The 119,688-nt window shown below is 47.6% G+C and overlaps 4 protein-coding genes and 1 long non-coding RNA gene across 14 annotated transcripts; 3 read left to right on the top strand and 2 right to left on the bottom strand.

Annotated features, from left to right (window-relative positions):
• The first annotated feature begins 4,162 nt into the window (after positions 1–4,162).
• Positions 4,163–33,454, top strand: CHRNG (cholinergic receptor nicotinic gamma subunit). Of its 3 annotated transcripts, XM_083739639.1 has the most exons (13): positions 4,199–4,297; positions 7,193–7,243; positions 9,038–9,177; positions 11,536–11,580; positions 11,908–12,017; positions 14,617–14,772; positions 16,054–16,151; positions 20,861–21,064; positions 24,008–24,122; positions 26,413–26,527; positions 28,147–28,354; positions 29,313–29,446; positions 32,256–33,454. In XM_083739639.1, coding segments are annotated over exons 2-13 (1,491 nt in total). In that variant the 5' UTR covers positions 4,199–4,297; positions 7,193–7,242; the 3' UTR covers positions 32,421–33,454. The 3 variants fall into 3 exon arrangements, with proteins under 3 accessions (XP_083595764.1, XP_083595765.1, XP_083595766.1); XM_083739638.1 differs by lacking the exon at positions 7,193–7,243 and having other exon boundaries at positions 4,163–4,297; XM_083739640.1 differs by lacking the exons at positions 7,193–7,243; positions 9,038–9,177 and having other exon boundaries at positions 4,210–4,297.
• A 4,484-nt stretch (positions 33,455–37,938) lies between these two features.
• LOC310845096 (phospholipid scramblase family member 5-like) lies at positions 37,939–56,702 on the top strand. Its single transcript, XM_083740000.1, has 7 exons — positions 37,939–38,775; positions 41,077–41,160; positions 48,837–49,029; positions 51,344–51,455; positions 52,975–53,077; positions 55,858–55,916; positions 56,508–56,702. The coding sequence occupies exons 1-7, from the start codon at positions 38,337–38,339 to the stop codon at positions 56,532–56,534; spliced, it is 1,017 nt and encodes a 338-aa protein (XP_083596126.1). The 5' UTR covers positions 37,939–38,336; the 3' UTR covers positions 56,535–56,702.
• Positions 56,703–60,689: 3,987 nt separating this feature from the next.
• On the bottom strand, positions 60,690–84,357 carry EIF4E2 (eukaryotic translation initiation factor 4E family member 2). Of its 6 annotated transcripts, none has more exons than XM_083739948.1 (8): positions 84,170–84,357; positions 81,132–81,246; positions 78,535–78,669; positions 74,226–74,330; positions 73,353–73,505; positions 73,124–73,260; positions 63,470–63,550; positions 60,690–61,138 (listed from the first exon to the last, which is right to left on the bottom strand). In XM_083739948.1, the coding sequence occupies exons 1-7, from the start codon at positions 84,187–84,189 to the stop codon at positions 63,505–63,507; spliced, it is 711 nt and encodes a 236-aa protein (XP_083596074.1). In that variant the 5' UTR covers positions 84,190–84,357; the 3' UTR covers positions 60,690–61,138; positions 63,470–63,504. The 6 variants fall into 6 exon arrangements, with proteins under 6 accessions (XP_083596074.1, XP_083596076.1, XP_083596075.1 ...); XM_083739950.1 differs by having other exon boundaries at positions 81,185–81,246; positions 84,170–84,312; XM_083739949.1 differs by lacking the exon at positions 63,470–63,550.
• A 9-nt stretch (positions 84,358–84,366) lies between these two features.
• LOC310845119 lies at positions 84,367–86,275 on the top strand. Of its 2 annotated transcripts, XR_014564477.1 has the most exons (3): positions 84,367–84,502; positions 85,955–86,021; positions 86,140–86,275. It is a non-coding gene; the product is annotated as an uncharacterized lncRNA (long non-coding RNA). The 2 variants fall into 2 exon arrangements; XR_014564478.1 differs by lacking the exon at positions 84,367–84,502 and having other exon boundaries at positions 85,836–86,021.
• Positions 86,276–89,547: 3,272 nt separating this feature from the next.
• LOC310844920 (cytochrome P450 2J2-like) lies at positions 89,548–113,738 on the bottom strand. 2 transcript variants are annotated; one of them, XM_083739670.1, is made up of 9 exons: positions 113,415–113,738; positions 104,773–104,935; positions 102,512–102,661; positions 101,011–101,171; positions 99,212–99,388; positions 96,273–96,414; positions 93,186–93,373; positions 91,876–92,017; positions 89,548–91,238 (listed from the first exon to the last, which is right to left on the bottom strand). In XM_083739670.1, exons 1-9 carry the CDS (start codon positions 113,583–113,585, stop codon positions 91,057–91,059), a joined length of 1,476 nt encoding a protein of 491 aa, XP_083595796.1. In that variant the 5' UTR covers positions 113,586–113,738; the 3' UTR covers positions 89,548–91,056. The 2 variants fall into 2 exon arrangements, with proteins under 2 accessions (XP_083595796.1, XP_083595797.1); XM_083739671.1 differs by lacking the exon at positions 113,415–113,738 and adding an exon at positions 105,554–105,641.
• Between the last annotated feature and the right edge of the window lie 5,950 nt (positions 113,739–119,688).

The raw sequence follows: 119,688 nt of genomic DNA, 5'->3' as shown, positions 1-119,688 counted from the left end.
TATTTCTGCATATGCACCTTTTAATTAAAAAATATTTCCCCGGATACGCACAACAGCAAATGCTGCTTACAGGCTTCATTTAACAAAATTTAGACCCAATTTGACTGTAGCACCAAAAAGAAAAACACTACCAAACCTCTGCAGCCAGTTATTTATTCATTTAAATAACATGTCTCAAAGCGATTTAACAATAATTACAATTGCATATTTAAAAGCAACGATGGCTGTGATTGCATATTTAAAAGCATTTAAAACAATTCCATATAAGACAATCAAAACTACCACATATAAAAGCAATTTCAAATCCGACAGAAGATTCAGACAGGGATGATCGTATTTCACAATGGGCAAAATGGAGGTTTGTGCATTTGGAAGCATTGCATTAAAAATAACCATACAAAAGGCCCAACACTGTTGGAGGGAGAGAGTTGGAAGAGAGATTCCTACTCTCCAGCAGCAGTTAAGCACGATGGTGATTGCTCAAAGCTCATTAAAAGTTGATTAGATTTACACCTGCCCTCATCCACCTTGAAATGAACATTCATGACAAAAATACTTAGGCTAGAATAAATCACAGTCTCAATTCACTCTGCGCTGTGCGCCCCGAATCTTCATCCAAAATGGGTCTCAAAGTTGCCACAAAGCAACAGAAGTGGCCTCCTGAAGCGACCTCTGGACTGAGCCAAGTCATGTCTGGGGGCTTATTTTTAACCCCCAGGCCCTGCCGCGTCTGCTGCCGGCTGTTGTGTGGAGAAAGGAGGTTAGGGGGTCAGGCTGCGGTGGGCAAAGGAGACATGGCCTTGGAGGAAGTGCCTTTCTCTGGGGCACAGATCCCATTTCACAGGAAGCAGCTGAGGTTCCGGGAATGTGGACCACCAACAGCTGTGGCCTGAGGGTGGGCCAGGATCTTGTTGGGAGTGACTGGGATTAAAGGGCAGGCATGAAGGCATCAAGCTGAGGAGGATTCCTGCTCCCTTCAGTGACACCATCACTGGCTCAGTCGGGGGGGGGGGGCGTATTGTGTTTGCGCGCACTGATCCCCTCAGCTTCTCAATAGAAATGATACAAATTTATTTGTTTAATTGGAAAGAAGAAAGAGTCCCTACCAGAGAGGAACGGCAAACTAAGCTGGTGGATACCCCGAAATGGCAAAGCTGACTGGGAAACTCAGGAACCAAGAGGACAAAATCTTTAAAAAGGAATGGGAAATTTTTATAATTTATTTAGGAGACCACTGTAAGCAGATGAAAACATTAGCAGGGTTTTAATTTTTTTAAAAAAATATATCTTTATTAATTTAAAATAAATACATTTATGAAAAAACAGACGTACATACAAGTGAACAAACATACAATCAAACAAACAAATAACAGAAAAATCAAACAAACTACCACACTATAAGATACAAGAAGATTAATATAATTATCATCATATATACTCCTGATACTGAACTCAATTATAAAACTTATAGAGAAGAAATTTAAACATTAGCAGGGTTTTAATATCACTTGTAATGTAACAGGTATTATGGATAATATGGATGAATACAAAAGATAGATTAGGAAATAATATGTAGTTGGAAATGTTTACATTAGGACACATGGAAGGGATGGGGGAAGTCACAAGATTCAGAGAAGTCTCTTTATATGGATATGTAAGTGGTACTGTTATAAACTCATTTTTGTAAAATCGAATAAAGAATGAATTTAAAAAACAAACAAAAATTTATTTATTTAAAAGCATTTATAAACTGCTTAATTATTTTTTCCCTGAGAGGCATACAATGCTTTCTTTCTTTTTCTTTCTTTTTAAAGCACCATTAAAGAATAATAAAGCCTAAAGCCAATAAAAAGGCATTATAAAAGCATATAAAACAGGCCCCACACCAAGCAGGGGGGCTGCTGCTGGCAAAATCTGAAGTTGCCGGGAGGGTGGAAGAAGGACTGTACTGTTTACAGGAGGCCTAGCGGAGCCTCCAGGGACCTCCCCCCCCCCCCCCCGGAGTAAAAAAAATAAAATCCTAGGCTGGGTGGTATTTTTGTCGAGCTTCTAAGACAGAGACCTTGAGCAAGTACATGCCAGGCAAGTTTGAATTCTACTCTCCGCTTTCCCCAGAAATTAAATAATGATAAACACCGAAACAACTGGCAAGCACATTTCTTGGTGTCTCCTGTTGGCAGAATATGGCACTCAGATAAGAATGGATGAATCTGTCAATTTCAGTTCCCTTATTCCGTCCGTCCGTCCCCTTTCCAGTCCTGAATTCAGTACTCTACATTTCTGCAGCAATTTCCCCCGGTACAACTCCTCTTTGTACTGAAGGGGCATATTACAATATTGTTCTATATTATCCCAAAGGGGGGAGGTTTCTACACCAGCCAGAGGGACAGGGTTTTTTTTCTGTTGCTTAAATGTTACAGTGCAAATGGGCCTCTCTTTGGAATGTCTGGCTTAGGCGGGTAAAAGATAAGAGCAAGGTTGAATGGGTGTTATTGTGGCCCCAGACCGGGGGGGGGGGGGGGACGGACGACTGAAGACAAAGAGGTGAGTTGAAAGGGAGGAGGGTAACGCAGAAGACAAAGCCCCATCTTAATGCTATTAGTATAAATCACATGTTTTACATGTGAGCACATGTCGAGGTTCATGGAGTGGAGAGGCTAGTGCAGGAAGGAAAGGGGGGGGGGGCAAGCCCATGTAAGGACATAGGAAGTTGCCATAACTTTCGGTTTACAAGAAACCAGGTGGAATTCTTTTTCGCAAATGTATAAAAAGCTGGCTCGCTCAGAATTCGGGGGCAGACATCGGGCAACGCGTGTCTACCATTTTTTTTTTTTATGACAAAATAAAGGGATTTTTCCTGCTGCCATTTTGATAAGGGGTCATAAAGAATGTCCTTCAAAACCTTACTATGCATTTTATGCAAATCTCTCCCTAGTATATGCACCTGTCAACCTACTGTTTGGTTGGAGAACCGTTCTGCAAAAATTCAGAGGTGTGAATTCCAAAGGATAGCTTGTGTTTCAAGAAGTGTGAATCAGGTAAAGGTAAAGGTAAAGGTAAAGGGACCCCTGGCCATTAGGTCCAGTTGTGACCGAAGAGAAGAAGGGGGAACACTTCCTACCTCTGATGCACAAACCCGTAACATCACAGAAACAAAACACCGGAGGGGACTTTGTAGGGCAGAGATGGGGTAAAGGTAAAGGTAAAGGGACCCCTGACCATTAGGGACGACTCTGGGGTTGTGGCGCTCATCTCGCTTTACTGGCCGAGGGAGCCGGCGTACAGCTTCTGGGTCATGTGGCCAGCATGACTAAGCCGCTTCTGGCTAACCAGAGCAGCGCACGGAAACGCCGTTTACCCTCCCGTCGGAGTGGTACCTATTTATCTACTTGCACTTTGACGTGCTTTCGAACTGCTAGGTGGCAGGAGCAGGGACTGAGCAACGGGAGCTCACCCTGTCATTGCGGGGATTGGAACTGCCGACCTTCCAATCAGCAAGCCCTAGGCTCTGTGGTTTAACCCACAGCGCCACCTGTGTCCAGTAGTTTCTCATTAAAACACAAACAAAATTGAATTTTCCCTCCATCCTTATACTCAGGTAGAATAGACGGGGTGGAAGGTGTCCTCAGCTAATCTGAGGAGTTCCTATCATGCAAGCTATAAGTCCTTCTCTTTGATCATCTATGGAGAAAAAAGCCTTCTCTCATCCCACCTCTACTTTATAGGCAAGCCTCTGTTCACTGCAATCTTTTGGTATGAAGCCCATCTCAAGTGGGCAGAAATTTCTCAGAAATTCTGCTGCCGGAGGCTGGTTGTCCTCTTTGTTCCTATAAATAGGGGCCCTGACCGCTTCCCCGATCACACAATGCCCTGGGCACAGACATGTTCCTGGCACTGTCTCCTTGCTGCAGTTCTCCCCCAGCTCCACTGGGAAGATATGACTGCGCTCAATGGCTCAGTTCGGCTTGCAAGCCCAAGGGGGTTGGCAGGGACAGCCAGTCCCCCCCCCCCCGCCTCACCTTCTCCACCCTGTTTTTCCAAAGGCAGTCATCCATCACAATCAAGGAAACAGCTGACAATGCCAGCACTCGTGGGACAGCTGGCCTGCCAAGTGGCTGAAAAGGAGGGTAGGGGGATTGGGGGGAGGAGGAGGATGGGAGAGGTGGGTTTCAGCTCAAAATAGTCCTCCAGACCATCCCACACACACACACTGCTGCTTGAGGTTAGGAAGAAAGACTGATCTGCGCCACTGGCATGGGTTGGTCTAGCCTGGTCCTCGCCTTCACCTTCCTCACAGGTAAGGAGGCTCAGTCCAGGTAGAACTCCTGGGCTCTGATTGATGTGCTAAAACAGAACTCGGAAGCTTTTCCTTGGGAGCGGGGAAAGGGGAGGAATTGCTTGGAACTGAGATGAAATGCGAAAGTAGGAAACTCTTATGGGGAGTCAGATGGTTGGGAATGGTCTACAAAGCTGGGCAGTGGGTCTCCAATGGTTTCAGGCAGGGGACGGCCCCAGCTCAACCTGGAAGTGCAGGTGGGGGCTGATCTGGGGACCGTCTTAATGCAAAGCGGATTCTCTGCCCCTGAGCTATTGCCTAATGGGCAAGCAAGGGATGGGCAGACCCCGCCCTCGCCTCAGTAGCCTCCTTATGTGGGGTAAACAAATGGGATATCAGAGGGATTTGTCATGGACACAATGCAGTTGGGGGGAACTAGGCACAAAATTTCATGGATTCTGGAGATTAGATAGATAGATAGATATGAAACTGGAAAACAGGTAAGTGACACCTAAGGAGCATTTACAACACCTTTGCCCCTTTCAGTTTTAAGCTGCTCCTACCACACTGTGGGTTAAGCACATAAAAGTGCAAGTACATAAATAGGTACCGCTCCGGGGGGAAGGTAAACGGCGTTTCTGTGCTCTGCTCTGGTTCGCCAGTCATGCTGGCCACATGACCCGGAAGCTGTACACCGGCGCCCTCGGCCAATAAAGCAAGATGAGCGCCACAACCCCAGAGTCAGCCACAACTGGACCTAATGGTCAGGGGTCCCTTTACCTTTACCTTTACACCACACACACACACACACAGAGAGAGAGAGAGAGAGAGCGCAAAATTGCATTTATATGGCACTTTTAGACGATCAAATATTTATTCATAACATAACAATTAATTACGTATACTCTGCCCATCCAGCTAGGTTGCCCCAGCCTCCCTGGGTGGCTTCCAACATTATACAAAAACACAATATAAAATCATATTGTCTCCGCCTTCGCTGGCCTGAGTTACCTTTACAACAACCCTGTGTGGTAGGTTAGGCACAGAGTCTCAAGGCAATCCAGTGAGCTTCCTGGCTGAGTAGGAATGTGAACCCTGGACTTCCAGGTCCCACTGCACAACCACACAGGGATGGGGCAAACACACAGGTGAACAAGCATACAAGTTTGCCTCCTGCCACACACCTCTATCTTGGTCCTCCGACTCACTGACGCTGCGTGAGTTTTTATGAGGTCCTGCGATGTATTCTCTTTCAGCGACACAATCACGGAATTGTAGAGCTGGAAGGGACCCGTGGGTCATCTAGGCCAACCCCCAGCAATGCCATGCTCCAGGAGTGCCCTGCCACCAAAGTGCTCACCTACGAGGGCTGGGTTGCAGAGGCAACACAATCCAAACAGAGAACCAGCCTAAGCCCAAGCAGGATCCAGAGACAAAGTCAGGCACGAGTCCGAGGTCAAGATCCCAGGGAGGTTGGGCAAGGAACAACAGAGCAAGGCAGCAAGACCAGACTCGGGAGCAAGGAGCCAGAGAACGCCATCCTGGAAATCTCAGGAGGGATGACTTAACGGGGCCAAACTTGGGCTTCCTATCGATCAGCCACCTGACATCACAATGGAATGAGGTGCGAGGTGCTTTGAAGTCCCAAAGTTGGGATTTCCCCTTGCAAGACCCTGATAAAAAGGAGATCTTTCTCCTCCCTTCCTGAGTCCCATCCAATTATGGCAAGGGAATGACTATTAAACCGCTGCAGCATAGACAGGCCCTAAAATATCCTAGGTAGGAGCAAGTCCCCTCTGAGGAAAGGCTGTGAAGTTTGCCTTCCTCCTCAAAGTCATTGTGGATGGAGAGTCCTGATTGAGGGAGAGCAGCTGCTGGCCATGTCCATTAGCAAGCCTGGGGGTGGCAGGTGCCAGCCGAGAGTCACGTTAAGAGTTTTCCAAAGTTCAGTCTTCCCTTGGAGCTGCCCACTCAGCCTCCCGACCCTGCCTGGCTCTATCAGCTCCTCAGTAGGCAGCTGCAATTACCCTAATGAAGGCAATTTGCCAGCACCTCTCCCACACACTTCCCTTTTAGATTTTATTGGGCAGTTATCGTGGGCTAATAATTTGATAATGTACGGGATTAAAAAATAGTTAGCAAGGTAACCATCTGTGGACTAGACTAGACAGGGATAGATGGCAGGCGGAGCTGAGGGGGCTTTAAATTTAATCCATTATTATTTATGGAATGCATTCCACCTGCCTCATTAAATTCCCATTTCTGCCCAGGGATGGGAGTAATTTTGGATTTGTGCAGGGAGCGGGTTTTTGTTTAGGGAGGTGGGGGATGATAAAGGTGGAACGTGATAAAGGTGTATGCAAGTATGCTGGGTGTGGCGGAAGTAAAAAGGGAGAAGTCTGCCTATCACTAGAAATTCAATTCACTTTGCATTTAAAGGTGAACTCATCTAACCCACAGTTTCTGAAAGAAGATGCAAACCAAAACACGGGCATCTTTCAGAATCCACGCTTCTCCAAATTTTTCAATGCAATTCGGCAGTCAAGCAACGTGTACAAAAAAAGCATGTAATTAAAGGGTAAAGCGTGCATGGCAATACATATATTACAGTCCAAAAATGCATTATTGATGGGAAATTATTTGCAAATAAATAAATAAAAATGAATTGAATTGTAGAGTTGAATTGAATAGAGTTGAAAGGGGTACCAAGGATCATTCAATCCCTGCAATGCAATAATTAGGTAACATCACATGCAGAAGTGTGTATATTAGGAGGAATTTACATTAAAATGATGGTTTAGGGTTGTTGTTGTTTTTTAAAAAAGGAATGCTGATGAAGAAATGCGGAGAACTGAAATTAGAAAAATGAGAAACTGAGAGAAACCAGAATTTTCAGATTTGTCTGTTCCTCCTCAGACGTTTCCTGATGAGATGGAACAGCAGTAAGTGCTGCAGAAACCAAAGAAAGTGATTTTCCTCACTCAGCACACAATTCATTCCCAGAACTCTCAGAGCCGGCCCTACCGTTGGGTCGAGTGAGGCAGCCGCCACATTCAGTAGATGCCTGATGTTGGGGAACAGCCATGAGATGTTGGAGGCAGAGCTGGGTGTGCCACACAGCTAGCCCTGCACCCTTTGTCAACTCTGGTCGACACCTGGTCTTCTCTTGCCTTGACCACTATAACCTTTCGCTCTCAAGTCTCCCATTGTCCCACCTGGTTCCCCTCACAGCTACCCATCATTTAGCTGTCATTCACTCCTCTCATTACTCTTACGCCCCTCCTTAACTTGTCTTTCTGTCCACACCAAAATCCAGCACAGGCTCCTTCTCCTTCTCTTCAGGGCCCTTGTCCCCCTTATTTCTCTGCTCTCATATCCTGACTCATCTCTGCCCGGGGTCTTTGTCCTCAAGCTCCACCATCCTCAGGCCTCCTGCTCCCCTTGCAAGGACCCCCCCCCACTTTCTTGCTTGCTGCTCCCCATGTCTAGAGTCACTTTCCCAAACACCTGTGTGACGCCACCTCCTTCACTTCAAATGCTTCCTCGAAACCCTCCTTTTGTGTGGCGAGTTCCCGCCCCCCCCAGTGGAAATAATGACACAAATACCATATTTTTCGCCCTATAGGACGCACCGTCCCATAAGGCGCACCCAGTTTTTTTGGGGGGAAATAAAGGGGGAAATTTTTTTCCCCAGGTGCGGGGCTGGGGCGGGGGAGGCCAGAGCTTCCCCCGACCCCAGCCCCGAAACAGGCAGCTCTCTGCAAGCCGTAGGAGCCCAGCGCTGGCTCCCGCTGCTTGCTGAGAGGTCCGCGAAGCCTGGACGCGCTGAGCTCAGCGCGCGCAGGCTTCGGCATGCAGGCACCTCTCCGCAAGCAGCGGGAGCGCTCCCGACCCCTCTCGCTCTCCAGGCTTAACGAAAGCCTGCATTTGCCCCATAGGACGCACACACATTTTCCCTTCATTTTTGGAGGGGGAAAAGTGCGTCCTATAGGGCGAAAAATACGGTATTAAGGTTAATGGGCTAAATAAGGCTACAACTTTTATTGGTTACAGGTGATGAGCGGTATTGGCTTAGGCATTGGTCCTAACCGACTATATCCGACTTCAGCCCATCCGCTTGCAGTCCAGGAAGGGTTAACCACCAGTAGGGGGAGTCCTGCTGATGCACATCAACTAGGAACTCCCCTGGGGTCACTGATAGGGGGCGTGCCTTAGGCCCTCACCTCCCTAGGCTTCAGACAGGGCCACGCCCCCCGAAATCCTTTACCGGACTATCCTTCAATATGTGGGACAGGTGATGGTGTTACCTCCCCTCTTCCATCTACAGAACAATACCAATGCCTAACCACCAATACCCAGAAAGTTGTGACGATTTGCTACAAGGTAGGTGGAAACCAAGTGGCTGGTGCCAATTTGCCAAGTGGAAAAATTCCTACCAGATCTCTCAACGGCGACCAACCAAGGTCCATAGCAAGGTCAAAGAACGAAAACCTTATAGGGCGGGAGGGTGGGAAAAGCATGAAGAGCTGGTAAGCAGCAAAGAGGGAAATCCCCGGCTGCTTCTGCTTTAAATAATGCAGGCCACACCCCAGAGCCAGCTGATTGGCTGACCAGGAGGTGACGCGGCCGGGAATCCCCCCAGTCGTGCGGGGGCCGTGAAGCCCGCAACTCCACCTCCTCCGAAGAGCGGAAGTGGCTTTCCAAGGCACCTTTGGCTCTCCGTACATAACAAAGAGTTGCTTCTTCATTGTCTTTCTCCAGTGGTCCTGAGCCGAAACCAGGAGGAGAAGCTTCTCAACGACCTGATGGCCAACTATGACCGCAAATTCCGCCCAGCCAAGGACGAGAGGGACATTGTTGACGTTTCGGTCAAGCTAACCCTCACCAATCTCATCACACTGGTGAGGAAGGAAGGAAGGAATAAAGGAATAAAGGCTTTATTTCCTATCCCCCATGCAACATATAGTTAAACTATGGAACTCCCTTCCACAGGACACAGTGATGGCTTTAAAAGATTAAATTCATGGAGGAGAGGGATATTGATGGCTATTTAGGGCATGTGACTGATTCTTGGGGGCACTGCAGACGGAATGGAAAGCGAGAGGTAGATGCCGGATTTTGGCATTTCTTACGTTCTTAACATCTCATACCTAAAATATACATTTCAGAATTCTGTTGCTCGCTAGCAAGGCTGCATGTTCTAGTTCCTAAAGGAAGCACGAATGCATCTGCAGCAAGCTCCAATAGCAGGTGGAAATTTAAGGCTCAAGACAGATATATCATTTAAAAAAATCACAGCAGGCTCTTCACACCTGATGTGAGCCTGGCTTCCCGACTTGCACAGCGAACACACATTATATCAAGCTGAATGTAGCATCAGCCTCCAGGCTTGCCTCTCCTTTGAGCTTTAAGTATGTTCTCCATCATTTTTATTGCTCAAAGCACCCAATGTACATTTATCGGCTCGTACATTCAACATTAGCCTTGTTTTCAAAAATGAAAGGAGGGAAACGCTTATAAACAGTCGCAAAAGTGGCGGTGCCTTGGCGATGTCGTCATGGATACAAGCCAACTGGCACCCTTATTTATTTATTTTATTAAACCTACATACTGCCCTTCATCCGAGGGTCACAGGGTGGTTTGAAGCCACCTCTTGCTGCTTATTCCCACTGAAGTAGTCTCACTAAATGCAAAGATGACAGAGACTGCCTCTACAGATCCCTGTTTGCTGTCAAAAGGTGTAGGTTATAGAGGTTCGGGGTAAGTTGTAGCAAGACTGGATCAATGTTACAGTTGTCCAACTGTGAGGGCGTCTCCACCTCCATCGTTAAACCTGGACACTGAGGTCCAACTCAGAGGGCCTTCTGGCGGTTCCCTCATTACGAGAAGTGAGGTTACAAGGAACCAGGCACAGGGCCTTCTTGGTAGTGGCGCCGGCCTAGTGGAACGCCCTCCCTGTGGATATCAAGGAGATAAAGAACTACACAACTTTTAGAAGACATCTGAAGGCAGCCCTGTATCAGGAAGTTTTTTGTTTTATGCTGTTTGTACAGTGGTACCTTGGGTTACATACGCTTCAGGTTACATACGCTTCAGGTTACAGACTCCGCTAACCCAGAAATAGTACCTCGGGTTAAGAACTTTGCTTCAGGATGAGAATAGAAATCGCATGGAGGGGGTGTGGCAGCAGCGGGAGGCCGCATTAGCTAAAGTGGTGCTTCAGGGTAAGAACAGTTTCAGGTTAAGAACGGACCTCCGGAATGAATTAAGTACTTAACCAGAGGTACCACTATATATCTGTTGAAAACTGCCCAGAGTGGCTGCAGCAACCCAATTAAATGGGCAGGGTACAAATATAATACAGTGGTACCTCCAGTTGCGAATGGGATCCGTTCTGAAGGTCCGGCCGGATCCTGAGGTTTCCACAACCCCAGGATCACTGTTCTGCATATGCGCATGGGGCGGTAGACCGCTTCTGTGCATGCATGTGCGCGAGGCAAAACCCAGTCCAATACATCCGGGTTTGCCACTTTTGTAACGTGAAGTTTATGTAACCAGAGGCTTATGTAAGCCAAGGTGCTACTGTAACCATAATAAGAGCAGCAGCAGCAACACTCACCTTTTCCCTGCTCTTTCCAGGCACGGCCCACTCTTTAAAGTTCTGTGTATGAGCATCATTCCCCTCCCCTCCAGAGCTTTCTCTGTGGAAACCTGCTCTTTGAAGCTCAATCGGAGCAAATGGCAATTGACAGAAAATCTGAATTAACATTTGCTCCGATTTAGCATTAAAGAGCGGGTTTTCCTGGAGCAAAAAAACAAGTGTGCTCAATCATGGAACTTTTAAGCATGGACCTGTGCCTGGAGAGAGCAGGGCAAAAGTTAAGTGTGGATAAGACCTTAGATCGGTGTTTCCCTAACTTGGGACTCCAGCTGTTTTTGGACTACAACGCCCATCATCCCTAGCTAGCAGGACCAGCGGTCAGGGATGATGGGAACTGTAGTCCAAAAACAGCTGGAGACTCAAGTTTGGGAAACACTGCCTTAGACAGTTTTCAAAGGAGAATTCATGGAGGATAAGGCTCCAAGGCACGACCTAGATGACTTTAAAAGGGAGAGAGGGCTCTTGTGCTCAGATCCTGTTGTGGGTTTGACACAGGCATCTGGCTGGCCACGGGGAGAACAGGATCCTGCACTAGATGGACCTGATCCAGCCACAGGGTTCCTCTTACATTCTAACTCTGTCTTCTCTCTTTTTTCAGAATGAGAGGGACGAAGCTCTCACCACCAACGTTTGGGTAGAACTGGTAAGAGAAGCAGCCCAAGCTTCACCTGTTATCTTTTATGTGTTGCAAATTATGAACCCTTTAACTCCACCTTTCCTACCCTGGAAGTCTTAAGAGCTAGTAACTTAATTTTGGGGTGGGGGTGGGGGGGGAGACAAATCCAGGGATGCTGGTGATTTTCCTAGCATCCTGGATTCTGGGTTTGGGAACTCTAGTTGTGCCTCTAGTTGAAATTTACCCTGGATTCAAATTTACCAGGAAGGTAGTCTGCCTCAAGACAGTAGCATGTTCCATTGCGAAATATCCACCAGGTCGGCCAGTGTGATTAACTGATTTCTTTGTTGGCAGAAATGGCACGATTACCGCCTGCAGTGGGATGCGGCTGATTACGACAACATCAAGTGTTTACGAATCCCCTCTACTATGGTGTGGCTGCCAGACATTGTCCTGGAGAACAAGTCAGTATCCTAAAGGCTTGTTCTCTTCCTCCTCTTCATCCTCCTCCTCCTCCTCTTCCTCCTCCAGCTCATCTGCCAGCTGGCTGCAGGTGAACTTGGGATTCCCCTTCTGTAGATAGGAGATGTGACCCAGCATGTCTCCTTGTAGCCAGGGAGCTTACTTGATCTTGGTGGGCTCCTCCTGGGCTCCTTCCACAAATTAGTTCCCAGAGAAATTGCTGAGTTTTGGGGGAAAGAGTAACCTTCACCCAGAAGGAGGCATGTCTTTCTCTAGTTCAAAGAATTGTAAAATTTAAAAGTTGGAAGTGACCACAGGGATCATCTAGTCCAACCACTGGCAATGCATGAATCTTTTGCCGAACATGGGACTTGAACCCACAAACCTGAGATTAAGAGTGTCAGGCTCTACCGACTGAGCCCTCCCTCATGAACTAATTAGCTGGAAGAACAATTAAAACAGAGCTTACAAGCAGCATTTAAGATTGCATTATATAAGTTAGCAATGTCTTCATCATAGAAGATCCTTTTAATAATATTGGTGGGGAACCTCCAGATCTTGAGGGTATTTTAGGTCTCGAAAACATCTGGATTTGGCCCACAAGGGCTTTTGGGGAAAACTATGCCCACCTGTCTGTTACCAAGCAGATGCCATATGACATTAGACCAACCTAGTGGTTTGAAAGCATGTCAAAGTGCAAGTAGATAAATAGGTACCGTTCTGGCGGGAAGGTAAACAGCGTTTGCTTGTGCTGCTCTGGTTTGCCAGAAGCGGCTTATCCTGCTGGCCACATGACCTGGAAGCTGTACGCCGGCTCCGTCGGCCAATAAAGTGAGATGAGCGCCGCAACCCCAGAGTCGGCCACGACTGGACCTAACGGTGAGGGGTCCCTTTACCTTTACCTTAAGCCCACCTGTCTGTTACCAGGCAGATGCCATACGACATTAGGTGCAGAGAGCTGTCACATCTTATCTAAGTATGCTGATCTTGGCACTAAGCACCACACAACTATGACTGGATATAATCTTATCTCTGATCTTAGCGCTGTGGCACTTAGTGCTGAGATCAGAGACAACCCCATTTATTTGACTATAGACTGCCAAAAGGATCTTAAATAGTCTTAGAGAGCCAGGAAACAGAAAGGAATCACAATGCTTTCTTGTAAAGGCCCCATAGAAGAGGGCAGAAGAGGCTCTTTACCAAGATAAGGAGAGGGCTCCCCCCCCTTATTTTCCCACTCTGTGGCAGCTCTTAGCTAGGGGGTGAGGCTGCTCTCCTCTGAGACCAGCGCTAGGATAGGGAAGGAAAAAATATGCCGAGTTGCCTCCCCACAGCAGCACTGGGGCCGAAGAGGAACATCTCCTATCTCAGCGCTGGTACGGAGAAGATGAAAACACTGTTTTTCTTTAGCGATGCTAGAGTACAAGAGGAGCATCTCCTCCTATCTCAGCGCAGGTGCAGAGCAGAGGGGGGAAAGTGTTTCCTCGCTCCATAGCAGTGCTGGGGCAGGAGAGGAGAGTCTTCTATGTGTGCCTCCCTGCCTGCTTGAATGTGCTTGTGTTGACCATGCCCACCTCTGCCATGCATCCCTCTCAGGGGTGACCAACCTTCACTGCAGCCTTTGGGTCCCAAATGGCAGGAGAGCTCTGCTGCAAGAGAAAGGGGAAAGGGATCCTGGCTCTCCTGATCTCTTCCTGGAAGCGGTTGGAGGATGGATGGCGGCTAACAGATTTAAGGTTGAATCCTGACAAGACAGAAGTTCTGTTTTTGGGAGACAGGAGGCAGGCAGGTGTGGAGGATTCCCTGGTCCTGAATGGGGTAACTGTGCCCCTGAAGGACCAGGTGTGCAGCCTGGGAGTCATTTTGGACTCACAGCTGTCCATGGAGGCACAGGTCAAATCCGTGTCCAGGGCAGCTGTTTACCAGCTCCATCTGGTAACCAGGCTGAGACCCTATCTGCCTGCAGACTACCTTGCCAGAGTGGTGCATGCTCTGGTTATCTCCTGTTTGGACTACTGCAATGTGCTCTACGTGGGGCTACCTTTGAAGGTGACCCGGAAACTACAACTAATCCAGAACACGGCAGCTAGACTGGTGACTGGGAGCAGCCGCTGAGACCACATAACACCAGTCTTGAAAGACCTACATTGGCTCCCAGTACGTTTCCGAGCACAATTCAAAGTGTTGGTGCTGACCTTTAAAGCCCTAAACAGCCTTGGCCTAGTATACCTGAAGGAGCGTCTCCACCCCCATCGTTCAGTCCAGACACTGTGGTCCAGCTCTGAGGGCCTTCTGGTGGTTCACTCCCTACAAGAAGTGGTTACAGGAAACCAGGCAGAGGCCCTTCTCAGTGGTGGTGCCCTCCCTGTAGAATGCCCTCCCAACAGATGTCAAAGAGAACAACAACTACCAGACTTTTAGAAGACATCTGAAGGCAGCCCTGTTTAGGGGAGCTTTTAATGTTTGATGAATTATTACAGTATTTTAATATATATTTTTTGGAAGCTGCCCAGAGTGGCTGGGGAAGCCCAGCCAGATGGGCGGGCTATAAATAATAAATTATTATAATATTATTATTATTCCTCCCCTTGTTCCCCTCAGCATCGACGGGGTGTTTGAGGTTGCGTTGTACGTCAACGTCCTGGTGTCCCCCGACGGCAGCATCTCCTGGCTCCCCCCGGCCATCTACCGCAGCGTCTGCCCCATTGTGGTCACTTTCTTCCCCTTCGACTGGCAAAACTGCTCCATGGTGTTCCAGTGCGTACTAGTTGGAGCCTCCTGCACCCGTAGCAGTTCCCTGCATGATTTAGAGGGTGGAGGGGGTGTCTCAGTGAGGGTGGAGAGGGAGGCAGTAGATGAAGGGGGACTTATCTTGCTCATTCATGTTCCTACACCCCCCCCCCCAAAAAAAATGCTACTTATGTTGGAAATTTTAATGCCTGAAGGGGACTAATAATATATATTCATTTCTAACTGTGGGCACATTTTCTTTCTGCATTTATATCATATTTTTAAAATTAATTTTTCATATGCTAACATATATTTACTTGTATTTACTTATTTAACGAAATGTATCTGCCGTTTAATTGTTAGCTCCCCACTTCTAAACAGTTGCATAAATTCAATGTATGCAGCCCTATACACTCAAATTACTTTAGAAAATACCTATATGCATTATAAGACATACACCGAAACAATATACATGATAATGAGAGGATAAACAGGTATTTTAAATAATCATTTTATCTGTTCATACATTTACTTATATTAGCATGTAACCTGATATCTAAAGTTCCCTTTTTGTATCTCACACAACCGGTTCCCAACAGTCTAACATTTCTCTAAAATTTTCATATTTCTTTAACATGAATAATATTAATTTAACAATTGCCACCTGCTCCCATAAAGCACTAACTAATTCTTCCTTTTTCAGTTTATGGCCATCCTTTTAAGTCCTCCTTGCTAGAGCTGAAAATATCCAACACTTGAGTGTGGATATTCTTCTGTATCCTTTGATCATTCCCATTGCTCAAAATGCATAAAGAGGGATCATTGGTCTACCTCAGTCCAAATATTTCATTTACAGCTGAAATCACAATATGCTGATAAGGTCTGGCCTTCCAACAACCCCACCAGATGTGAACCATGGTTACCTAGGACTCGGATCTGATGAACCTTGGTTATCTGTATATTGTAGCACAGTAAGGGATTCTGCTCTGGCCTAGAGGCCTCTGGAAGTGATTGGCTGAATTGCGCTGGTGTCATAGAAGGCCTGGCAGGCGTTCTCAGGCAGGAATCGTGGCTAAAGAATCCTTGACCAATGGCAATCCAACTTCTAGTTGAAAACACTCAGTGAAAGAGAGTCCCCCACTTTCCAAAGGAATCCATTCCACTGTTGAACAGCTCTTACCATCAGAAGGTTCCTCTTAGTGTTTAGTGGCAAACTCCTTTTTTTGTAATTGGTTCGGCTCCTACCCTCTGGAGCAGCAGGAAAAAACCTTACTTGATTCGGCCTTACTGAGTGATTTTATGTTTAAGGTCACAGACCTACAATGCCCGTGAAATCAACCTGCTGTTGACCGTCGAAGATGAGCAGACAATAGAATGGATCTTTATCGACCCCGAAGCTTTCACAGGTAACCCCACCTGCATGCAAGCCGAGGGGGACAACGGGTGCAAGGAGGTAATGATGCTGTCCAAATCCTTATAAGAACATCAAAAAAGTAAGACTTGTCTTGTTCCATTGCGTTGGCTAAATTCAGCCTCCAGTTTCCTGCAGCAGTGAGTCCCATGCCTCTGTGAAACCTGCAAACTCTCCAAGGAAAAGGGACACCCTTCTCCTGTTATTTGTTCCCATCATTTTGATATTTACAGTTAAATTGCCCCTTAACATGGAGGCTCCATTTAATAGTAACTGATAGATATATCCTCAGTGTCAAGTTTAGGGACGTGGGTGGCGCTGTGGGTAAAACCACAGCGCCTAGGACTTGCTGATCGTAAGGTCGGCGGTTCGAATCCCCGCAGCGGGGTGAGCTCCCGTCGTTCGGGAGCTCCTGCCCACCTAGCAGTTCAAAAGCACCCTTAAGTGCAAGTAGATAAATAGGTACCGCTTTATAGCGGGAAGGTAAACGGCGTTTCCGTGTGCGGCACTGGTGCTGGCTTGCCAGTTGCAACTTCGTCATGCTGGCCACGTGACCCGGAAGTGTCTTTGGACAGCACTGGCTCCCGGCCTCTTGAGCGAGATGAGTGCGCAACCCTAGAGTCGGACATGACTGGCCCGTACGGGCAGGGGTACCTTTACCTTTTACAGTGTCAAGTTATTTTTTAAGGCTTTCTAAGCAACCATCCGTACCTGCAGTGAATTCCACGAGTTAAATAAAGAGGAAGCACATCTTTTTTTTCTGGTCCTGATCCTACTGCCTGCCAGCTTTGCTGGCAAACTCCCCTGATTTCTAATGTTAGAAAATGTTCAAGGGATAAATCTCTCTCTCTCTCTCTCCCTCCACCTGGCACCACTCTTTAGGAAATGACAGGGCTGCCTAAAATCCTGAGGGCATTTGGAGGATTTGGAAAACAAAAGCATTTTTGGCACAGATACCACAAAGGCGAAGCATCATTTAGATCTGGGGTCAGCAAACTTTTTCAGCCGTGGGCCGGTCCACTGCCCCTCAGACCTTGTGGGGGGCAGGACTATATTTTGAAGAAGAAAAAATGAACGAATTCCTATGCCCCACAAATAACCCAGAGATGCATTTTAAATAAAAGCACACATTCTACTCATGTAAAAACACACTGATTCCTGGACCATCCGCAGGCCAGATTTAGAAGGCGATTGGGCTGGATCTGGTCCCCGGGCCTTAGTTTGCCAACCCATGATTTAGATGCTCCCTGTCCCTGGCGGGGCAGGGCAGTTGAGTCGTTCTGAGTGGGCGAAACGATTTAGCAGGGAAAGTGTTTAACTATAAACCATAGAATCATGGAAGTGTAGAATTGGAAGAGAACCTGAGGGCCACCTGTCCGTGAGGTGCAAGTCAGGGCATTTCGTATAATCACTTTGACATACCAAACATGAGAAACAGATGGAATAAAGAACTGGAGGTTCGTATCTCACCCAGTCAGTAGCACAATGTTTTTAACTTTGGTAGCTAATGTGTCGTTAGATTATGAATTATGCATTATACAACAAAAAGTAATATTTAGAATTCATTGGACTCTACTGCACCTGCACAGAAAGGGATGATCCACAACAACATTCTGCACATAATAAGGAAATGCTTCTTTGAAACATGCTCATGCAGTATCCGACGCTGGCAAATTTCTGGAGGAAAGTATTAAGATGTATAAATACTGCTTTGGGGAATATTTTAAAATTGCCATAGGGTAATATTATTCTAAGCCACATACCAACCATATGGGGTTTGACTGCGGGTCAACATAAATTAGGGCGGCCCTATGTCCGGGTTTGAAATAGTGTCCAGGCGGAATTTCCACTAAAAACGTCTAAAAACCCTGATGATGATGATGATGGTGATGGTGATGGTGATGATGATGATGATGATGATGATGATAATAATAATAATAATAATAATAATAATAATAATAATAATAATAATAATAAATTATTTATACCCTGCCCTCCCCAGCGGCTAACAACTGGTAATAAAAACAAGTTGATTAAAATACAATTTAAAAAACAAGATTAAAATACAACATTAAAACATTAAGCACCCCTAGCACCCACATCCTGACCGACTGGACCAAAGAGGTGAGCTGCGAGGGCCGGGTAACAGGGAGGGGGTGGAGATGTGTAAATCCCACATACCATGCGCCCAGGAAATACTGCCAGCGTGGCAGTGTAGCATAGTGGTTGGTGTGTCAGAGTAGGACCTCTTGTAGACTGGGGTTCAAATTCCCACTGGGCCACAAAGCTGCCTTATACCCAGTCAGACCATCTCTTGCCTACACTGAATGGCAGCGGCTCTCTGGGTCTGAGCAGGAATAATAATAATAATAATAATAATAATAATAATAATAATAATAATAATAAATTATTTATACCCTGCCCTCCCCAGCGGCTAACAACTGGTAATAAAAACAAGTTGATTAAAATACAATTTAAAAAACAAGATTAAAATACAACATTAAAACATTAAGATGCAGCCTCTTCACAGGAGGAGAAAGGAAAAAGAAAGAGTGTCAACCCACGTAAAAAGTGGGCAAATTTCCTTAAAAGGTCAACAACTTTTGTGCCCAGGTTCCCACTTTTAGAAATATGGCAACCCTAATGTAAGTGGACTCTTCATGCCCTTATTTCTGCTAAAAGACTGGCATTGAGACATTGGAAAGATAATACCATGGCCCCCTTTCTCCAGCTGCATTGCATTATGGGTAACATTCCAGGGGCCACAATCCAGTGGTGAATGGGGCCATGGGCAAAAGGTGGGTGGAGCAATGCATGCAAATTTCCCCTTTTTAGACAAACCCTTTCTACACAAACTCAGTCCTTCCTCCATCCAGACTAGCAGGAGACATTATCAGAACTCAAGGGCACGTTCCAGCCAGGCACAGATCTTTGGGGTGGGTGTGAGGCAGGGCTGAGGAGGAGGTGTGGCTAAGGAAGGGGAGAGTCCTGAGGACTTGGAGGGCTGCACTTGGGGTCCCTCTTTGGCTTTGCTAGGCCTTGCACCTGGGAATCACACCTGTCACCTGTTTGCATCCACCTCTTAATGGCTTCCAAGGTTTGCCTCGCTTTGCTCTCTGGCCATGTTTGTGTCCCCACCCCCAGCCTGTTTCTGTGGGTTATTAATAAGAATCACTGCAGGAGAATGTTTGGCATTTGTCATCCCCCCCCTCCTTTGTTCTGCAGGCTCCTCTCCTTCCCTCCCAGCCACTCCTAAAGCTAACAGTTACATTTCAGCCAATTGATCCAGGAATGCAGCCGTCACCAGCAGCTGCCGCCGCCATTCTCCATCATGTTTTAATAGCATCTCGGAGGTGGAAAAGTTCCTCTTTGGAAGCGAGAGGCTTTCTTGTTTTTTCATGATGGGGGACAAGCCAGTTATTTTGCACGGTTAAAAGTCTATCTCTCCCGCAGACGGCGGGGGGGAATAAACAAGAAAACACCAGCTTAATAACGTGTCACGCTTGGCTTCGTGTTGCAGCCCAGAGAGAGAGAGAGAGAGAGAGATAAATGTGGGCTTTTATATGGCAGCCGGGCAACTGGAGGCCTTGGGGACCAAACACATGGCAGAATCAGCTCTCTCTCCATCAGATTCCAGCTTCTGGCAGAAGTCCCTCTGCGGTGCCAGGCAGTAAGCTGGCAGCTCCAGGCATCCTGGCCCAGATGATCGGATGAGTCTTGCTATTGTGGGTATATCGTTCACACAGGGCTCTAAATCCTCACTCAGATCCAGGGCACTTTTCTCATGGGCTCTGTTGTATCGGTTCTGTCTCTCTGTCTCTCTGTCTCTGTCTCTCTCTCTCTCACACACACAGCAGCTAGAAAAGGGATTTCTCTCTGCACCTTTATTATTTGCACTCGTTTCCCCATCAGCTCGTTCGTTGCCAGCTGGTCCCTTCCCCCAGGCTCCGTTCCTCATCTCAACATGGCAGCCTGGCTTCAGATCGAGGTGGCCGCCAGGACCAGACTTGGGGACCCCCAAAACAGTGGCAGCAGGTGCCCACTGGGAATAGTGAGGTAGTTGACAGGGAGGTCAACAGTAGGGGGCGCCAGAGCTAAGGACAGGCAGAGCAATTTAGACAAGTTTTGTCCCCTCCTCATCCTCCTCTCTCTTGATTTCTGCAAGGGCAACACTGAGACTGTGGAGAAGGGGGAAGCTGCTGGGCAAAGTGGGTGTGTCTGGGGCAAACTGAGGTTGGAGGGGCCTTAGTGAAACAGGCACTACTGCCCACAAATGTTTGGAAGATGCTTTCTTTTCAGGTGCGTTATTAGTTGGGCGAAGGCAACACTTCTCATCAAAGAATTATTTGATAGGCTTTTGAGATCTCCTGTTGGAGACTATCTCTGCTGGAGAATATTCTGCAGAATAGCCACTCCAGTTTTGCAAAGCAAGAATTTTGGGTGCTGCTGTGACTCAGAATTAATATCACTTAATGTTATTTCCCTATTGTTGAAGGAGGGAACAGGGCTAGAAACTTGGTGTGTATGTTTTTGCTTTAAAAGGTTGGGGTGTGAGAATTCATGGCGATGCCAAAAATAGGGAATTGCAGAAAAGTGGGAGGGGGAGAGCTCTGAGCTGCTGGTCTCAGAAGCTCTATAATTAATGTGACCGATATTTGTGTGTATATTTGCTCCTACCCACATGACGCTGCCTTCTCCCGACAGAGAACGGAGAATGGGCAATCAAGCACCGGCCAGCCAAGAAGGTTGTGAACGCTCAGCACTTCACGCCAGATGACATAGGGTACCAGCAGATCATCTTCTTCCTCATCATCCAGAGAAAACCACTCTTCTACATCATCAACATCATCATCCCTTGCGTGCTCATTTCCTCGGTTGCTGTGCTGGTGTACTTCCTCCCAGCGAAAGGTCAGCGCCAAAAGTATCACCGTGGACTCAGCTATACAGCTGCAAATAAGTGTGTTGTAAAGTGCAATATACAAATGTGACACCAGATGGCGACAGTGAGCTATGGCAAATTCAATGTATTTTTCAAAACTTTTTTTTAAAAAAAACATGTATTTTCACAGCATTTTTTTATATGTTTGTGGATTCCACCTGTGGTGCTTTGGTTGGCCTGGGTTAGGTCTGGTTAGCCTGTGCCCCCCCGGGTGTTGATGGATGATGGGAACTGTAGTCTGGAAAGCCCAGCTTCCCCCACCCTGGGCTAAGGATTCAGCACTCTGGACAGCTCCCAGGCTTTTCTTCACAGGGAGGCAAGGAACCGGGTTGGTCAAGAGGAAGTGGAAATTGGTGGGTCTTCCGATGTGGCTGAACTCCAACTCCCATCAGTCCCAGCCAGCACAGTCAGTGGTCAAGGATGATGGGAATTGTAGTCCTGCAACAGCAGAAAACCAACAGTTCCCTATACAGGAAAGGGGGAATTTAGTGTGTGCCTGGTGGTTTTTGCAGCAGGCACGTGTTTAGCATGACACGGGCTACGATCACCTCCAAATTTGCGCTGTTGAAAGCCCCCTCACGACTTCCAGGCCTATTTATTCATTTCATCAGATATCTAAGTTGCCCCTTCATCCAAACAGACTGCAGGCAGGAGTAAATTAGTAAACATAGGGTAACCTCTTTACGCTTAGGGTCTTTGGCTCCTGGGGTGTCCATTTTCAGGACCCACCTTGCTTTTTTCTCAAGCTTCTAGTAAGAACCAACTCCACCTGACGATAAAATATAAAACCCGCATAAAAAGTGAAGTGCAGAAATGGAACATAAAGCATGAAACAGATCGTAAAACAGTATCAAAATCCTAAAACCATCAAGAATTAAAAACTGCAGGAATAAAATTTGGGAAGGCTTAGGAGAAAAGAAGCGTTTTCTGTAGGTGTCAAGAACTGGTATAACAACAGCAAAGTGATGACATAAGAGAAGACTCCTGGATCAGGCCAATCGTCCATCTAGTCCAAAGTCCTGCTTTCTCAATGCCATGTATAATTTTATAAACTTCTATCATGTCTCCAGGGACGCGGGTGGCGCTGTGGGTTAAACCACAGAGCCTAGGACTTGCCAATCAGAAGGTCGGCGGTTCGAATCCCCTCGACGGGGTGAGCTCCCGTTGCTCGGTCCCTGCTCCTGCCCAACTAGCAGTTCGAAAGCACGTCAAAGTGCAAGTAGATAAATAGGTACCGCTCTGGTGGGAAGGTAAACGGTGTTTCTGTGTGCTGCTCTGGTTCGCCAGAAGCGGCTTAGTCATGCTGGCCACATGACCCGGAAGCTGTACACCAGCTCCCTTGGCCAATAAAGCGAGATGAGTTCCGCAACCCCAGAGTCGGCCACGACTGGACCTAATGGTCAGGGGTCCCTTTACCTTTACTACCATGTCTCCTCTAACTCAAAGGCCCCAATGCTGCAACCTTTCCTCTTAGGAGAGTCACTCCCTGAATCTACAGAGGAGGAAAAACTTCTCTCCATCCAAACAATGTACAACAGCACACAGTGGCAGGTTGAGAATCCCTCCCTCTAACCAAGATAGATCAACTACTGCCTGCCTCGCCTCCTCTGTTTAGCAGAAAAGAGCTGAGAAAGCGCAGAGCAAAACTGGGTCCCATCTCAGCAGGAACAAGGCCAAGAGGCAGCCACGTGGCCTAGTGGCAACTGGTAATTTGATAGAAGTTGTTGTTTAGTCCCTTAGTTGTGTCCGACTCTTCGTGACCCCCTGGACCAGAGCACACCAGGCACTCCTGTCTTCCACTGCCTCCCGCAGCTTAGTCAAACTCATGCTGGTAGCTTCGAGAACACTGTCCCACCATCTCGTCCTCTGTCGTCCCCTTCTCCTTGTGCCCTCCATCTTTCCCAACATCAGGATCTTTTCCACGGAGTCTTCTCTTCTCATGAGGTGGCCAAAGTCTTGGAGCCTCAGCTTGATAGATAAAGCCCCTCATCCCCCAGCCTGCGATTAGGGGCTCACAGAGCATCCTGGTAGGAGAGTGTTGTTTTTAGGGTTCAGAAGACACAGGGCGGAAGGTGCTTTGCATTTTGACGGCTCTGCCTCTCCCATCTCTCATCCTGGTGCCGTTTACTGGATGTGAGGGCTGGGGCAGAAGCAAGATTGGGAGTAGTGCTGGCACACAAGTGAGAGGGGCCTGATCCAGCAGCGGACCTGCTCTTCCTAACGTCTCCAGGACCAAGACTTGAATTGAGTTGGGGAGGTACATAAGGAGCTCCTGGCTCACCAAGGCCAGCTTGGTGGGAGTCAATCAGTGACGTGTCCCAGAGGCTGATGTCTCTTTCCCCGCTAGTCTGGGGTTTTGACTATGCTGAGAACCAATCAGCGAAGCATCCCTTTCTTTTAGCCCTGTGGTAGTAGAGAAAAAATGGAGTTGGAAGGGGGCATGGTCCTAAGTTTAGAGAGGAAGCCCCTGGTACTATTTCAGATACGGTTAAGTACTTAATTCGTTCTGGAGGTCCGTTCTTAACCTGAAACTGTTCTTAACCTCAAGCACCACTTTAGCTAATGGGGCCTCCTGCTGCCGCTGCGCTGCCCCCGCACCATTTCTGTTCTCATCCTGAAGCAAAGTTCTTAACCCGAGGTACTATTTCTGGGTTAGCAGAGTCTGTAACCTGAAGCGTCTGTAACATGAAGCGTCTGTAACCTGAGGTACCACTGTATTCCCTGCCTGTCAACTGCTGAGAGGAGGACAATAAGTGATACTTCTGCATCCCAGGCCTCTATTTTCAGAGCAACTAGGCATTCCTTGGGTGGACCTTCTTGGGACGGGGCGTGAGAGCATGATGAAGCAAAGCAGAAGCCTTATTGCTTCTCTCTCTCTCTCTCTCTCTCTCTCTCTCTCTCTCTCTCTGCAGCTGGTGGTCAGAAATGCACGGTTTCCATCAATGTCCTCCTGGCCCAGACCGTCTTCCTCTTCCTGATTGCAAAAAAGGTCCCTGAAACCTCGCAGGCAGTGCCGCTCATTGAAAAGTAAGCAAACAATGTTTAGGGAAGCTTTTAATGTTTGATGCATTACTGTATTTTACTATTTTCTTGGAAGCTGCCCAGAGTGGCTGGGGAAGCCTAGCCAGATGGGCAGGGTATAAATACATTATTATTATTATTATTATTATTATTATTATTATTATTATTATTATCAGAGTTGCCTCTAGGTCTCAGCTCACAGAGGACCAACGCTAGTCAGTAATAACGTATAAAAGTCTTTATTGAAGATTAGTTTCCATTTCCAAACCGCAGCGTGCAACTCTACGTCTTAGAACCTAGACCGGCGAAGCTCCATCTGAGTCTCCGCCTCCTAGACACCAGTTTAAGACTCTAGCCTTACTCCACCTCTTCCGTTGTTCTTTCCTCCTCTGGGTCCTTCTGCCCCCTGGGGTTTCCTCCTTCCTGGACTCTTCTGATGCTGACCCCCCTGAGTCTTGCCCCTCCTTCCGGCGGGCTTTAGGACCTGGCTCCCTATCCGGGCTGCCTGCTGTGCCGCTCACCTGTACATTTGAACTTGGCGCGTGCGCCCAGCCGGTAACTTTCCTCTTGACCGTTTCCCCGCTCTCCAATGGAGGCGTGGTCAATCCTGACTCATCTCCTCTCGCTGGTGGTGAGAACACTGGTCCCGATGCCTGGGACTCCTCCCCCCCACTGCGCTCCGGTGGGGAAGCTGGTCCTGATTTCCAACTGCTGCTCTGGGAGTCCCCGCTGGCCCCTTCCTTCTGGGGTTTCCCCCTTGGCACCCCCCTTGCCCTGGCCATCGGCGCTCTCTTCTGTGAATCTTCCGATTCGCTGGAGAGGCTCATGGAATCCCTCTGACCACTGTCACCGCCTACACTCCCCTCGGATTCCTCCCCCTCGCTCTCCATTTCCTCCCTCTCCTGTGCCTCTGCTCCTGAGCCCCTGACAATTATTATTATTATTATTATTATTATTATTATTATTATTAGGTCCTGTAGGTGGCAGTGATGGCCTCCAGCTTGGGTAGCTTTAAAGGAGAATTAGACAAATAAATAGTTTCCAAAAAGCCACTCCTTTCATTTTAGCAAAGATTCCCCTGCATTGGGGCATCAGCATGTTTCTGATGTTATTACACCAGTTCATCACTGAAGTGCCAACTCTTTGCAAAAGGGAGTTGCGGAATTTATCTTCCCAGCACTGTTGCGCAACAGATAATGGATAAATCCATTTTGCCGGTGGGGAATGAGGGAGAGGTAGCAGGCTTGTCCAAGACCCCGTGAGAAGCCTGCGAGAGTGGCAGGACGTGAGCTCTAGATGTTGGATTTGATCTCCGGCTGTTGGCATGGCTTTATTTTATTATGGCGGAAGCTCTTGAGGGCTAGCACCCACTTCATCAGATGTTATCCTGATAGATGCATGACTAAGGCAGAGCTGCTTTCTAGACCACTGGCTGAAGCACCTCCCTCCTCCATTAAACCTCACTGCAGCCACGTTTGATGGGGGGAGGGGACTTTGCAGTTTGCCAAACTGCTCTGTGAAGTGCTTCTCCACCTCCATTCAGCAACTCATCAGAAGACGTACACATGGTTGGTGGTTAGGATAGAAGGGAAATTTGGTTCTGTTTGCATTTTTAGGTGAGCCTTCCTGATTTGCCGCCCCCCCCCCCCAAGTTACAATAAGTTAAACACAGCTGTCCTTCAAAATTCACAACTCTCTGAATTTTGTGGTGCATTTCTCTATAGACAAATACTGGGCATACCAGGGTGCCTATAAATGCATATATTCACAAATGCATTACAGTGGAACCTCAGTTTTCGAACGTCTCCATTGATGAACGTTTCGGAACCGAAACGCCATAAACCCAGAAATAAATGCTTCCATTTTCAAACGTGCCTCAGAAGTTGAACTTCCAAGGTGGCCTCCGTTTTCAGTTCCCTTGTTGTATTGAGGCTTTTGTATTCAGTTTTCAGTTTTCGAACATTTCAGAAGTCGAACAGTCTTCCGGAACAGATTATGTTCGAAAACCGAGGTTCCACTGTATATCCGGGTTTGGGGTTTCTTGGTTGTTGTGGGTTTTTTTTGCAAAACTGTGCCTACAAATGCATATTATTAGTGAATGCATCATATATGGGGAAAGCGTAAAATTGCAAAAACATGGACAAATTTGCATACTGATATGTGTGCATTGGGGGGAAGGCATTTTCCAATTACTTAGAAGAACAAATTCTCAGACTGATGAAGAATATGAAATAGTTGATTTTGCTACTGATTAGGGCAGGTGACCTGTGTGCCATTTTCCTTTTTCTCCCCAAAGGTACTTAACTTTCCTCTTGGTGGTTACTATTGCCATTGTCGTGAACGCTGTCATTGTACTCAACGTTTCCCTGAGGACCCCCAACACTCACTCCATGTCTGCACGGGTCCGAGAGGTAGGTCCAGCGGATGCTGCCCAGATGCTCTGGGCTGGTCCCCTGCTCACGTTAGACCTCCTTGCACTGCTGAGCCCCAAAACTTGGCCTTTGCCTTACCTAGGAAACTGCCTTTTCCTGAGTCAGACCACACGTCCCTCTAGCTCAGCGCTGACCACACTGACTGGCAATAGCTCTCCGGGGTTTTATGAAGGTGTCGTTCCCAGTCCTACCTGGAGATGCTGGGGATCAAACCTGGGACCTCCCTGCACACAAGGCATATCCTCTGCCACTGAGCTACGGCCCTGTCCCCTTCCTTCTTCTTCTTTTTTTTAATAATTTTTATTGTTTCATTTTACCGAATTAAACACATCAAACCAATTAATCCAAATTATAACAATACAAATCATATAATCCAATTATTTTCCAAATTATATTTTTTTGTGGGGGGTACCCATGCTTCTTGATCGGCAGGAGTCCAATCCTCGAATATTTGTGCTGCTTTCATATTAAGAATGATATTTCCAGTCCCCTCTTCTCAATCCTTGCCGTTACTCATTTTCCTTTTCCTTCACCTCCGAGCTGCTCCGCAAGTTGGTTGAAAAAAATCAGTCTTATTTGTGTTTCTGTGTGGGCTTTGTACTTCCTTCTTGAAGAGCCACAGCCCTAGCTCAAACCCCAGACCCTGCCCTTTCATGTAAGAACCCACTTGGAAACTGCCACAGACAGGCTGGGCACCTGGCACCGAAGTTTGTGGGTGCCACAAACTCTCCATGGGGAATTTTGTGGGTTTTGGGGCACCCAGGGAATGGCAGGGGAATGGTGGGAGGAACCAGAGTCTGGGGAATGGTGGTGGGGTGACAATGAGGGGTCAGGAGGAGGCGAGTGGGAGGAGGAGGTGTCAGAAACTGAAGAGGTAACAGGGCTTAATAAGCAAGGAGAGTCTGTGGGAGAGAGAAGTTCCGGAACAGAAGCAGGAGAGGAGGGAGGAAAAGAGGCAGAGATGAGTCAGGCTGGTGAAGAGTCTTGGGTGTCTCCCCCTCCTGCTGCAACAAGCACCCCTCCCTGCTTGTCTCCCAGAACCAGGAGAGGCATGAAAAGAGCAGAGGAGAAGTTGGAGGCACAGTCTCCGATTGCTTGGGAAAAGCCATGGCGAGGAGGGGACTTAGGCAGCTGAGGGGAGGAAGGGACCTTCAATCTGGATAGCCAGTGTGGTGTTATGGTTAAGGATGTTAGACTTGTAATCTGGGGAACCGGGTTCGCGTCTCCGCTCCTCCACATGCAGCTGCTGGGTGACCTTGGGCTAGTCACACTTCTCTACAGTCTCTCAGCCCCACTCACCTCACAGAGTGTTTGTTGTGGGGGAGGAAGGGAAGGGAGAATGTTAGCCGCTTTGAGACTCCTTCGGGTAGTGATAAAGCGGGATATCAAATCCAAACTCTTCTTTTCTTCTTCTTCATGGGGGCAAGACCTGCCAGACATGAGTTGCTGTGCTCATTAGGCCTGACACTCCTGTGCCGATCCTGTTTTGTCTCATAAAGCGTTAACTGCAACTTGCTCTGTGTGGTTTCCTGCCAGCTCACTCCTGTCAGAAACCCTCCTGGGCAGCCTCCCTATTTTTCTCTTCCCCCATCTCTCAGGTGTTTCTGAGGCTGGTGCCACGCTACCTGGGCATGCACATGCGACGTGTCGATGTGCCTACGGGGAATCGTCTCGTCCGCCGGCGGAGCTCTCTGGGGCTCATGGCGAAAGCGGATGAGTACATGCTGTGGAAGGCGCGGAGCGAGCTCCTCTTTGAGAGGCAGAGGGAGCGTGACGGGTTGGTGAAGATGCTCCTGGCGCAGATAGGTACGTCCTGGGCCAACGATGAGCAGCAGAGGGTGGTCTGTTGTGGAAGAGAGCAGACGATGGGGAAGGGAGGGGTGTTTCAAGTTCTTCCTCTTCCCCCACCCCTCAGCCTTCACGAGCTCAGAGCCCTCTTCAAGTTGGACTGGGGAGCCTGGGTTCTGTTCCCACAGATGTCGATAGACTACAACTCCCATCATTCCCTGAGCAATGCCCTTGCTGGCTAGGGCTGATGGGAGTTGGAGTCCAACAACAAACTGTTGTTTTAGAGTCCCAGTGCTTTCTTTCTGGGGGTCCCCAGTGGGATGCAGGACGAGCACATTTCCCCCCAAATGTGTGGCACTTACGGTAACAACTTCATGGTGAGTCCCAGCACCCTTTTTCCTAAGAAGAAGGGGGGAGGAAGCAGAGCACTGCTAGAGACTTATAGGGTTTCTTTTTCTTTTATTGATTTATAATAAAAGCAAGGAAGACTAAGCCACAAATTGCAAAAGCAGGGCAGGAGTATAGCGAAAAGGAACATAAGACTTACAGTATTTTTTAAAGTGCATTTTAGCACACAGCAGGCGGTGCTAATCCACAAACAGCATCAGTCCCCTTTAAATCCCCAGAGCTGCTTCTGCCAGCTCACTTCATCCTCCGCTGTCCTCCTCTTCCTTGCTCTTTCTGGGCAGTTCTTCTGAGCTAGGCCACACCCTGCAGGCGGACTGCCTCTTCATCATGTGGAGGAGACTTTAAAAATGCTATTAAATCCCATCTTTCTCTATTAATTCCACTGCAGTTTACTCATACCAGGGGCCACCAGAAGACTTTAACATTTTAAAAACAGCATCCTAGTGTTCTGCTGCCCTCTGTCTTTCTTGCATGCTCTTGGGTCAAGTGTGGAAGCTGTTTGGGCCCCCAACAAGATCTCTCCTGCTCAGATTCTTCTTCTGCAATCTTGACATTTCCCCTTTCCCAGGAGGCAGCTTAGAGAACGGAGGTCCCCAGGAGATTTGCAACAGTCTGCGCCGTGCTGCTCCGGAGATCCAGGCCTGTGTCGATGCCTGCAACCACATTGCTAAGACTTTGGAAGAGAAGAAGGACTTTGACAGTGTAAGTTGGCATCTCAGGTGTACAGCTGTTTAGGGACCTGTACACACAGGCATGTTCGTCTCCTGCTGACTGTGGCATCAAGCAATGCTCTGCATGTGTGAATGCGCAGTCATAGGAGAAGATTGATTGATTGATTTGTGCTCTGCCTTTTCCCCTAATATCATTTCAAACATATTTTTAAGCACAGGCAATTAACACATTGTTTAGGTATGCATTCATTTAATTAATTTACGTAACACTTAACGCCGAAACAGGTTTCTAAGCGGTTTACCATTATTGTTTATGGTTATTTATTAATTTATGTACTGCTTAATGCCAAAAAATAGGCTTCTGAGTGGATTGCAAAGCATGAAATCCCAGCTACTCACACGTTGACACATCCCTTGTTAAAATACACCATAAAATTATTCTGCTACAATATTTAAATAAAAGCATAACCCATAATCGAAAAGGGCAATAAAACAATCCCATTAAAACAGCACGGCGATTGAAATGGGAGGCCTGGGTCAGGAGATCAAGGGAATGCCTGTGCGAACAGGTGCGATTTCAAAAGCCGTCGGCATGCCAATGCAGATGGCGCCTCTCGTATTTCATTCAGCTGCGAGCTTTCATCTTGTCTGATGAAAGCCCTCTTCAGGCATTTCTCTCCACACTTCTTCTTGTGCTCTTAAGTACATCTCCGGGGCATGTGGTGCTCCCAGCGTTGCCCACCTGAGGAGGGCATATGCCAAGCAGGAATCTATGGGGTATGGCAGGCCCTTAGGTAACCTGGTCCCTACTTATTCAGGGCTTGTAAGTGCTAAGAGTAAAGCCTTGAATTGTGCCCAGTAACAGATCAGTAGCCAGTAAAGCGGCTCCTTGGCAGGGGTCTTATCTATGGCATTGACAGACTGTGCATGTCAACAACCCAGCTGCTCAAATCTGCACCAGCTGCAGCTTCCGAGTGAAACCTGACCGAATAATGAGCAGGCCTTCTGCTGCCCCAAATGGTGGGGAGAACCAGGAGATGAAGTGGTTGTGGTCGCAGCATAAGCCAGAGGGTTGAAAGAATGAGCTAAGGAGGAAACCTCACCATCCCCAGGAAACCCATACCAGGGGGCTGTGAATCAGTGGAGAAGGAACACCAAGACCCCAACGTCCTGCTTTGGAACCGTTAGAGGACTTACAAATCAGTGGGCAAGACAAGAACTTTATTGTCCCTAAAGAAAAAGAATGGAACAGACACAGGAAACTCCACCCAGGTACAACTAAATCCAGCGCCACCCAGTGACTAATCTGTATAATGACACCATTCTTATTTTTATTAATTAAATTTCTATGCAGCCCTTCATCCGAGGATCACAGGGTGGCTCACAGTATAAAAACACAAAATCAGAAACCAAACAATACCCCCCATACTGTCCACACACAAACACACTCTCTCCTCTGTTCAGAGGCTCCAGACTGTGTTGAGAATCCTTTGTTGAGAATGTTCGCCATGAAATTGGTTGGGGAGAGAGGGGGTAACTGTTCCTCCTCACCCCTGGTTTCACTTCTTTCCACCACTACAACAGCCCCCTGGGTAATTTAATGCTAGTTTTAATTTCCCACAGGTCCCGTGGGCAAGGGTGCTGCAGCGTCCTTCGCAGTAGGCTTCTGAGAAACTAAGCTTTGGCTGCCTGTGGTTGGGGTGACAGGCAAAAGGGGACTGCTTTATTTCAGCCCTGCTCCTGTCTGTCAGGCTTCAGGAAATCTGATAACAACAACAACAACAACAACAACAACAACAACAATAATTTTTATTTATATCCCGCCATCCCCAGCCAAAGCCAGGCTCAGAGTGGCTAACAACTGTAAAAATAACACCATTTACATAAAATCACAATCAATTAATTGAAATACATCCTAAAGTGAATTCATTCTAAAATCAATTCAGAAAAAAATTAATGGTAACCATTGGGCTAGAGTTCTGTGAGGATTACCAAAGGAGGGGGTCAGACTGTGCCTTGGCCAAAGGCCTGGTGGAACAGCTCTGTCTTGCAGGCCCTGCGGAAAGATGTCAAGTCCCGCAGGGCCCTAGTCTCTTGGGACAGAGCGTTCCACCAGATTGCGGCCACGGCCGAAAAAGCCCTGGCTCTGGTTGAGGCCAGCCTAACCTTCCTGTGGCCCAGGATCTCCAAGATGTTTTTATTTGAGGACCGTAAGGTCCTCCATGGGACATACCAGGAGAGGCGGTCCCGTAGGTACAAGGGTCCTATGGTGGGCAACCAAGAATTAGATAAACAAGAAGAGTTCTTACCAAGTCTTTTATTCAAGATTCACAGAAAGAGGCTTTGAGAAGTGCCTCTCTTGCAGTAATGGCGTTGCTCTGAGTAAAGCTCCACCCCTTCCATCTCTCCTATTATACGTCATCCCTAAGGTGGCTGTTCTGTGCCTTCTGCCTTTGAGCTTTCTCTTCTCCTACTCTCAGTGCCCGCCAGGTCCTGGGAGAGGGGGGATCTGGTATGCTTTCTAAAGACACCAAGTCTGTCAGCTGTCTCTCCTCCTCCTCCTCCTCCTCTCTCAATATTTCCCAGCTTCTCCCCTCTGCAGCCTCTGAGCTAAGACCGTCTTCAAACAACCATTGTAAATCTATGCTGTCTCCCTCTTCTCTGGGAAGTACCGGAGGGGGGGAGATGGACTCCACCATTCCTCCTCAGTCCCGTCCCTCACACTGTCAGGCCCGAAAGACCCCTGTGGCAGCCTCCACGCCCTCTTCCGCTGGACAACACCTCTGAGCCACTGAAAACAATTCTAACGTGCATCCTGTCTGGTGTCTTCTTCCTTGCAGGAGAACGAGGAGTGGATCTTGGTGGGTCGGGTCATTGACCGCGTCTGCTTCCTCTTTATGGCCTCCATCTTCATTTGTGGGACGCTGGGCGTCTTCCTGATGGCGCAGTTCAACCAGGCTCCCGCAGAGCCCTTCCCAGGGGACCCCAAGTTGTACCTCCCCTAGGAATGAGGTCTATCTAGGGGTGGCAGCAGCAGTGGCAGCAGCGGTGGCAACCCCTCAACGGCCGTGTGTTGGCGCCGTCTCTCAAATGAAACCTCTGTGCTTGGTGGACCTCTATGCTGGGAGCCAATTATGTCCCATAGGAATGCAAGAAGACTCCATATCCATTGATCCATCTATCTCAATATGGCAGGCAGCAGCTCTCCAGGGTTTCAGGCAGGAGTCTCCTCCAACCCTACCTTGGAAAGGGGATCTTCTGCATGCAAACCATGTTCTTTATCACTGAGCTACGGCCTTCCCTCAAAGCCACAAAGCCTTCTTGTTTAAGTTAGTGTCTGCTAACGTTTTCCAGCAGGTGAGCACACCAGGATTGCCTTTTTTGGTGGGTTGCAGGGTTGCCCATCGGTGCCTTCCCTGGTTCCTCAGCCAACAGCTGAAGCTAAGAGAGGCAGGCAGTAGCTGTCCCCTCCCTGTGAGACCGTTGGAAAAGCTGCAGCCTTAAAGGTAGTCCTTTACCTGGGGCTTGTCCATTAATCAGATATTTGACTGCATTCAGGCAGCACTTCATTCCTCTTACCCAACATTTACTTACCTGAAAAATTTTATGTGCTCTCTCACACGACATGAAAAGCTACTTCTGGAAACATAGCAAAAATTGTAGTCCTGATTCCCATGTCCATTGCTTTTGGAAGGAACCAGTTCGCAACCCCTTTGTGGCTGTTTCTAAAAGCAATCAACACGGAAATGAATATCACGGGAGTTTTGCATTGTCTTTTTTTCCAGACTTTGTGGAGGGAATTTGGGGCAGGGATCTGGCAGAGCATTCCCTCCTGCCATTTGCATGAATGGACTACACACATGAAGAGTGGCAACGTGTCCAATGGCAGGTGTGAATGGAATTGAGCGCGGCACAGTGGCACCAAACGTCCAAAGGCCACAGTTCCACAAGGCAGTGTGAAAGGAATGTGAGAAACTCATGCAGATGCCTAGTGGAATTGCCATCAGGAAAATAAACAGGATGGACCCCCCACCACACACACACACACACATCTGAAGGTGGTCTTTGTCTCTCAGCAAGGGCTGGGGCTAGGAAATAGATCAGGGGCCAGGAACCTCAGGGCCTGGGGCCAAAAGCAGCCTCTCTCTCTGGACCTCAGGAGCCTCCGCACAACAACAGCACCCCTTTCCCCAGGCCACACCAGTGGCGGAACCGCCAGGAGGCCCTCGGAGCTGGACCTCAGTGTCCGGGCTGAACGATGGGGGTGGAGACGCTCCTTCAGGTATGCAGGACCGAGGCCGTTTAGGGCTTTAAAGGTCAGCACCAACACTTTGAATTGTGCTCGGAAACGTACTGGGAGCCATTGAAATCCTTTAGGATTATATGGTCTTGGCGGCCGCCCCCAGTCACCAGTCTAGCTGCTGCATTCTGGATTAATTACAGTTTTTGAGTCACCTTCAAAGGTAGCCCCACGTAGAGCACATGGCAGTAGTCCAAGCGGGAGATAACCAGAGCATGCACCACTCTGGCGAGACTGCTGCGGGCAGGGAGGGTCTCAGCCTGCATATCAGATGGAGCTGGTAAACAGCTGCCCTGGACACAGAATTGACCTGCGCCTCCATGGACAGCTGTGAGTCCAAAATCAGTTGCACATTCCTAGGTCCAGCTTTACTTCAAATGTTCTGTGTTTCTTTCTTGCCTGGGATGTGTCCTTAACCCGGATGCGATAAGAACATAAGGCGAGGCCTGCTATAGGAGCAAGGAGGGGCTGTGGTTCTTGGGCAAAGCACACTCTTAGAGAGACCAAGGCCCGCAGCCCTGGCTTCCTTGTCCTCTGCATAGCAGCGTCACAGCCCAGAGCGCTGTTTGCAGAGGCAGGAGAGACAAATTGCAGTGCCGCTTGCTCCTTCAGTCCCCAGCTCCTGTTCATCCAGTCAATAGCGAAAGACGATTAGCCATCTCTCAAACTCTGCTCCAGTCCAATGAGAGGCCTCCTCCTTTCATCCCCGCACCCTGCAGTTAACGCCACTTCCCTCGCTTGGGCCCAAAGCTTATTTTCCCTGTTGCTCTATCTCGCTCCTGCAGCCCCCGACTGGGGCTCCTCAAACACGGCCATTTGGACAGGTTGGCATTTCTGCTGTCAGAACAAGGCCCCGAGGCCAGAGCAGCTCTGTTTCCTGCTGCCCCCGTGCCGCTATATTGTCCTGGCCCCTCTCCAGGCCTTGTCAAAACAGCCGTCTCAGAGGCCCTCTCTGCGGATAACTCTTCCGAGGACCTGCCAAATCGCCTGCCTGCCGCTCCCCGGAGCTGTGGCAGGTGCAACAGGCCAGCAGCGGTAATGACAGCGAGCGAACGAGAGGCAAAGAGAAGGGTTTAGATAAAGTCCCTGTCATTAATCCAGACTGATCCTGGGATTTGTGGCTCGCGCGTTCTTGAAAGGTGGGCTGCTGTTGTTTCCTGAGAGGGAAAGAGCGTTTAGAAACTGACAGTCTCTGTCTCTCTCTGTCTCTGTCTCTGTCTCTCTCTCTCTCTCTCTCTCTCTCTCTCTCTCTCTCTCTCTTTCTCAACAGTCTGCTTAAACTTTAGCTGAGTTCCCTGCATTTGCAGGGGTCCCTACAATTCTATGATTCTATGAAACCACAGAATTCACAGAGGGCAAGAAGGTGTTGTAGCCATGGGGGCTTCAGGCCACGGACAATACAGCAGTGGCAACTGGTGACCACTGAGGCTGGGGGGTGGCTAACGGTAGGCGGAGTCTGCTGGGGTAGGCGGAGCCCTAGATCTTAGGAGGAGGAGCCAGCCAATCAAGGTTTTCCCTCCACCTTCCTTTTCAAAGACAGCGAGGGGAAGAAATTCAGATCAGTACACATTTAAAGACACATCTATCGGTTTTGTTGCCAAACAGTGTGGGAATAATAATAATAATAATAATAATAATAATAATAATAATAATTTATTTATATGCTGCCCATCTAACTGAGTGGCTTCCAGGAAATGAAAACATCAAACACTGTAAAGCACCAAACGTTAAAAACTTCCCTGTACATCGTTATACAAAGCAATCCGAAATGCACACTAATTGAATTTTGCAGTGCTTACAAAGATGCATATTATTACGAAGGTTGTGCACCCTGAATCTCTGCCGTGCGGTAGCAAAATTCCAGGGGGTTCTAGGCGCTCACGCAGGGTTGTGTTTCCGTTGGGAAGTTGAGGCACAGCAGAGGCCAGTGTCTTTAAGAAATATGGTTTATTTTATACATATTTACACCTAAAACCTTCAGTGCAGGGGGCACAGAACATTACGCCCCAGGAGTGTCTCTCATTGCCCCTCCCAGAGCTTCAGGAAGCTTGGGTCCAACGCAGTGGTCAGTCATGGCCCCCGGTCTCCCTGTGCAGCCTCTTCCAGCCAGCACTACATGGACATCTTCCCAGTGCCTCCTTCTTGTTCCCAGAAACCTTCGTTATAATGTCATAATAATAATAATATAATAATAATAATTTTTTATTTATACCCCGCCCTCCCCAGCCAAGGCCGGGCTCAGAGCACAGAGAGGAAGAAAAGCGTCTCTCCACCCACTTTTCTACACACCATGCATAAATTTATACACCTCTAATATGTCTCCGGGACGCAGGTGGCGCTGTGGGTTAAAGCCTCAGCGCCTAGGACTTGCCGATCGAAAGGTCGGCGGTTCGAATCCCTGCGGCGGGGTGCGCTCCCGCTGCTCGGTCCCAGCGCCTGCCAACCTAGCAGTTCGAAAGCACCTCCGGGTGCAAGTAGATAAATAGGGACCGCTTACCAGCGGGAAGGTAAACGGCGTTTCCGTGTGCGGCTCTGGCTCACCAGAGCAGCGATGTCACGCTGGCCACGTGACCCGGAAGTGTCTCCGGACAGCGCTGGCCCCTGGCCTCTTAAGTGAGATGGGCGCACAACCCCAGAGTCTGTCAAGACTGGCCCGTACGGGCAGGGGTACCTTTACCTTTTTAATATGCCTCCTCTCACCTTTTCTCTAAACGGAAGAGCCCTAATTTCTGTAACTTTTCCTCACCCTTTCCTGTGCTATTTTTTGAGGTACATCCTGTGTTGTCAACATGGCTGGGAGCTGGGTTCCCCTTCCAACATGGTGGTTCTGGGGTTTGCTAAGGATTGGGACAAGATAAAGAGAAGAGAGCCTAGGAAGCAGGGAGCAATGGAATGCAGGGAACATGTGAGCATTCAGCACCCCCACAAATAATATCTCCCCACAAGCTGGAAGGTGTGCAGAGGAGGGCGAGCAAGATGACCAAGGGTTTGGAAACCAAGCCTGATGAGGAACTGTTGAAGGAGTCTGTTATGTTTAGCCGGGAGAAGCTTATATGGGAGCCATCTTCAAGTATCTCAAGGGATATCACATTGAAGATGGAGCAAGCTTATTTTCTCCTGCTCTGGAGGGTAGGACCTGAACCAATGACTTCAAGTTACAAGAAAGGAGATTCCAATTAAACATTAGGAGCATCTCCACCCCCATTGTTGGGACGCGGGTGGCGCTGTGGGTTAAACCACAGAACCTAGGACTTGCCAATCAGAAGGTCGGCGGTTCGAATCCCCGCGATGGGGTGAGCTCCCGTTGCTCGGTCCCTGCTCCTGCCAACCTAGCAGTTTGAAAGCACGTCAAAGTGCAAGTAGATAAATAGATACCGCTCCAGCGGGAAGGTAAATGGCTTTTCTGTGCGCTGCTCTGGCTTGCCAGAAGTGGCTTAGTCATGCTGTACGCCAACTCCCTCGGCCAATAAAGCAAGATGAGCACCGCAACCCCACAGTCGTCCGCGACTGGACCTAACGGTCAGGGGTCCCTTTACCTTTACCACTCCCATTGTTCTGCCCAGACACTGAGGTCCAGCGCTGAGGGCCCTCTGGCGGTTCCCTCACTGCGAGAAGCCAAGTTACAGGGAACCAGGCAGAGGGCCTTCTCAGTAGTGGCACCAGCCCTGTGGAACGCCCTCCCACCAGATGTCAAAGAGAACAACAACTACCAGACTTTTAGAAGACATCTGAAGGCAGCCCTGTTTAGGGAAGCTTTTAAAGTTTAATAGGTTATTGTATTTTAATATTCTGTTGGAAGCTGCCCAGAGTGGCTGGGGAAACATAGCCAGGTGGGTGGGGTATTAATAAATTATTATTATTATTATTATTATTATTATTATTATTATTATTATTATTAATATTATTATTATTATTATTATTATTATTATTATTATTATTACTACTACTACTTTCTGGCTCAAAGAACTGTCTGACAGTGGAATGCGCTGCCTTGTAAGGTGGTGGACTCTGCTTCATTTTTGGTTTTTAAAGAGAGGTTGGGTGGCCACCTGCCAGGAAGGCTTTAGCTGAGCTCCCTGCATTGCAGGGGGTTGGACTAGATGACCCCCAGGGTCCCTTCCAGCTCTACAATTCTATGATCTCCCTGTCGGGGCGGACTTTGGTAATCTTTCATAATACGGTGCCCTGTGCAAGGCCAAAATGTGGTGCCTCAAAATAGAACTTCTGAGTTATGGATCTTCCCGATTTTGAGTACTCTTGGCACAGTAGCCTGTGCGGTAGAACCGCCCACACTGCCCAAATCCAGTGCTGTCCCTGCCTCTGGAAAGTTTCCTTTTGCCGTTCACACCCTCTGCTAGCTGACCTCCTCATCTGATGCATATGCCCTTCTGCACTCCAGAGACGCCATTATCCCTGCACAACAGGGCAGATCCGGGTAGTTGGCATGGGAACACTAGGAGGAATGGGGATGGAGATTAGAGGCTGGGTTTTCTGGAGGTGGCAGTCTCCGTCCTAGGCTGGGCCAACCGTCTGGGTTTCTGCAGTCTATGTTCCTTCTTTCCTTCTGCCTCCTCCTCCCTGGTCCGTGGCTGCTGCCTCCAGAGTCCCATGTCTCCTCGAGATGTCTGTGATAAACTCCCAGCCTTCCCCCTTTGGACACCTGACACGGGAGAGACACATTGAATCCGTGGCCAAGCCACTGAAGTGTGAAGATGCCCCAGAGGTCCTGGCTGGGGAGGCATCTCAGGGCTGCACCAGTGACGTCTTGGCTACTGGGTCAGATTCAACACGGCTTCAGAGGCACCCCCTACAGGTAGTCAACACATGGGGCATCAAGGGGTCCAACTGCAGCACAGAGGCTTGGATGTGTTATGAAACAGCACCCTCCAGAACAAAGTGCCAGGGTGCCCTGGATTTACCTCTGGTGCCACCGGCCTACGGAGGGGGTCAAGAAGGAGAGCTGGGTTCCTCACGGCACCGAGAGGCCGCCACTCATCCTGGACTGCAGTTACTGGCCGGGGCCCAAGAGCTCTGCATCACCTCCAAGGCTGAGAGCCACGGTAAGGACCCGTTCTGATGCCCAAGGAGACTCGAGCAGGGGGTGGGGGACTTGAAGCCTAGGGGGCGGGACAAGTGGTCCTCCCAGACACACTATCTGGCCCTCAAGAGTCTCTCCTGGTTACACACCTTCCAAAAGCCACACCCTCACTGTCTCAGTGCTTTCAACTGGCTGAGATAGAATAATAGGGTAAACCTAAAGGGTCTTTGAAATGTAGTCTTGCTTGCCTAGATGAAGATAGGTGTGTGTGTTTGTGTAGAAACCTATGGTTTGTGTGTGGCTGGAATGTATCCTTCTGTACAAAGGCAAGAGTCACACCCATTGCTCCACTTACTTTTGCCTCTGGCCCCGCCCACTGCAGGCATGTGGCCCCCAGAGAGGAAATATGGACCTCAGATTGAAAAATGGAACCCTCGCCTAGAGTTAACGGTCACCGCCTGGTAGGATGGCTTCCCTGTTTAAGCATTCCTTTATAGCATAGGGTTACCAGATATCCCCAGTTCCCGGGGACAGTCCCCATATTTGCAAATCTGTCCCCGGACAAATTCCGTCCCTGGAATGTCCCCAGATTTGCAAACCTGTCCCCGGAAACATGGAAGCAGCAGCCTCAGCAGCCCGGAGCCAGCCTGGTAGCACAGTTGGATCTAGCTGGCTTCAGGAGCTGCTCGCTGCCATGGCGCCCGCCATTGTTCCTGCACCACAGCGGCGTGCAGCTTCTGAAGCCAGCTAGATCCAACTGCGCTACCAGGCTAGCCCCTCCTGGGCAACGGCTGCCCACCCGTGACTCCCAAACCTCCCCTGATCTGTCAAAACAAAGGGGGAAGGGGGAAAGAGATTGGGGAAGGCTCGGGAATCACAAGCAAGTGGCGCGCTGTTGCCCAGTTTTAAAAAAAACCTCTGCGCATTTATGTTTCACAGGGTGCGAAAGAAGGGCTTTGCACCTTTATACAATCTGCATGTATGCTTGGGCCCAGGGTCTTTTGCCTCACCATCCCCTCTACTGACTCCCTCTTGCTACTCAGCTTAAAACAAAAGGATCCCCGGATTCATTGAAAAAAATCTGGTAACCATAGTATAGCAGGGATGCCGAACGGAAATGACTAGGGCGGAGTGTTGTCTTCCTCGGTCAGCAAATGCTCGGGGGGGGGGGGATCCCACAAGTCAGAAGGACATTTGTCCTGCAAAGTCTAGGATGACCGGCTCCTTGTCCTTGAAAATGACTGACTTCCGACAATAACCGACTGGCATTACCGGCTACAAGAATTTGCTGAAATGGCGCAGTTGACAAATACCCTGAGAGGCAATTCAAAACAAAAATTTATGGAAAAGTGGGATAGATATAAAACAAATGTTCAAAACTATAGTAAAGGTTCGCTATCTATGCTAGCATTTGATTGACGTTGGAGTGAGTTGAGGAATAAGAGCACATATTGATATAGGAATGTATTACATAATATGTAAAGAAATATACAATAATAAGAGTACATTCATTTGTAAAAAAGGAATATACAACGGGAAAGACAGGAAGTCTAGTGTGTTGGTATGTACAGTGGTACCTCGGGTTACATACGCTTCAGGTTACATATGCTTCAGGTTATAGACTCCGCTAACCCAGAAATATTACCTCGGGTTAAGAACTTTGCTTCAGGATAAGAACAGAAATCGTACTCCAGCGGTGCAGCAGCAGCAGCAGGAGGCCCCATTAACTAAAGTGGTGCTTCAGGTTAAGAACTGTTTCAGATTAAGAATGGACCTCCCGAACAAATTAAGTACGCAACCAGAGGTACCACTGTATATGATTTTGGGGGGGAAATTTTGTGGGGTTTTTTTCTCTTTGTTCTTTCATTTTTTTGTTTCATTTTCTTTCTAGGTATATAAAATTTGTATATAATTTTTGTATATCTGTTGGAAATTATAGTAAGTCCTGTAATGTAGTATGACAACATTTACCGATGTAATATAAGAATGTTAACAAATAAATAAAATGCCAATTCGAAAAAAACAGAAAAAGGAAAAAAAGAAAATGACTGACTTCTCCTGTGTGGCAAATCCCCCAGAAAGCCTGACAAGGACCCAGAACTGCTGATTAATGTTTTCTAACGCATTGTGTGAGCACGAGAACAGGAGCAAGAACCTGGCTGCAGAATCAGGACAAAGGTCCATTTAGTCCAGCATTCCGGCCCAGTCTGTAACCCTGGAGAACTACTGCCAGTCAGTGTAGGTAGTATTGAGTTAGATGGACCAATGGTCTGTCTCAGCCTAAGGCGGCTTCCGGTGTCTTTGTACCCCCTTCTTGCTCCAGGACTTGTCAGCAGCTCCCAAAGAAGAAGCTACGTCATCAGAGGTGCGGCCAGCGAAAGGGGACTCCTGCTGTTGGCCACCGAAGGTTAAGTACAGCCTCTGAATTTCTGGGAGTTCCCGCATCAGAAAGAGACAGAGAGGAGGTTCAGCCCCAGGACAAAGCAGCAGCAGCAGCAGCAGCAGTAATAGTAATGATAGCAGTGTAGAATCATTGAATTGCAGAGTAGGAGGGGACCCTGAGGGTCATCTAGTCCAACCCCCCCCTGCAATGCAGGAATCTCAGCCAAAGCATCCCTGACAGTTGGCCATTCAACCTCTGCTTAAAACCCTCCAAGGAAGGAAAACCCACCAGCTCTTGGGAGAGTCTGTTCCACTGTCAAACAGCTCTTACCCTCAGAAAGTTCTTCCTGAGTTTGAGTCAGAATTTTCTTCCTTGTAACTGAAAGCCATTTTTTTTCAAGCAGGAGAAAACAGTAGTCGTAATAACAAATAATAATTTGCTTCAGTCCTAGTAGCAATCTGTTTACTGCCTGTGTCCATTTTGCAAGAGTTCATTCATAAATCCATTCCACACACCCCCCTTTCTGTATTAATCAGGGATTTGTTTATTTTTTAAACAACCCTGCAAAAAATTGTACTTAAATAGTTATGTTATGCCAAAATGCAGACAACAACCAGTACAGTTCTGGTATTTAATATTTTTATTGATTGTGTTAAAAAGTGCAAACATGAGAGAGAGAGAGAGAGAGAGAGAGAGAGAGAGAGAGAGAGAGAGAGAGAATGAATGAATGTAAACTATCAGCATCACAGCCCGGAAGGACATAAGAACAAAATTGCAGCGCAGGTCCAAATAAAGTATCTGTTCATACAAATATTCCCTTTACAAATAACAAAGAAATGTAGAAGTAAATAAGGAGATGAAATAGAATTGATAGTTATAATTATATGCAAGAAAAGAGGGTAAAATATGGAAACCGGGGAGGACGGGGGGGGGGGGGAGGAGTCCGAGGGCTTTGTATAATCCCAGTATTGTATATATGGAAAATGTTTGGAGTGTATGGAAATAATGTTATTTTTTTTAATAGATATTTATTAAAGATTTTTATAAGAAAAAAGCATAAATAACAAACAACAATGCTTATGTCATACACAAAATTCCATAACTCATTTGGACTTCCTCACGTCTCCCGCTCCCACTTACATTGTTAAAAAGTTTTTCCAGGCAAATTATCATCTTGTTTTCAGTCTTATATCCACTCATTTAAATATGATCAAATAGTTCTCCCAAAGGATTTGTCTTTTCCTTAATCTCACTTATCATCTAATTTCAATCTAGTTTAGTGGTGGCCAATTATTTATGATCAAGCATCCTTCTTAACATTCAATCAAGTTACAATATTTTTGTAAATAAGTTTTAAATTTCTTCCAATCTTCTTCCATCCTTTCTTCTCCCAGGTCTCGGATTCTGCCGGTCATCTCTGCCAGTTGCATATAGTCTATCAGCTGCATCTGCCATTCTTCCAGTGTGGGTAGATCTTGAGTCTTCCAGTTCTTGGCAATAAGTATCCTTGCTGCTGTTGTTGCATACATAAAGAATGTTTGGTCCTTCTTTAACACCCCCTGACCGACAATACCCAAGAGGAAGGCCTCTGGTTTCTTGGTGAAGGTATACTTAAATACCTTTTTCAGCTCGTTATATATCATTTCCCAGAAGGCCTTCACTTTAGGGCAGGTCCACCAGAGGTGAAAGAATGTTCCTTCATTTTCCTTACATTTCCAACATTTATTATCAGACGAATGGTATATTTTGGCAAGTTTAACTGGGGTCATGTACCATCTATATATCATTTTCATTACATTTTCCTTCAAAGCATTATATGCAGTGAAGTTCAGCCCTGTGGTCCACAACCTTTCCCAGTCCTCAAACATAATGTTATGCCCAATATCCTGTGCCCACTTTATCATAGCAGATTTAACCAGTTCGTCTTGTGTATTCCATTTTAACAGCAGGTTATACATTCTTGATAGTACCTTAGTCTTTGGTTCTAACAGTTCTGTCTCCAACTTCGATTTCTCCACCTGGAACCCTAGTTTTTTGTCATTTTTAAAAACTTCTTTAATCTGGGCGTAATGTAACCAGTCTCGCACTTTACCCTCCATTTTCTCCAAACTCTGCAATTTCCAGTTGTCACCGTCTTTTTCTAATATTTCCCAATATTTTGGCCATTTGGCCTCCATATTGGGTCTTTTTCGGGCCTTGGCTTCCAGAGGGGACAGCCACCTCGGAGTTTTGTTTTCCAATAAGTCTTTGTATTTTGTCCAGGCATTAAATACTGCTTTCCTGACAATATGGTTCTTAAAGGCCTTATTGATCTTAACTTTGTCATACCATAAGTATGCATGCCAGCCAAAAGCATTGTTAAAACCTTCCAAATCCAACACATCAGTGTCTTCAAGAAGTAGCCAGTCTTTTAGCCAGCAGAAAGCTGCGGCTTCATAGTACAATTTTAAGTCTGGCAGGGCGAAGCCCCCTCTTTCTTTTGCATCAGTTAAAATCTTATACTTAATTCTGGGCTTTTTGCCCTGCCAGACAAATTTAGAAGTATCTCTCTGCCACTTCCGGAAACACTCCGTCTTGTCCACAATTTGCAATGTTTGAAACAAGAACAACATCTTTGGCAATACATTCATCTTAATAGCAGCAATTCGGCCTAACAAAGAAAGCTTCAATTTTGACCAACTGTCCAAGTCTCTCTTAATTCCAGACCAACATTTTTCATAATTATCCTTAAATAGACTCAGATTTTTTGCTGTTATGTTTACCCCTAGGTACTTTACTTTTTTAACCACAGTTAGTTCTGTTTCTCTCTGAATCCGTTCTGATTCTGTATCTGTCAAGCTTTTCCCCAACACCTTGGTTTTCTGTTTATTTAGTTTAAATCCCGCCACCCGACCAAAGTCTTGAATCAGTTGTAATACTCTTTTTGTACTAGATTCTGGCTCCTGCAAGGTCAAGACTAGGTCATCTGCAAAAGCTTTAAGTTTATATTGTTTCGCTCCGACCTGAATCCCTTGCACCAACCGGTCCCCTCTAATCCTATTCAAGAGCACCTCCAGGACCGAAATGAATAACAGAGGGGAAATCGGGCAGCCTTGTCGTGTACCTTTTTCAATTTTAAGCTCTTCTGTAACCACATTGTTAACTATCAATTTAGCCTTTTGTTCTGAATATATTGCATCAATCCCATTTTCAAAACCCTGTCCCACTCCCATTTCTTTTAAATTCCCCTTCATAAATTTCCAAGAGATATTGTCAAAGGCCTTCTCCGCATCTATAAAAATTAACACTGCTTTTGTATTTATGTTTGTTTGCACAAGTTCCAAAATGTCAATGATGTTCCTTGTGTTGGCAAACATATGTCTACCTGGGAGAAAGCCTGCCTGATCTTTGTGAATTACTTCATTTAAGACTCTTTTAAATCTGCTTGCCAAAATATCTGCAAATATTTTATAATCCACATTTAAAAGGGAGATGGGACGGTAGTTCTTAAGTTGTGTCTTCTCAGTTTCCGATTTTGGTATCAATGTGATGAAAGCTTCCTTCCACGATTCTGGCGCCTTCTTTCCCTCCATAATTTCGTTGCTGACCTCCATCAATGGTTGTATCAGATAATCTTTCAATGTCTTATAATACTTGGAGGTCAAGCCGTCTGGCCCTGGAGATTTGCCCAATTTCATGTTCTGAATGGCTTGTTCAATCTCTTGTCGTGTTATTTTGCTGTTCAGGAGTGATCTATTTTCTTGTGAAAGCTTTTTAAGTCCGTTTTTTTCCAAAAATTGTTTAATCTCAGCCTCATTCTGCGGCCCTTGAGTATAAAGTTTTTTGAAATATTTCTGAAAACACTTTCTAATCTCCACGGGGTTCTGAATGTTTCTTCCTTCAATTTCCAAGTTTGTGACTACGTTTAACTTTTGTCTCTTCTTCAACTGCCAAGCCAGCAGTTTCCCACATTTATTTGCTGATTCGAAAGTTTTTTGTCTCATTAGTTTGATCTTCCATTCTATTTCCTGGTTCATCAATTTGGAATATTGTGCCTGATGGAGTTTAATTTCTCTCAGAATCGGCTGTGACTTCGGATTCGATCTTAACTTCTTCTCTAACTCTTTGATTTTCTCCAAAATCTTGTCTTTCCTCTCATTTTGTGTTCTTTTTTTAACAGCATTCTGTTGTATCAAGAACCCCCTCATCACAGCCTTGCTTGCGTCCCAAATGATTCTTTTTTCCACCGTAGTGCTCATGTTTATCTCAAAATAGTCCTTCAAAACTTTTTGGGCCTTCTTGATGATCTCCTGATCTCTAAACAAATTGTCATTCATCTTCCATCTAAAGGAACCGGTTGGTAGAAGTGTCAAATCCATTTTCAATGCATTATGGTCGGAGCAGGTCTTTGGGCAGATTTCCACTTTCCTGACCTTGGGTGCCAGACCTCTAGTTATCCATATTTGGTCGATTCTTGTCCAAGTCAGCTGGGCTTCAGAGAAGAATGTTCCTTCTTTTCCCAAGGGGTTCTTTGTTCTCCAAATGTCAATCCAGTCCATATTGTCTGTCATTTCGAAAAAGGTCTTTGGTAGTCTGCCATCTTTCGTAACATTTTGGCTTTGTGACTTATCCATGTAAGTTGATACGACTCCGTTCATGTCTCCCATCATAATGATGTTGTCATAGTCCAGATACTCCAGCATAGTCTCATGCAACTTCTTATAAAATTCCGATTTTCCTTCGTTTGGTGCATAAATTCCTAATAGCAAAATCTTCTCTCCTTGGTGTTGTATTTCGATTGCCAAAATTCTTCCATGTTCATCTTTAAATAGAAATTTGGGTGACAGGCTCTCTTTTGCATAAATCACCACGCCTCTCTTCTTTACTGTGTCTGAAGATATAAATTCCTGACCAAGTCCTTTATTTATTAACACTTTTCTATGGAGCCTAGTCACATGTGTTTCTTGTAGGCAAATAATGTCCAATTGTTCCTTTTTTAATATATGAAAAATTTTCCTCCTTTTTTCCGGAATATTGCAGCCATTTATATTCCAACTCAACAGTTGCAGAGACATCCTGGATAAATCTGGTTATTTTTCTGGGAGTGGTACCTTATTGGCTGGGTCTTCAGAATCCGAGGGTGCCGGTGCCTCTGGTGCTCCTGGCCCTGGTGGTAATTCAAGTCCTTTTTGAAGGTCCTCTCCGTACACGTTTAGAAATTTGTCTCTGTCTTCCAATGTTCTAATTTTAATCTTCTTCCCTCTGAAAGTAAACGATAATCCTTGAGGAAAGTCCCACCTGAAGATGATTGAGTTGCTCCTCAGCAGTCTTGCTAGTTCCAAGTACTCAGATCTAAGATCCAAAAGTTGTTTAGGAATGTCCTTGTAAATTTCAGTTCTTTTGTCCAAGATGTCCAGTGACTTTCCGTAGTGCAGACCCAGGATCTTGTCCCTTTCCTCCTTTGATCTCAATGTTATCAAACAGTCTCTGGGTTTGTCTTTCTTTGTAAGTCTTCCAAGCCTAAAAGCTGATACAATTTTAAAGTCTTTTTCTTCTAGGTTCCAAAACTTGGAAAATATTTTGGTCAGAAACTCAGCTAAGTTGTCTTCTTCCACTTCTGGGACCGACCTAATCCTTAAATTAGTCTCCCTGTTCCGTAATTCAATCATAGAAAGGTAGGTCTGGTGTTCTCCTACTTGTTTACTGAGTGGTCTCACCTCTTTTTCTAGCTTTCCAAGTCTTTGGCTAGCATCTTCAGCCAATTTCCGATTTTCACCTGTAGCCTCCTTCAATTCTCCAATTGCTTGTGTATTCTGTGCCACTTGTCCAGTTAATCTATTTAGACATTCTGTGTTTTGATCGATTTTAAATGTTTGCTCATCAGCTTTTTTGTCCAGGGATTCAACTCTCTTATCCAAAGATTCCAATTTTTCATAGATTTTCTCTAAAATAGAAACAGCTGATCCAGAGGCCATATCTTCCAGTTGTAATTCCTCAGTTTCTCCTTCTCCTGCCCTTGGCAAGGATGCAGCTTCTTCCTCAGAAAGTAAAGTAGGCACAGACGATCTACGTGGCTGTAAGGCTGTGGCTAAGGTTGTTTGTCTGGTTCTTACTCTATGTTCCTTTTCTTTGGGCTCCTTTTCTTTAGGCTCCTTTTTTCTTGCACCACTCATTCCAAAGTTATCTAAAAGTCAAGGTCAGGCTGAGTTGTTTCCCATGAGAAAGAGACGGCCCAGATGGTAACAGTCAAACAGGAGGCCGGGAAAGAGAAAGTAAAACAATGCCACTGCTGTAAATTCCAAAACCTCTAGGGGGAGCTTAGAAAGTCTTTCGGGAAGAGATCAATTCCAATAAAGTTCATAAAATCAGAATTAATGTCCAGGAACCTTCAAATAATAAATTTTGGCAGAGTTGGTATTAAATAACTACAATGTCTCAAATAGTGCTTGCTGGTATTCCAAATGGTGCCTCAAAGTAGCAATTCCAAACCCCTCAGATTGTTTCCAAATTTAGATTCAAAGTGTCCAAATCTGCAAGCTGACTGCTACAGTTACTCAGGCAGTTCCAGCGCCTGGGTTTTTAACTTAAGTTGTAATTCCAATAGGAGAAGATGTCACAGTCCAAATTAGCAACAAAAAGTCTGGTGCTTACAGTCCTATTCTGCTTCAAAGGAGGTTCAATGGGTGCTCAGATCCATTAGGTTAAAAGTTCAGTCTCTGCCTCCACACCTCCTGCTCTTTGCTTTGAAGTTCAGTAGCAGCGGAAGACGGACTTCCTTTTTTTTCCGTCAATCCGCTTTCAGCCAAATTCCGTTACTTTTTAGAGCTTTAAAATTTTTGCAAGTCCTTATTACTCATGGATTGTTGCTTTCCGAAACATAGATTCAGGAAGAAAGGTCAGCGCTCACCGGCAACAGCTTCGCGGCTTCACTCCGTTGACTGCGGAGTGACCCTCAGCGCCGCTACCCCCTCCGCGATCCGGAGCCCCTTACGGGGTTCCTTCAACGTTTTGGGGGCAGCTCCTGGCGCCCACCGGGTCCCAGGACCGCAGGCTTCTGCCGCCTGCGGTTTTCCAATGTGGGTCTCCGCTTCGCCGTAGCGGACGACCCGTTTCAAACGGAGCTTCCCTCTCCTGTTTAGAAGAGGGCAGCCATTACCGTTCGCGCCGCCTCCGGAAGTGGAAATAATGTTAACATAAAAATCTGCAAATAAAAAATTTAAGAAACAAAGGAACAAAAATATGTAAAAATATTCTCCACCCATGAGTCCCACCATTACTGAGAATAAATCATTGCTTTTTTTCTGGGGGTATGTAGGGGTACGCATACCCCTAAACATCTTGTGAATCTTTGGTCCGTTTATCGTATTTATTTTTCTTGATTTGAAATATAAAATGGTGGTTTTCTTGAGTCAAAATGAGAGTACCCTGAAACATTTAATTTTTTTTTAGAAAAAAAGCACTGGAATAAAGGTTCTGTAATGTCTTAGGTGAGCCAGACGTTTGCATGTAGGGGTGGCCCTGAGAGTTTGTGTGTCTCGATATTCATATAAGAAATCGGTACAATTCTGGTAGCAGCAGCAGTAGAGCCATCAGCTGAAAAGGCAACCAACCTCTTGTGCCAACACATAGCAGTCCCTGCAGAACAGCACCCCCTTTGGGGCAGGAGGGGAATAGGTTCCATGCCTGCGCCTTGACCGTGCAACTCTCTCCTTCCCTCTAAGAATGCAACAACTGCTGCTTTCACCTGTGTGGCCCTGCCCGCCCCTGCTACCTTAGCCTCCAAGATGAGGAAGGCCACGTTGTCCTGTGGTTCTGCAGACCTTTCCGACTGGGCCTCGGCTGCCTCCGTTGCTGCCAGATGGAGATGGTGGCTTTCACCGGCGATAACCAGCTTATCGGCACCGTGCGCCAGAGGTGTGTGTGTGTGTGTGCAGCCAGTTCAGACTAGGGCGGCGGGAGGGTTCAGAGGTGAGCAGTTGTCCATGCCACTGGAGCATGCATGAGATGCCCAAATATTCTCGGCTGCTACATACCCTGAGCCTAACTTTTAAGGCAGCTCTGTTGCCTGCTAGGAAACTGTAAACTTCTTTGATGGGATCTATCTGCCTACCAGTCCCTGGGATCTGTCTCTTGGTCACACTCGAATTCAGGACGGTGGGGAACATTCTCCCACCATTACTGTCCCATCTGGATCAGGGTGAGTCCAACAATATCTGGTGGCTCTGCTCTGATTTGAAAATCTGGGGCCGCCCTTGGGCCTGATCTGGAAGCTCCAGCTGGTGCAAAACTCTGCAGGTGGACTGTTGAAGGGGGAAAACCATTCCAGCACATTAGCCCGGTGCTCAAAGGGCTAATGTGCTCAAAAGGCTCATGCCCATACGCCAGCAGGCGAGATTCAAGGCCCTGGACAACTGAGTTCCTGGATACTTCTGGGACTGCCTGATCTCTTATGTTCTTTATTATTATTTTTTTGAAAATAATATTTATTAAAGTTTTAAAAGTTACAAAAAGAAAAAGTAAAAACACCATATTAAACAAAAACAAAACAGCACATCAGAATAAGGAAAAAAAAGAAAAAAAAGAACAGAAAAATAGAAACAATTAAAAAACACATCAAACCTTCCCATAACTTATCTTTCATTTGCTTGTTTCCTTGACCTCCTCACACCTCCCTTTTTTGTATTCTGGTTCGGTTAACTATTTCAGCAAATCCTTTCCATCTTTTCCAATTTTTGTCCTGTAATTTATCTTAATATAATGTAACTTTACTTTCCCTCCTTTCACCAATTAACAGTCTGTTTTTTCCTAAACAGTCGGTGGAGGAAGATTGGAATAAATTTAAAGATTATCTACAGAAACAGTGTAAAATTAATGAATGTTAGAAGGATGTTGGAATGAAGTTATGTGGTTTTAGCAGAAATGTTATTAAGGTCTTATGTTCTTTATTGATCTCATGGGGGAGTCACTGTTAGGGGTCCCCCATGGCTCGGATAAGGAGATTTGCATTTTCTATTGTGGGTCCAATTTTGTGGACTTCCCTTCCAGTTGATTTCTGACAGGCAGGGGTGCTAACTTGAATAAAATATTGCAGGGGCCCAAGTAAGCCCGGCCCTCAATCACATGATGCAATGCATACACACCATTTGAATGGGAATGCCCACCAGCTTTGTGGGGGCCCTGCCCCCTCAAATATTTGATTATGCCTCCACGACCCCTAGGGACTGACTCCTATGCTGACAAGACTCCTCCATTTTGAACTACAGGCATCGCTGAAGACTATTTATTCCAGCAGGCTTTTAACCAAATTCTAATTTTAATCATTCTAACTCTTTTATTGTACACTGGAACCTCGGTTTCCGAATGTAATACATTCTGGAAGACGGTTTGACTTCCGAGAACTGAGGCGCAATGGGCAGTCGGCAAAATCCATTGAGAAAATAGAAAAACATTCAGCGGAAACTGTTTGACTTCCGAGGCACGTTTGAAAAGGAAAGCAATTACTTCTGGGTTTTTGGCGCTCGAAAACCGAAACGTTTGGCTTCCGAGATGCTCGAAAACTGAGGTTCCACTGTACTGGGTCTTAGGTAAAGGTAAAGGGACCCCTGACCATTAGGTCCAGTCATGACCGACTCTGGGGTTGAGGCACTCATCTCGCTTTACTGGCTGAGGGAGCCGGCGTACGGCTTCCGGCTCATGTGGCCAGCATGACTAAGCCGCTTCTGGCAAACCAGAGCAGCGCACGGAAACGCCGTTTACTTTTCCGCCGGAGTAGTACCTATTTATCTACTTGCACTTTGACGTGCTTTCAAACTGCTAGGTTGGCAGGAGCAGGGACCGAGAACCGGGAGCTCACCCCGTCATGGGGATTCGAACCACCGACCTTCTGATCGGCAAGTCCTAGGCTCTGTGGTTTAACACACAGCGCCACCCGCGTCCCTTACTGGGTCTTAGAGACCACTGTAAATTAAGCAGGATATAAATTATCAAAATATACCAATGAAATGAAATGTCTTGGGGTGTGGCTATAGAGCTGAAAGGGTGGACCTTGTTCCCCAGGTCTTCGTTATCGTCGACATTTGAACAAAGCAGTATGAACTGACCCCCTGTTGGAGGTGGGTAGGCGTCCTCTGTCCTGTTGGCTTGGAGATTTATCCCAATCCCCACCCCACAGCTGCTCCCCTCTACTGTCTCTGTGCGTCCCCCAAGACTCACCCGCTGATGTACTTAGGTGCCGCATCTTCTCCCATTTCCTGGAAGTCAGTGATGCCTGTGGTTTTGCCACCATGAAGATCTATGGCTCCTGCATTCCTAGACGGTGCTTCTCCGAACAGGAGTTCCAGGTAGGGAAAGAGGTCGAGGGGACCATGACAGATGTGAAACAAGGCGTCTCAGAAGGGGAAAGTAAGTTTTGCTTTGTCAGAGAGATCTACACTCCTTCCAAGGGCGGAAGGTGGCGGCCCAGGGATGGAAATAAATAATAATAATAATAAATAATAATAATAATAATAATAATAATAGCACCACAGAAATTTACCATGGGCCACAGGGCGCAGCTGAACCGGGTTCCACAATAAAGGATCCCATAATAAATTACACACACACATATATATACAATAATAAAATAGTAATAATAGAGATTAATGATATGTACGTGTAAAAACAAGATTCAGCCATGCTGAACTTTATAAAGTAATTGTAGAAGACAATATTGAGTATGCCGTTCCAAATGTAGACGTTTGCTTTCATACATTTTTTAACGTTAATGGTCACAATTTGCTCAGCTCAGTGTTTGTTTTCTTAGCTGAAGTATATTAAAAATCCCAACGGAACAGCTGTGCCACAGGGCAGGCTGGGTGCCTTATCTCTACTAAGCATAGAAACAGATGTGTGACGTTAGATTAGTTTTAAGGAGCAGGTCAAAGAACTTCACAATTACAAAAAGTAGGAGAAATTTTTTCAGATACAAAGTATACAGACATAAACATTATCTTCCATCTTACTGCAGGTTTCGTTTTGTTTCAAAAAGTAGAAATTTATTATACAGTTTATTATAGTTCATATTTTGAATTTGATATATATGGGGGCACCAGAATCCTTTCAGTGCTTATAAAGGTCTTAATCCGGCCCTGAGAAGGCCTTTCCACCCATCCAAGTCCCAGCGGTGCTGTTGGAAATAACCCACCACATTAACCTTCGCCAACCCGGTGCCCTCCAGATGTTGTAGTCCACAACATCTGGAGGGCACCAGGTTGGCGAAGGCTGCCTGAAAGCGAGGGCAGGGAACACTCCATTCGCTCTCGTTATCTTCCCAACGACACTTCATCATCACCACAGCTCCGCTGACGTGATGTGATCATTCACCCATGGATGACAGAGTGTCACTTCAATTCAAGAGCCCTGTGATCTTGCCATGGGCTGTTGACGCCTTTCAAAGTTAGCTCCACACCCTTGACTTTCTCCGTCGATGAAAGCCCAACTGGAGCACCCTTGTCTCAAGAAGGGAGAGCCCAGGGTGCTTGCTCACAATGACATCATTGTGGGGAGATGGTTTCCTGTAGGTCCGGCCCTACCGTTTGGCAAGGTCAGGCATCTGTCTCAGGCGGTACATAATGGGCAGTGGCACTGAGTTTTTGGAAGACAGAGCAGTCTTCCTAGAGCTTTGAAAGCTAGCCTGCTTCCATCAGGTGTGAAGGACTTTCTCCCACTACCGTTGCCGATGTGAGGGTCAGCAGCCATCTGAGGCAACTTGTTCTCTGCCTCAGGTAGCAAAGTGTCTTGGCTCCCAGCTCAGTGCAGCGTTCAAATAAAGTTTCTCCCATGTTGATCATTGAGCATGACCTTTGCTCCTCCTCTCTCCAGGTCCTCTCCTCCACTGACAGCGTAGTAGCCACTATTTGGAAGAAGTGGCCAGGATTCAAGGAGGAGCGCAACATGGATCATGAGTCCTTTGGAGTGGACTTGGGTAGGAGAATTCCCATCCTCTTTTGGGCAGAGCACAAAACATTGCAACCTGATTGTCAGTTGCGACATCTACTTGCTGTCTAGCTGTTGTTGTTTAGTCATTTAGTCGTGTCCGACTCTTCATGACCCCATGGACCAGAGCACGCCAAGCACTCCTGTCTTCTGCTGTCTACTTATATTATGCTAATATTTTTTAAAAAATTAGTCCTTAGTTTAGCATTTGCAGAAGTGCTCAGGGTGCCTCTAAAATGTCGTTAGCGTGCTAATGCAGCGAGGAGAGGGGAGAGAAGAAAGGGGAACACTTCTTACCTCTGATGCACAAACACGTAACAACACAGAAACAAAACACCGGAGGGGACTTTGTAGGGCAGAGATGGGGTAAAGGTAAAGGGACCCGGATCATTAGGTCCAGTCCCAGAAGACTCTGGGGTTGTGGCGCTCATCTCGCTTTACTGGCTGAGGGAGCCACCCTACAGCTTCTGGGTCATGTGGCCAGCATGACTAAGCCACTTCTGGCGAACCAGAGCAGCACATGGAAACACCGTTTACCTTTCTGCCGGAGCGGTACCTATTTATCTACTTGCACTTTGACGTGCTTTCAAACTGCTAGGTTGGCAGGAGCAGGGACCGAGCAACGGGAACTCACCCCGCTATGGGGATTCGAACCGCTGACCTGCTGATCGGCAAGTCCTAGGCTCTGTGGTTTAACCCACAGCGCCACCCGCTGGGCATAATCAGGCAAGCCAGACTTCTCCATCTGGAGCATGAGGCTGATTCAGGGAGGCTATGCCCACCTGCCCTAAATGTGACATCCGACACCTGGGGGGAGGCAAGTGAGGGTGGGGCTTGTTCAAATGGACCTTGTGGGGGCTGATGATTAGTCTTCCCTGCAAAGCCTCCTTGTGCAGAGGATTTTCCCACCTCTCCTCTGGCCCTGTGTCCCTCATGCAATCCCCAGATCTACTTCAGATTTTTTTTGGGGGGGCACCCCACAACAAATTTAGGGGGTGTCCTTAGGCAAGGCATTTTTGCATGCCTGTTTCCACTAACATATGTGTTTTAATGCACGCTTTACGTCTTTATACGCAACGCTTGGCTTGAGAACTTCACTGCAAAATTCGGAGAAATGCAAATGGTGGTATTTCAGTTGGCATATTGATTCAGAAAGTGTTCACCTGTCGGATTCCCTCCCTCTACATAGAAGTAAACCCCTTATTCAGTGGAGCTCAGTAGCAAGCAAGTGGGCAGTTTATGCCTGCGCCAGCTCCCCAGAGAGAACCCCCACATTCTGAGGTGCCCAGCCAATAGAGCATGAGACTCTTATTTTCAGGGTTGTGGGTTCCAGCCCCAGGTTGGGCAAAAGATTCTTGCATTGCAGGGGGTTGGACTAGATGACCCTTGGGGTCCCTTCCAACTCTACAGTTTCTATGATTCAGCCACCTCACAGTTTTCTGCCTCTGTGACAAATTTCTCCTGTTATCCCAGCAGCAAAACTGACTCCAGCATGTTCCTCTAGCCCAGCTCTTAGCTTTGAAGGATGCTGCCTTTCTCAGACTCTGATGGGTATTCCATTCCAATAGCGGGAGAGACATTCCCAGCTCTTATCCGTCAATCCTTTGATGCATGTCCACTCGCTCTTTGTCATCCAAATGCCTTTTGCTGGGCTTTGAGCGTTCTTCATTTATACTGCAGCACTCAGGAGCCAGCTTCGCGGAGCTCAGGGACACTTACTCCTCTTGGGCAAAGGACGGGAGAATTTCAATTTCGCTTGTACTTGTAAGGGTGAGCAGTCCTGATTCGCAGTTCCAGAAACAACACACAAGCTTCAACATCAAAACAGGGCTGCCTTTTGAAATGAACACTTGTCTGAATTTCACAATGAGTTCCTCTGGCCAAGTAATGCGCACCAAGATGCATAGGGTGTGCACAGAATGCATACGTTGGTGAAGATAACATTTCAAATGTGCTAGATTGGGAGAAATGGCTATGCAGAATGTATATATTGGGGGAAATTGCATAGGAATGTATGTACATTAGGAGAGTTTTGCTGGTGGGGTTTAATGAGGACTTTAAAAAATAATGGAGACTGATTTGGAAATTTGGCAAATGTAACTTAAGACTGGGGAACTGAGAAACTGAGAACCATTTGGCTGCAGGCTTTAACCTCCAAGGGAGAAAGTCATCTGAGCTCTGGGTGGTTTACTTATAGGGGAAAAACATGCACAGGAGTGACTGTGAAAGTGGCAGAAGAGAGCTCTGAATTTCTGCTAGACCGGGGGAAGGTGTGCAACTCTGGGAAAATGTAGAACCCTCCATATTGTTAATCAGTATGGAAATGGGAGCGCCTTGCACTGATAAAAAGGAGAGAACGGCATCTCTTGAACCCAACAAAACACAAATTTTGGAAGTTGGAAGAGAGATTTCTCTTTCCAGCGCTTAGAACCGACCCGTTCCCATCACAGGGAGAGCAATTTCACACTTTGAAAACATTAGATCTAGCCCAATGCAGGCTCCCTCTTCAGAAGAAAGGCTCTTTGTGCATGCTCAGATATAACCTCTCCCTTTAACTTCACCCCACTCTTGAAAAAGACTCCCCCCCCCCCCCGCTTCTCAGGGGGCAGGCTGTCTGCGCATGGTCAAAGCTATTTAGCATGAGGTGGAAGAGTACTGGAAAACAAAAGCTGGCCTTGGCAACCCCATCCCAGGAGTGAGAAGGGAAGTGTCCATGCTGTGGCAATATTCTGTTCTCTTGTGAATAATACCCAGTTCTCTTTCCGGCAGTTGCAGCAGACCTGAGCAATGAGGAGAGGGCTTTGCTCCTGGCTGCAGCATTCCTGCTGGTAAGTGGTGAAGCTGTGGATCGTTGCCACTGTGTGTTCTCAGTGAGTCAGTATCCCAGCAAGGCGAAAACACTTGGGGGGGCATAGCAGAGTCAGTGAGGAGTGTGGCCCCTAGAGACTTCTGAGAGCCAGGTGGAGAAGACCAGAGGGCAGCATTTAGAGACCCTGGGACTGAGGCTCTCTAGTCTGGATTCAACAGTGTTATGATATTGGCTCTTTCCCCAAATTTATTCCTTTAAACCCCTTTCCTAACAGCAGGGAAGAGACTCCTGCACATCAGCCAAATATTGGCTGTGGGTATGCATCTCTCTCCCCCCCCCCCATGACAACAGGCTCATAGCGCCCTCTGCTGGCTGCCTTTAGCAGCCACAGATGGACAATGAGCACCTCCAAAAAAAGGACGCATGAGTCAAGAACAGCTTGGCACTTTTTTGCACTGACTCGTTTTCCCCTTTCCCCTGAGAACTGGACCCAAGCTGGTCACTCTTCCCCAATGAAATGTGTATGCCCATTTATGTTACTCTAGCTCATGCCTCTCGGTTTGTGACGAAATAGAAGATTGCGACCTCCTTTTTGTGTTTTGTTTCCCAGAACTTCATGTTCTTTGAAGTGAGCTGATGGGCAGCGCTAAGAGAAGACGGCAAGGAACTTTCGTGGCTCAACCCCGTTCTGCACCCAGAGGATCCCCAATTGTAACATCTTGCCGTGGAGAAGCTCCCACAGTGTCTCCGACTAGGAAGGCCAACTTTGTACTGAAATGCCTGTACCTTTCACAGCTGCCTGGGATCCAGGCATCCAACAGGAGAGGCTACTCCTCCTCTAGAGGTCAAGAGGCGGAAGAGGAAGCCTCACCTACTAAAGGTCTGTGTGTCAGGCGGTTGTGAAAGACCCAAGAGCCAGTGCAGAGAGAAAAAAGTTGGCAGCCCTGTCACAGAGGCACCCTGTTCCACTTTGGAGCGAGGGCATTTGTCACCCCACCTTCTCCTTATGCAGAGGATGGCCACGGAATCATACAATTGTCGAGGTGGAAGGGAACCCAAGGGTCATGTAGTCCAACCCCCGGCAACATGGGAATCTTTTGCCCAAGGTAGGGTTCCAACCCACAACCCTGAGATTAAAAGTCTTGTGGCATCCCAGAAGGCGATCTGCAAGGTATTCTTTAGCTGTGATTCCTGCTTTGCAGGGGGCTGGAATAATTACCCTTTGGGCCCCTTTCAATTCTGCGATTCTGACTTGATGCCAGTGGAGGCTGCTGGTTCATGAGAATGGGGCAGTGCCCAACTCCCTGTTTGCCCTCACTTGGCCCCAACTCCCTGTTTACCTTGCTATTCAACCAGTCCAGGGAGTGGGGGCACTGCCTTTCTTCCCCTTAGACTCAGCATTGGCCTTGTAGAGTTCAGCAGGGAGGGAGAGAAGCACTGGGACAAAACTGGAATGAGTTGGCTCTGCCTTTTCTTGGCTTTGGCGCCACCTGCTGTTGGGCTCCCTGCCATCCATCCTACTAGCCTCACCGGACAGGATGAGCTGCCATTGCATTCGGCACCTTGGAATTTTGAGCATGAAAACAAGATTCCTCGCAGAGCCCAGGAAAGGTGGATCAAGAACCATGAGGCCAGAATCCAGCATTTTGCAGTCCCCATGTTCTCAGGCTTCTGGCACCGAGGGTAACTACTGAACTTCCTTCTGGAGCTCCTTAGAAGCCATTTTGCAATATAAATGGCCTATAAGTTGTAATTTATAATAATGTTTAGTACGGTATCTGCTATTTGAGGATAGGTGGGTGGCTTTTAAAAACTTTTCCATGGTAGCTTTTGTTGCGTAAAATAATTTGTGCTGGATACTTGCTTTAGTCTTCAGTGGGAGTTTTGTAGTTTTGAAAGCTGTTCTGTGTAACTTGTACACTGCTAGAGAATCTTTATTAGGATGTGGCTAATAAATTTAAATGCACAGCATGTGAGGATTATGCTGCAAACCTTTTTGATTAAACTTGCTGATGAGTTTGTTTGGTCAAAGTGTCCACTCAGACGGAAAGTGATGCTTCCTCAAAGAATTGACTTTGCTCATGGCAATGTCAGCATGTAACCAGATCTGGTTGGCTAGGCAGCATCATGGCATAACCTCAGTGACATCACCAGGTAGCGAGATATGCTTTGCTGTGTGGTGTCATCATATAACCTCATTCTCCGCCTGATCTCCGACTGCCTGGAATTTCCCTTGACTAATCAAGGAAAATGATGTAGGAATAAGAAGTTTGTGTTTGTGGTAGCAGCACAGAGGTTAAAAATAGTAGTGAGCCTCATCAAAGGAAAAATAAACATTGTATATTGGGATGATGATTGCTAGTCCCCAATCCTCTGGGATGGTAGCTGATTCGCTGGTGAGCAAGGCAGCAAGCACTGGGGCCCACCAATCAACACTGGCCTTAAGAAGTTCGGGTGAAATATTGTCTGCACCAGAAGCTTTGCTAGGTTTAAGAGACACGGAAGTTAAAAAAGGCAGTGAGCCTCATCAAAGGAAAAATAAACATTCACAGAGTTTAGGATTTCCCCCCCCCCCCAGCAAATGTTTTGAAAGTTAGCTACCTGCATGGGGGATGGCAAGGAACTCAGGGCTGGTGTTAGAAGTGGGATTTTTAAAAGGTGCATTTGGTCCTTGGCTGCTGCTCTCTGAGTGTTGAAAGTTAGGCACTCTCCTGAGTTTTAGACGGAGGCCCTTTCCTATCCCCAAGATGCAACAACAGGAGGTGCCTGACTTGGGCCTGCTTGTCATCGAGACAGCCAAGCTGCCAGGGCTGTACTGCTTCAGACTACCAGTGGGGACTTGCATGGCTGAATGCTCCTCCCATATAAAAATGTCCCAGCACAAGGAAAGCTGAGATGTCAGGGGGGAAGCCAGGCTAGAACTCTTCTCTCCAATATCTAGGTTTACATTGTAATGGGCAGAGATGATGTTGTATGAAGACGCGATTGTGTGAACCTGTACCGGCAGCCTGAAGCAGTACAGGCCAGGCAGAGGCTGACCTCCCCAGTGACAACTGGGCCCAGGAGGACCTTCTGCATGCCAAACATGTGCCCAGCCGACTGATCCATCCCCAGGGCCCCATTTTCACTCCAGGGTGGCTTGCGTTCCAGCTTTGTTACAGATGGGAGGAACCACCACCAAACATACTTCAGTGCTGCTTAAAAAATCAAAACAAAGAGGCAGCAAATTATTAAAGCCGTTCTGAATAGAAACCAGAGGGTGAGCAGAGAGAGAAAAGACACCTCTGGACCCCATATTGTCATGGTAGGCGCTGCAGGGGGTCTGCGTTTTCAGACTGAACAGCAGGCCTCGTCTCTTAAAGCCGAGCTCATGAGCAGACGAAGCCACAGCAACTTGTTTGGCACACAGCTGGGACCTCGAGCGAGACTAAATCCTTAAGTGCCATCATTTGCGGAACAATTAAGGCAACATGGTGGGCAGGAAGCGGCATCTGGCGGCTTAAGCTCCCCTTCCGTGGGTATTTTGCTGGCTTACAGTGCCCAAGTGCTATTAGGATGGAAATCAAATCCCACTCCTGTAACCAATATCGGAAGCGGCAGGGGTCGCGTTTTTATCTGAATAATAAATGTCGAAATGCAGCGGCTGTGCCGACTCATGATCCCGTAAGTAGCAGAAAAACCACAAGCTGCGTCTAGATGGGATGCGATGTGCGCCTAGGAATGCAGATCGCCCTGTGGGAAGAGAACAGGGGGGCCTGGGCCAGAGGAGGAACCGACCCTGATGGTCGGAGGCAGCAATGCGTCTGAACGCCGTTTGCTGGCCTCTTGCGTTCTCACGTCCTGCTTGCGCGTTATCTGGCCGGCCCCTGCGAGAACAGAGTGCTGGATTGATCCAGCGGCCTCCTCTTAGGAAGGGGGAAATGGAAAGAGAGAGAAACACACCAGGGCTGAATGAAGACACAGCAAGATTCTAGGTCATGTCAACATTCAGAGGAGAGGAGGCACCACACCATAGAAATAAAGAGAAACCAGTGCCCTCTTCTCTGCAAAGACAAAATGCACCTCTGTGGAAGGAGCTGCTAAACCACAGGCAGCCTCTCCAGCACTCCCTTCTGAAAATTTCTCATTTTTTAAAGACGCCTCCCATAAATGTCTCCACTGTGAGGACTGTGGAATTGTTTTCCGCCACCCCCCCCCAAAAAAAAATTAAAAAAATTGACTCCCATAGGTCCTGAGCTATGACAATGATGCCATGTCTTTTTCTTGTGGTCTCTGAGGTCCAGTCCCCATCCCCATTTATTGTGGTTTCACAATTTGTTGGAAGCTGCCAGAGCGGCTTCGCCCCAAAGACACCGCTTTCCAGTAATAGCTCCGTGTCAAGTGTCATACGTAGCCCCGGTTTCCAGACTAAAAAGGAAAACCCCAGAGGCAGAACCGAAGAGGTGCTTGCTCTGATTGTCCCTGGTCTGTTTTCTTAATAACCTCTGAATTCTTGCTCCTGTTCTATTGCACTGCCATGGCCAAGAGACCTTAAACACCTGTCATGTTTGACTGATTTATTAGCTCAGTTAACTTTGCAACTGGGGCAGCCTGAAGAGAACCTGCAAAGCTCACCACCCCGAGTGTAAATGCGCGGTCATGCACATTTAACCTGCTTAAAGCCCCAGCCCCAACCCCTGCCTGTGTTCCCCCAGAAGTCAAAGAGAGTGCTCAACTCCTCCCCTTAAGGTCTTCCAAGCAGGTCGCCCTCTCAGATACCTGTTAAGCAGACACGACGACAAGGAGGAGGGAGTAGAGGCCTAATTGTTTATTGGCAGAGGTGAAATGGGGGCACCTGCCAATCGCCGGACTGCCTCCGCCTCTGCAGCAGACATCCGGTTAATACTGGAAATCCCTGGGCAGGAAGAGCCACTTAGCAGGAGGACCCTCCACATCAAAGAGAAACGAGGCGGTAGGGCACCCGGGCTCCGGTGTGGAATGCAAAGTACGGTCACCCACTGGGCTGGACCAAGATGCTTGGGTGCCGGAAGGTCAGTCTTTGGCACAGGGGTGAAAGCCATTGTGTGTCAAATGCCCAGGCCATCCTGCCTCCTCAGCCAGCGGACACATGCACACAGAAAAACCCTCCTCTCCCCCTGCCCGCCTTTTCTGGGCCAGGCTGAGGAGGAGCTGAGTGCTGTATCCCCTCCTCCTTCTGCTCCTCACAGTGCGATCTTGGTATTTCGGAAGCTTGAGTTATCCCTGAAAGACAGAGGAGGGAAGGCGGTTAGCAAATGTATTCTGTCCAGGAAAAGCGGCTGCAGTTTGGTCCACGATGCTCAGGGGAAATTTAGTAGGCAAACATGTTCAAGTTGTGTCGTCCCCCATCCCCCCGCTGCAGCAAAAACAAAAAAAGGTTGCTGAGTGAACAAGTACAGGGCTTGAAGTTTGGCCACAGGTAGGCTCAGGAAATCCAATAATAAAAATAATTATAAACAGGCATCCTGTGCCTGTGATAGACCCTGTCTATCACAAGGAACTGCATTGCTTGAGATATCCCCCAACTCTTCACTGATGGGAAGAGTGCCTCCCATGCACGTAAAGACAAAAAGTGAATAGAGCAGCTTGTGACCTGTAGTATCAGCAGAACTGCAGGTAGGTGCATCAAGGAAGAAAAATTGGATTCTGAACATCCCTTCCTTAAATTTAATGGTTGGAGCTGTTAGCCACATGCATCCAATATGATTCAACTCCCTATCAAAGTGTACATTATCCTCCCAACTGCATTTCCAACACAACCCCACTCCCCCCCCCCCGCAACCATTTCTGGTTCTGTTCAAAACGTTGCCCCCTGAACAGGTCATAGCTCCCCTAACAACAGTAAAGGGGGTGGCCTGTGTGTTTGAGAAAGGCGAGCCTAAGAACCTGATCTGGGAAGATGCAGCTCTGCTAGATCAGGGGAGGGAAAATGAGATGTCTCAGAAGTGGAAGGGGAGCTAAAAGATCTCCCCACTAGCAGCCCTGTAGGATGCCACAAGAAGCCTGGAATGGGCTTGGTAAGATGCTCAGAGAGCAAACTCCATTGGGCAAGGGCAACTGGAGAAACCCACAGGGGGGAAATACAGGATTGGCCTGGCCTGCAAAACTATTGCAAGGCTGTCGAAAGCAAGGCAGAGTGAGAACATCTGGAGGACCTGGAACAAGAGGCAAGGGTAAATGCACCAGGTCCTTCAGGAGCAACCTTGCACCATGCTTGATAAACAGGTGCACATGCATGTAAAGGGGGCCTCTGAACATAACACTCTTGCTGCTCTGCAGGCCACACTGCAGAGTGGCAAGGAATGCACATCTCCTCCCCAGGAACCAGCGTGGCTCAGCCACTATGTGTCAGGGCAGCAAGCTCATATTAGCCTGTGGAAGGAGACACAAATCTCCACCTCTTGTGTTTGTGCTTTGTGACACTTGACTTAGACTGTGTAAAATGTTTGCAGGACTGGGGGGCCCTCGCTCTGCTCCCTGCTCTAACAGCTGGCATCCACCCAACACAAGCAAGTGGGAGACGTACCTCTCAGCCTCGCAAGGCCTCCCCCCTCTGGAACAGCGACCTTTGCAAACAGGCAAGGGGGCTGTCTGGAAGTGGGCAGCTAACATACGGCCATGAGAGAACCTGGTTTCCACTATTAGTGTAGGCTCATAGAGAGCTGATATTACTGAGTGGAAGACTGACCACAGCAGATGCAAGGAACCTTTGGCCCTCTAGATGTTGCTCAACTACAACTCCCATCAGCCCCAGCACGCATGGCCAATGGCCAGGGATGAAGGGAGTTGGGCAGGTTGCTTTTCATTCTTCTTCTTTAAATTTCCCCAGAACCCCCCCCCCCAAATTACATTATGAAAACTTGTATTCTCGTACACGCAATACAACTTATAACAGTACACATCTCTCCTACACATCCTAATTAAGTGATCCACAAGCTATTTCAAACCTTTGGAACTGGTCTTTAGTTTTACTGGAGAACAAACTAAAGCTCCATCGTTCTCCCGCAAAGGTGTCGTTGTATTTCTCCATAAGGGCTATACGCCACACACTATTGTACCAAGGATTCAAGTTTGCGTCTCTTACATCCTTCCAGAATGTGGCTATAGCCATATGAGAGAAATCCGATTTAATCCACTAAGTCCTGATTTTCATTTAAAAACAGACTCCGTAATGGGATGATGGGAGTTGTAGAGCTGAGCGACAACTGGAAGGCCAAAGTTTTCCCACACCTTGTCTACAGGTAACGTTGACAAAGGTCTGTTTTATTTCCTTTTTTCCCCCTTGGAGACCAGAACTGGCTTTGTGTAGGCCAGCCAAGGAGACCAGAGCTTTGTGGTCTGCTCTGCAAGGCTGCTGTGGAGCAGCATTAAGAATCGCAGCAAATCTTGTCGACAGAGAAAGGCCAATGGTTTGTCCCGGCGGTGGGACAAGGGAGCTGCCCAGGCTGAGAGTGACCAAGAGTCTATGCTGGGGAGGGAGAGAGGGGAGGGGAGGGGGGGCTCTGGCTGAGAGGTGCATCTCACAATCGTGTAAGAAGAAATATGAGGCCCTACCCTGGGTGTGTGAGAGAGGGAAGAAGAGCCCCCGTTCAGCGGCCGCCGCTGTTCACCAGCCCATGAAACTCCTCCCAGGCCCTGGCAAGCCAGAGGGGGGGGGGAACGAAAATGGGAAGAGGGTAGGGTGGGGAGGAAGAGAAGGGGATAAAACAACGGTGACAACACGCACACACACACACAGAGGAGAGGAAAAGAAAAGAAAACGAGCACTTCAAACCAAAGGCTTTAACTCTGAACAAGAGCAAAAGAGCAATCGTGCGCAGTTTTAAAGTGCTTGCCCGGAAGGTGCAAAGCTGGCTCCTAACAAGGGAAGCCGATTTGAAAATGCAGCCCAGGCATCTCATGGGGGCAGAAGGCAGGTCAGGAGCTCTTCACCGTGTGCCCCAGCCCCACAACGCCTGAGTAGGCGGCATTTGCTCCCATTTTCCCCTGGCCTCACCCACTCCTCCCCTCCCTCTGTTGGAAGCGTGATTGGGGGGGGGGCTCTTGGGACAAAGATCCGTGCTGTTTTTAATCCTCTGTTTCTCTGTAAAGTTCCCGCATACCGAACACGGTGCAAATAATGGTATTCAGAGACACAAAGAAGTACATCAAGCTACCTTGTATGGATACAGACCATTAATTCATCCAGCCCCTTGTTTTCTGTCTGGGAGCGGCTCCCCACAGCTTTCTGGGATGTGTGCCTCTCTTTCCCAGCCCTGATAGCTCTGATCGCTAGAGGGGGCAGGGTTTGAACCCAGGACCTCCAACAAGCAGCCCTGTGCTACTGAGCCATGGTCCCTCTCCACCAACTTTCACTGAGCCACCTGGCAATTGGTCTGGCTGGCTCACAAGTGGAGAACCTCTTTCCAGCGGAGGGCCGCTTTCTCTTCTAGGCAACTTCCCAGGGGCCACATGTCAGTGGGGGCCAGCAGGGCCAGAGGCAAAAGTGGGGGCAGCAACACGTGTTAATTTGCTCACACTCCCCTCCCTCTCCCCTATCCAGGCACGTCTAGTGGCCAGATCAAAAGAAGTAATAGCACTGCTCTATTCTGCCTTGGTTTGATGACACCTGGAATACTGGGCGCCCCAGTTTAAGAAAGATATTGACAAGCTGGAAGGTGTGCAGAGGAGGGAGACCAAGATGATCAAGGGCCTGGAAACGAAGCCTTATGAGGAACAGCTGAAGGAATTGGGTATGTTTAGCCTAGAAAAGGGGAGACAGAGAGGAGGCATGATAGCCCTCTTCAAATATCTGAAGAGCTGTCCCATGGAAGATGGAGAAAGCTTGTTTTCTCCTGCTCTGGAAGGTAGGACTCAAACCAATGGCTTCAAGTTACAAGAAAGGAGATTCAGACTAAACCTCAGGAAGAACTTTCTGAAAGGAAGAGCTGTTCAGCAATGGAACTGACTCTCTCAGAAAGTGATGGACTCTCCTTCCTTGGAGGTTTCTAAGCAGAGGCCCTGGATGCTTTAGCTGAGATTCCTACATTGCAGGGGATTGGACTAGGTCTCTCCCGATTCTATTATTCCAAGACAAGAATCCTTATCAGAGATCAAGGGCACATTACAGCCAGGCAGAAGCATTAACGGAGACTATAAAGCAGAGCAGGGGAGAGATGCAGGCCAGGTAGAGTCCTGGTGGTCACACACAAGAGTCCTGGATGCCCACATGCAACTGAGGTTGTCCAACACTAATCTAGTTCAATATGGCCTGTTTACTGACCACCTCCATCTCTCAGTGCTACATGAGGTCCTTAACTGGAGAGGCCAGGGAAGCAGCATAAAGCATGGATGCAAAGCATGTGCTCCTCTACTGTGCTATGCTCCTTCCTTCCTACCCTATGGTCCATGGGTTTGAGCCCCACGTTGGGCAAAAGATTCCTGGGTTTCAGGGGGCTTGACTAGATGACCCCTATGGTCACTTCCGCTCTGTACAGGCCTTGCCATGCTCTCCTTATTTCCAGTAGTTCTTCTCCCTGGCCCACTTTTCCAGGATATATAAGAAACCGCATCTCATTGTCTCAGAGCAATTGAACACCTAGTCTAGCATGGTCAACAGAGGCCTCAAAATCCAAAGGCTCCAGCTGGGAGATCTCTGAACCCCTAAAACCTGAAGCCCTTTAACTGGGAGGGAGACTCCCCAGCAAGCTGATATCTTGCTTTCGCTGCCTAAAACCTCTCACACACCCCGAAAACATGGGAGAGCTTACAAGCGATGAAATTTCTCCACCACACTCAGGCCTGAGAAGAACCCTGGGCAATGCATCACGCTGCATGCTGAACACAAGTCCGTTAATAGAGCCATTTTTTGATTGGAAAGCGGAAGCCAATTGTTGCCAGTCACGTCCTGCCTTAAATCTGCTTAGCTAATGACACCCACAATAAACATAAAAGCGCGATCACTATCTGCAGCAAAAGTGCTTTCAGATAAATCTCGGGGAATGGGCCTAATGTTGCCTCCTCTGGCGCTATTTTTCTCACTGATGGGCCAAGTGAGCAGGAATTGGGGGGGGGGGGACCTGCCTGCTTTGCGGAGTCAGACAAATGGAGGTGGAATTGGGAGAGAAGACGATTACCTTAACGACTGCCCCTTCGCGTGGCTTTCTGCTGCCAGAAATACTCTCTTCTCTGAAACTCTTCTACAGCAGCACAGCTTTCACAATTTCTACACCTCTTCACTGGTCTCTCCCCTGTAACGCTACTTTTCAGGCTGGAGTGCAAGCTTTACCGAGTCACAACACATTGGTTCACCCAGCTCAAAAATGTATGCACTGGCTGATGGTGGCTTTCCAGGGTTGTGCTTCAAGCCAAACTACGGATTTTCTCCAAACCCCTCGCTCCTAGATCTCAACAGATCTGCTGCCTCACAACTTGCCAGCAATCCCACCTAGGAGTCACCAGTGTTGTTTCCTCATGACCAAAAGAGGTGCAGATTTTGTCATCATGATCTGTCTACATCACATGGTTTTCCTCAATCACAACCCTTACTTCTGTTGCTTTGAGATTTGCCTGGAGAATGCTAGAGGCTTGTGTGGGGTGAGTTCCTTCTATCAAATGGCAGACCCTTCTCCCAAGTCTGCTTTCCTTCCATACAAGATGAGCATGGGATGAGCGTGTTCCTAGTAATCCTGCAGCCAGAATCCCAGGGAGTGTCTTTAGGAGGGGGAATATTTCTGTGGGACCAAGGAAGAAGGCCACTCGCTCTCTGTCAGCTGGAGCTGCAGAAGCTGCCACGGGGGCCAATTAATGCCTTGCTGTGAAGGGGCTCAATTAAGAAGCATTGTTGACTCAAGCTGGCACAACCTCAGTCAGTTCGCTTCTCCCCTGCCTGCCCCACGAGCTGGCCTTTCCTGTCCCTCTGGCTCCATGCAATGTGGACGGGAAAGAGATCAATCCTGCTGCCCCACTGGACCACTTTGGCGCGAAAGCAAAATCCCCGGCCCTGCTGCCACGCTCAGGAGCAACTGGAACGGGTCCTTTTGCCCAAGCCTCCTGGAGACAAAGAAGGATTTGCGCTGCAGCGAGGACCGAGAGTGCAAAGCGATTCCAGGGCTTAGACACTTCTGACTCCCGGGGCTGAACTCTCTTTGAGCTGAAAATGGTGTGAGAGAAGGGAGGTGGAGGCCTTCAGTTTAAAGCTCTTAGGCCCAGCCTGAGAAGCCCTGAAATGGCCACCAAGAGCAAACTGGGGCCGGAGAAGCGTTTCTAAGTTTCTCACGGGGGCAGAGGGCTGGGAGGAAAGAGGGCATGGAGGGCTGGTGACCACTGACTTGGAACAGAGGTGGGGAGGTGGTGGCCTTCCAGCTGTTGTTGGATTCCAACGCCCATCGCTGGCCACGGAAGGTGGAGCTGATGGGAGATGCAGTCCGATACCATCAAGATCAATGGCTCCCAAAGTGGGCAGCACTTGTTGGTGTAATGTGAACAATGGGTTAAATTGCACAGTGCATGGTCTCACATCCCCCATGACCAGATGTTTGGGGATAAGGTGCCAGGTGCACTGGGTTACCATAGCAACACCACCGAGGTCGAGTGTATGGCTTGTTGAGCCATGCACCCTCCCCACTGGTTCAGGAACGCAGAGACGAGTCCAATAGTCTCTAGGGTGTTGCTTTTGTTATGTCCTGGCAGGTCCATATCCTGAAGTCCTGTCCTGTTTGCTGTTCAGGGTCTGACTCTGAATATGCAAGAGTTAGGGGAAGAGGCTATGGGTTTGACACAGCAACATTAGCTAGCATGGTGATAGTTTTTATGGCTCTGTGCATATGTATCTTGACTTCAAAGCCCTGAAGAACTGTATATATTAGACAGTAATGTTTAGCTTTGTCTTGCGCCAGAAGACAGTAAACACTTTGTTGCCTTGAGCGGTGTGGGAGATCAGTTTTTCCCTTAACCGGGAACTCTGGAAGAAGCTGCTCTGATGGGAGCAGGAAATCTCTGAAGACTCTGCTGGGGCTCCCTCTACTCAGCTGATGTGATGCATGGCTTGAGTTGTGGTGAACACCCAACTGACTTCCACCAACAGTCCACCCCATGGGGAGCCACAAAGAGGCAAGGGGATGGAAACGGAGCGCAGAAGGTGCAAATGACTATCACTGGAACTCGCTCATGAATTTTGTAGATATAATTAAACTAAATAGGTTTAACTGAATTTTGAATTGACGTGCAATTAATTGCCCATTTCGAATTTTACTCTGATGTTACCTTCCTTAGCGGGTTGTGAAAACTGCTCATCCAAGTAAGGCTTTTTTATAGGGTAGGGGGGCACTGGAGAGGTATTTATGGAACCAAGGGGGCAGGGACCCAAAAGGTTTGGGAACTACTGATCTATTTTGTCACCGACATGCTACCCCAGGCTTGGGAAGTGTGACATAACTTGCTTCTGTGCTTCTGGGGTAGAGCCTTGCGCCCTCACCACAAATGATTGTGGCAAGGGGGCCTGTTTCTTCCACAGTGAGACTGCATGGTTTTGGAGGAATGCCCTTTCAAACAGGGGTTGATGCAGGCACAGGAAAGTGTGCTCACATGAAGAGAAGACCCCGGCAGCCCCATGCGCCAGCTTACCTCTTCATTTTGATATTCAAATCCTTTTAGTTTGTGTTTTTAATCACAAACCACCAGGGAAGCTCTAATGGCTGAAAGGCAGCCGGCATTCAGTTAACACTGTCAGTAAATGAGCAAAACAGTCAGTGGAGGGCAAACGTCTGTGGATTGCTACCTCCCGAGTCACCTTCACAACGCAAGGAAGGGTTCAGAGCTGAGCCCGCCAGAGGGGGTTATAAGCCCAGAGAGGAAAGGCTGAGAGACCCAGGAACTCACATTATCCTAAACTGGGCTCAGGGCATAAATAATGAAGTGATGGGAACACAAATTACCCCCCGAGCGAGCAAAGGTACCGTAAAGCAGACAGTGAAAAGCTCCATTAAAGCAAAGACCAACAGGCACACTGCCTTGCTGCATGATGCATTTTCCATCAATCTGATAATGAAATTCTGGAGATTTCTCTTCCCTGCAGTGCCTGGTGAATCAGAGGCCTTAAGTCCTTATTTGCTGGAGTTCCAGGAAACTGATGGGGATCCACCACTGTGCAGCGGATACTGGAAAATTTGCCTCATCTATTCTGCTGCTCTCTAAAACTCAGCTGTCTCCTGTTTGTGACGAAATTCATTCCCTGTCTACCCTAGCTAGTCTGCATACGTCTATATATACATTTTGTGTGTAAGAGAGGGGGGGGGCATTCTGGAATTACCAGTTTCACAGCTTCAATTGTACTGACTACAAGGGGGTGCGGAATCAAAGTTTGATTTATTTTAGAGCTGTGATTCACTGAATTTATTCTATTAGCATTGCATTTTGTTGAACTATTTTACAGTATTGTGTGTGGTGCACTGTGTGTTGGGTCTTTATTTTTAACCCCCACTAAATGTGCCCCAACTTCAGTTGATTATAAGCCTGCAGAATAAGTCTATGTTATCTTTTCATTATATAAAAAAAAAAACCATCATGCAGATTTAGAGGCACGTTTTTACAAATAAAAGTCCTGGATCAACAACTGAGCAATGGCTACTCAATGCAGAAACAAGAGCAGATGGGTGATGGGCAGAACGGTATCAGAATCCTCCCCCCCCCCCAATAAAAAACCTTTTGTTCTATATTGATTGCCAAGTTAAATAGCCACCCATGCAATCGCAACACTCTCACATACAGAAGTGCCATCATGGACACCAGGGACTCTCGATGAAAACTGGCAACCATCTCAACGTGAGATGCTCCCCACTCCCTGATTTTTCTTGTGCAACAGTCCCAACATGAATCACTTTCTCCAAAAATAAAAGGATTCCACAAACTTCCCTAGATAAGCTGCATCATCAAGAAACGACTCTGCCTCCCATCACCCCACACAAACACAATTATTTCACCCAAGCCAAGGTGGGGGACCTCTGACCTTCCTAATATTGCTGGACTCCAACTCCCATTGGCCCTAACTGCTGGCCATACCAGATGGAGCTGAGCAGAGGTAGTGTTCAATGGGTGGGTCTCACCCCGACCTGAAGCAAGCTGCACCAGCAATGCTACCACTGGTTTTCCAGTGTCACTTGGGGGTTTTCATTGGGGTGGTGGAGAGGGAGAGAGAGAAACGAGGTGGAGGCAAAATAGGAGAATTACAGACAGACAGACAGAGGGAGAAAAAGAGGGAGGGGAAAGATGGCCATATGGTAAATAACGAGAAATGGGTCCTACATTGCAGGATGCAACTACAACGCAAGTCTGAAAAGGGTCAAAGTTGCCAATCTAAATGAATCCTCCTGCACTTAAACCCGTTACTAATTGCCCTCTTCTCACTAGATACAGGGTGGGAAATGTTTCTTCATCGGCCCCCATATTTGAAAACCATCAAATTCCTCACCTCCTTCAAAGATCCGAAAAGAAAAGCCCCCTCCCAAGAGGGAGCAGCTGCCTTGGCTCTTAGCCGCCATCTGACATGTCCTGCACAAAGTTGCCAATGATGCACTGGCTTGGGGTGGGCAAGTTCAGGATTCTACTACCTGGCAGCTCCATCAGGGCAGAGAGTACCTAGCTTAGGACTGGATGTGGAATTGCTCCTGCCTTCCAACCCGCTTCCTAACAGCCTACGGCTCAGGCAACTTGCAAATGAAGTCTGCCAACCTCCCGGCATTAATGGATGTCAGGATGCAACCTCCATGATCAGGGACAGTATACCATGGAGAACCGGAAGTTGAAGGACAAGTAACAGAAGGGATAGCTATCTCCATCCCTGCTCATGAGTTTTCAGAGGCTGCTGGTTGGACACTGTTGTAAACACAGTGCTGAATGAATGAAACTTTTGGTCTCATCTAGCCAAGCAATTCTCTCTCTCTCTCTCTCTCTCTCTCTCTCTCTCTCTCTCTCACACACACACACACACACACCCCGTTGGCACCTGTCTGTCTCAAGAGACAACAGAGTGTGCCTCCCAGGGTGAAGTCAAACTGCCTCCCTGGGGCGCAAGCCTGGGCAGTGTGTCTGGAGGTCCTGGGCTGCCTCACTGATGTGATCCAAATACGTTTGGCACCAGCTTGGCTGCAGGAGTTGCTGGAAGGAGGTGTACCAGATGCCACCCAACCGCCTTAGGGACTCCACTCTGGAAATGTGTAGAGTTTACTCCTAACCCTTTTCTTCTCCCAAAGATATCCTGCAAGGCAGCAGAGGTTTAGAATGAGTTTTCCTCCTCCTAGATGGGTTACCTTCCCAGGATGAGTTCTGTCTGCCCCTCTACAGCATATGCAGAAACCGCCTTATTGACTGCTGGAAACACTATTGGTCTCATTCGCTCAATCCGCTGGAATCTGTCTTTGAATGTAGGGGAAGTCCCTAACTCACTGATGGGTTTCAAACCCATCGACTACTGTCGCCTGGTTTAGCCAGCCAGTCAAAGACATTTCCCGGGGCGTAGCCACTGTTGCATGCTGACAGCTTCTGAGAACCACAGGTGAGAGAGGAGTGCAAGATGGGGACCAAAGGTGGACAAACTACCCCAGAAGGAGCCCAGCAGCGGTACTACCCCTCCTTTAACGCCCTCCTCTGGGATGGTCTTGCTTCCTTCCTCCCTGGGATTCTGCTAGCCAGGGGAAAAGAAGCAGGTGCCCTGCTGCATCCTTGCTCACTCACTGGACCAGAAAACCCTCTTACTGCTGAGTTCTACTTCTGCATTTTATTCATCTGTCCTCCCTCTTCCTTGGCTACGTTAATCTTCCAGCGTCAGCCCACGCGCCCCAACCTGCATCTTTGCTTATAGTGCACTTAAGTGAAAAGGGGTTTTCACATTTTTCACCCCCAATCTGAAAGCTCTTAAATATGCAGCGATCCTTCATCACTTTGCGGGAGAATAAAAGTCATCTTGAATGGCCTGGCCTGGTAAACTATAACAGTCTCATTTAAAATACAGCTGTCCTCTCCGTGTACTATAATCCTCTGTTCTAGTTAAAGGGTCTCTGTCACCGGGGGGCTGGGAGGATTTAATATACAGCATTTATTATGATTAGAAATCATTTGTACAGCACAGTAAATTTACATAGCGCCTTCCTGAGAACATTTATAAATCTAATGGGTCTATAAATCCCTGTTAGTCTCTGTGTTTTATGTCTCCAGGAATGCGGTGCACTCACACCCCCTCCCCTCCTGCCACCTTGGCTTGGAACAGGGGGAGACCCACAATCCCAGCCCACTCTACCAAGCACCCACTGGAGGGCCAAGGCTGGTTTAAGGAAACACTGGCATTCCTTGAAAGCTTACTGACAGTCAACCCACCTTCAAATTCACCACTAGTGAGCTGACTCCGCAGGGAGGTGCTAAAGGAGGCACTCTCAGTTCCTGGCCAGAATCCTACGTGAAGCAGATGAGAATCTTTCCCAGAATCCTCCAGGGAGAGGAGCCAATCTGTTGCCGGACTCCCAACTCCCATCATCCCCAATCAGCTTGACCAATGAGTTACGAGATCACAGTCTTTGTACTTTGCAGCACCTGGAGAGGACAAGGGTGGCTGCCCCTGCTCTGGAGGATGCTGGGACCCCTGTGGCAGATGCCCAAGGGTTCCTTAGTGGACCAAGGGACACACAAGCTCCATCAGACCTCCTGTTCCCACAACTGCCACCCAGGAAGCAGAGCTTATTCCACCAGCTCTGCTGCGACACACTAGCTCCAACAGGCACCTCCTGCCCTGAACTGTGCCAGATGGTAGGAGCAACTATTCAGAAACTGGTGCCTGAGCTTTGATTCCGATTTTCCTCTTCCCTCCCTGTTCCTTTTTCCTTGTGTGCTGTGCTTGTGAGTAGGTACTGTTTTGCTCCGATTGAACGCAAGCTGCCCTGGGAGCCTTTCCTGGCTGAAGAGTGAGGTACAAATGCTCTACATAAATGAACAAACGGGGTCCCTTGAAGGTGGAGAGCACTGAAGCTAGGCCACTAACTGCAGGCAGCAAGAAGGCTGTGCATAGCCCTCAAGACAACACGTGCCAGAACAGAAGAAGCTATGTGAGACACCAGAAGTGTCCCAGTGCGGTGACAGCACTCACAGCTCTACAGGTCAAGGAATGGCTCCCTGCATTAACACAGCAGACACAGAGGCAAGCCCATTACAACCAGTGCTCCCCTCCCCCCTCGCCGCACGTACTTGATGCTGTCCGTGTGGGTCTTGTATTCCATGATGGTGTTGGGGGGCAGGTTCAGCACTCGCCGGAGCGTGTCCCGTATCCGGGCCGTGGTCGCTTGGTCGCTGGCCGTCTTGTTCCATATGGAGATGATGTCCTCCTGCAGGGCGAATGCCGGGAGGTGAGCAAAAGGGGATCTCCCACGCCTCAAGATGGCAAGGCTGGTCCCGCAACACCCAGAACGCGCCTTACCTGGAAGCGGACGGAGACGACCGCCCCACAGATTTCTTCGCCCACCATGAACTGCTCTCCCAGCATTGCCAGGATGAGGTTCTCCCAACACCGAGAAGCTAAGCCCTTCCGGAGACGGATGATCCACTTGCCGCCGTTCTTGTTGGCATCATCCTGGGAAGACGAAAAGGAAGAAAATGAGGCCAACTTTCTCACTGCCCCAAACCAGGGAGGGCTTTTCTTCCCCGGCTGCCTCGACGAAAGCAGTCCTTGCAATTTTTTAGGCTGTGCCCAGCAAAAGCAGCGGGATGGGCCAAATAAGAGCAATATGGCACCTAGGAATAGGGGAAGGACAAGGCCTCAGACTGTTTCTTTTTCCTGAACAAAATCATATATTGAGAAAAGGGATTATTTCAATGTCATATTAGCTATGTTAATAGCGATAAAGCTTCTCTTTGACCCCCAACGACTCTATTGGCACCTGCCCTGGGATTTAGGGTGAAGGGTGGGAAATAAAATAGAGGGGATATCTCAGTTGAATGGCATGAAGATTGCAGGACTTTATTTCTGTATTCTGGCATTTTGTCTCTTCCAGCAGGCCTGTTTAATATCTGGGTTCTTTTCTTGCATTTAAACCTCTTAGGTACAACTTTGAAAACTATATTTTTACTTAAATGAGGGGAGTTAAAAGTTTTAGACGAAATAGTCTTAGGAAACAGTAACGGATTTCCTAGTCTGAACGATTACTCACTAACAGCAAATGAAAAATAAACAGATGTAAGTGCAGCCAGTGAGACCTATTACAGACCCATCTGCACCCCTCCTCTCAGTTTCTGCGTGCCTTTTGTGATCTTCTCCTGTTTCCTTTCTACTGCAGCACCTGTCAGGACTCACCTCCCACATAGGTTTAATTCCTTCTTTGAAAAGGTGGAAGTCGCTGTGGCCCGTCAGGTCCCCGGGACGAACCATGTGGCTATAAAATCTCCAAAACTGCTCCACCTATATCAAGAGGAGAAGCACAGCCAAGTCAGGCAAATCTTCCAGGAGCCAAGACAAGTCTTCCTTTTCAGATTCTGGCTATGTTTGGTTGTAAGACAGCCAAGTCAGGAAGACGTGACAGCAGCATCTCTTGTAATATTGTAAGTGTCCAAGGCAGGTTAAAAAAACAAACAGTGACAGGCAAGACCCCCACTTCCTTATTCTAACTCCCACTCTCTGCTAAATGTCTGTCTGTCCCTTTGCACTTATCTTGACTGCACAACATTTCACAGCAACCTGCCCTACCACTCCCTGACTCACTTGAGCCACTGCCTCCTTCTTGGAACTCAGGCAACACTTGAGGCAGGTGACCAAATCACAGCATCATTGTGTGGTTGCTGTTTCCATTGCAGCTCCCCACCAGTGACTGATGTTGGCTTGGCATTGGATCAACCAAATATAGGAAGTTTAGAAGTGTGCTAAACCATTATATAAATATTAAAAACAGCTATCATTTATATGCCACCTTTAGCACTCGAAGTGCTTCGTATAGGTGATCTTGCCATAATCCTTACAGTCATACCATAGAGGTAGGAGAGTTCTTACTCTTATTCATATTATTTATTAAATTTGTATAGCACCCTATAACCACAGGTCTCAGGTCACAGGTTACAACATAAAATCACAATCAAATCATGCAAACAGGGAAGGGCTGGGATTAAACAACTGGGGAATGCGTATTTATTAAGCAAAATCTGTGTGCTGCTTATTTGCAGGTGTAATCACCAAGTGCTTTACAAAGAATATAACATATACAATAAAACAGTTATTAAAAAAAAATGAAGGTGAAATTTCAGTCAGGGTGGTCTTGATTTCTAGTTCATTCTCTTAGCTGGGGGAAAGAACCCATAGAATAGTATAAGATCTGCCTGCATTGCATGCTGAAAGAAAGCCCCTACCCCAACCCCTGGTGTCCCTAGACAGAATCTGGAAGCAAGAGATGGTAAAGACTTTCCCCTGACATTTGGGAGAACTACTGCAAGTCAAAGCAGACAATATGGGCTAAATGGGCCAATGGCCTGAGTGCAGATATGGCACCTTCAGTTGCTCAATGCCAGTCATAAGCCTCTTTGACTCACCGGCCTTCAGAGCAAGAATATGGCCTCCTTTCCCACAAGTTTGTAAAATATTAGGAACTTGGGGCCATGAAACATTTCACGGTGTTTAGCCATGGTTAAGCAACAGACTGGACTGGTAGTATTGTGAATGACTAACTGGCCACTGGAACCCCCACCCTCATATTGGGGGTGCAAGTTCAGGAAGAATGGGAGCAGAAGCAGCGGCAAAATGGGTGCCTCTTGCAGCAACAACAACAACAACAACAACAACAACAACATGGAAAGTCCAGGGGCCTCACAGGCACTAGTGATCATACGGGGCACTTAATAGTGTCCAAGAAACTGAGGAGGAAGAAGAGAAGGAAAGCACCACTTCTCTGTTCTGCAGCAAACCGCTTTGCATCTCAGACTATCAAAAAAAAAAAAAAATGCCCAAAGCTGCGGCAAATTGTAAAAGAAGTCCCCCTTGCCAGAATGGAATTCAGATACAGCTCACGCCCCTTAAAATTCCACACCTACAAAGCTTTTTGCGGTGCTATATAACATGCATTATTACATCATTTGCAGAAAGGGGTTCTGCCTTTCGAGCTTTTAGGAACTAGATGGGGAGTTACACATCTTAGGCAAATGAATAAATATGCCACCCCTGGAGATCAATTCATGGCAATAACTGCACACCAGCGGTTCTGGAGAGCGCTGCTGCCCTCCAGTGGCCCAGACACAAGCAACTGCAGGCTTGCAGAAACTGTGCTGAATTATGCGGAGTAGAACTTGTCAGACGAGCAAGGCAATCTTCTGCATCATCTACTAGGAAGTAAGTTCCACCAAGTTCACAGAGGCTTACTCTCAAATAAGGGTGCCAAGGACTGCTGGCTAAGGCTCAGGTTATATGCAATAGGACCAGAACTACTGGTGCAACACAAATACTAGGTGGATGGAAGGTTCTCAGTGGGTCACTCAAATGACAGTAATGTGGAAAGGAAAACGGGTCACATGCTTACTATCAACAAGCTCATGGCTTCGGTTCTGAACAGAGCTACTGAGAAACAAGAGGATGGTATCAGGAAGGTTGGGGAAAGCTATGCAAAAGCACAATAAATCATTAGTAATTAAAATTATTAATAATTATAATACAGTTTCTTATGGTCCCAGGGTCGGTTGCACCAATTTAAAAACACAATGTCAAGCACAGTTTTAGACAATTTACTGCCACAATAATAGAGAGGGCCGTGTCTACCTATCTATCTGTCTATCTTAGGAAAAGACAGTCCCAAAACAGCCTATTGAGGACTGAGCATGCTCAGCGGTCACAGAAATGCTGGATGTTAGCCTAGAGAGGAAACAGGAAATTTGATTTTGGGGGGAAGAAGAATGGGATGGGTTAGAGTATCCTGAAAAGAAGACATGTCTGCCTGGCACACTAAACAGGAGCACTCCTCACTGCAAAACTTTCCCACTTGTGACTTCTACTGCAATCTTCCCATTTGTTCATATACTACAGTAATTCCAGCTGCTCATTATTTTTGGTTTAGGGCATTGGCTAGGCAGTCATGAAAGGGAGGTGGGGCTGGGCACAAGGGTCCCATTTGATTGGTTAAACAAGAAAGCCAGAGAGGAGGGCCAGTAGAATTCTCTCCTCACCACACCTCCCTTTGGCTACAAACAATCCAGGCACCTGCGCTGTCACCCAAAGAGTTTCGGCACTGCAAACCTGCTCAGCCAGCTTCTTTCCAGGGCTGAGCATATGCTGGAAGACCTGCTCCCTGCCTTGCAGGCCTTTTCCCATCTGACCTGGGAGGATGAGGACCGGACTGACTCCAGCTACAGAAGCTGAGGCTGCTGAACAGCTGCCTTTTGCATCTTTATTTTAGATATTGTTGTGATTTATGCAGAAACTGTTCAGTTTGGTTTTGTCGTTTTTAATGTTTTATTTACTGTTCATGACTACTATTGTTCTGTTGTAGTTATGTGTAGTTTTTTCACGTTGTGAGCAACCTTGAGCATGCCCTGAACTGTGGAAAGGTAGCATGCAAACAGAATTATATATGTATGTCAAGATTTTAAAATGAGACACACAACCACACAAGAGAAGGCCTTCTTTCAGAAACACACCTTGCCTTTGAGACAGGGTCATGTTGGGCACTTTAGAGCAGGGGATGTCAACCTGGTCCCTACCAGCCAGTAGTGGGCATTTCAGGATTCTAGCTGGGCGGGAGGGGGTTCTACAGCACAAGCTGAATCCTCCTTCCATTGAGCACTGGTGGGCGGGAAGGAAATTTTACCATCAAGAAAGATGCATTAGTGGGCGGTAGGTATAAAAAGGTTGACTACCCCTGCTTTAGAGGAAAAGGAATGCCCTTTCTCTGATGGCGCCATGAGAACAGGAAGCACCTAGGCTGAGACACAGGATGGGGGGGGGGCATTTTGAGAAGTTGCCTGTGTGGCTGTTGAAAAAGGAGGGTGGGACCTAATATCAGATCAAGAGGCCCATAAACTCCAGCATCCTGCCTCCAAAAGTGGCCAGCTAGATGTTCCTCGGAAGAGTGGAGGCAACTGCTCTAACCCATATTCACAAAGCACCTGGTATCTACCAGTGAAGCTCCATTTAGCTGCCATGGCTACCTAGCATAAAGAGACGCGTCCCTCATGAATCTGTCTGACCCTTTTTAAAAGCTATCTAAACCAATGGTCAATCCCTGTGGCAGTGATTTCCACAGGGTGATGAGAGATCCGTACAATGTAAAACTGCACACGGTGGCTGGTTCAGAATTCCTCCGTACAAGATGCAAGGGAGCCACTGCCACTCTGAATCCCCTATCGGTCCAACCTAACTCTAAACATGACAGTGCACACATACTCACTGTGAACGTAAGAGATATACAAAGCTGCCCTTGGCCCCACTACCCCGATGCTGCCTGCTTGGACCGGCAGCCACCCTCTAGGGTTTCAGAACGGGAGATTGCACCAGGGATCTTATCCATGCTGAGAATGTGCCCGATGGCTGAGCTGTGGCCCCTCCCTGTTTGCTTCTCATGCGCAGATAACACCTGCCCCCCAAGCTGCACTGAATCCAGTTAAACGAGCGACAAGACAGAAATGCAACTCACGGAGGCGAAGGTGCCAATTTGCTTGATGTTCTGTTCGTAGCTCTGAGAGCTGGTGGGCCTCCCGGGGGTCCGCCTGGAGTACCAGAAGGTGTAATTATACTGCAGGGGGTGCTCAGCCGGCCCTGGAACCACAGCCTGTGTGCGGAATTGAAACAACTCATTTGTCCTTACGCATTTCTCTAAAGAGAAGGCTGAAAGATGTTTGCAGCATTAGAAGCCTGCCTGCTCCTGCCATCACGGAGCGTGAAAGAACATTTTAGCCTCATTTTCTTCCTGAAATTCCATCTCTGCTAATAGCTTGAAACAGACCATTAGTCTGGCAGGAATTGACTATACTTCAAACGAGAGATTAGCAATCCTCAGCATGCTTGAGCTTCTCCAAGCTGGCAGAGGACGAGCCCCATGAGGGACGTTTTGTGTTTCTCAAAAGCAACTTGTCAGAAAAGGCCAGTTCATGAACTCCGCCTATGTGCCTTTATAGGTCTCCAATTGTTAGGATAACGGATCTTAACGGGGGCAGGCAGTGGGGGTCTCCTCTGTGAAGCAATGGAGAAATCTATCCCCGTTCCAAGCAGGGAAAACAGATGGAATTGAACATTTCAAGCGAACCAAGAAAACCAAATGTCGGTAATGCATACATTAGAACAAATGGGATCATCTTTACAGCTTTCCAGGGCCAAAACATCACCCAACTCAGCTCCCAGCTAACAAAAGGCAAGCCAGGAAAACCTGGGCTTCATCTCTCTCCCACCCCAGAAACAGCTGCACTGAAATAACCCCAGGTATGAAATAGCCCAGCTCCTTCCTGCCAGGAACACAACTCTTGAACAAAGGATGGGCTGGAGTGGGAAACTCTCATTTCCCTCAAAATGCCCACTACTTTGGCTTGGGGGGGGGGGGCTATGTTGCTGAAGGGAGTCCAGGAGGAATTCAAGGTGTCTCTAGCAGGTTTTTGCACCTCCCCAGCCCCCAGCCAAAAGGGATCAATGCAAATGAGGGGCAGAAGACAGCATCTCTCTTTCACTGTCAATAGTATGATCAGGTTCAGCAATTTGCTAGTGAATGGAAACTAGAGAACACACTGTTAGAGGATAATGCTGCTCCCTGGCTTGGGTTCAGCTATTTGGTGTCAGAATCTTGGCCGTGGGGTTCTATATACAATAAGCAAAATGCTGGTTATTCCGACAGGGAGAGGAAGAGTACACCTATACTGCAGAAGTTGGGTGTCCTTGATTTTGCTGGGTGTCCACCCGCGTTTTTTCTTCCCAACTGCAGCATGTTTCCTTTGCCCCTTATAATTTGAAGGAGTTCACCAACATTCAAACCTACTTCCACCTTTTGTTCCATTTGATCATGCTAGAGTGGGATGCAATTTCTACACAAAGGTTCTTTTTAAAAGGAAGACGTTGTGCCTTCCTCAAGGCCTGCACACACCTTACGTCCCAAGTCCATGGCTGTTGTCCCAAAGGGACACAAGGCACCTTTACCTTGCAGTAATTGGAAGCCTAAGGGGTGAGTACAGACCGTTCCCTACAGGTGTGGACCCCAACCACAGCAGCTCTCTAATGCAAAGGGGAGGGCAGGAACAGATGGGCTAAACTACACAAAAAGCCTTCTCAAGCCCAGAGAAGAATCTCTGCCAGAAAATAAAAGGTATTCTATTAGGTTACATTTAATCAAAGGAACTTTGGGCAGTGGAAACCTTACAGAAAAGAACAGACCCAAAGTCCACAAATGAGTTTGCTTGAAAGACAGGCAAGTGCCCCCTTTCCAAAGCAGAGCAGGGGCACCAGTCAGCCCTGCTGCCTCTGTAACAAAAAAGCCTCTAAACCAGGGGTGGTGACCTGCAATTCACAGCTAGGAATAACCCCTTTCCTATCTCACTGTGGGCCATCTGCTTTCACGGCTGCTGGTGAAGGCAGGAGAGAGCTGAGAGCTGGCACAGCCAACGGGCAGAATAGGCACATGAATCCTGCGTCAAGGTGTGTGCTTACTGAAAAGTAGAGGGAAGGTGGGCAGCCACTTCTGTAGGTTCATGTTCGCTTGCGCCAGATGGAGTCAAGGAGGAGCGCAGTTCTAATATCAAATTTATCTACAGCTAAATGTCTGCCATTATTGTCAGGAAGCATGTTCTTGCAGAAAGAGGGATTATCTATTGCAAGGAGAGGATACAGACATTGTGTAAGTGCCGCCCAAGGTTTCAGTAGGTATTAGGAGTGTTAGGGAACTTTGCCTTCATGACATGTTCCTAGCCTCAAGGAACAAATGGCAGCCATTTGCCTAGATAGGAGAACATAATGGGTTGTCCACGTGGAAAGTCATTAATGCTTTAGGGCTGAATTTGTTCCCAACTCCAGAACCGTACGGATGAATGGAATTGTTCGTTATCAGTCAATTCTGCTTTCAAGATAAACATTTTCAAATAATTAATATTTTCTTTAACAAAGGAAAGGCATGGAGACTAGGGAGGGTCTTAGTCAAAGTTAACCATAGATATTCTCTGGACCCTGGAGCTATAGGCTAACACTTCCCCCGCTCCCTCAGAATCATCAACCGAACACTCCGGTCTGGTCTACAAGGAAGAGGAAAGAACGTACCTTCCTCTTGCTGCTACTTTGGGGTTTGTCTCTATCATTTTTTTCCTTCTCACCATCTTTCTGTGTGCTGTTCTCTTCATTCTGGTCATGATCTCCACTGTCATCATCCTTCAGACTGGCAAAGAAGTAAATAAAATAATCAGTTTGAAAGCTCATGACTGCTGTTGCTTCTGTTAAAAAAAAAAAAAATTCTGATTGCCCTCACATCAGTAAGCAATTGAGGAAAATATTTTTCTTTTCTTTTTTAAAAAGAGAGGTAATGATCCCACACGGCAAGTACCTGTAAACGTAATGCCATTTGGAATAAAAGAAAGCACAAAAAACTTGCACTTCCTTTTTTCTGCCCTTTTTTGTATTGTCTGAAGAACTTTTGTAGCACACCCCTGGAAACCAATCCTATAGGAAACGGTTTTAAAAGCTGGCTATGTTTAGCCTGCCCTATATTTGCCATCTTTTAAAAAAATAATCCCTGACACCAGATTAAAACTGTAAACTAATTGGGGCTAGAGACCTGTTTAAACAGTTAATCAAGAAAAATAAAACATCACACGCATTGATGGTCATGTGAAATGTTGTTCCTTTTGCCTTAAACAGTCTCTAGCCTAACATCCAGCAAGGTCCCAGTCTCTTTCTTTCAGAGTTATTTTTCAAAGTGTTATTGTACCCCACTAGTCCACTACAATTTCAGCACTTTCTTATACCACATCTGCACACCCTACTACATCCCCCATTATACTTCTTTCCTGTGTCCTGATACATGCCACCATACCAGGGAAAGTACGTCAACAGTGCTAAATAATGGTCAAACAGTGGCAGTTACGTCAGGTCTTAGTGGAGTATTTTCTTATAGATGAGAAATGATTGCCTGCAATAAGAAACAAGTGGGCATCTTGAGACTGGACCCAAAGATGTCAGTTGGGGGTTTGAACAGACAGGTGACTATCTCCCCCTGGATATCTCTTTGCCAGCTACAGGTGCATATCAGGCAGATACACCTGAGGTACAGTGGGGGAGAAACCCACCTCTTGATTTTTGCCTGTTAAAGACAGCGCCTGTGTCTGTTGGAAAAGTGGCAAGACTTGTGAACGTCAACAGTGAGATACAGCCCCTTTCTAAACAAATGCAAACTGTCACTCAACCATGCTTTTTCTCTACCAAAGGGCAGCACAGCTCAGTGACAGAGCGCCTGTTTTGCATGCGGAAGGTCCCAGGCCCAATGCACAGGATTTCCCGGTGGGACTAGGAAAGCTTCTTGTATGAAACCGAGGAGAGCCACCACCAGTCTGTGTGGACTGGGGTTGGGCAGAAGGCAGAATGGGATTGACTGGCAGATGGTTTTCGGTAGTTCAGTAAAGGGTTGCCACCTCTCTCTCAACAAGACAGATAAATTTTAAAGAATAAAAACCTATCCCCCTTTTGGCTGTCAAAACTCCTGATCCACAGTGAATTTACACACAACTGCAAGGTGGCAGACTTTGAGGTCCTTGCAATAAACTCAAGTAGTTCCCACAGGCTTGAATACTGCCCTTGCCCTCATTACTGAGCTCTGCCCCACATGGGAAGAGACCATACCTCCGTGGTAGCTCACAGGATCCAGCTGCAGGAAGACCCTAGATCAATCCCCAGCATCTCCAGATAGGGCAGGGAAAGGCTTCATACTGAAGCCACTGTGCCTGCTACATCTATTCCGCTGGACTCCAACTCCCATCATCCCTCTGCACTGGCCATGCCACTAGGAGCCAGAGTTCAGCAACAACTTGAGGGCACCACTCCAGCTCTCCCTGCAGAGATGGCTGACTTGGAACGAGGCAAGCAGCTTCATTTTTGTTCTGGCCACTGATGACTCTCGCCCTGCAGCCTGCACTGTGCTCAGAATGCAGAGAGGCTGTGAACAGCCTCTGCTGGATCAGGGCAAGAGCCCATACAGCCCAGTACCCAGGGGCAGACCAAAGCATTTCAGCACCTAAGGCAGACCCCAAAACGGCTCCCCTATCCCAGCCAGGGAAGCAGGGGGTAAGGGAAGATCTACACCATGAACAAGGGAGGGTGGGGGGTGAGAGAAAGATCTACCTCTGGATCTGCTGCCGCTTCACCTTGCCTCATGGGTGGGCCGGCCCTGTCCTGTCCCCTGCAGGGGCCAAGCAGGGGCCCATTACAGGGAAACCCTCACGCAGGGTCCAAGCACAAGAGTGACTCTCTCCCCTCCAGAGTCTTCCAGTAACTGCCATTCAGGACCATTCATAGGAGCCAAATCATCGGGCCGATGTCCCTTCAGCACCACCACCCCAGTAAAATATTTGAGCCCCCCCCCCAAAACAACTTATGGGCATTGCCATTCAAAGGGTGTGTGATCTTGTGATCGACTGTGCAGGGCGGTACTTACCTGCCCCTACCCGCCCCGCCCCCCACCAGTACAGTGGTACCTCAGGTTAAGAATTCGTTCTGGAGGTCTGTTCTTAACCTGAAGCACCACTTTAGCTAATGGGGCCTCCTGCTGCTGCCGTGCCGCCAGAGCACGATTTCTGTTCTGATCCTGAAGCAAAGTTATTAACCTGAAGCACTATTTCTGGGTTAGAGGAGTCTGTCACCTGAAGAGTCTGTATCATAGAATCATAGAGTTGGAAGAGACCACAAGGGCCATCGAGTCCAACCCCATGCCAAGCAGGAAACACCATCAGAGCACTCCTGACATATGGTTGTCAAGCCTGTAACCTGAGGTACCACTGTATTTTATTCAAATTGGAAGCATTCACGGCGGCCTCCCGCTCTGAGGGCAGAGCAGGAGCCCCTTCTCCATGAAGGGAGACCCCCACCCTCATTCTGCTGGCCGAGGAGGGAATTTCGGCAGGCGCAGCTTCTCCCCGCCCTGCAGCCCCGGGCGCCCTACTTGCCCTCACGGAGGGCGGCCTGCCTCTCCGTCCATCTCCGGCCCCCTCCGGGAGCGCAACGGCGGTTGGGGGCCGGGCCGAGGGCGACGGGGAGCCGCTTTGCACGGGACCCCCTCCGACTAGGCCTCAGCCGCGGCGCCTCCGACTCACGCGTCGAATTTGTTGTTCATCCTCCTCGGTGACTCTCTCGCCGCCGCCGCTTCGCCTCGCCTCCTGCCGCTCGCCCGGCTACTTCCGCTCAGCCGCCGCCGCCGCTTCCATAGACACGCCGCCTACGCCGCCCTCCCTTTGCTTCCGGCGGAACCTGGTTCCCCTCGGCCCACCGCTCCCGGCCGGCTTCGCTGAGGCTCGTGTGCCTGGCATCCGGTCATGTGACTTGCAAGCGGCCTTTGGGACTATGGTTTTCGACGAGCGTCTAGGGGGTGGCGCTCTACATTTAGGCATCTTTATGGTGGAAGCGCGGACTCGGCTTTGAATCCAGAGGTAGGAAAAGGAGAGAGGAGCGCCTTTCGTTTTCCGCATGGGCATTTCCTGGTTCACATCGAAAAGCAGTTTTTTTAAAAGTCCTCAGGGAGAGAGAGAGAGATGAGGAATCAGTGGGAAATCTGAGGTCTTGACGTGGTGTGAGGGGGCACCAGCATATGTCACCTGAGGGTCTTCTCCATGCACCCCCTCAGAGGGAGCTGGGGAGAGCGGGGCCTTCTCAGTGGTGGCTCCCCTTTATGGAATTCACCTGTGTGTTTGTGTGTAAAACCTGTGCATTTTAGGTTGTTTTATCCTAGTTTTCAGTGTTTGTTTCCCCCCCAGTGGCTTAGGGTTTCATTTTTAAAAAAATGACCCAGAATGCTAATACAGTGGTACCTCGGGTTAAGTACTTAATTCGTTCTGGAGGTCCGTTCTTAACCTGAAACTGTTCTTAACCTGAAGCACCACTTTAGCTAATGGGGCCTCCTGCAGCTGCCGCGCCACCGGAGCACGATTTCTGTTCTCATCCTGGGGCAAAGTTTCTTAACCCGAGGTACTATTTCTGGGTTAGCGGAGTCTGTAACCTGAAGCTTATGTAACCCGAGGTCCCACTGTACACAATAACAATTCTGTGACAATTCCAACACCACTTTCGGCTGGTTGGTGGCACTCGAAAGAGAGTGACTTGCAATAGTCATAGACTGTTTTCTGATGCTTGGGTACCTGGCCAGTGTACACATTCATGGCAGGGGAGTGTCTAATCCATGTGCCGTCATGGCCCCTATGGCAGCAGGGCATAGCTGGTGGGCATGACCCCATGTATTGCACAATGCAGTTTCCTGACCAAACAGGCGCATCGTACAAATATTCCCTAAAAAGGGGTTGCAGCCTCATAGGGTGGACCAAAACCCTCGGAAGAGCACTGCTGGTTAGGCTCCGCTCCGGTCGGGAAATGACAGAGACCAACACCAGGATTCAGGAAAGCAAAGTCTGATCTTTATTATATAATAATAATAATAATAATAATAATAATAATAATAATAATTTATTATTTGTACCCTGCCCATCTGGCTGGGTTTCCCCAGCCACTCTGGGCGGCTTCCATAGAAACCAAAAATACACTAAAATATCACAGATTTAAAACTTCCCTGAACAGGGCTGCTTTAAGATGTCTTCTGAATGTCAGGTAGTTATTTATCGCTTTGACATCTGATGGGAGGGTGTTCCACAGGGCGGGTGCCACTACCAAGAAGGTCCTCTGCCTGGTTCCCTGTAGCTTTGCTTCTCGCAATGAGGGAACCGCCAGAAGGCCCTCGGCGCTGGACTTCAGCGTCTGGGCCGTTCTTTTATTGAAAGAACGGGGGGGCGGGGGACTGTTGCAACAGGGTCCCCCCTCACGTAACAAGGACGGAGTGAGAACCTTGAACAAAAGAGCTGCCTTGGTTTTTATACCTTTTGGTTTCCATACAGATCTATGACAAAGAACAGCGGAGGTGGCAGGAAGTGTGAAGAGAGGATTAACATAAGGAAATTAGGAGTTTGTAAGATCTTGGAAGGTGTCCATTTTGCTGGAGGGCTGAAATAATATGTGTTGAGCTTTTTATTTATCTTGGATCTGGTTAATGGCGTTTTCCTTTATCTACAGGAAAAACCAGTTATGCAGATCGTGAGGTTGGATGTTTGGGAAATAGTTTCAATGTTAGTGTGAAATCCTGTTCTGCATAGGTATCAATTCAGGTGTGATAATCTCATGTTTGCATACTTATTGGAAAATAAAACTAAGATCTTGTATTTGTGTGTATTCATGGTATTATTTGCAGACCCAGTAGATGGCAGTGTGTGTATAAATAAGTTGTTATTTTATTGATGACTGGGGGGGGGGTCCCCTCCAATTCTACAGTTCTACCTTCCTATGGGGACGCGGGTGTGGCGCTGTGGGTTAAACCATAGAGCCTAGGACTTGCCAATCAGAAGGTCGGCGGTTCGAATCCCCACGACGAGGTGAGCTCCCGTTGCTCGGTCCCAGCTCCTGCCAACCTAGCGGTTTGAAAGCACGTCAAAGTGCAAGTAGATAAATAGGTACCGCTCCGGCGGGAAGGTAAACGGTGTTTCCGTGTGCTGCTCTGGTTCTCCAGAATCAGCTTAGTCATGCTGGCCACATGACCCAGAAGCTGTATGCCAGCTCCCTCGGCCAATAAAGCGAGATGAGCGCCGCAACCCCAGAGTCGGTCACGACTGGATCTAACGGTCAGGGGTCCCTTTACCTTTACCTTTACCTTCCTATGATTCTGCATGGTCAACATTCCTGGGACAGGACCCATCTTGGACATAAGAACATAGGAAGAGCTTCATGGATCAGGCCAATGGCCCATCTAGTCCAGCATCCTGTTCTTGCAGTGGCCAAGCAGATGCCTGTGGGAAGCCAGCGAGCAGAACATGAGCAGAAGAGCCCTCTTACCTCCTGTGGTTTCCATGAACTTGCATTCAGCAGCAAACTGTGGAGGCAGAGCAGAGCCAACATGGCTAGAGTGTCCATCGATAGCCCTCTCCTCCATGAATTTGTCGCATCCTCTTTATAAGCCGTTCAGGTTAGGAGCCACCACTGCCTCCTGTGGAAGCAAGTTCCATCGTGCTGCGTGAAAAAGGACTGTCATTTATCTCTCCTAAATCATCCAACATTCAGCTTCACTTGTTATGAGAGAGGGAGAAAATCTCTCTATCCGCTTTCTCTAGGCCAGGCACATTTTTTTTAAAAAAAAAAACATTCAATTTCTTTTTCATTCATTACATACATCTCAAATTCTTAACATTTACTACATATTCCTCCCTCCCTCCCCTCCAAGGCTTCCCCCAGCTTCCGCTTCTGGTTTGTTTCTATTTTCACCCAATTTGCTATCTCTTAACAGAAAAAGTTATTAATAACATAACTTCAAGCCTAAAGACATAAAAATAACAGTAAATACACCATCCTATTTCACTATCTTCTAAACAGTTTCTAATGCTAATAATGTGAATGTTTATTTAAATACTCATTAAGTCTATTGACTGTCTGTGTTTCTGCAAATATAATATGAATGGTTCCAAATCTTTTTCAAAGTCTCTGTTGTCTTTCTCTCTTAGTCTGTCTGTCATTTTTGGTATTTCTCCAGTCTTCCAATTTTGCGCAATCAACATTCTTGCTGCTGCAGTGGCATACATAAATAAAGTCCTCATTTCCTTTGGTATGTCTAGACCTAAAATACCTAACAAAAAGGTTTCTGTTTTTTTTACATGCCAGGCACAATTTTATAAGCTTCTTTCGTGCCGCCTCTTACTCACCTTTTATCTGAACCAGAGTTTCCCCACACTTGGGTCTCCAGCTCTTTTTGGACTACAATTCCCATCATCCCTGACCATTGTTCCTGCTAGTGAGGGGTGATGGGAGTTGTAGTCCAAAAACAGCTGGAGACCTAAGTTTGGGAAACCCTGATCTAAACCCGAAAGTCCCAAATGCTACAACCTGTCTTCATAGGGGAGTCACTCCACTACTTTGATGACCGACCAGAACCTTCCCCAGAATCCAACCCTGACTCTTGATCATTGGCCCCACTCCTCCAGCTCAGCCATTCCTTAAGACCCTGATTTCTCCTCTCTGGTCCTACTTCTGCCCTCTCCCAGGTCATCTAACTCCTGGATCTGCCCATCCCCACCACGACATCGCCATGGGGCTCATGGCGTGCATTGTCCCTTAGCCATCCTGATGGACCAGAGAGAGAGAGAGAGAGAGAGAGAGAGAGAGAGAGAGAGAATGTGTCACTTAAGCTGATAGTACTAATGCTATAGCTTCACACACTTACCTTCACACAACGTGTAATCAACTTGGGGAATTTTTTTTACCGCAGGATATGGTGAGGTCAGTACTTTAGATTTACAAGGGGATCTGAGAGATGAATGGGAGATACGGTTTGTCAGTATTAATGGACAGCTAAATAGAAACTTAGCCCCAAAAGTTAGGACCAAGATTCAAATCCTGACTGGGTAACTTTGCTCACTAGTAACATTGAACCATGAGGATGAGATGGTTGGACAGTGTTCTCGAAGCTACCAGCATGAGTTTGACCAAACTGTGGGAGGCAGTGGAAGAGAGAAGTGAGGCTGCTGATCCCTTATTTTGGCTGCTGATCCCTTAGCTCCTGCTAAGGGAGCTGGGCATGTTTAGCCTGGAGAAGAGGAGGTTAAGGGGTGATATGATAGCCATGTTCAAATATATAAAAGGATGTCACATAGAGGAGGGAGAAAGGTTGTTTTCTGCTGCTCCAGAGAAGCGGACACGGAGCAATGGATCCAAACTACAAGAAAGAAGATTCCACCTAAACATTGGGAAGAACTTCCTGACAGTAAGAGCTGTTCGACAGTGGAATTTGCTGCCAAAGAGTGTGGTGGAGTCTCCTTCTTTGGAGGTCTTTAAGCAGAGGCTTGACAACCATGTGTCAGGAGTGCTCTGATGGTGTTTCCTGCTTGGCAGGGGGTTGGACTCGATGGCCCTTGTAGTCTCTTACAACTCTATGATTCTATGATTCTATTTTTGAGGCTGCTGATCCCTTATTTTCAAATCTGAAAGTTGACAGCTATGGTGCTGGGGCACCTGCCTGTTTCCTCTTCTTCATCCTCCTCCTCCTCCTCGCTCCCAGCCTCCAGTACTTCCCAGCTCCTCCCCTCCTCTGGGGTGTGTCCGGTTTCCCACCACCAAAAGCCAGGATCCAAATCCCTCTGTGGTTTCCCTGGGGGGCCCTTGGCCAGGTGTCCTCCACCATTCCTCCACATCTAGCCTGTCCCTGACAGTGCGATACTGCTTTTAAAAATGTAATGCAGATAGGGCCTATGATAAGTCATTCGGGGGCAAGGCATATTATTATAGGAATGTCACAAATGGGTATATGAACTTATTAACGGGGGTCCTTGGGTAAAAGAATACCCACCTGGATGAAATTAGGAATATTTGTTTCTTTATTCAATTTATAATACATTGCGTGGCAAGTTTCCGCCCCCCCCCCCCCCCGTGGAAATAATGACACATGGCACAATTATTAAAGTTAATGGGCTAAAAAAGGCCACAACTTTATTGGTTACAGGTGATGAGCGGTATTGGCTTAGGCATTGGTCCTAACCGACTATATCCAACTTCAGCCCGTCCGCTTGAAGTCCAGGAAGGGTTAACCACCATTATAATTAATAATAATAATTTTTATTTATACTCTGCCCTTCCTGGTTCAGGAAACTGGGTTCAGGGTGACTAACAACAAATTTAAAACACTTAATTGATGCTACAGTGGTACCTCAGGTTACATACGCTTCAGGTTACATACGCTTCAGGTTACAGACTCCGCTAACCCAGAAATAGTGCTTCAGGTTAAGAACTTTGCTTCAAGATGAGAACAGAAATGGTGCTCCAGCGGTGCGGCAGCAGCAGGAGGCCCCATTAGCTAAAGTGGTGCTTCAGGTTAAGAACAGTTTCAGGTTACGTACGGACCTCCGGAACGAATTAAGTACTTAACCTGAGGTACCACTGCACCAAGAAAACAGCATAAAATACGGTATAAAGTGTAAATAACAATAAAATCAAAAATCAATTTAGGGGGGAAATCCATCCAATAGACATTAGATGATCACCAGGGCTAGCTGGCTGAATTAGTCCCACTTGGGCCAGCGAGGAGACCAGGGAAGAACCAGCTGTGGGATCCCAGAGCGGGCAATCTTCACAAAAAGGAGAGGAGGAGGGAAGGAAGGGGAATAAAAGATCAGGCCAGGTTCAAATTGAAAGCCAGGTGGAATAGTTCTGTCTTACTGTCTTAGAGGGAGTCCTGCTGATGCACATCAAATAGGAGCTCCCCCAGGGTCACCAATAGGGGGCGTACCTTAGGCCCTCACCTCCCTAGGCTTCAGGCAGGGCCACACACCCCAGAATCCTTTACCGGACTACCCTTCAATATGTGGGGCAGGTGATGGTGTTACCTCCCCTCTTCCAACTACAGAATTATACCAATGCCTAACCACCAATAGCCCAAAAGTTGTGACGATTTGCAACGAGGTAGGTGAAAACCAAGTGGCTGATGCCAATTTGCCAAGTGGAAAAATTCCTACCAGGTCCCTCAACGGAGACCAACCAAGGTCCATAGCAAGGTCAAAGGCAAAACCTATAGGGCGGGAGGGTGGGAAAACCAAACAGCTGAGGAGCGGCAAAGAGGGAGATCCCCGGGCACGTCCTGCCTTAAATAGGGCAGGCCACACCCCCAGAGCCAGCCGATTGGCTGGCCAGGGGGTGACGAGGCTGGGAATCCCTCCAATCGCATGGGGGCTGGGCTGTGACGCCCGCAACCCCACCTCCTCAAAAGGGCGGAAGTGGCTTTCCTCCTCCCAGAGGAGTTCTGGGCAGCAGAAACATAACCATCAGTAGCAACATTTAAATATTCTAAAACCAGTTTAAAACATGTAGATATGAAAGGGGCAATTCAGCTGTCAGGAAGATAGCCCATCTCTGCAGCCCACCCACCTCCTCTCTGTGTGCAGAAATAGCCCTCCTTCCCCTCTGGAACTTAGTAAGGAACAGCACAGAGTTTATAGGGTTGTGGCACCATGGCCAATCCTCCAGTTATAGGCTTGATGCTGACGCTCTTCACTCCTTCTGGAAGCTGTAATTTAAAAACCCGCAGAAGTTTGGTGAAGACAATGAAGAGTTCGGTCCGCGCCAAGCGCTCTCCCACACAAATACGATGCCCTGCACAGGGAGGAACATTGAGATCCAGTTACAGATAGGTAGCCGTGTTGGTCTGCCATAGTCAAAACAAAAAAAAATTCTTTCCAGTAGCACCTTAAAGACCAACTAAGTTAGTTCTTGGTATGAGAAGGAAAGACCATGGAGAGACCTGGTCTGAACAAAGACCTTGGATTCTTATCTCATTATACATGACCAAGCCATTTTTCACCTTCTCACCCCTTGCTTTTTCCTGTAAGACCTATTGCAGTCGTTAAGAGTCGTCAACAGGCTCATCACAGCTATCTGCCAATCACCCATTCCCACCACCCTTCTGAGTAATACCCCTCCCCACCTTCTCACTATATAGAAGGGTCTGGTAACTTCTGTTTCAGTGTATCTGAAGAAGTGTGCATGCACACGAAAGCTCATACCAAGAACTAACTTAGTTGGTCTTTAAGGTGCTACTGGAAAGAATTTTTTTTTGTATTGAGATCCAGGTTAGTTAGTCAGTCTTGCTTATTCCTTGCTGACCAAGAAAAGGTGACACTATTCCATAAGGCTCACACAGCCATTGAATGACACACACTCCATGCAACATACATTGTGGGGCATCTGCAGGCATTTTTCTGGGCTGGGGTGGAAGAGAGGGCACACTTACCTACTGCAAAGGGCATGAAGGCTTCCTTGCAGAAGAATTTTCCATCTTTGTCCAGGAAGTGATTTGGGTTGAACTGATGTGGCGTCTCCCAGTGGTCAGGGTCATACAAGACAGAAGCTACATCGGGGATGATGACGGTGCCCTGCAAAACCATTAAGTAATGATTATAATCAACTCCTCAGTTCCAATGTATCCACATATGGACAGATCAAAATAAGCTCCTGGACAGATCTGCTTTGGGTGATTTCCTCCCCTCTCTTGCTGCTGTGGGTGTCAAGAGAAAGGGGTGCATATTGCTGGACAGATTATAAGAAATCAGAGTAGGAATGGAATCTTAAGTATAGTGGTACCTTAGTTGTTGAACTTAATCCATTTTGGGGATCTGTTCAACTCCCAGAACCACCCGAAAACCAAGGCGTGGCCGGAAATGACTGGCAGAATCCGAGACCAGGGAGAAGAGTCGGTAGAAGAAGGTTGGAAGAAATTTAAAGACTATCTACAGAAACATTGTAAAATTAAGGAATGTTAGAAGGATGCTGGATTGAAGTTATGTGGTTTTAGCAGTAATGTTACAAAGGAGTATGTAAAAATGGATTGTTAACAGGTGAGAATGTAAAGTTACAATATACTAAGATAAATTATTAAGATAAAAACAAAGATGGAAAGGATTTGCTGAATTAACTAACTGAACTAGAACACAAAAAAGGGAGGTGTGAGGAGGTCAAGGAAACAAGCAAATGAAAGATAAGATATGGAAAAATTGACTTGTTTTTAATTGTTTTTATTTTTATGTATTTTGTATTTTTTGTTTTATTTTCCTTTATTTTTGTAATTTTTTGAAATTTCAACAAATATTATTTTTTATGAAAAAAAAACCCCGAAAACCAAGGCGTGGCTTCCGCTTGGCTGCAGGAGCTTCCTGCACTCAATCGGAAGCTGCGTTGGACGTTTGGCTTCCTAAAAACGTTCGCAAACCGGAACACTCACTTCTGGATTTGCAGCGTTTGGGAGCCGATTTGTTCAGGAGCTAAGCCATTCAAAAACCAAGGTACTACTGTACTTCTGTATGATATTTGCATAACTCGAATACGTTGGGTGGTATTTTACTGAGATTTTGCTCATTTGCCTGCTGAAATTAATGAACACGACCAAGTTAGATCCATAAATTTCAATGGGTCTACTTAGTGCTAAGGCCACTCTGAAGCAGAGCCGGGAACCTGTGGCCCTCCAGATGGTCTGGCTTAATATAAGGTGGTTCCCCACATTCCATGGGAATTTAAGGTATAACAGAAGGAGGAGAATCGGTATACCTTTTTAAGACGATAGCCTTGCAGGGTTATGTCTGTTGTGCATTCTCTGAAGGACCCAACCAGCAGGACATTGCAGAGGCGCTGGACCTCATGAATGACGGCATTGGTGTACGGTAACCTCTTCCGATCCTCGTAACAGACCTCTTTGGAAGGATCCAGAACGGCATGTAGCTCCTCCCGGACTTTTTCTGGTGAAATATACACACGTATGCATACAAATCACCATGTCACATCAGATTAGCGGAGGAACCTCTGGCAGTCCTTCGGATAAATTTATATTTGATCCATGTCAGGACTAGGAAAATCCAAAGATTACACTGCCTTCCGTGAAACTTTTGGGGGGCCATATCCTAGCTGGGGGGGGGGGGAGAGGCAGAAGCAAAAGTGCATGGAGCAATGATGGAAAATTTCACTTTTGTGCAGCAGGCTAGTTTCTGCACACATCCCCTGACGCCTCTCCGTCTTCCATCCAGGCAAGGAAGAAGCATGGTCAGTCGGTGGCGTAGGGTGAGTTTCTGATGCCCAGAGCAGGCACACATGCGCACGTCGGGGATGGGGTGCGGAGGGTGAACAGAGCCCTCCAGTGCCAATCAATGCCACTGCATTCTGAGAGGGTGCAAGCTGCACCGGGGCTGGGCTTTTGGACAGAGCCTCTTCCTACAGAGACAGGAGAGCATGGCTCCACATCAGCCAGTTGGGGCTTCCCCCTGCGTGGGTGCTGGGCAGGCAGGTGGTGTAACGAGGTCCTTCTTAGTTCCAGTGAGGTGGGGGGGAGCCTGGATGTCCAATGCAGAGCCACGCTCTCCTCTCTCTCTAGTAGAGGAGATGCTGTCGCTGTGCGGCTTGCCTCCTTGCAGGGCACCTGGGAGCGGCGTCAGAGGTCAGTGGCAGCGTCGCGTCAAATGAAATGTCTGTGCAGAGGGGGAAAGGGCTGGCTGGTGGGCAGGTGCAGTGTGGGGCCCGTCCCAGCCCCAAAGATCCGGCCCTGGGGCAGCTTGCCTCCCCGCAGGTTGCCTGCAGTGGGGGCACCTGGTTGTGTCCTCTCACACCCTCAGAATCACATGTCTGGGGTCGCCCCCACCACAGCCCCAGTCAGGCTATGCCAGCGATCAGAGTTCAGGAGCACATCTCAGCCAGGCAAAAAGACTGTATTTTTCCGTGTATAATACGCCCCCATGTATAAGACGACCCCTATTTTTTTGGACTGCAACAAAACTATTGGGGGGGGGGGGAGAGATTGTCCAGAGTTCTACAGCCTGCCTGCCAATGAGAATCGCACCCATAGCTGCAGCCACCAATCATCTGCACGCTCGTTGCCAAAAGCCCACCTGCACACTCGACACAACCATGGCCAATTGCAGGCACGCATGCTGCGGCCATAAATAACCAGCCCAATTGCAGCGGCAGCAGCCAATCGTCAGCAGGTCTTGCCAAAGCAACCAATCACAAGCTCAGTCGCCACTGCCAATCTCCTGCTGGCTGTTGCCACCAATCGCCCGTCCCCCCTCTGCTATCCGTGTATTAGACGGCCCACAATTTTTGCCTATTATTACTAAGGAAAAAATATCGTCTTATAGAGAGAGAAATACAGTATTTGCGCTATGAAATGGAAGATGTGAGGGCTGTGACCAGGGGAGAGTTCTGAAGGCCAGGTAGCATTACCTGCAGAGCCACATCCAGCCCCAGGCTTGCAGCTCACCCACACTGACCAACTGGGTTAGTATGTTAAGGATAAACTAATGTTGATAGTTCAGAGGGAAATTCCCAAGTATCAAAAGACTATTTATATATGCTACTACTATGGCCCGTGTCTTGTTAGTCTCAAAATGGAAAACGAGTGAGATCCCAACCAAAGAAGAATGGCAACTTAAACTGATGGAATAAGTGCAACTTGTAGATTTAAACAAAAAAAATTCTTTCCAGTAGCACCTTAAAGACCAACTAAGTTAGTTCTTGGTATGAGCTTTCGTGTGCATGCACACTTCTTCAGATACACTGAAACAGAAGTTACCAGACCGTTCTATATAGTGAGAAGGTGGGGAGGGGTATTACTCAGAAGGGTGGTGGGAATGGGTGATTGGCAGATAGCTGTGATGAGCCTGTTGACGACTCTTAACGACTGCAATAGGTCTTACAGGAAAAAGCAAGGGGTGAGAAGGTGAAAAATGGCTTTGTCATGTATAATGAGATAAGAATCCAATGTCTTTGTTCAGACCAGGTCTCTCCATGGTTTTAAGTTTGGTAATAAGTTGCAATTCAGCAGCTTCTCTTTCCAGTCTATTTCTGAAATTCCTTTGTAGTAAAACAGCTACTTTGAGATCTTGTATAGAATGTCCTGGGAGATTGAAGTGTTCTCCTACTGGTTTCTCTGTCTTGTGATTCCTGATGTCCGATTTATGTCCGTTTATTAATAGTGTATCTGAAGAAGTGTGCATGCACACGAAAGCTCATACCAAGAACTAACTTAGTTGGTTAAGAACTAACTTTTTTTTGTTTTGACTATGGCAGACCAACACGGCTACCTATCTGTAATTGTAGATTTAACATATAGAATAAGTGAACAAGAAGAATATACATTTGAAGAAGACTGGAAGATGTTTACTGAATATATGGGTGAAAATTGTGTTCATTTAAAAACACTGGTAGCATTCAGATAAATTCAACAGTGTCAATAAGTTTTGATGGATATAACAATGGTTTACTGAATGGTTCAGTTCCTGTTGTAAAATATGCAGGGATGCTTGGTAAGCAAAACGAACCATGGAAAGAGAAGAAGGGAAGCCATTGATTTAAGATTGTTTAAATGACTATTTTGAAATGCAAATTAGAAAATTTTATTAAAATTGTGTTTGTGTGTGTGTGTAAAACGTTAAGCGAAACAGTGGAGGTGGTATATGCGCTGGCAAATTAGGTGCACAGCAACCAGCTTTCAAAACCAACTCTTTGCTTCAGTGAAACAGGCTGCAAAGTCCTGGCCCTGGCCCTGCCCCCGCCTGTTCAGCCAGCTTGTGCATGTGCTCGTGCCGATCTTCCCACATGATGCTTTCTACCTATAAAACGTATCTGGACTTGTTACGGAGGCCTCACCTTGGATGTCTTGAAAGGCTAGCATGTAGAGGAGAGCCCAGAGAAGCGTGACGGAGGTCGTCTCGGTCCCCGCTGCAAAGAAGTCTGTGATGACGTGGATCATGTTTTCCTCATCAAATGTGCTGTTGGGGTCGTCTTTGCTCTGTTGGTGCCCAAAAGGTGAGAGTAAGGTTAAAGGGTTTAGTGGCGTTCCGTTCTTTGGGTGGCCCTTGGATAGGGTAGCATTCTGAACTATGCCACACTACAGTGTGAAACAAATGGCAGGTGGGCAGAGAGCAGAGCAGGAATGGGGGAATATTTCAGCCTGTGGACCAACTTCCTGTCTAGGCCACCTTCTGAAGGACCATGGTAGGTGGGGCCAGAGACAACTCTCAGGACCTTTAACAAAATGCAGCCCCCAGAATTCTTTGAGAAAAGCCATGACTATGTGAGATGGTCTGGAAAGTGTGCAGAGGAGGGCAACTAAGATGATAATAATAATAAATTTTATTTATATCCCGCCCTCCCCAGCTAAGACCGGGCTCAGAGCGACTAACACCTGATATAAAAACAAATTGATTGAAATACAACTTAAAAACAAGAGTAAAATAAAATATTAAAACATTAAAATACAGAGTCATTTCAATGGAAACTCAAATCAAAAACTTTTGGGGGTTGAAAACGACAAGTCTTCAACAAGGCTAACTTTTCAGACTGGTCCTACATGGGCCACAAAAAAGCCAGGGAAGTCCCTGAATAGGAGTTCCATCACAGGAGGAGAAAGGAAAAAGGATAGAGGGGAAGGGAATCAAGTTGATTCCAAGCCAAAGGCCAGGCAGAACAAGTCTGTCTTACAGGCCCTGTGGAAAGAAATCAGATCCTGCAGGGCCCTGGTCTCATGAGACATAGCGTTCCATCAGGCCGGAGCCAGTGCTGAAAAGGCCCTGGCTCTGGTTGAGGCTAATCTGAGTTCCTTAGGGCCCGGGACCTCTAGGGTGTTGCTATTTATGGACCTTAAGGTCCTCCGTGGGGCATACCAGGAGAGGCGGTCCTGTAGGTACGAGGGTCCTAAGCCGTGAAGGGCTTTAAAGGTCAAAACCATCACCTTAAATCTGACCCTGTACTCCACCGGGAGCCAGTGCAGCTGGAAAAAGATCTAGGAGCCATACCTTATGAAGAGCAGTTGAAGAAACTGAGTATGGAAAAGAGGAGATTGAAAAGAGATATGATAGCCATTTTCAAATGTTTTAGGCTTGTTTTTTCCTGCTTCAGAGTGTAGGACTCGGACCAATGGCTTCAAGTTACAAGAAAGGCGATTCTGGGCGCATCGGAAGATGGCTGACAATAACATCTCTCCGACCCACACGAGGTAATTTGGAGGCTATGATGGGAGTAATTAGCCTCCCTACCCCCCCCCCAGGATGGTGGGGGGGACTGCCTTGTCTGCTGTGCCCTATACCACCCCTGAATTTGTGGGGATGGGGGCACTAGGCACAAAGCCCTCCTGTGGGATTCTGGTGCTCCTGGACGTCGTCCCTGATCCGCGCCACTAGCTGCAAGAACTTCAAAAGAAACAATTTGGATGAAGAAATGCACATATCTCAAGGAAGAAGGGGGAGTAAAGACTGCTAACAGAAGAGATCTCTGATAAAATAGATGAGTTGGAGGAACAAGAGAAATCATGAGAAGATACGCCAAGACTCAGTATGGCAAATGACTGATGGGGGAGGGGAAAAAACTTTCTTTTCTTTCCTTATGTGATTAAACAAGAATCCCCTCCCTCACGAGTCAGAAATGTCGTTTTAAGGACTTAAGCTGTGGATTTAAGGCTGTGTGGAGATAAACTTTCGAAACAAAGCATGTTTTAAGAAGAGCGTGGAATGTATAAGAGCTTTGGAATGACGCAGTTAAAAATGCCGTCGCCATATTGGGAAGTTCTGTCGGAGGACTTAAGTCTGAGACGAGAAATAGAGAAATAGAGCTGTTTTTATATTTTGGGTGAAACTCCTCAATGGGACTTAAGAGCGACAGTTTTGCGAGATTAATGATGGAAAGAGCGATGTTATCTATGAAGGCGATGATATATGGAAACCATCTCGATTTGAGGATTGGAAGAATGGAAAAATTCACACAGGATTATTATTGGTGTTTATCGGCTTAAGGAGACTATCAGAAGAGATCATAAAGAAAAAAGAGAAAATATATGAACAAGATGTGATGTGGAAACAGCAAGATAAGACTGGATAGAATTATGAGCTCTGTTTGGATTGATTTGGACTGATTTGGACAGTAGCAAGAAGATGATCAGAATCCCCCTTCGGATCTTGAAATATGGGTCCCCCCAACAAAGTTTAAAATTCGGCTTTGTAATTCGGAATTTATGTGATGTGATTTAATTTGATTTGATTGGCCGGTTAATAAAAATTGTTTAAAAAAAAAAGAAAGAAAGGCGATTCCGACTAAGCCTCAGGAAGAACTTCCTGTCAGTAAGGCTGGATCTACACTCACCTTTAAAAACGCTGCTAGAACGATATTAGAAAATGTTGAGACAGTCCTGTTTGGTTTCGCTTCGCTTCCACGAGGTCTGCCTAAGTTTATGATAGCTAGTTGCTCTGCAGAACCCTCTGGTGTCACATTTTAATAACACATTATTAACATTAAAAAAGAACGCCATATGGCTATGGTTATCAGAACCACTGCTTAACTCTTTTTTGGTGTTAAATGAGCTGTTTGACAGTGGAAATGTCTCCTTTAGGAGGTTGTGGACCCTCCTTCCTTGGAGGCTTTTAAGCAAAGGTTGGATAACCATCTTTCATAGATGGTTTAGCTGCATTTCTTACATTGCAGGAGGTGGACCAGGTGATCCTCAGGGTCCCTTCCAACTCTTCGATTCTATGATTTACCAGCATTTCCACCATCTATTCAGATGAGCTCCAGCTTCACAGAAGGCAGCCCCTTACCTTTTCAATCTGATTCAGATAGTAGTCAATTAAATCCTGCGGGTCAATTGGGTCCCTGGTCTTCTCGTGGCTTCTGATCTCGTCCCTTATAATTGCGTGCCCTTTTGCCAAGCATTCAAATGCCTTCTGGTGAGGTCCCGGCAAATGGCGCATCAGCCCAGGGAAAAGATCATATGCCTGGAGATGGAGAGAAAGAAAAGACGATTGGTTATCTGCCCTCGCCGCGTTAATCGTAGCTCTTTGAAGGGCACGCGGGCATACCCTCTAATATTTTGAGTCCCAAAGCCAGAACGCATGTCTTCCCGCCCGTACTCCTGCGCAAGTCACTGGACCCACGTGAAATCACGGAGCCCAAAAAATGCACTTTCCCCAGAGCTATGCTTGCACGGTGCGCCAAAGCATGCCTTTTTGGGGCACCACACTGAGATCGGGCCACTTTTCGGGGTGAGAGCTCGGAGCAAAATTGTGCGAGATCGTGACACCCAAAATGGCTTCCCTGCCCTCACGTAAGAAAACGGGATGTCCCATTTTTTCTGGGACAGTTGTGGGGCATGTGGGGGGGGGGTAAGCAAAGGCTGCTTTCGTGAGTGTGTAATTATGGCTCACAAAAAGGATCTTGTATATGGAAGGGCCGGTTATTCCTTCAGGCTATTAAAGCTAACGGATAAATAAATAAATAAATAATATATTAATTATGGGTCCTTGGGTAATATGCTTATGAGGGATAATTGTCTGAAACTCCATTGCTGTTTTTGGAATACTACTGCTCCCCGTCTCTCCTCAGATCCTCGCTTTCTTCTCCTTTCTTGCTTTTATCGTCTCTCTTCCTCGCTTTATGGTTGTTATTATTGCTCTTTGTGTATCAGAAAGTGAAAAAATAAAAACAGTTACAAAAAAGAGAGAGAGAGATTATGGGCCTGACATTGCCTTTGAAGCACCAACATTTTAATGAGGGATGCCAAGACGACGTAGCATCACATAAAACTACCCATGGCTGCTAGTCAGTTCTGTCTTCACTGTTGGAGGCTGTGATGCTTCTGAAATGGCAGCTGCTGGAAGCCACAGAGGGAAGAGGGCTCTTGTGCACACAAAAAAAGGATGCTGGACTAGAGGGACCTTTGGCCTGATCCAGCAGGACCCCTTTCCCTTTTCATCCTCACAACAGCCATGTGAGTTAGGTTAGGCCAGGCATAGGCACACTCGGCCCTCCAGATTGGGACTACAATTCCCATCATCCCTGACTACTGGTCCTGAAAGCTAGGGTTCATGGGAGTTGTAGGCCAAAAACATCTGGAGGGCCAAGTTTGCCTATGCCTGGGTTAGGCTAAGAGACTGTGTCTAGCGAAATGTTGCCCAATGAATTTTGTGGTTGAATCCTGGTCTTTGAGGCCCTAGTTCAAAACCTTGCAGGATACTTTTGGGAGACGAAAAAACTAAGGAGTAAACCCTACACTAATCCAGAGTGGCGTCCCTAAGACAGTTGGATGGCGCCTTGTTCGCCTCCTTCTGGCAATTCCTGCAGCCAAGATGGTGCCAAACACCTTGCTCTGCTTTCCTTTGGACCACCTCAGTGAGGACAAGAGTGGAGTCTTGTCCCCTGGGCAGCCCAGGACCCCCAGACACACTGCTCAGGCTAGCATCCCAGAGAAGTCACTTCAGCCTCTAACGCAACGGTTTGACTTAACCCCGAGAGGCATACTCCGTTGCCTCTCAAGACAGACCGATGCAATAACCCAGCTACCCTTCTGACACAGAACATTCACTTAATTTTGTTTTTTGAAATCTTTCGGAACACGCACAATTCGAAACGGGCTGGGCAAAAAATGGAACATGAAATCGACAGCCTTGACCATATCTTGGAAGACCTCGTCGTCGTAGGAGAAGCGATGCCCAAACACCACGGACGAGATCACGTTGGAGACCGCAGGGAAGATGGCGAGAGCAGGGTTCATGGGCTTCCCTGAAAGGGCAGGTGTGATAAACTGTCATCGTTTAACATTCAGACCAACATTTAGACCTGCCTAATATGAAGCCAAACGTTTTCACCTGAGAGGCCAGGAGCAAATCTAGTAGGAGGGGGAGGGCTGGGTCTGCCACAAAAAGTGGCTGCATTCATTATTGCTTTTGTGCTTGTCTTTCATTTCATTCTTTCAGTGTATGATTCTGCCTGACTCAGGGCTGGGAAACTTTTGGCCTGCCACATGTTATTGTACTACAACTCCCATCATTCCTGGCCTTGGTCCATACTTGCTCAGGGTGATGGGAGATGGAGTCACTTCCTACATGTAGAAGCATCTCCTCCTCCTCACAGACTGTTCCTTGCCGCATGCTAGAAGAGTGAGACTGAACCCAAAAGTGGCCTTCTCTTTGCAGACGATCCTGCACAAGACCCAGACTAAATCCCTCGGGGAAAGTTAGGTAGGATTGCACCAAGGTTCCTTTTGTGTGGTGTTTCTCCAGGGTGCAAGAGCAAATAAACACATCAGTGAAACACTGCACAAAATCAGTCTCAACCCTGGAGCCTTGCCAAGAATCAGGGCAGAAGTTCAGAACTCCTCCAGTCGGCTCCCATTGGAGTCAACGCCAAAGGCTCTATGCAAGGAGCAGGCAATAATGTTGCTTCAGCAGCAGCTGGCAGTCAAGTGGGGCCCTAAAGAGTCCTGCAGCCAAGCAATTGCCTCTAGGTCTGCCCTCTTGGAAGTAAGCTGTTGCATTTAAAGAGGCTGTGCTCTGTTTTTTAGTTGTTGGTTCCAAAGGAGCCAGGGAGGGTGCCCTCCAGCATTGTGGGTGATTCTGGAGGGGAGAGGGAAAGGGCAGTCTCCATAGACTTGCAGATCATCACATTTTTAAATATGTGGTTTCCTGGATGATAGAACTGTAGAATTGGAAGGGGCCCTCAAGGTCACTGCAGATGCAGGAATCTCAACTAAAGCATTTATGAGCTGCGTAAACTCCAGAGCTTCAACAGACACATCCTAGGCATGCCTATGCTTTTCAGTCTTACACCCATGAGGCCTAGAAGCTTAAATAGTCACACTAGAAGAAACTGATCCTATAAATGCATTGGGCAGTTAAACCTTCCATTTCTGCATTGTTAGCCCTGACCCAGAAGTGCTAATCAATTCACAAGCTTGAAACTGCACATAATGTTTTTAATATTTAATGCTGTATTGTTTTTAATACTTGATTGGAAGCCGCCCAGAGTGGCTGGGGAAACTCAGCCAGATGGGCAGGGTATAAATAATAAATTTATTATTATTATTATTATTATTATTATTAGATAATGGTGGTGTTTCTGACCTCCCTCATTTCGAAATAGTTCGAGGAGATAGTTCGACTCCTGTTGAATGCGGTACTCCACGCCCTTCTTCCCCATGCCTAAATTCCGCAGGGTCGTCAGGCTAAAGCGCCTCTGCTGCTTCCAGATGTGGCCAGTTGCAAACAGAACTCCTGTTAGAGCAGATCAGCAATACGTTATAGAAGCACTGGAGTGGGGTGCGAAGAAATGCATCAAAGAACTGTATACGGTATGCCTTGCGGGAAAAAAAGTTTGTATGTTTTTAGCTGTTGGTATTTTATCTGGATTGCTTTAAATTGTGTGAGCTGCCTTGAGCCCTGGTCCAGGAAAAGGCAGGATATAAAGAACAACAACAACAACAGCCTGGAGAAGCCAGAGATGGAACCTAGGATTTTCAATGGGCAATCCAAGCGCTGTGCAATTGAGCTACAGACAATCCTTGACCCAACGCTAGTTGTGTGTTCATTATGCATAGCTGGCAGGGCAAAATGTGGAGGGAGGTGGAAGGCATATGTGCAGCTCATTCCTATTATTATTATTATTATTATTATTATTATTATTATTAATTTTCATCCATACACAATTTTGGTACATGTACAGCCTTAAATAATTATACCATTAAATATTGATTCAAGCTTGTTTTTGTACATGCTCTTTTCTTATAATTTCTAACTAAACCAAAGTAAAAAAAATCCAATAAAATAAATTCCAATAAACTAAATTATATGAAAACAGACTTCCCGTCATTTCCCGATGTAAGTTACATTTACGACATTGAATGTACTTCTACTTCTTACCTTACTCTTACTATGGTTTCTAGTACTTTCTTATAACATATCATACCGTTTTCCCTTGCTTAGTAGTATTTAATTTACACAAGGGTTATTCAAACGCTGCCATAGATGTTATTTTTGTAGGTATCTCTTGAACATATCCCATTTTTGCAGGAATGATTGTTTTGTATTTCCCCTTAATCTATTTGTCAATTGAGCCAATTCTGGATAGTCTAATAACTTGTTCTGCCATTCCCTTACTGCTGGTACTTTCCCCCCTTTCCAGTTTGATGCAACTAATAACGGGGCAGTGGCTGTTGCATATAAAAAGATTTCTCTTATATTTTTCGGGATATCACTGCCTAAAATTCCAAGTAGAAATGCTTCTGGTGTGTGCAGCTCATTCCTATTGAGGAAGTACGGATGGATGCCATTTGGATCCACTGGGTATGAATTTCGATGGTGTGTGCGCTTGTATGTAGAAGCTTGTCCACATTCTGCCATGGCTACTCAAATATCTGCCAGAAGCCACTCATGCACTGTGGATTTTTGAAGGGATCAGTTACTGAGAACATTTGTGGGTGCCACAGGAGGTACTCGTGGGTACCCCAATGCCTGCAGGTGCCACAGCCGGGTCCTCTGGAGTAGCAGATTCTGAGCTAGGTGGACTCATATTTTTACTTTTTAGAAAATAGCATCCTATATCCCCGCATTGTATGCAAAAACAAGAGGGCCTGGAAATAGACTGATTTGTCCATTTCTGATTTGTCCATTTCAGTATACAGTGGTACCTCGGGTTACAGACGCTTCAGGTTACAGACTTTGCTAACCCAGAAACAGTACCTCGGGTTAAGAACTTTGCTTCAGGATGAGAACAGAAATCGCACACTGGCGGCGCGGTGGCAGCGGGAGGCCTCATTAGCTAAAGTGGCACCTCAGGTTAAGAACAGTTTCAGGTTAAGAACGGTACCCCTAGTTATGCAGGTCCGGTTTACCAAACACAGTGCGTTCCCTGGAAATCATTTGTTAGGCGAGTGTTCGCATAATGAGTCCACAATTTCTATTGATTCCTATGGGAACATTTCTAAATGGGGATTTGATTGATTCCCCCCTCCCTCCATGGTTTGTTCCTAGGAATTGCTGCAGCCAACATGCAAAAGAGAGACAAAGGGAAAATTGATTTGTCCGGTCTAACGAAACACAAGCAAGCAACGAAGTAAGGAAGTGGGCAAACTCTGGCTGTTTGGATATCTGAATCTGTGGAGTGTTTAGCGAGGTCATAATTTTGTACGTTAAGATAACTGAATTTTCAGATGGCGAGCGGATCGACAGCGGAACCTGCGTGTATTGGGAATTCAATTAGCATTTTTGATGGGCATTGTTTTTTTCCCTGTATGCTCCCCGCCCCCTATTTGAGTGCATTTTGTTGCATTTGATCAAGGTAGAGCCCAGAAATCTCAACACCCTTAACGGTAAGGAGGTTGACTTACCTTTTCCCTTCATTGTCTCAATCACGAAAGGGGTCATGGGCCGGCCCGTCATCTGTTCGGAATGTGTGATCAGCGCCTCTTTCACAGCATCGAACCCATTCAGGATAATCATGGGTTTGTGTCCCACCCACATGGTGAAGATCCTCCCATAATCCTTTGATATCTGCAATTTAGACAAATAAAATAAAATAACTTTTCTTGTAATTATTTATTTAATTCTTTTTTGAAACAACTTTGTAGGCAACTCTCTAGCAAAAGCAACTTCCTCCCAATATGCTTTGCTGCCTGAAATGAAACACAAGTTGGCACCTCCTTCCCGTTCTACATACTATCAAAATGCAAACCGGCAGTAAATCACACAGTTCAGAGTTTGCTCTTTACAGTATTAGCAAAAACAAAATTTCTGCAGACTTGGCCGAGTGTCAGGCCTAATGGGCAGAGCAGCTCGTTCTCTGTGATCTTAACTCCATGAAAATCAATTGTTGAGACTGAAAGTCCTCGGCTCCTCGCAGTCGTCTGTCCCCTCTTCGCCAGTGCTTTCTCCAAAAGAATCTGAAATTGCTCCTGTGTGAAGCCAACCTCTCCTCCGCGCTTTTCATGCCTCTTCTGGTTCTGGGAGTCAAGGGTGGAGGGGAGCTTGTCACAGCAGGGAGGGGAGATACCCGTGACTCTTCACCAGGCTGACACATCTCTGCCTCTTGGCCTCTCTTGCTTCAGCTTCTGCCTCTGATTCTGGACTTCTCTCTACCACAGACTCCCCCTGCTCACTGAGCCCTGTTACCTCTTCACCTTCCAACACCTCCTCTTCTCAGACTTCTCCCTCTGACCACTCATCATCCCACCATCGCTCCCTGGACTCTGAGCCGCCAACCCTAGCTGGTTCCTCCCACCATTCCTCTGCATCCAACCAGTCCATGACACATACAAAATCTGACTGGACTGGTAGATGAACCTTACTTCAGTGCTGCTGCTGGGGCATCCTCCTTCTCCATACCTAAGGGTCTCTTAAGGACCACCTGGACCCTTAAATCCCAGCTGAATCACTGAGATCATCTGCAGGAATGTTGTTGGTTGTCCCCTGAGTTGGTGAGGCTCATTTGACGTCAGTGCAAAATAGAGGGTGGAATTCAACATTGCATTCTTCCACTTGTTCCATCTGTCAAAGGATTTCAGCTTGCCAGGTGGAACAATCCCCCTTCTCCCCCCCCCCTAGTGCTGTTCTAGGGGGTTCTACCAACCATCCATAGCAATTGGGGGGGGCTGCATGGGATGCAGAGAGGGAGAAAGCCACATTTTGCAAGTGTAGTTCCTCACACAGGGCTTCCACTGACTGGCCTAGTTGGCTAAATCCTCTAACCCCCCGAGACCTTAGTGTCACTGGTCCAGTCCTGTGGAATGTTCTGCAAATAGACACTCAAGAAGTCACGTTCTGTTTCAACCTTTAAACACCTGCTGAAGACTTTTATTTACCACCAGACATGCAGGAAAGTGGGGAAACAGACACCCATAAAACTGAATGCAGCCCATCAGCAATGTATAGGGGCCCACTAGGGCACAGGTGGGGCATATTTTTCAGCCACATTTGCTTGTGGGGAATTTTCCGGGCGGTCTCATGCCGTTGGTGGTTTGGTCCAGAGTTTAAAGAGGGCCACTCAACTAGGGATCTCAGAGAATTCCAATAAAGGCGAAATGAGAGTGGAAATTTCCCATGCCGGTTTATTCATCCTATATATACATTGTTGTTTCAGACCTGGTGTGCTGGGAGAATGAATTACTATCTTCCCTTGTTCAGTTCTTTACAGTGTTTATCTGGATGGGACATTCCATTCCTTCCACTGTTTACCAACTAGCATACGAGCTGCGGCCATAAATAACTCACAGAGTACATATCCAGTCTCTGCCATTAAAATTCCACTCTGGAGTTCTTCCTCGGGGTTTCCGGCTGATGTCACTATTTGTGGCAGTTGAGTTCTACTGCCCTCTAGGGGTGTGGAGCTATTAGGGCAGGGGAAAACCAGGATTTATGAGGTAAAATTCCTGACAATGCTCCTCAGGGTGTTCTGGGGAGTTCACTGCATCCTGTGGTGTTGCTTAAACTTGTATCTGCCAACTTGAACGGCAGAATGGGCCAGACCTGGGAAGTGTGTCCCTGACATGGATGAACTTCTGTCTCCGGCATGATTTGTGATCAGTTCCTCACTAATTTGGAATATTGGCATTAATCAAGAGGCACTCCTGAGACGCCGTATGATAACGGGTTGCAATCAATCAGCAGCTGAAAGGACTGTGTTCAGATCTTTGAAGGTATTTGAATGATTTCTAAGAAGCTTGAAAACCCTTAAAACAGCCAGGAAGGAAGGGGGAGGACAAGACACTTTGTGCTTTTAAATGGTCTCCAACTGGTCTTTTTCTTTCTTAACCTCCGCTGCAAAATGAATGAGTCATGTGTAGTCGTAGCTATATTAATCTGTCTGGCACTGAGGAAAAGAGGGAAGAGGCGTTTCATTTATGCTCAACAAAGAATTTAATAATGTTTTATTATGCCTACCCAGTCATTGGATTGGATCAAGAGTGTAAGGGAGCAACTCAGAGTAAAAAGATAAACAGCTGCTAATTAAATCTGGCAAGAGGCTGCATTTGTGAAAAGTTTTCGTTTTTTTAACCGTGTGCCGAGGAAAACCCCCAAAGTGGAATTTTAATGGCAGAGATTGGGCGCGTTGTCTGGGAGTTATTTATAGCAGCAGCCTATATGCAACTTGGTGGACAGTGGAGGTATGAGATCAAAAAAATGAAATGTGATTTTGTAAACATAGAAGCGAACCAAACAAAGGAGGATGGCAATTAACTCTCCCAGCACACCAGGTCTGAGAACAACGTTTATGAAGGACTACACATGTGAAATGGATTTTATATTTATGAAAAACAACAGAGGTGCAGCTGTAAGGAAACAAGAAGGCCAGCTGTGAGAATGGACCAACATCAAGAGAAGGATAAAGAGGAGATTTAAGAAGAATGAAGTGACTACATGAGGAAGAAATGGTCATAAGTTTGCAACAGGAGTGGGAAACCTGATTTTTTAATATAAGAAATTGTATTATTAATAATAATAATAATAAATTTTATTTATATCCCGCCCTCCCCAGCCGAAGCCGGGCTCAGGGCGGCTAACAACAATAAAAGTACAAAAATACAGCACAAACAACACTCTAAAATCATTCATTATAAAATTAATTAAATTCAAGCCACTGGCCACCATTGGGCCAGAGCTCCGTGAAGATTGCCGAGGGAGGGAGTCAGGCTGTGCCCTGGCCAAAGGCCTGGCTGTTCAGCTCTGTCTTGCAGGCCCTGCGGAAAGATGTCAAGTCCCGCAGGGCCCTAGTCTCTTGTGACAGAGTGTTCCACCAGGTCGGAGCCACAGCCGAAAAAGCCCTGGCTCTAGTTGAGGCCAGCCTAACTTCTCTGTGGCCTGGGACCTTCAAGATGTTTTTATTTGAAGACTGTAAGTTTCTCTGTGGGGCATACCAGGAGAGGCGGTCCCCGTAGGTATGAGGGTCCTAGGCCGTATAGGGCTTTAAAGGTTAAAACCAGCACCTTAATCATGATCCTGTACTCCACCGGGAGCAGTGCAGCTGGTATAGCACCGGGTGAATGTGATCTCGCAGCGAAGACCCCGTAAGGAGTCTCGCCACGGCATTCTGCACCTGCTGGAGTTTCTGGGTCAGTCTCAAGAGCAGCCCCACGTAGAGCGAGTTACAATAATCCAGTCTGGAGGTGACCGTCGCGTGGATCACAGTGGCTAGGTCAGGGCGAGAGAGGTAAGGAGCCAACTGCTTAGCTTGGCGGAGATGGAAAAATGCCGCCTTTGTTATAGCTGCAATCTGCGCCTCCATGGAAAGGGAGCTGTCGAAGATTACACCTAAACTCTTAACGGACGGTGCTGGCACTAATTGCACCCCCACAAGAGATGGGAGTTGCCCTCCCAATCCCATATCGTCCCATCCCAGCCACAGGACCTCTGTCTTCGAAGGATTTAGCTTCAACCAGCTCCCACGTAACCATCCAGCCACAGGTTCCAAACATCTGATCAGTGTGTCTGGGGCCGAGTCAGGATGGCCATCCATCAACAGATAGAGTTGGGTGTCATCGGCATACTGATGGCAACCCAGCCCAAAACTCCAGACAAGCTGGGCGAGGGGGCACATAAAGATGTTGAAAAGCATCGGGGAGAGTATCGCACCCTGAGGTACTCCACACACCAAGGAGTGGCGTGATGGCAATTCCCCCCCAAGCGCCACCCTCTGTCCCCGACCAGAGAGAAATGAGCGCAGCCATTGAAGGACTTTGCCCTGGATCCCCACGTCGACAAGGCGGTGGTCCAGAAGTTCGTGATCGACCATGTCGAAAGCTGCTGACAGATCTAGAAGAATCAGCAGCCCCGACCCGCCTCGATCCAGCTGTCTACGAAGATCATCTGTTAGGGCAACCAGAGCCGTCTCGGTCCCATGACCAGCGCGGAAGCCGGACTGGAATGGATCCAGAGCTGATGTTTCATCCAGAAACCCACCAAGCTGTTCAGCAACCGCTTTCTCAATCACCTTACCCAGGAACGGAAGATTCGAAACCGAGCGGTAATTGGATAGATCTAAAGGATCTAATGATGTTTTCTTTAAGAGCGGGCGCATCCCTGCCTCCTTCAGTTCCCCTGGGAATGTCCCCGTGCCAAGGGACAAATTGATGATATCCCCAGGAGGGCCCACACCTCTTCTGGACACGCTCTAATCAGCCAAGACGGGCACGGGTCGAGAGGACAGGTGGTGGGCTTTCCAGCTCGGAGGAGTCTGTCCACATCAGCTGGGGATATCCGGTCGAAGTGGTCCAATACTGGACCCGAGGACAGTCGAGGGGCCTCCAGTTCCTTTATTGTATCCAAATTGGCAGGGAGGTCATGGCGGAGCAACAAGACCTCCGCAAAAAAAGCTCGCAAATGCCTCATAGCTGTGTGTCAAATTGTTATTTAAATTTTGCTGTCCCTCAAGGGACGTTAAAGACCTGATTATTCTAAATAATTGCGCCGGGTGAGAGCTAGCGGATGCAATGGATGCAACTAAATAATTGCGCCGGGCGAGAGCTAGCGGATGCAATGGAGGCCGAGAAGTAAGACTTCTTAGCAGCCTTCACCGCCATCTCGTAGGTTTTCATAAAAGCCCTATAAGATGTTCTTGAGGCTCCGTCACGGGCACCCCGCCATACTCGCTCTAGCCGTCTGAGGTCCCTCTTCATTTTCCGGAGCTCCTCGGTAAACCAGGGAGCCCGGTTTCTGCGGGGTCGCAGAGGGCGCTTCGGTGCCAGGAGCTGGATATTCCAGCCCTCAACAAGCTCAGTCAATGAGTCGCCAGGGGGAGCAAGGTCCCGCAAGGCTTGGCGGAATCTATCAGGGTCCATCAGCCTCTGCGGACTTAAATTAATTCAGACTGATTTGTAATAATTTGGAAAACCGATAGAAAATAATAATAATGGAATTCTTCCTTGGCACACAGTTAAAAGCAAAATCTTTTCTCAAAATCGGCCTCTTGCCAGATCCATTTGGCAGCCGTTCATTCTTCTTGCTCTGTATTGCTCCCTCACACTCCTGTTTGAATCCAAAGGTTATTTTAAATAAAGTCCCTTCAACCTCGGCCGAGGGGGGTAGAGTTGAGGTTTGTGAAAAACTGCAGCTTTGAAGTGGACAATTAGTGAGTTGGCAAGAAGCCAAGTTAAGCAAGAGTACGTGAGAAAGTCTGTTTGGAGATAGGGAAGCCTAGCAACAGGTGGTGATTGGCTAGCAACAGGTGGTGATACGGCAGTTGGAGTTCAGAGGTTGGTGTGTAGAGTTTGAATCAAGTCTGTGTATATAGTAACTTGTACAAAGCTGTGCTATACTCAGTGTAATGGTTATATGGGGTTGCTCGTGCGTAAGTTGCCGCCACTCCTGTCTAGGTAGCCTGGTTAAACCTTTCCTGGCTGGACAGCCCTTCACTTCGTGGCTGTTCAGTCGCTAGCAGAATCTGTCAGTGGGCATTTCTTGAACTGCTTCCAGCAAAGAAGTTCTTTGACGCCAAGTCTACACCTACTTTCCCTGCGCGGAAGTCTTCTGCGCAGGGTGGGTGTGGGTAGCAGAGGACCTGTGCTCTCCCCGCTGATCTCCAGTGAAGAGTCCTGGAGACCCCTCTCCGATTCCCCCATCCGCCCCCCTTTATCTCTGGTGTTACGCTGATTTCCTTCCCCAGCCGCTGAGTCCCCTCTCTCCCTGCTTGGCCCTTCTCTGGCATCGCTTGGGAGCCCTGCCTCCACTTCTGGCTCCGATGTCAGTTCCCTGACACTCAGTATATAATAAAAGCAAATACAAATCAAGTTACTGTTCAGCAAGTTATGTTCCTGAGATGTCATCCTGGACTTTGACCAAACTAAGCATCCTAGAGCGAAATATACATCAGGATTAAACACCGCCCGCCCCCGCCCCATCATAGAACCATAGAATCATGGAATTGTGGAATAGGAAGCATCTTCAAAGGTCATATTGTCCACCCCCACAAATATAACCATAAAACTGTCATTGTCCCTTATTTGATTTAAGAGCATCGGGTAAGACAGGGTTGTCTATTGGCCCCAGCATTGTTCAGCTTTTACATTAACTCACTGGTGACTCACATGGCCAATGATGCATTCCACCCCCCCAAATTAGCAGGCCGATCTCTGAATGTTCTTCTGTATGCGGATGACGCCGCACTTCTTGCCAGATCCCCTATTGGACTGAGGAGAACGTTGCAAGCTCTACATGAATACTGTGATCAGCATGAGCTCCAACCCAACTATGCTAAGACCAAGATCATGGTCTTCTCTGCCTGACCGAGACTCCATCGATGGTCGATGAACGGGATTCCCCTAGAGCAGGTTAACTGCTTTAAATATCTGGGACAAGTAACACGGTCAAATAGGTCTTTTCTGGCCCATAGCGACTATATAACAACTAATGCATCTAAAGCAGCCATCCAGATTAGATCTCTATATGCTAAGAATCAGGCTCAATCAGTGGAGATAGCATTGAGACTCTTTCAAATGAAAGTCCTCCCCCTTCTTTTGGTGGGCATCTCTTTAGGCTCCCGTAGGGATTTTTTGAAACTGGATTCTATCCAAACGCGATTGCTTAGAGCCATCCTTAGGATTTCCCCCTCGGTAGCGGGTGCGGTTATGAGATTAGGGGTCGGCTGGCAAGCTCTACGGTATGTGGCCTTGAAGACGAAGCTCTAGCTATGGCTCAAGCTTTGTTTTAAACCAGTGGGTATTGCCCCCTTGATATTGAGGGACGATTTCCAATCATCTTGGGAAAGGGAGGTCATTAACGAGGTTCAATCCTGCGGATTGTCTCACCTTTACTTTGTGTCTATGACGTACAATCAAGCTAGAGATGTGATCTCCCGGAGACTGAGTGACATTGCCAGACAAGAGGACATAGCCCAGGTAAAACCAGGGATGTTCCTAGGGGACCAGATTTATCGGACCATACCAGCCCCCTATCTTGCAGAAATCCACTATGTGGAATACCGCATACTTCTTACAGCGGCTAGATTAAATGTCCTTGACTCTGTGATATTGTGGGGAAGGTACAGGGGAGTACCATACGCCCAGAGAACCTGTCATTGTGCCATGGGTGTGGTTGAGTCCACCGAACACATTCTCTTGACTTGTCCTTCTTATGCAGAGCCTAGACAAAATTTTATAGACCCACTCCTAGGTCAATTTAGCTTCCTACCCGAAGAAAACCAGGTTTTACACTTGCTGAATAATGTGAATAGAGCAGCTTCCAACACAGTATAAAAACATAATAAACATCAGTCATTAAAAACTTCCCGATACATGGCTGCCTTCAGATGTCTTCTAAAAGCTGTTTAGTTATTTATCTCCTTGACATCTGATGGGAGGGCATTCAAAAGGTTGTGTTTAATATTTTGTCAGGAGGCTGGCAGAGTGGCTGGGCAACCCAGTGAGGTGGGCAGCATAGAAAAAATAACATTATTATTAATAATAATATCAATATTAATAATATCAATAATATCAATAATAATAATAATAATAATAATAATAATAATAATAATAATAATGGAGGGGGTTCACATGAACACCACATCTTCCTGGCTGCAAAAACGGTGGGGAGACTCTTCGCTCAGTAAAACATAAACAAAAACCTGTCTCATTTACAAGAAGCATCGACAATTATTTGCTTGAGACTTCTAAATACATACCTTTTTGTGCATTTCATTTCATTTTTTTATTTCACTTTTAATTGGTATACTGCCTTTCTATATTACTTTACACAAGCAGAAGAAACCACAATTTATACAACGAAGGTGATACACCAGGGGTTGGCAACCGAAGGCCCAGGGGCCACAAGCAGCCCATGGGGGGTTGTTTAACTGGCCCAGGGACACCCGCTGCCCGCTCAGGGACCCCACGCCGCCCGCTCGGTCGGCTCCCGTGTGCTGTTCTAACCCATCTTTATTCGTTACAAGTCGCCAAAGTATTCTGACCCCTTCCCTTCTGCTGCTGCAATCTTAAATCAGTTTCATTTCAACAATATGGCAAATCACGCCAGCAAAAATAAATACCTTGGTGTATGTTTCCTGGTTGAGACTCAAGTCCAAGCGCCACAGACTTCCAATGATGGGAAAGGGGGTTGGCCCAGGTGGGTACTGCCGACTCAGCCATTGCAGTTTTAGGAACTGCACGATCAGGAGAGTTACAATGGCAACGGCAATGAGCCCGCTCACTCCCACCATTGCCCTGGCTGCTTTATCTCTCGGTTTTAGGATCAGCTTGTACCTTTTAATGGTCTGGAAATATCTGCTTCCTTAGTGAGCTGTCTTCATCTTCAAGGCTGCCTGAAAGTTTTTGTGAAGGCTGCCTCAGCTTCCTCATTTGTTACTGCATGGTGGCAATTAGATGATAAGGAGGTAATAGTCATGTTGAAATTGTAATCAATATGATGATTTAATAACAGGGTGAGGAGATTGTGGGGGAACAGGCCGTGCTCTTTCTTCATGACAAAGGGCCTCTCCCTGGTCTTGCAACTATTGCATTAAGGCCGTGCTGCAATAGCATCCAGCTAGAACAAGCTGCACCAAATCATTCGGAGCAGGCATGCAGAACCTGTGGCCCTCCAGAGGTTGTTGGACCACCTGGGTATTGGCCGTGCTGGCTGGGGCTGATGGAAGCTGGAGTGTGACATCGGAAGGAGACCAAGGCATTTGGAAACGATGCAATAAGGAGTGAGGCAACAGGAGCTGTAGCAAGATGAAGAGGACAGGGTAGTTCTAGATGACATAATCCTAGTCTTGCACTACTGCTAAGCAATTTAGGCACCGCCTATAAGCAGAAAGTGTTCATTCATTCCTGCTCTCAAAACAGTGTTACAAAAGTTGGGTGCCACCCCCTCTCTCTGCCAAGCTGTGGCAGGGTTCCAATGGGTTCCAGGCTGTGTTCCTTTGGAGAATTGAGATATGGCGGAGCATGCCCTAGCTTTAAGAAATATGGTTTATTCGCCTATTTATACCTTCTGTCTGCATGGAGGGGGTCCAGATCTTACAGTATGGTCATTTCAAGAGGGGCTTGTGCCCCAAAGCAGTGCAGCCCTGGAGTCGAAGGCATTTCTCCCAGCCAGCAAGCGGCCAGCCTGCCCAAGATGGATCCCAGTCTTCCTTCCTTCCTTCCTTCCTTCCTTCCTTCCTTCCTTCCTTCCTTCCTTCCTTCCTTCCTTCCTTCCTCTTCTTCCCAGCAACCCTTCCTCAAGACTCTCTTTTCCTGTCACCTCACACAGAGCTAGGCTGGTTTCCTTCCAAACCCTCAGTCTGTGTCCACACCTCAGGGCAAAGGGCCAAGGCAGTTGTCTTGCACTGCCAATTGTCCTCAAAGGCCCTGTATTCTGTTTTATCATATCATCAATGCATAGTATGGTATGTGTCAGGGTTTCAGGGACAGAGAGCGAGGGGGAGGGGTCCCAGGGTGACGAGGAAGAGGACGACGATGACCCGAGGTTGTCAGTGAGTCCGTCAAGTGAATCCGAGGATTCCCAAAAGGGAGCCCCCCTGGTCAGGCCAAGGGGCAGTAGAGAGGGAAGCAGTCAGAAGCAGGGGAACGAAGAGGGAATCCCCAGTGGGGGTTGGAGATCGGGACCGGCCTCTCTGTCGGAACGGAGTGAAGGGGGTGGAGTTACCAGTGTGTCAGAAGGAGCAGAACAGGGAGCAGAGAGGGGAAGGAGTTCGGAGCAGAACGTCCTGCCGGAAGGGGAGGAGTGTAGTACCGAGAGTAGCGTAACGGTCGAAAGGAAGGTCAGAGGCAACGTACGCGCGCCAAGTTCAAATGTGGAGGCGCGCGGAAATGAGGAGAGCCCTGAGGAGGAGCCTGGTCCCAAAGCACGAAGGAGGGGGGAGCAGGCGTCAGAAGACTCAGCCTCGGGGGAGTCCCGAAGGGAGGGAGCACAGGGGGGCAGGAAGACCCTGCGGAAAAGGAAGGAGAGGAAAAGGTGGAGCAGTACAAGCCTCTTAAGCTGGTGCAGGGGCGGGACTGACTCAGAGGGGACTTCAAACATCTAAGGGTAACAGATGCTGAGCCACGGAGCTTGGATGTAACGACAACAATGTTCTTCAATAAAACCTTTTGTATATAACTTGGACTGGATTTTGGTCTCTTGTGAGCTGGGACCTCGGGTGGCTCTGACAGTAAGTCCCCTCTCAAAGAACGCAAAAATTTTTTTTGCAAAGCTCACAAACGGTGACAGCCATGAGTGCGGAGGATCAGCTGACAGCACTGCGAACTACAGTTTCCGAACTCACCGCTGCAGTCCTTGCGTCTCAGAAGAAGCATGACGAAATGGAGAAGCGCTGCCAGGACCTGCAAACAAGGTGGGAGCGTGCAAACAGGGAAGGGTTCCCAGGGTCCAGATCAGAGGGCATTGGACTTGGAAGGCGGGGGGGCAGCCTAGTCACCCACTTCAATGGGAACCTGAAGCACTACCCCAGTTTCAGAGCAGACGTTTTGTATGCATTACACTTGCTTCGTCATGACTTTAAAGATGAGGAGGAGAAAGTGGGGTTTATTGTTTCTCACTTGCATGGGCCAGCCAGAGACTGGTTGCGCAATTTGTGGCGTGAAGATGGCCCTGCCCACCGCGATTCTGATGAATTCATTAAAGCAATGGATGCCTGCTTCCAGTCAACCGTAGATTTGGATCTTGCACGCAGGGAGATATTTGGACTGAGGCAAGGCAAAGCCACTGTGCGTCAGTACCATTCCAGATTTTTTGCTTTACTGACTGCGTTACGCTGGGAAAAAGACTGCACACCTGTGAGGGATTTGTTCTGGGAGGGTCTCAGCGGTCCCATAAAGGACGAACTTGCCAGGGGAGACAGACCTCAGACCCTGGAGCAGGTGGTGCAGAGGGCGCTGGCGATTGGGATACGTCACGAGGGACGTCCTTGGCACAATGAGGAAGAACGTCAGGTGCGTCCACCAGCGAGGACGTCTTCTTTCATCCCCAGGGAGTTCAGTCAGTCACATCCCTCGCCGCTGGGGAGGCAGGGGGAGGAGCCGATGGAACTTGGTGGTGCTAAGGCTCAAGCAACAGCCAGAGCCCCAGTTTCCGGTGCAGTAAAGGCGAAGCCTCCTAGAGGGACCAGGAAGTGTTACATCTGCGACAGTGCACTGCACATGGCGAAAGAGTGCCCCCAGAGGCTCCAGAAACACACTGCAGCTTTAGCGACGGTAGCTGCAGAAGTGATCCAGGAAGAGGAACCTCAGGGAAACGACAATGCCTGGCTGCAAGCAGAATTGCTGGGGCTCAGCCAGGCGAATCTGTAGAACAGTCCCCAGCGTCTTTGCAACCCACAGACCCTTTACCGCCCAAGCCAGCGGTGCAGCTCACTGCAACACTTCAGTTGCCAAATGGGACCACCCTAGAAGTGCCCCTCACGATCGATTCGGGGAGCAATGCCGATTTCGTGGGGATGCAATTCGTCAAGCAGCATCGCATAGCGCTTCTGCCCGCCACAACGCCTCTGAACGTAGTCACAGTGGATGGCAGGAAATTGCTAGGAGGGCAAGTTGTGCAACAGACACCTCCCATGGTGATGCGGATAGGAGATCACCGAGAAGTCATTAGCTTCAATGTCACCCAACTGTCTGACACGCCTATAGTATTAGGCATGAGTTGGCTGGAGAAACACAGTCCTGCTGTAGTGTGGTACCAACGCCAGATCACCTTTTGCTCATCGTACTGTGCTCAAAATTGCATCCAGTCCTGCCAGGAGGAGGGGGCTGAGCACCAGCTGCGACTTGGCATGGTGCAGGCAGTACCTAGCAAGTACGAAGGGTTCCTGGAGGTTTTCTGCGAGAAGGAAGCTGACCAGTTGCCGCCCCACAGACCTTATGATTGTGCCATCGACCTGGTGCCGGGGGCGCAGTTGCCGACTGCAAAACTGTATTCCATGTCTGAGGACGAGATGCAAGAGCTCAGGGAGTTCATAGAGCACAATTTGAAGCGTGGATTCATCCGGGAATCGAAAGCAGTGGGGGGCAGTCCTGTGTTCTTTGTAAAGAAGAAAAACACGTCCCAAAAAAGACTCATTGTGGATTACAGGTTCATAAACAGTATGACCAAGCCAAGGCCTTCCCCATGCCCAAGATAGATGATCTCCTAGCAACCGTGAGGAAGGGGAAGATCTTCACCAAATTGGATCTGCGTGGAGCGTATAACCTCATACGCATCCGGGAGGGCGATGAGTGGAAAACGGCCATGTTCACGCCTCTGGGCACGTATGAATACAGAGTTATGCCGTTTGGTCTCCAAAATGGATCTCACGTCTTCCAAGCCTTTATGCATCACGTGCTAGCGGGACTCCTCTACAAGAAATGTGTGTGTTTCCTCGACGACATCCTGATCTTTTCGGAGACGGAAGAGGCCCACGAGAGGGACGTAAAGGAAGTCCTGCAAAGACTACGGGAGAACAGGCTCTACGCCAAGTTAGAGAAGTGCCAGTTTGATGTGACGGAGGTGGATTTCCTGGGCTACAAGCTGTCCGACAAGGGGCTGGCCATGGACAGCGTCAAGGTCCGCGCGGTGTTGGACTGGAAGAGCCCACGCAATCGGAAGGAAGTCCAGAGATTCGTCTGCTTCGCCAACTTCTACCGCAAATTCATCAGAGGTTTTGCAAAGGAGACAGCAGCGATCATGGACACTCTGAGTTCCAAGAAGAAGAGGTTCGTGTGGACGGAACAGGCAGAGCGCTCTTTTCGGAAGCTTAAAAGCCTTTTCGCCTCCGAGGAGCAACTGCTGCACGTGAATCCAGGCAGGCCCATGCGAGTGGAGACCGACGCGTCAGACAGGGCGGTTGGAGCTGTACTCCTGCAAGAAGATCCACATGGAAACTGGAGACCCGGTGCCTTTTACTCCCGAAAGCTCAGCAAGGCGGAGCAAAACTACACCATATGGGACAGGGAGCTGTTAGCCATTCACGCAGCTTTCAAAGCGTGGCGACATTTCCTCATAGGAGCCAAGCACACAGTACAGGTCCGCACGGATCACAAAAACCTAGAGTATTGGCGCACGGCGAAGCTCCAAAGCCAGAGACACATGCGCTGGGCGGAATTCTTCGCGGATTTCGACTTTCGGATAGAGTACATCCCAGGAGATTCCAACGTTATAGCCGATGCGCTATCCAGGAAACCGCAATATCTCGATGAAGCGGCGCCAGTAGCAGCCAAGCACATTTTCGCACCGCAGGCGTGGTCGTGCGCTGCCATCGCAGTAGATCTGGACGCGGTGCGACGCGCGTTGCAAGTGGATCAGTTCGCACAGTCCAAAATGGAGGAGTTGCGCAGAGGTGTGCAGAGTGGAGAAGAGTTCCAACTGCGCGACGGACTGCTAACTCGCAAAGGTGCCCTCTACGTGCCAAGCGACGAGCTTCGCGCAAAGGTTCTGCAGCAGTTGCACGACGCCCCCAGTGCTGGCCACTTCGGTAAGGAGAAGACAATAGAACTGGTGGCAAGGGACTTTTGGTGGCCCCGGATGCGCGGAGAGGTAGCGGATTACGTCGCCAGGTGTGACACTTGTCAGAGGTTCAAGCCAGTACACCAGAAGCCAGCGGGGCTGTTGGAACCGCTGGAAACGCCACAGCAACCGTGGGAGAGGGTAGCCTTGGACTTCGTTACTGACCTGCCCAGCTCCAGAGGGAAGACAGCGGTACTGGTGGTTGTGGACCTGTTCACCAAGATGGCGCACTTCATTCCGTGCGCAAAGGTGGCGACGGCGGAGCAGACTGCCAAACTCTTCATTGATCACGTGTTCAAGGTGCATGGGCTGCCGCAGTCCATCCTGTCCGACAGGGGGCGCCAGTTTGTTTCCAATTTTTGGCAGAAGCTTTTAGGTATCCTGAACGTCAAGATCAACCTTACGTCGGCGAGACACCCACAGACCAACGGCCAAGCTGAGAGGGTCAACGCGATCATGCAGCAGTACCTGAGATGTTACGCCAATCAGCGACCCGCAGCTTGGGTGGACTACCTGCCGATGGCAGAGTTTGCCTATAACAACACGAAGCACGCGTCCACGGGGGTGACGCCGTTCTTCGCGAACAACGGTCGGCATCCCAGAACCTTCCCGGGGTTCGGGGCACCGAGAGAGGGGGTGCCGCAAGAAGCCGACCAGTTTGCAGCGGAGCTGCAGGAGGTGCACGAAGAGTTGCGGAGACATTTGGAGCTGGCCAAGCAAGCATATAAGGTGCAGGCAGACAAAAACAGGAGAGCGGGGGAGGAGATCCAGGTGGGGGACTGGGTGTGGTTAGCCGCCCAAGCCATGCCAGCCAAGTTGTTGGCCAAGAAGAAGCTAGG

Source organism: Podarcis gaigeae (assembly GCF_964106915.1).
Source record: "Podarcis gaigeae genome assembly, chromosome: 5".
In the NCBI taxonomy this organism is placed as follows: domain Eukaryota; kingdom Metazoa; phylum Chordata; class Lepidosauria; order Squamata; family Lacertidae; genus Podarcis; species Podarcis gaigeae.
The sequence above is the reverse complement of the archived record's forward strand: the minus strand, read 5'-3'. Positions and strand labels throughout refer to the sequence as shown.

Bases quoted from the DNA above. Each gene is read 5' to 3' on its own strand.
- CHRNG (XM_083739638.1), top strand. From the start codon at position 4,255: ATGGGTTGGTCTAGCCTGGTCCTCGCCTTCACCTTCCTCACAG. The intron at 11,581-11,907 runs GTAAGAGAAGCA...CTTTGTTGGCAG, and splicing joins CCAACGTTTGGGTAGAACTG to AAATGGCACGATTACCGCCT. The intron at 12,018-14,616 runs GTCAGTATCCTA...TGTTCCCCTCAG, and splicing joins GACATTGTCCTGGAGAACAA to CATCGACGGGGTGTTTGAGG.
- LOC310845096 (XM_083740000.1), top strand. From the start codon at position 38,337: ATGTCTGTGATAAACTCCCAGCCTTCCCCCTTTGGACACCTGACACGG. The intron at 49,030-51,343 runs GTGTGTGTGTGT...TGATGTACTTAG, and splicing joins ATCGGCACCGTGCGCCAGAG to GTGCCGCATCTTCTCCCATT. The intron at 51,456-52,974 runs GTAGGGAAAGAG...TCCTCTCTCCAG, and splicing joins TCTCCGAACAGGAGTTCCAG to GTCCTCTCCTCCACTGACAG.
- EIF4E2 (XM_083739947.1), bottom strand. From the start codon at position 81,287: ATGAGCTTTCAAACTGATTATTTTATTTACTTCTTTGCCAGTCTGAAG. The intron at 74,331-78,534 runs GTGAGTTGCATT...CTCTTGATATAG, and splicing joins AAATTGGCACCTTCGCCTCC to GTGGAGCAGTTTTGGAGATT. The intron at 61,139-73,123 runs GTACGTGCGGCG...TCTGTCTTTCAG, and splicing joins ACCCACACGGACAGCATCAA to GGATAACTCAAGCTTCCGAA.
- LOC310844920 (XM_083739670.1), bottom strand. From the start codon at position 113,585: ATGGTGGGAGTGAGCGGGCTCATTGCCGTTGCCATTGTAACTCTCCTG. The intron at 101,172-102,511 runs GTCAGAAACACC...CTGCCCTTTCAG, and splicing joins ACTATTTCGAAATGAGGGAG to GGAAGCCCATGAACCCTGCT. The intron at 92,018-93,185 runs GTATACCGATTC...ATGGTTTTGCAG, and splicing joins AAGGCTATCGTCTTAAAAAG to GGCACCGTCATCATCCCCGA.